This window comes from Alosa pseudoharengus, unplaced genomic scaffold, assembly GCF_046254945.1.
Source record: "Alosa pseudoharengus isolate Yale_2024_CS ecotype anadromous, Long Island Sound unplaced genomic scaffold, YU_APseudo_1.1 YU_APseudo_1.1_scf_18, whole genome shotgun sequence".
NCBI classification, from domain to species: Eukaryota; Metazoa; Chordata; class Actinopteri; order Clupeiformes; family Clupeidae; genus Alosa; species Alosa pseudoharengus.
This window is the reverse complement of record NW_027468650.1, coordinates 27,826,345-27,963,844: the sequence shown is the minus strand read 5'-3', so window position 1 is coordinate 27,963,844 and position 137,500 is coordinate 27,826,345. Positions and strand designations below refer to the sequence as shown.

General features: G+C 42.4%; 3 protein-coding genes across 3 annotated transcripts in view; all 3 read right to left on the bottom strand.

Annotated features, from left to right (window-relative positions):
- Positions 1–41,400, bottom strand: part of lancl2 (LanC lantibiotic synthetase component C-like 2 (bacterial)) — a 47,755-nt gene extending 6,355 nt beyond the window's left edge. The window contains exons 1-6 of the mRNA XM_076291346.1: positions 40,009–41,400; positions 20,700–20,817; positions 19,011–19,218; positions 14,700–14,847; positions 5,396–5,542; positions 1,359–1,541 (exon numbers count right to left, since the gene is read on the bottom strand). Of these exons, the coding sequence (XP_076147461.1) occupies positions 1,359–1,541; positions 5,396–5,542; positions 14,700–14,847; positions 19,011–19,218; positions 20,700–20,817; positions 40,009–40,176 (972 nt within the window). The 5' untranslated portion in view covers positions 40,177–41,400. The remainder of the gene's footprint in view (positions 1–1,358; positions 1,542–5,395; positions 5,543–14,699; positions 14,848–19,010; positions 19,219–20,699; positions 20,818–40,008) is intronic.
- Positions 41,401–64,511: 23,111 nt separating this feature from the next.
- On the bottom strand, positions 64,512–126,186 carry tgfbr1b (transforming growth factor, beta receptor 1 b). The gene is made up of 9 exons (XM_076290811.1): positions 126,094–126,186; positions 102,202–102,447; positions 87,998–88,234; positions 83,982–84,212; positions 80,310–80,477; positions 76,087–76,243; positions 72,822–72,946; positions 71,927–72,057; positions 64,512–68,743 (listed from the first exon to the last, which is right to left on the bottom strand). The coding sequence occupies exons 1-9, from the start codon at positions 126,161–126,163 to the stop codon at positions 68,618–68,620; spliced, it is 1,491 nt and encodes a 496-aa protein (XP_076146926.1). The 5' UTR covers positions 126,164–126,186; the 3' UTR covers positions 64,512–68,617.
- Positions 126,187–131,874: 5,688 nt separating this feature from the next.
- The window catches only part of reck (reversion-inducing-cysteine-rich protein with kazal motifs), a 59,659-nt gene continuing 54,033 nt past the window's right edge, over positions 131,875–137,500 (bottom strand). The window contains exons 19-21 of the mRNA XM_076290810.1: positions 137,461–137,500; positions 136,022–136,177; positions 131,875–133,429 (exon numbers count right to left, since the gene is read on the bottom strand). The exon at positions 137,461–137,500 is cut by the window's right edge and continues 34 nt beyond it. Of these exons, the coding sequence (XP_076146925.1) occupies positions 133,205–133,429; positions 136,022–136,177; positions 137,461–137,500 (421 nt within the window). The 3' untranslated portion in view covers positions 131,875–133,204. The remainder of the gene's footprint in view (positions 133,430–136,021; positions 136,178–137,460) is intronic.

The following is a 137,500-nucleotide window of genomic DNA, read 5'->3' as shown; positions in this document are numbered from 1 at the left end:
GACCACAGACTAAAGCTAAGCTAGAACAGCCTGAAGCCCACTGTGTGTCCACTGCCTTCTTCATCAGTCAGCAGCACAGACTAATGCACATTTTTATCCAATCACAGAGAACTGATGTGCTCCACTTCTTTTAATAAGGAAAGATTGTAGTTTTAAAATGTTTCATATTCAGATAAATATGTAGAGGAAATTTTCTAGAAATTACTATGAAAAATGGGTGTGATTTCCCACGGAGCCGTGGCTGTAGCTGTCGTGCGGTTCTCTGTTTGGCCAGCAGGTGTCACTGTGGTTTGCCTGGAAGCGAAGGGGGATGACATTTAGCTGAAGCCGGCTTCACTGCTGGCCCCTCGTTAGCCAGGTCTGGACGGCTACGCTTCTCCTGTGGGGTTTCAGACTAATCGCCTCAGAGAGACACCAGTCTGACAGCGTCAGGAAGCCCAGAGCATGACGGGTGACATATCCCTCATTACTAGTAATGTGGAGAATCCTCCGAAACTTCACAGCAAGCCCGGAGGGACCGTCCACCAGCCCAGCACATGTCACTGGGGCGACAGCGCTGCTGTCAGAAAACACTTAATAAGACCAAAGCAAGCCAACATACAAGCACACCAGCAACAAGCACACAAGAGACTAGATTCAGTTATTTCAGCCGATGTGAGTGTGCTTGTGTGTGTGCCCCCAACGTCGTCTTCCAGGCAGCGCTGCTACCATCGACTTAAAGGCACCTTATCCTAAACCATAACCCTAACCTTAACCCATGCCTAACCATAGCACCTTCCAGGCAGCGCTGCCTTGAAGACAACGTCTGTGGCATAAAACACTAAGAAACTGTATGCATGTATGTATGTATGTATGTATGTATGTATGTATGTATGTATGTATGTATGTATGTATGTATGTATGTATGTGTGTATGTATGTGTGTATGTATGTGTGTATGCCTCATCACTAATCTAATGTGGTTTGACAGGCATGTGTGTTTGTGCAAGCACAGTAATGATTGTGCATGCATGCATTAGGGTTGGGCCATATCTACCCAACTAGTATATGACGATGCCTACTGTACATTGTGATGGATGGATGTTGACATTGCAATATATTTATAGATGGATAGATAGATAGACTAATTAATGAATTACTAGGGATGGGTCAAAAAACGTATAAACGTATGCAACCATCATCTCGGGTTAAAAAGTATTCCCTTGTTTTTGCTTATGAAGAAACGTAAAAGAAACGTGTTACTACCACCAGAAGAGGCAGAAGAAATCACAGTGTTGGGCACAACTAGTGTATCTGTTTTGTATGCTCATCTGTGTGTGTGTGTGTGTGTGTGTGTGTAAAGGTAAATGAGCATCTCACCTTGTGTGCCATGAGGAGCATGTGAATAACGCCCGGGGCCCCGTGGCACCAGTGGACAAGCCTGTCCGTCTCGTTGCTAAGAGACGAGGGGTAGTTGCCGGAGCGGAACTTTTTGTGCCGGACATAGTCAATGCTGGGCCGCACCAGTTCATTCAGGATATCGGGATTCACTTTAGCAATGGGCTAGTAACAGAGAAAGAGAGAAATAGAGAGAGAGAAATAGAGAGAGAGAAAAAGAGAAATAGAGAGAGAAAGAGAGAGAGAGAAAGAGAGAAAGAAAGAGAAAGAGAGAGAAAGAGAGAGAGAGAGAAAGGGAGTTAACAAACATGAAGAGCTGAGTAAGTGTACAGAGAGTTATTATGTGCTGAATTTGACCACCAGCGGGAGTGTGTTTGTGTGAATGTGTCTACATTAGGCTTTGGAACTGGGAGGCATGCTCGCTCATGCTCTATTAGTGTGAACTGCTGCATTAACACACACCTCTGATAGAACTCAGGGCTGAGACTGGGTTGCTGTGGTGCTTTTGCTCCTAAAGTTCCTTTACCTGGAGTCACCTCACACTCACACACACTCACACACACACACATACATTTTTTTAAACACGCTCACATATACACAGCAACACACACACAGTCGCACACACTCACACCAGTGTTCAGTGAGAAGCACGCTGTCGTGTTGCTGCAGTGGCGGTATCATGATGCGTTAGCGCGCGGCAGCCACAGAGCACAAGCAGTGGAGCGTGTCCATCTGCGTCACTGTGACGACAGGCCAGTTGCCATGGCAACACCACTTCCACCACACCACACCACACCTTGCGGAGGCAACAGCTCAATTATTCCCCCTGCTCTCCCACCAAGACCACACACACTCACACACACTCCACAGGGAGTAATCAGGTAACTGCTAATAACACTTTAAAGGGTTTTTAAGGCTGAATAATAAAACAAAAGAACACAAAACTATCCTACACACTCACCACCCCCACCTCTGTAACACTGGCGATTAAGGAACAGTCCTCAATTAAATATAGAAACACACAGCTCTCTTCTGCAGACTGTGTCCAGTGGTGTGTGTGTGTGTGTGTAGGATATTAAAGAACAATCCTGCGAAAGCCAGTCCAATGCAAAATAAACCACATTTCAGAGAAAAGCAGGAGAAGACCAGCAACAAAAATACATCCCATACAGGAGTCTTTTCATTCACTGAAACTTCTGCAGCAGTTATTTCCCAGCATGCCGTTTTAATCCTGGCACAGTGGTTTATCAGGGACACAGAGAAAAGGCAGGGACTCAGGGAAATTCATGAATTCTAAATGAGCGCGTCTTTCTTTCTCTCTCTCTCTCTCTCTCATACACACGCACACACAGAGCTGGATGACTGGAGCAGAATGTCTCTCTAGGAACAGAGGCACACACTAGCACAGCTGACACACACGCGCGTGCACACACACACACACACACACACACACACACACACACACACACACACACACACACCTTTAAGCCTGAGATGCTTATGTGTGTGTGTTCAAGGACTGTAGAAAAAAACCCAAATCACTGGAAATCCCCCAGACCACATGATGGAGAGCAGAGGAAACAGGAGGAATGAGAAAGTGAATGAATGAGTGAGTGAAGAAAGATGGTAAATAGAGAGATAAAAGAGTGATGGTGTATAACAATTAAGCAGTCACACAGTGGGGAAAAGGGAGAAAGAAAGAAGGAGGGAGAGAGCAAGGGGGAGAGAGAGAGACAGAGAGGGAGAGAGAGGGTTGTACTGTATGGAAAGGCAAAAGGGAGGAGTAGTCCCCAGAGATGGAGAAAAAGAGGGAACAGAGAGAGATGGATGAGGATAAGAGCAAGTGTAAACGTGGTCAAACAGGGAGAAGGAAGTGTCATGTTTCTCACACACCAACACAGAACGGTTATCATCCTACGCAGACGCTTAATAGTGCAATTATTTCCCTTCGGAACAGATCAGACCTATTTACCGGCCGCTGGTTGGACCCACGGAGATGGCTAGCGTTACCTTTAAAGGTCACTCAGGGTGCTCTTTCTGGGCCTACTTAACTCTTCCTGCCACCTGAACCCTTTTCTGCAGCGCAGACGAAACCCAGCAAATCATTACTTTTGATTAAATACCAGCAGCGAGACAGACCGGCCGATTCCACTTTTATTTATTCATTTCCTCTGGAGCCAGACGAGGGGTCTGGTGGAAATGTTAAGTAATGGAGCGAGCGGCTTTAAGCTTATCTCAGGGCTAATGGCCGAGGGAGTGGGGGGTCTTTCGAGCCAAGCTCAGCACGCCTCAGCAAAGCAACGCCAAGCAAAGAAAAGACCCCAGAGGCCCAGACAGACATTTTGTTTACAGCTTCAATACTCTAAAAGTTGCCCATACATTATTCATCTGCTTAAAAGAGCACTAATCAATCGGAGTGACTCACAGCTATTGAGCTTTCAGTTTGAGACGAAGAATACGTGTGTGTGTGTGTGTGTGTGTGTGTGAGAGAGATGTTTATTTCTGGGGACTGGACTGGATTAGCTGATTTACAATATCTGATAAAAGAGCAAACTTAGCAGCCAACTGATTTACTATTCAGGTGTGTGTGTGTGTGTGTGTGTGTGTGTGTGTGTGTGTATGTGTGTATCTAATCTACATACATAAGTGTATAATCCTTTGCATAAGTGATCAGCGCGGTCTCTAGGACTGTATGTCTCTATCTTCCTGCCTGATTGCACAGATGTGAACATGCACTTGAGCACACACACCTGAGCTCCCTTGTCATAACTTTTTTGCCACACACACACACACACACACACACACACACACACACACCTGAGCCTCCTTCTCATCACCTCTGTGCCTCCCACTTCAGGTGATCCACTGTGAAGAGCAGGGTTTCATATACATTCAGTTTGCCATCGTGACCCCACTTGCCATCGTGACTAATCCACCAGTGACACAGCAGCCTCTGACAGAGGAGCAAAGCTCTTCCTCATGGGGGAATAACTCCTTCCAAGGGTCTCTGATTGAGTCACTTTAATAGGGGCGAGACATAGAGGCAATTTACAAAAGGAACAATGGCAAGGGTTATGAATTAGTATTCACTGTATGGGGCGCCATTCATTTAACCAGTAGGCTACCTTTCACTGATGAAATTGCATATTAAAATGCACTTTTCTTGTTAGCATTAATTTGGGTTCATTCAAGTGAAGAGCACTTATGTCAATGAAAGCAGCGACTTTCTCCACAATGGAATTCTGAATTAAATCAAGCTTAAAGTTTAATATGGGAGATGGAGGTTGTCAATGTGTGTGTGTGTGTGTGTATAAGTGTGTTAGCCCTTTTGCTTTGCGCTGTGATACACAAACTGCAATGTCACAAAAGGTGAGCGGAACTAAATCTCATGTCTATCAGTAGCAGATCTCTGGACATGTTCTCCGTGTGTGTGTGTGTGTGTGTGTGGGAGAGAGAGGGAGAGAGAGTGAGTGTGAGTGAGTGTGAGAGAGAGGGAGAGAGAGTGTGAGAGAGAGGGAGAGAGAGTGTGAGTGTGTGTGAGAGAGAGAGAGAGATAGATAGAGAGAGGGGGGGGGGGGTGGTTGCGAATGACTGCGATAGGGAGTGTGAGAGACACTAAACCCCCTAAAGGTAGTCTCTACTGAGACTGCATGAGAGAGCATGTCTCTACTGGCTACCATTACATGAGCACTGATTGCCATACTAATTAGTCCCGGTGCAGTGCGGCAGTGACCCTGAGCAGTCCTCACCTTATGCATACAGAGAGAACAGAGAGCAAACAGCCACTGCACACACACCTCCTGCCAAATTAAGCCCAGCAGACTCTTCCCCTGCTGACCTGCAAAAGAGCCCAACTCTTGGCTCAGTGGTAGCACCCCAGGTGTGTGTGTGTGTGTGTGTGCGTGTGTGTGTTGAATCTTGATGAGGGTACACTCAATGTGTGTGTGTGTGTGTATGTGTGTGTGTGTGTGTGTGTGTGTGCGCGTGTGTGCGTGTGTGTGTGTGCATCGCAAACTAACCTGCATGAGCGTGAAGTAGATGCCGGCCAGCCCGTGTGCGGCGCCAACGTACTGCTTCTTATGCCACTCGTACAACAGCGGGCAGCGCTCCGTCTTCTTCTCCTCTTTGGATAGGTTCTTCCCCGACTCCAAGATGGCCGTCACCACCTGATAAAGACAACCACAGATCGGTCAGTGACCTGTAAGTCAGTTTTAGTGAATTATTGTAGTTGTGTGTCGTGTACATGTGAAGTAGCTACAGTAATATGCTCTCAGTTGCCTTGGGAAGACTGGGCATCCTAAAAAGATACAATAACAGAAGAGACCTTGATCACAATACATAGGCTACATAATCACACACACACACACAAAACACTATCGTCATCGTTTTAAACCTGCCAATAGCGCGCCAGGTGGATAAGCCAGTTTGTGATTGGCCCCAGCAAAAGTGTAACAGAAGCAGGAGAAAGAGATGTACAGGTTTCCAGCCTGAGCTGCAGGGCGGAAAAGAAACCGCCGTCAGATCAGGCTGAGTTCACCCAGCCTACATGCTGTCCCCATCAGCTCAATGTTTCCACAACGGAGCGCTTGTTATTCCCCAGCCAGCCAGGCTATGCCACAAAACATTACCATTCATCTTGGTGCATCTTCTTCGACCCCAACTACAGAACAAAAACTGTACAAAACTTGTAATGACTGATGAACAACTTCATTGGCTTTGAGCATGCAGCTTCTGTCTCAAGGTGTTGCTGGTTCTCTAGAATATCGGAAGAGCCATTCTTGCAACTTGCTCTCCCCCGACCTGGAGAATCATGAATTGCTGATGAATGGCTCTTCAGAAATGACCTGTGCCTGTTTGCAAACTGATCCACGTGTACTGTGTCCAGGGGGTGAGGGGGCTAGCCATGAGTGGGATTTTGGACAGCTGTGTAAAATACAAACACTCCACAACTGCAGGGGGAGCCCCGGAGCAGAGTCTCCTAAGCAGACAACCCTGAATCGGCATTGGATATCTTTTAAGCTCGATTCCCCCACCTCGACCCCTCTGCTCAGCAGATGAATGCCTGTTGTCTTTGCCTTTTCTCAGCAGCAGGAGATCACACTTTGCACGTCATCACTCTGCGTTGGAGGGACCCTAGTGGGGGAATGATCCACCAAGTGCTGTCCCTTTCAGCTAAACTTTTACCTAAAACGATAGCTGTGTTCTATCATTTTCTTATTTATTTATTTTTTTATTGTTTAACATGTTATTTTAAAGGGACACCAGGCAACGTTTTTGTGTTAATTAATCATCTTCGTAAGTCAGTATATGGTTAAATGACTCATTACAGGGCGAATGAAGGCTCTCTCGCCCGCCCCTATGCCTGTAGGAAGAATATCCTACTTGCAAGTTCGGTGTATCCTACCCGCCGACCTTCAGTCTCACAAAGTTTCAGACATCGCGAGAAGCAGGATCAGTTTACATCCTGCATCCCCAGCACAGAGGCAGGCTAACGAAACGCTAGCGATTGTTGCAAACGTGTGTATAGTGGCAGAGCCAGCGAAGATGCAGCGAAAACCCTTGACGGAAGATGCAAAGAAAAGGAAGAGCTTCATACCTAGCGAGGGCTCGCACACGTATCGACACGTACAGACGGTAGGGGGAGCTTTGTAGAGAAAAAGCATCAGGCTTGCCTGGTATCCCTTTAAGTCCCTATGGATAAAATTATCTGCTGGATACCTTAACTATATCTACAGTATAGGCCTAACTAATAATAAAGCACATGAATGCAATTCATTAAGCCACAACAGTATCAAGCATACAGTATATACTGGTCTCCTCATCTACTCACTGGTCATGTCCATTATGACACTCAGACCGTGATTCAGACTGAATAGAGCAGAATCTGCCATCCATGATGAGCAGGTTAATGTCAGGCTAAAGGCTGAATATCAGAGATGGATGCTACTGGCAGGAGAGAAGCGAGGGCAGAAAGAAAAAGAGCAATGGAGAGAAAGAGAGAGTGACTAAAAAAAGAGAGAAACACAGAGAGAGAGAGAGAGAGAGACATAGAGAGAGAGAGAGAGAGAGAGAGAGAGAGAGAGAGAGAGAGAGAGAGAGAGGAAGAGGGGAAATAAAAAGACTGTTCACAGTCAGACAGGTGCATAGAATTGCTGCAGTTTTAGGCCACTCCAGGAAAATCACCTGACTGCTCATCGAAAAGTGCCTCAGGGTATGGATATGGATTTGCTGTGTGTAGTTGTGTGTGCAGGTAGTGTGTATGTTGGAGAGTGTGTGTGCTGCAGCAAAGGCCTAGGGCAGGCTAGGCATTCCAGTACAAATGTATGTGAATATTTGTACCAGTTGTGTTAGTTGAGGGCTTGCATGCAAATGTGATTGTGTGTGTGTGTGTGTGTGTGTGTGTGTGTATGCGTGTGTATCTATGTGTGTGTGTGTGTGGCAGCTGGTGAATGGGGACATTGGTGCAGAGTGGGGATATGCAGACTCAGCCTCATTCTCTATCGCAGTCATCCGCAACCTGTTTCTCACTCACACTCACACACTCACACACTCACACACACACAGTCTGTCTTTGTCATTTGAACTACACCTGAACCAGTCCTAATTCAGACATTAACCAAACCGGATTGAGATTTGAATGAGACAGGGAGACATGCCTCCTATCTGAACTCCCCCTGACCCCTATCAACACAGCAGCCAAGTAGAGGAGGACAAGGCCACAGACAGGAACTATTTCCACTGGTGTACAGGAGTCACCTCATTGGGTGATAAAATCCATGTTGTACTCTGAGCCATTTTATTCAAGGAGAACCAACTGTATGGTGCTCCATCATCATTCTCAAGTGTGTGTGTGTATGTGTCAGAGTCAAAGTCATATTGCATTGGTGTTCATTGCCTCTGCTACTCCAGCGAGCATTTCATGTTGGATGGTTGTTGTGACCTAACTCGAGTGCTTAAGAGCTTATTCACATCTAACTAAATGGCTCATCGTTATCTGAGCTTTCAACTACCATAACTGACATTCTTATGGCCATACGAGTCATGCTCTTTGAAAGAACAGCTTACAGTACTTCTATAATCACACTACTCAGCCAGGAGTACACAATAGTCTCTCCAGCTACAATGACAACGTGCAACATCTCCAATCCTTCATGATAGCAGACCTACAGAAGCACTGGACAGGTGCATGAGTGCACACGCACGCACGCACGCACGCACGCACGCACGCACGCACGCACCCACACACCTTCAAGCAGCAGCTCACTTGCTTGTCACAAAGGCAGATGAGAAGTTCAATGCAATGATTATCTACACAGTGCTATTAACAACTCGGTCTCAAGGTGTTTTACAGAAACCAAAACAAGGCCTGAACCTTGGGCTTCCTTCTCCCCTTTCCTCCTGGTAAAACATCCTAGAACACACTGAACAACGTAGCAATGCAGCATATCTAATCATGTTCTCCCACAAGTTGTAGAATATTTTACCAGAAGAAAAGATAGACTTGGGTCTTAGTACCCAAATGTGTGATGATAAAGAGGTAATAGCTGAAGAGTATATGATGACAGTGGCTAAACAGAACCGGTTCTAAAAGACTGAAGAAGAAGAACGGTTTCATGGGGGGGGAACACAGATAAACTCTGAGGGTGTAGAGAAGAGAGGGCGGTTCTATAGGAGAAACACTGGATTCATGCCTCTGGTCGTGAATACCAATTAGATAGGCAGAAGCATAGAGCCACAGGGGTAGAGAAGAGACAGACCAAAGACACAAAAAATAGCACAAACACACACACACACAGATGAGCGCGCGCCACACGCACACACACACACGCACACACGCACACACGCACACACACACACATGAAAGCTGCATTGAAAGGTCTTGGTTTTGAATAATTCTTTGCCTGTAGAACAAGAGAAATGAGAGCGAAGACACTCTTTCTAATAACGCACAGCCCAAAAGTACCTCCCTCAGAAAAGTCATTAAAACTAATCACACACTCTGCTGATACAAACCTTTCACACAATAAGGAAAGAACATAAAATAATCTAAATCTATGACTAAATGAAATGAAATAAAAAGCAATTTTAGGAGGCATAATGCCGCTGGAGGCTAAGTGCTGTGTACTGGCTGGTTGGGTTTGGAGATAAAACTCCCTGTGGTCTTAGGATGCCTGTTTTGCCAGCCGGTCGGGTCGGTCAGGCAGTGATTCTAAGGGGTAAAACGGTGGCTGCAGCGTCATCACTTTGGTGCTGGCAAACGCAGATCAGCAACTCTGGGAAACGACCTTCGACCCCTGAACACTACTCTCTACTACCCTCACTAAAAGCTCTCCCTCTGTCGCGCACACACACACACACACACACACACACACAAACACACACTCACAAGCACAAGCAGAAAGAGAAAGAGAGAGAGAGAGAGACACACACACACACACACACACACACACACACACACACAGACATCTTCCCAGCAGTGATGAAGAGGTCCTGGGTGAGGTGTGTGAAGCTGAGGGTTATTCTTCATGTGGGTGTTGGTGAGCTCAGACTCCAGAGAGAGGGGAAGGGAGTGGCGGGAGGTGGAGAGGTCTGCTGACGCAGGAGAATGGACTGGCTGGAGCTGGCGCTAAACGCCGCGCACCAACAAGCCTTTCTTAGTAGCCTACATTACTTCTTAGTAGCCTACATTACTTCTTGAAGTGTACTTTTTGCTATCATTCATTAACACCTGTTGGAAAAACAACAACGCAACGCATTGAAGATTGGAGGGGGTTTACAGGGGGGCATTTACAGTGCAGTTAATCGTTCCATCGGTCAACTAAAGCGACTGGAAACACAATGTCCATTTTTATCAGTGTTTGTGTGCCCTGGGGGTTATCAAATAAATTTTCTCAAAAATGCTCAGTTGCTTGGAATTCTAGTTCGGCCATTTCCTGCACGCATTTTGCTGAGGGAAGAGGCTGTCGCTGGCTAGCTGTGCTAGCAGAGGTCCACACACACACACACACACACACACACACACCAAAAAGAGAGATGTAGAATCAATCATGGACACTAACTGAAGGGTGAGTCATGACTACAGAGATGAAGAGAAAAGAGAGAGATTGTGGGAAAAGGGGGAACAATGGAGACAGAGAGGAGAAGAATGTAGAAAATAACAACAAGGTGTGGATCTAAACGCTCATTGTGAGAATCTTCTAAATCACCATCATGAATCTTGGCATGAATCGCACTTCCCATGTAATTCTGAACTCTAATGTGAACAAAAATCTTCCCATCTCTTGTGCGACATTCTGACACAGTCCGCAGTCCTAGTTTCCTTCAGCACACAACAACAGTCACTGTGTGGGTGTGTTATGCCAGAGTGTGTGGGTGGCGTACCCAGAGGGCTATGCCTGTGACAAATTGTGGTGTGTGTGTGTGTGTGTCTGCCTGCCTGCGTTTATGTGTCTGTGTGTGTGTGTGTCTACCTGCATTTATGTGTGTGTGTACGTGTATGCACGTTTTTCCTTTAGGAGCCTAATGACAACGTGACTGGACACAAGAGAATGTGTTTATTACCTCAGATATTGATTCAGATTAAATGACCACCATCTTCCCCTCACCTCTCTTTCTGTCTCTCTACCTCCCTGCCATTCTCTCTTTCTTAATCCCCCCCCTCTCTCTCCATCATTATCTCATCCTTTCTCTTCGACTCCCTCTCTCTCTCATTAGGTTGTACAGTGTGTTTGGTGGACCCAGGGTTATAAATAGCAGCGAGACGGAGGAACAGGAGGGGAGACTGAGAGCCCTGCAGCGCAACAACTGGACAGAAGGAGAGTCAGTCTCTCTCTCTCTCTCTCTCTCTCTCTCTCTCTCTCTCTCTCTCTCTCTCTCTCTCTCTCTCTCTCTCTCTCTCTCTCTCTCTCTCTCTCTCTCTCTCTCTCTCTCTCTCTCTCTCTCTCTCTCTCTCTCTCTCTCTCTCTCTCTCTCTCTCTCTCTCTCTCTCTCTCTCTCTCTCTCTCTCTCTCTCAACACTGAATAAAAGTATATTACTGAGGAAAGGATACTTGATTTAAAAAATAATATTTATATTTAAGTTTATATTTATGAAAAGTGAGAGAGAAAAGTATGTGTGTGTGTGCGTGTGCACACACACATGCACACGCACACAAGGCCACAACCCTGTGTTTACAGAGGAAATTACTAAACAACAGATGGGCATTATAATACCACTAGTGCTGTATCACTGCCCATCCCCCTCCTACACACAAGCAAATACACACACAGATTTCTCTCAGAATGCATGCAGGCGCACACACACACACACACACTATAGACAACCATAAATACAATCACAAACATAAACAACCATCAGTGGCAATTGCTGCTCTTTGGAATAGACACTCAGATGAAAATGGTCAATTATTAAATTAATATTATTAAGGTGCTATATTGTTCTTTGATTGTTCAAATAGAATCCGTCTGTATTGCTCACAAATACACTATAAGAATTTCAGCTGCAGCTTGCCTCTCGGCTTCACCTGCCAACATGCTGTCAATCAAAAAGTCTAACCACAATTACGGATCCTCCAATCATCATACAGAAGCTCGGCGTCCGGGCCATCCCACTGCCCCATTCACTCCTAGAGACGCCGGGCTTCCCTGGAAATGACGGTTTTGGATCATTTGTCCAACAAACATCTAACTTTTCTGCACTGAGATCAACCCACTCTGTAGTGCCATTGAAAGATCAGCGAAGCCGAGCGTCTATGGGGTTTTCGATGGATATGTCGTTACAGCAATGTATTAGAGGCGGGAAGTCACGATAGAACGAACTAACCATGAAGTTGAACACGTTTTTAGCATGTTCTAGTTGGAATAGTAGGCTAATGTAATACAGTAGTATTTGATGCAAATGTCCATGATATTTTGAAAGAAGGCTGAGCTTCCCCTGTACTAGTCTTAGAGCAGTCGCCTCTGACAACCATGTATGCACACACACACACACACACACACTCACACACACACACACACACACAGGAATTATGCAGTGGTTGAGAGGACACCCAAATGATGAGGGCAGTGATGACATTACATAAACTGTGAACTTGTGTCCACTGAAGCCATCAGGAGGCATGTGAGTGCATGCACACGCACATACAACTCAGATCATATCATGTATAATAATCAAGTTTGATTATTTTTAATGTCGCAATTGGTTAACTCTATTCAACTGCGCTTGTGGTTCAGCTGTGGGCACGCAATTAGCGTTGTAGAGGGGGCGGGGACGGACGGTGATGAGCGCTGTTTACGTAATGAAGTGACAGCTTATCAAATTCCTCGCACAGCGTTCGCTTTCTGTGCATAGAAAAACTCGGTATTAGCGCTTTCTCTGTACATCTGGCCAAGAGTCACTGTATTTCACCCAACACCACTTTCACAATTAATTTAAAATAAATCCATTTTGTTTGTGTGTGTGTGGGTGTGTGTGTGTGTGTGTGGGTGTGGGTGTGTGTGTGTGTGTGTGCTGGTGCTCCTCTGCCTAACTGCCTACTCACTGCTCTATCTATAATAGAGAAGATAGCAAAAGCATACAAAGCGATGAGCTGTATCAAATATAGACAGACGCCACTTGTGTCAGTGCTGGTCTAATAGTACATCTGAGTAGCTGGGTTTCACACACACCGCTGAAACACACACACACACACACACACACACACACACACACACCGCTGAAACACAATATTTGTCTCGTCGGGACAATTAACGATCGACTATCGATTAATCATTAATATTTCTAGGCCTATATTAAAATTCATTATTTATTTAACTTTTTATAAATTTAAAAACGCAATGAAAATACAAAAATACAGTGTGTTTTTCCTCTATGAGATCTTTATCACAAGAAGAATAACTTTTGGCAGTTAAACTGGATGTTCGGTTAGGCTAAACTTAAAGATATTAAGCGCTGCGCTGCGGTGCTCTAAAGCAGCGGAATGCGAGCCGGCGTTCAGATTAAACAGAGACCCTTGTTTGTTCAAACATAATAAGTTATTAAACAATAACTTAACCAATAACATAATAATGCTTAGATCTGACAGGTTTTGTCAAAATGTAACTCAAAGCTATCCAAGGCACGGAGTTGAGAAAGAGGGTGAGAGATTAACCTATAACAATTAATTAGGCTATTTAACAAAGCCTCATAAAAAAATAACTGCCGTAAATCCTCAAATTATGACCAGGGTTTTTTATTTACTTAGGCTGGGCAAAGCACAGGGCTTTATTTGGGGCAGACGTAGGCTATATTGAGCAGGCCTTTATTTCTATGTGCGTTTTATTTTGAGACATGCGTTTCGTTTGGAGCGCATACCGCTATCAAAAGCATTAGATTTTCTGTTTGTTTTGGGATTTAATTTACTTTTGGACAGTTTGATTATATTGCTCAATTTTGGGACTGATAAGCACTGAAATCTGGGAGGTATTTGATGGCTCACTATTACATGTCATGTAGTTGAAAGACTCGAGATTTTCACCCGCTGTTTATTGCTAGACAAGGCAGCTGCTTTCATTCATTCAAAACGTGCCCTGTGCTGTAATGTAAACCTTATTGCGTTGCCAAGTAGCCTAAATTGAGTTTGAATTGCATGATTTACACATGATTTTCGTAGGCTGGAATGCCTCCAGTCGTGGCAACAATTGTGTTTAAATGTAGTAGCCTAGGCCTACTGCTTCAGCCTGCAAGCTCAGAAGGGGATGGCAAGCTTGAGAGCGACGTGTTGGAGACCCATGGTGTTACAACGACTTTTCATTGACAACAAGGTATTAAACCAACCAACAATATAAAAGTCAAATCGAAACAATGTCTTCTATTGTGCACTGATAGCCCTACTGGTAGGCAATTATTACATCGCAGTGTTTGCAGTGAACTAACGTTATCGTTTTTTAAACGATAATGGTCCCACGCCACACTTCACCGTGAACTCTTCATAAATCAAAACGGAAACTCGTAGGTAACTGAGTAGCCTATAGCGTCAAATATTATCCCCAGGTGGTATAATGTTTAATTGCTGCCACACAGTGATTCATTTATTTGCTTCAAGACGCACTATGTACCGCAACCTGCATAAGTTTAATTGACAACAAATTAACGTGATCGACGAAATTCTTAATGATCAACTATCGATCGTTGATTAATTATGCCCATCCCTACTTTACACACACACACACACAATTAGGTTAGAGGTTGCTGGCAGACTTCATAGTGAGTTCAGAGTGTGAGGCACCCAAATGCATATTTGGGTCATGTGTGCTTTTTGACCCACTGTGGGCAACGGCACTCACCTTGGTGATGGTGGCCTCGTCGACGGTATCAGGGCCGATCTCCTTGTTGACGTAGAGCAGGGCGAAGAGGTAGCCGGCCCGACCATACAAGAGCTCGTCAGGCACGTCCGAATCTGGAGACAACACAGACCTCTGGAGCTGAAGAAGTCTGAGAGAGAGAGGGAGGAATAAGTGAGGGAGAAAGGAAGATTGATAGAGAAAGAGAAAGAAAGAGAGGCAAGAAAAAGATACATCACCAGTTTTACCTATTTGGTCATGTAAAAGGCTTATTATAGCACTGAAATGAACTGAGACCAACATACAGACGTATGTGTGAGTGTGTGTGTGTGTGTGTGTGAGTGTGTAAGTGTGTGTGTGGGTGGTTGGGTGAGGGGCAATGTAGAGCAAATAACAAGAGATTTAGTTTATTACGTCTCCTCAGAATGCTATAGAAAGTCCCATTGAAGTAAATGGGCCATCGCAACTTTCAGAGGGATGATATATTGTTAATAACAACTACTGAAAATGGATAATGACCACAGCCATTAAGGAGTTTTGAGTTTCTGATTCATATCTCTTATATCTCTTATTATTGTTAATTTACTGCAGCGGAAATTCTGAATTAAGTAATTTAATTTGAGTAACTTAAGTCAGAAAACTAGATGTACCGCAGAGCGGTACAAAATATGACCGCCGCCCAGTCCAGCACATTTTTTCCACAAAAAGAAATCACGCTGAAAGGCCTATATGATTCTAACTGTCTCACTAAATTGCATTATCCACACTCAATTCTCACTGCTAGACAACAAGTACCAAAACATGATTAGTTCATAGATTTCACATGTAAAATAAATTTTATACAACCCCACTTCCATCTAGCCTGTTCATAATTCTGAGAAATTCTTGATCGATTGTGTTATGTTTATGTTATGTGTGTGGGTGTGTGTGCAGTGTTCGAATTACCATAGGGCCCGGTAGTGCCCAGCCCCCTTAGTTCTGGCCAGGGCACTACTAGTTCTGCTCGAGAGAAGGATTCTCTGCGCTTAATGACATTGATGACAAAGCCAGATTCCGTTTATGGGAGCGCAGCTTAAATACGCTTCTTTTTCTGAGCGTCAATGCGCCTCCCCTGGTCCAGTTCAACCCTAGCCATTCGTGAAATCATGGCTCAAGGCTGGGCATCGTCCATCAACTGCGTGGAAAACGGGAAAAAATACCCAGAAAGAGACCAATAGGCCACTTTGGGACTATCTCCAGTAGGCTTAGCCGAGATGTGATAAAGACAGCTGTTTTGTGTTAACTTTCAGTTTTTTCAGTTGTGCAATGTTCAGTTGTGCACGTAAAATATTTGACAATTAGCTCTGCTCAGATTCATTTTTGGCAATAGCCTTTGTTATTAGGCTGAATTTTATGTCATATATTTCATTTTAATAAACTGGCCACCCTGCTTATTATAATCTATTGGATGTTGAATCGATAGTAGCCTTTGTTATTAAGCTGAATTTCATAATGTCATAGATTTCATCCCCCCCCCCACCCCCCAAGTGGGCCCCCCCGGAAACGACGGGGTAATTCGAACACTGTGTGTGTGTGTGTGAGTGTGTGTGGGTGTGTGTGTGTGTGTGTGTGCGTGCTTGTGTGTGTGCCTGCGTATGTGCCTGTGCATGCAAGCGTACATATGTCTACTGTGTGAGTATGTGTCATATGTATGATTACTGTGAATGTATGTGTGTGTGTATCTGTTTGTGCACATGTGTGCACATGAAATGGGTTAACATGACCCCTGGAGGCAAACATACGGAAAAAAATGGTCATCCTAGTCCCTACAGTTCTCAAGATATTCACAGAGAACTGTGTCTGCCCTATCCTCCTTTCGGGGGGTCCAGTCCAGCGGGGGGGCTACAGATCAAAACGAAAATTACCGGTTCCATGCTATCCATGTGGGGTTACATGCCCACCAAGTTTTGTGTACCCCAGTCTTTCAGTGTCCCGGGAATCCTTGTTGGTGTACGTCACTAAATGTACACATACATTATTTTATTGTAAGGCCCCCCATGAACGAAAGTACACAAAACTTGGCATGCATTCGGAGGGTGTCATAATGATCCTACACTTTTAATTTCGTGCAGTTTTGACCTTGTCAGCCAGAGATATTGTGATGAAAACACCTAATTTTTTGCTTTTTAATTTTTAACTAGGTGGCGCTATACATGAAATAAGTGGTAATGGGTTGGGTTGACATGCCCCCTTAAGACCAACATACATAAAAAAGGTGGACCTCCTAGGCCCTACGGTTCTCGAGATATTCACAGAAAACTCTCCGGCCACCTACAGGCCAGTTGGTGTATAGTAACATAAATTAATTTATTGTGTGGCCCCCCATGAAAAGAATTCCACGAAACTTGGCGTGCATACAGAGGGTGTCATTATGATCCTACACTTCCAATTTCGTGCAGTTTTGACTATGTTAGGTCACAGATACCTGCGATTACAACACCTCATTTTTACTTTTTTGTGTTTAACTAGGTGGCGTTATACATGAAATGAGTGGTTATGGAATGGGTTGACATGGCCCCTTGAGATCAACATACAAAAAAAAAAAGGTCTTCCTAAACCCTACGGTTCTCGAGATATTCACAGAAAACTGTGTCTGCCCTACCCTCCTTTCGGGGGGTCCAGTCCAGCGGGGGGGCTACAGATCAAAACGAAAAACGATGGTTCCATGCTATCCATGTGGGGTTACATGCCCACCAAGTTTCGTGTACCCCGGTCTTTCAGTGTCCCGGGAATCATTGACGGAAATTTGGGCATGCGAAAAAGAAAAAAAAAAACAAAGAAAAAAAAAAAACAATTCTGACTAAACCTATATGACCGCCGCTTCGCTGCGCGGTGGTCATAATAATATGTAGCTATGCAACACTAGACACTTTATTTTATTATATTATAATGCCTCTATTTGAGTGAAGAACATTATTTTCAGTTGAAGCCGTGAAATGGCTTAAAAATCATTAAAAATGCTAACATAACATGGCATGACTTGTTAAAACAATGGGTGATTTTGTATCACTCTGAGTGCTTCTTCGGTCTCTGAGTCCCTGGTGAAAACTGCAGTCTTGGAGCCCACTGACATCAGCTTTAAACCCATAAAACAGGGCCGAGACGCTCCGCTCCCTCAGGACCCTTCAGACTGGAGGCATCACAAAAAGAGTCTTTCCCAAATGTCAAACTCAACATTTCCCCCCTCATCATCACCCTAGCTAAAGACCTGCTGAACACTAGCCCATGCCAGTGTTTCCCATACGTTGACTGATCTGGGGCGGGCCAGTATATGTGTGTGCATACAGAAACACCATCACAATATCGCACATAATTGCACACACACATGCACACACACAGACGAATGCATGCACTTGCACACATATACACACACACATTTTTTCACACAAACACAAACAGTCAGCCAGACATTTACACGGACATACACACACACATTCATTCCTCTCGCCTGTGTTGGTCAATGAACCGTGGGCCGCGTGAAGAGCACTAATCTCTTGGGGACAAAATCAATATTAGCACAAACTCACTAAATCTCTAAATCCTTTTAGCCGACCATTGCCTTTTTATAATTGACTCTAATATCATTCCATGGTAACAGGGGGTGGGGGGGGGGGATTATAGAGGAGGCAGAAGGAACGGTGGATGTCCACAGCAAGATTGATTTGTAAGTCGGCTGGATACAGCGCCATTTGAATTTGGCAACCGCTCCCTGTGGACACCAGGATGAAGTGTTTGTGTGTTTGTGTGTGTGTGTGTGTGTGTGTGTGTCTGTGTGTGTGTGTGTGTGTGTGCTTGGCGTGAGGTTTGAGCTGATATCTGTCTGTGCGTGTGCGTTTCCTTTCAAATGGTCTGGCATTCAGGGTGACTGTATACAGTATGTAGCAAAGCCAATGGAGCAAAAGGCTGGAACTCAAAAGCATGCTCTGTGTGAGCGTGTGCGTGTGCGTGTGCGTGTATGTGTGTGCGTGTGCGTGTGCGCTATGTAAATACACACTCAGTCTGGTTGTTCAAGAGGTGATGTGAGAGCATGGTGTTTGTGTTTGTGTGTGTCTCAGCCTGGTTCTTGAGTCAAAGGTGTGTGAATGTGAAGTGTGTTACTTATTTCAGCCTGTGGATTGGTCATGTGTGTATGTTTGTGTGTACATACACTCCTGTATGCCTGTTTCTTGAGGTGGTGGTGTGTGAGTGTATGTGTATGTGTATGTGTGTGTGTGTGTGTGTGTGTGTGTGTGTGTGTGTGTGTGTGTGTGTGTGTGTGTGTGTGTGTGTACATACTTGCTGATACAATCCTGTGTCTCTGCCTGGTTCTTGAGGCGGTGGTGTGTGACTGCGCCAACGGCCAGAGGTCCAGCGTCTCCACAGAGGAAGGTGACCCGCCGGCCGCTCAAGCTCCTCAGGGTGCGCTTCACATAGTCCAGCGCCCTCTGCAGGTGGGAGGCCTCCCTGGTCACCCGGTGCAATTGCAGATACAGCAGAGCTATGCCTGCAAAAAACAAACACACCTATATTTCTCTCTCTCTCTCTCTCTCTCTCTCTCTCTCTCTCTCTCTCTCTCTCTCTCTCTCTCTCTCTCTCTCTCTCTCTCTCTCTCTCTCTCTCTCTCTCTCTCTCTCTCTCTCTCTCTCAGAGTAGTGCTATGCCTACAGACATAAAGATAAAGATCTAAAGATGAACACAATTATAAAATATTTATAGATAGAATTGATAGAAAGACGAATACATGCATACAGACAAACAACAGATAAAATGTGTGTCAATAAAAGACAAATTAAAAATCTCAGATAACATGGATACTATAAAACACTGCATACAATATTACAAAAAATAAACAAACTAATCAGTTTTCACAGACAGACAAAGAGACAGACAGAGACAGACACACACACACACACACACACACACACACACACACACACACACACACACACACACACACACACACACACACACACACACACACACACACACACACACACCACTTCAAAACACACACACACACACACACACACACACACACACACACACACACACTTCAAAACACACACACACACACACACACACACACACACACACACGGTAACCGTGTTTTGTGCATGGTGACACATGGTAACACATTGTTCTTCCATTGAGGCCAGCTGCTTGAGACGAGTCATAACGACTCTGTGATATCTTGTTTATTAATATTTGTAAATATATGTAAAGATGCCACCCTGGAGCTCAGGAACACTGATGTATCTGTCTTTCTCTGAATTATTCATTATGTTAGCATCTGGGAAAAACAAAGCAACCTGTGTGTGTATGTGTGTGTGTGTGTGTGTGTGTCTGTGTGTTTGTGTGTCTTTATCTATAGAACTGGGCGGTATATTGTATGAAAATATACTGGTACAGTCTCAGTCTCACCGTTTCCATGGAACCCTTCCCCTCACGCTTCCCCTGCATCCCTGTCCACAGCGGTTAGGGACACGTGAAGAGATGCAAACGCCATTGACTCAATACTCCTTAAGGGCGCATTCACACTGGGTTCGTTTAACTGGACCATACCCGAGTGCGATTACTCCCCCCTAGCCCTGACCCAGCTGGAGTCTGTTCACATTACATTTTTGTTTGCGAACCTGGGTCCGTTTATGTCATAAAAACTAGCTTCTTTTTACCAATATCGCTTGGCAACGTCGCAAAAACAGCAGTTTATTTCCTGGTTTTGGAACAGATAGCATTCAAACTGCACCGGAGTTCTAACGCACTGTACCCCAGACGCCCGTTTTCGGTAGACTGCGTATCAGTATGCAAGACAGAGCAAAGTTGAAATAGCATGCATTCATGTGTGAGTAGTCATGGGGGGCCTGCTGTGTATGTGTGTTTACCTGTCCTGCCAGTGTAGTCATGGGGATCAGTGTGTGTGTGTGTGTGTGTGTGTGTGTGTAAGAGAGAGATTGTGTGTGTGAGAGAGAAAGTGTGTGTGAGTACCTGTCCAGCCAGTGTATGTGGAGTAGTCATTGGGGTCGGCTGTTTTGAGCCCTTCGTCCATCTGCACCAGCAGGTCTTTGATCTTGTTCTGCAGTTTCTTCTCGAAAGCCTCTCTAATCTGAGAGAGGAGAGGAGAGGAGAGGAGAGGAGAGGAGAGGAGAGGTTTACTGTCTATTTATTGATTCAAGCTTCACACCATGGCATCACTGCCATACATGACAATAGTCCAATACATCCTATTGGAGCCCCATATTAGACCCTCCTGCCCACCTTTACACACCCCCAACAGCAAGAGGGGATGAACGGAGAGAAGAGTGAAGAGGGGATGCAAAGCAGAGCAGAGAAGGGATGAGACAAAAAAGAGGAGTGAGGAGAGGTCAGAAGAGAGGAGGTGGGAGAGGAGAAGAGTGGAAAAAGGGGTGGAGGGTAGAGGACAGGTGGAGTTGGAGAAGAGGTAAGACATTTAGGATGTTATACACAGAAAGAGGGTTCATCAAAGAGAGGAGAGAGGGGAGAGAGAGGGGAGAGGAAGAAGGGATGAGAAGATGAGAGGAGAAGAGATAGCAGAGGACAACAGAGATAATCAGGAAGAGATGAGAAGAGAGGGAGGAAAGGAGAAGAGAGGAACGGGGTGGAGGACAGAGGATGAGTGGAGGAGAGGAGAAGGAGTGGTGTAGTGGAAAAGAAGAGAGAATCAGTATGGGACCAGAAGAAAGGAGAGAAGAGAGAAAGATAAAGGAGAAGAGAAGAGAAAAGAGAGAACAGAGGATAGAAGAGAGGAGAGGAAAAAAGGATGAGAAAAGTGGTTAAAGGATGAGAAAAGATGGGATAAGAAGCAAGGGATGAAGTACCTTATAGAAAGAGAAGATTAGCAGGCAAAAGGAAAGGAAAAGAGAGTAAAGAAAAGGAGAGGAGAGGAGAGGAAATGAAAGGAGAGAAGGGGAAACGGAGGCTGTTGCATTCCGCACAGGGATGCGCCCACAGGACAGCTTTTACATCTCAGGATAAACCTGCCTTAATACCAGCACTGGAACACCAGATTACCATCTGATTACTGATAAATTCCAAGGCTTTTCTGCCCACAATGGAATAAATATCACACTACTACATTTTTCTCTGTCTAGCACTCATACACATACACAGTCATTTTCTTTATTTATATGGCCTAATACACATACTGATGCTAATTCTTTTATGCAGTTTCCATAATAATATTATACTAATATTCATACTAATATCTCACACACCCTCACAGGTACACACCGAGTCAAAGAGTGGTAGATGAACCACGTACACACCGAGTCAAAGAGTGGTAGATGAACCACGTACACACCGAGTCAAAGAGTGGTAGATGAATCACGTACACACAGAGTCAAAGAGTGGTAGATGAATCACGTACACACAGAGTCAAAGAGTGGTAGATGAACCAGAGGTGTCTGATGTACTGCACTAGCACATCCGTGAGGCTGTGAGCAGAATCTTGATGAGGGTACGTTTCAGCCTCATCACTAACCACTCACTGTGTGTGTAGTGTGTGTGTGTGTGTGTGTGTGTGTGTGTGTAGTAAGACTGTGATGGGGACTGGGAGAATGGAGAGGAATGAGAGACAAGAGAAAAGAAAGTAAGTAGTCCACCACAGTGGACTATGGTGTGTGTGTGTGTGTGTGTGTGAGAGAAGCGAAACAAGGAAGGTGAAACACTCCGACTACAGTCTCCACGTTGTACTAGCAGTTAGAGCTAGCTTGCTGCTGGCTACATGGAATAGGCCCTGAATGTACGGGAGTCTGGTCCAGCAGCTGTGATTGACATTAGCAGCAGAGTAGCCATTAGGTCAGCACCAAAGATTCTACAGTAGAGCGCTCCGCTCTAGAATCTTTGGTCAGCACCCATCTACCAATCTTCATATAGGGCATTACGCATCCAAGGTTGATTTTGTCAGATTTTTTCCATAAAAGTTGACGTGACAATGTTACTTTTTGATCTCAGAGCTGTTCACAACTCCTCTCTTGATTAGGAGAATGACCCATTTTTAAATAGCATTACACAGAGCTTACACAGGAAATATGCTCAGACTCTTTCACAGCATTTCCTTTAACCGATTTTTTATGAACATGACTCTAATCTCAAACTCTAATGTCAAAAAGTCAGATGGAAACCCATCTAGTGTTAGAATAGCCTGTCCAACTCTAACTGGTTTGGAGAAACTCTTCCATTCACTTGAAGAGTCATCTTTTCCAAGAAACGTTGCCCTGTTCATGTACACCGTGAATTACTCAAAATTCTCAAAATGACCTTTAAAATTATTTTAACCTCATCACACAGTTTCGTGTCATCAGTGGTCGCCATGTATGTGAATGGGGCAGCAGGTTTTTAGTTGGGTCATCTATAGCAGTTCCGTGACCGTGGAGAGCGAAGGTTCGTTTCTCACTAGATTTGTCACCTATAAAGGTTAAAGAAAAAAATTAGCTGGGGTGCCCCTCACAAAAATGTGGGGAAATTTTGTGAGAGCCCTATATCCAAAATGGCTGCCGTCAGCCAAGCTGGAAATTAACTTTTTAATGGTTTTGCCCATAGTGCTGCATTACACATGGTTTCTGAGACTATTTGGGTCAAAAAATTCAAAAATGATGTAGATTTATTGATTTGACCTATTTCTGACCTTCACATTCAAGATGGCTGCCAATTTTTGGCTCTTTTAATGTCAATTTTTCAAAATCGTCATAGAGCTGTAATATTAGGCTCAAATGGAAGCTCTGCTCAAACTAATTATTTATTTGAATTAACTAAAAAGACTCTCCATCTGAATCTGTTGAATCTCCACACTGACTCATTACATTACATTACATTACATTTGGCAGACGCTTTTTTAGCCAAAGCGCCTTACAACATGGTAAACAGTTTAAAGCTTTAGAACAATTATCTCAACAATACTAGAACAATTTAAAAGAATGTAAAAAGGTAGAGCACAATAAGAAAAAGTGCATCAGTGAGTGCTGTTTTTATACAATCAAGTGTCAGTTCTAGTCCAGTGGTAAGTGCTAGAATTAGCTAGTTGTAAGTAGTGCTACGAGGAGAGATATTCTCTGAAGAGCTGGGTCTTCAGGAGTTTTTTAAAGATGGAGAGGGATTTCCCTGCTCTAGTAGGAACTGGTAGTGCGTTCCACCAACAAGGAACAACAAATGAAAATGGATTGACCTGAGCGTACCGGTGGCAGAGCTAGACGTCATAAGTCTGAGGAGCGCAGCGGTCAGGAGGTATGCCTACTGTATATGAGGGTATTCAAGTAGGTGGAAGCAGAACCGGAGACTACTTTGTAGGCAAGCGTTAGAGACGAATTTGATGTGGGCGGCCATAGGTAGCCAGTGTAGCTGGATGAGCAGCAGGGTAACATGTGCCCTTTTGGGTTGTTTGTAGACCAGATGCGCCACCGCATTCTGGATCATCTGAAGGGGTTTCACTGTGCAGGCTGGGAGCCCTGTCAGGAGGGTGTTACAGTAGTCGAGTCGTGAGATGACTATTGTCTGTACCAGGAGTTGGGTAGCATCTTGAGTCAAGTAAGTCTTGATTTTCTGTATGTTGTAGAGTGTGAAACGGCTAGTTGGTTGTCGAGAACGACTCCTAAATTTCTTGCAGCCCTGGTAGGTGTAACAGACAGGGATTCAATTTTGATGTTGATGCCATGGTTTAGCTGGGAGGACCAGCAGTTCAGTCTTTGAGAGGTTTAGCTGGAGGTGGTTTGCCTTCATCCATGTAGATATGTCTGAGAGGCAATCCAAGATCCATGCCGAGACCAAGGGGTCATCAGGTGGAAAGGACAGATAGAGCTGTGTGTGGTCTGCATAGCAGTGGTATGGGAAGCCATGCGAACGGATAATCTGTCCCAAAGAGGTGGTGTAGATAGCAAAGAGAAAAGGGCCCCTCTTGAACCCAGATTGATTTAGATCCAGAAGGTTGTTCTGTGAGAGGAATTCAGAGACCTGTTTGGAGACTACTCGTTCGATACCTTTGGATAGGAAAGGTAGGAGTAAAGTAGGAGTAGGAGTTCTCAACTTGAGCAGGGTTGAGAGAAGTTTTCTTAAGTAACGGTGTTACCCGGGCCGTTTGAATGCTGTTGGAAACGTGCCAGAGGTTAGCGAAGCATTGATCACGTGTGATAGCTGGTGTGATAGTCGGGCTGATGGACTGAAGTAGGCTCATAGGTAGGGTCCAATGAGCATGTGGTTGGACGGCTACCTGTCAGGAATCTCTCACTCTCTGAGAGACTCCTCTTATCATCACTGCTACTCTCATCTGAGCAGTCCCATGAGGTCCCAATTCCCATGAGGTGTGACTCAGAGTCATCATCAGGTGGGAGACGGATTGTAATCCTATTCTTCAGTTTGTGCCATTTGGAAACTCTGGCCTGGCCTGCTGAATAAGTGTACAATCCATGTCCCATCTGATGATGACTCTTTGAATCTTCACATGGAAAGGACAAACTACCTTACATATTTCCAGCTCCATTACAACCTACAAGAGCATCCTCCTCCCATTGGTCACGGCTGGGATCTAGTGAACGGAAAGTGTCGAACAGTGTGTCACACCCCCTTGCCCCAGCAGCTCACACCTCATAAAAGCTCAGATGAGAGTAGCAGTGATGATGAGAGGAGTCAGTGTGGAGATTCAACAGATTCAGATGGAGAGTGTTTTTAGTTAATTCAATAAATAAATCATAATAAATAAATAAGAAAAAATGACAGACATCTGATGACCTATGTGTTGTAATTTTGCTGCCCATAACTGAACTCAGTTTGAGCAGAGCTTCTATTTGAGCCTAATATTACAACTCTATGACGATTTTGAAACATTGACATTTAAAGAGCCAAAAATTGGCTGCCATCTTGAATTTGAAGGTCAGAAATAGGGCAAAAAAATAAATCTACATCATTTATGAATTTCTTGACCCAAATAGTCTCAGAAACCATGGGTTATGCAGCACTGTGGACAAAACCATTAAAAAGTTAATTTCCAGCATTGGCTTACGGCAGCCATTTTGGATATAGGGCTCTCACAAAATTTCCCCATATTTTTGTGAGGGGCACCCCGGCTAATTTTTTTCTTTAACCTTTATAGGTGACAAATCTAGTGAGAAACGAACCTTCGCTCTCCACGGTCACGGAACTGCTATAGATGACCCAACTATTTACCTGCGACTAGGGTTGCAAAGGGGCGGAAAATTTCCGGTAAATTTCCGGAAACTTTCCATGGGAAGTTAAGCTAGGGAATTTTGGAAATATTCCAAATTGGAAACTTTCATGGAATTAAAGGAAATAATGGGAATTAATGGGAATTTACGGGAATTAACTGGGAATTTTTGGTAACTCCCATGGTTTCATATACAGACATTAACATTTTGTTTCGTAATAAGCAATATGATTTGTTTGTTAGTATTTTCGCTTAGCATACAAAGATAGCTAACATGCTAGCGGGAATCCCAATCTCTGCCTATGGTTTACTAGTGTGCTAAACTAGCAACACTGAAACCACTGACTGCCCAAGATACACCACGCCACTCAACAACAAAATCCAATTGGTTGAAACATTGACTGACAGTCAGTTTGTTCCCAGAAAATGGTAAAACAAATAAAAATATGATGACACAACATACCACCCCAACCAAACCTTATAGATTATGTAAATTATATATAAATTGTCAAGCTTAATCAGACAGATTAATCGTCCCATTACAGTTTATGCAAAATGACATAGACCCATTTGAATGAGGACCTTTATGTCTAGTAGCAGGGCTCTACAGTGCGCCCATTTCACTCGCACATGCGAGTAAAAATGATGCCTTGCGAGTGCAAAAAAATATTTAGGCGCACTGGTGCGAATGACTTCTAACCATGTCAATGTTTGTCTACAAAATACACCGCAACATCTAGAAACATTACTGGTGCAAACCATAGAATCACGTCGCGAATGCAGCATAAAAACTACACCTCCCATCGTTAGCAGTTTCGCGTTGTGACTCGCTAGTAGTCGCTTCTATCAAATCCAACAGCGCACAGAAAAAGCGGAAAGTTAGACTAGCCAGCCAAGATGCAAAGATTGAAGAAATCAGTTCTTCTATTCACCGAATTCATTGGATATAGGAGGAACAGGATGAGATTCTGAGAATGCAGCGAGAGAAGGAAAGGTAACCTAACATGCCATTTAGCCCAGTTGACGTATTGGCTGCAATATGCAAAATATAGCTGTAGCGAACCGGCACAAAAGTACCTTCCCGTAATACTCCCATTTTATTCAAAGGTAGAACGCTACTGACAACTCCAGGCTTCCACGCATGCATGTTTGTTTACACCGAATACAAGCTAGTGCAAAACGAAAGTAGGCCTAAAGTTTGCCTACTGCCCCCATTAATGCAGATATTTCAAATGAAAACTAAGTATAAAACATATATCCTTGATTAGCCTATGTTGGGTTTTGTGGAAGAGAAAATGGACTGTTTTAGTAGTAGCAGAGCCCTTCTAAGGAGAGCCTCCCCACTCTCTATTAATCCCATACAAACCGAATTTGGCTGCAGTTCACCAGAGTTCACCTAGATGGCGATCGCGGGCGAGTCCAAAATACATGGGGTCCTATGGAGCTACATGGCTACATTTGTTGTTTTCACCTATTTAACAACTGAAACCCTCAGATTTTATTTTATTTTTCGCAAAATGGATATGGATTTTCAATCAAAAGTGAAATAATCCGGGAGTCATGTCCTTTCGTTTTCTTACAGGTTGGGTCATTATTGCCCATAACACGCTAGCATTGATGCTATGCTATGCTATGATCATGCTAATGAATGACGTCATTGGCACGTTTGAAAGGCCTTTTAGAACAATTAAGTGACTTTAAAAAATATAATACTCAACCAAGTGTATTGACTTTGCCTCCCCTTTCGAATACAATATTCAAATTACTTGAAAAAAAATTATATCCTGAGAAAAGTGGATTTTGAGGGGTACAGCTCCATAGACCTCCATTCATTCTGGACTCGCCCGTGAGCGCCCCTAGATGCAGTACCACACCGGAAGAGTTCCGAGAGTGAAGGTTCTCTCCTTATTAGACATTCTCTGGTAGTAGTAGCCTATTAGGCAGTATGCAGTCAGATAGGTCACCATGGGCTTATTATGACCGCCGCTAGCGAAGCTAGCGAAGCGGTCATATAGGGATTGTCAAAGTTTTTTTTTTTTTTTTTTTTTTTTTTTTTTTCCCGTCATCTACTTCCTGAAATTTTGGTCAACGATACCCGGGGCACCGAAACACCGGGGCACATGAAATTTGGTGGGTATGTAGCCCCACTAGACTTTTACGGAAAAATTTCGTTTGGTCCCCGGGGGCCACTCCCCCTCCGCGCTGGGCCCCCCGAAACCCAAAAAATGCAGTTTTTCCTAAATAACTACCTGAACCGTGGCACCGAGGATGAAGAAATTTTTATGGTATGTTGGTCTCAAGGGCCCACATCAACTTAGCCCATAATCACTCATTTGTGATTTGCACCCCCCCGGTAAAAAATGAAAATGCAATATCATTCTGCTTTAATCGCCCCTCTCTTCAGTAAAGACGTTCAGAACTGCACCAAAGTTTATGTGTATGATTAACCTGACATTCTCTGGGGGTATGCCAAGTTTCGTAGAATTTCATCCATGGGGGGGTCTAAAAAATTAAGTTATGTGTACATTTAGTGACTCTACACTCATTGGCCTGTAGATGGTGGTGCACACATATACACATGCACACACACACACAGGCACCCACATACTATCGGTATTAGAACGGCTGATACATAATTACAAATTCAGTAGGATTAAAAGAAAGCCAAAATAAATATTCATCATCATCATCATGGCTGCATTTCCAGTATTGGCGATAAGTAGTCGTTTGTCCACTAGATGGCGCATCGTTGCAGTGAGACGTAATTTTGTTGGAAGTTAATCTAAAGTGGGTTAGAAAGACACTATGCTTCCTACAAGGACAAGACTGTAGGCTACAGTAGTTTACCGCAGAGAACGTCTAAGGGTAGGATGATTTCTGCATGAAATGTAATTCCCATTTCCTCTTGAAGCCGAAATAAATCTGAGAATGTTTATCGGACATGCTTGTTTTTTACTGCAGGTAGGCTACGTTAATCCTATCAATAGCAGAACGTAGGTAAAACTAGATGTACCGCGTAGCGGTACAAAATATGACCGCCGCTCAGTCCTGCACATCCATTCTGCGAAAATAAATCATATTAATGAATTTGTCTCCATCTTCTACTCCATTCCCCACTCTTGAAACTTTTGTGTATGCTTGTTTGAAATGTGTGTTTGCACACATTCCGCACACAAAGTAGCCTACTGGCGCTGCAAAGGTGAATAGATTTGTTTCTGGGCCAAAAAATCTGTAACATTGTTATAAAACCTTTAAAATCTCTAAACAATCACAAGTAGGGCAGTTCATCACAGTCCATCCATTGCAACTGGACTGATGAAAGGTACACCTGTAGGCTACATTGTATTTGGGAAAAGCAGAAGGTAGCAGCATAATGTATTTATTTATTTATTATTAAACAAAACAATCCCTGTCAGTTCCATGCAGTTTTCAACAGCTATCAAGAAGAGAGGTCATGTCATGGATTTTTGTGAATGTTTCTTCTTCTACATATGCATAAGTTTAGTCATCTAGTTCAAATGATATTCAGCTTTATTGTCAATGCACAAATGAAATACCAGTAGTCTAAAACAAAATGCCGTTTTTCCCAGTGGTGCAAATAACTGACATGTCCAAAGGGCCTTCATGAAATGCGTTGCGAGACTGTTCATACACATTTTAACGGGCAAAGTTGAAGAGCTACTCTCCGTTATTGTTTGTGCAAATAATATGCTGATTCATGTTCCCTTGCATTTTGCAACCATGAGGTCAATGGTTAAGCTCAATCTTTTGACGCAATCTTTTGATTTTCACCCAGCCTAGTCCATGGTAGGCGCCCGATAGAAATATTGTTTAATTTTGCGATTGAGATATCCACGCACTGGCGCCCCCCCTGCGACGTGTTCGCCCCCCGGTTTTAGAGCTATTCTAAATGCAAAAATGCATAGAGGGAGTTATGACAAAACCGTGACTGTTAACAAACTATAAGCTATATAAGGTAGGCCCTATGCTAGGCCTATTACACAACACAAATTGTCGCTAGGCTATGCTGGCGACCCAAATAAAATCTCCGTTGGAACCAATGGCTTACACCTTACAGTATCAAGCTGCCACCTCTTGGCGAAAAAGTTAATAGTTTTGCATATCAGTAGTAATACATTTCACGTAGCTGTGAATCACGGAAAGGGCGAATGAAGTGGACACTTCTAAACGGAACCCAACCCACTGTACAGTAGCTCAAGGTCTGTGGCTAAAGCAGCCATAATGAAAGCGTTATCATTGTTTGGATACTTCACACACACGTGTTTTTTAATCGCATAGACTACAACTACCAAGCTGGAATCAAAGCACATCGACTCCCCTCTCACACCCTAAACACGCACTTCGAACAAACAAAAAGCGCCTCAGTCTCACGGAATAGCCATAGGCAAAACTGTATCTGACCCTTGTAACGTTGGTACTAAATCATTCATCGCAAAGAATGATTTTTGTAGCACGTGCAACAAATATGTGTAGGTACAGCCCTGCCCTGAATACATCTCAACGTGCGCTCTAAAACATCTGGTTTAAATGGAGATTGTAGATCATCACGGGATCATAGACAGGTTATCTTTCAGGTAGCCTATATATTTTCCATTAAAAAACCATCACGTAGCGAACGTGTTGTGGCTAACTCACTTAGCTCCTGTTAGTAGCCTAGGTTATGGTCATAAGCAAATGAGATGACAGTCGAAAGATACAATTAGTGCTGTTATCGATTTGCTTGGTAGCTTATAAACGCATTTATGGTTTTCTACAAATACATCAATAATCAAATTGGCCTCCATCAGTCAACCATGCTAACGGTAACATTATTTTACCTACGTTCTGCTATTGATAGGATTAACGTAGCCTACCTGCAGTAAAAAACAAGCATGTCCGATAAACATTCTCAGATTTATTTCGGCTTCAAGAGGAAATGGGAATTACATGTCATGCAGAAATCATCCTACCCTTAGACGTTCTCTGCGGTAAACTACTGTAGCCTACAGTCTTGTCCTTGTAGGAAGCATAGTGTCTTTCCAACCCATTTAAGATTAACTTCCAACAAAATTACGTCTCACTGCAACGATGCGCCATCTAGTGGACAAACGACTACTTATCGCCAATACTGGAAATGCAGCCATGATGATGATGATGAATATTTATTTTGGCTTTCTTTTAATCCTACTGAATTTGTAATTATGTATCGGCCGTTCTAATGCCGATAGTATGTGGGTGCCTGTGTGTGTGTGTGCATGTGTATATGTGTGCACCACCATCTACAGGCCAATGAGTGTAGAGTCACTAAATGTACACATAACTTAATTTTTTAGACCCCCCCATGGATGAAATTCTACGAAACTTGGCATACCCCCAGAGAATGTCAGGTTAATCATACACATAAAATTTGGTGCAGTTCTGAACGTCTTTACTGAAGAGAGGGGCGATTAAAGCAGAATGATATTGCATTTTCATTTTTTACCGGGGGGGTGCAAATCACAAATGAGTGATTATGGGCTAAGTTGATGTGGGCCCTTGAGACCAACATACCATAAAAATTTCTTCATCCTCGGTGCCACGGTTCAGGTAGTTATTGAGGAAAAACTGCATTTTTTGGGTTTCGGGGGGCCCAGCGCGGAGGGGGAGTGGCCCCCGGGGACCAAACGAAATTTTTCCGTAAAAGTCTAGTGGGGCTACATACCCACCAAATTTCATGTGCCCTGGTGTTTCGGTGCCCCGGGTATCGTTGACCAAAATTTCAGGAAGTAGATGACGGGAAAAAAAAAAAAAAAAAAAAAAAAAAAACTTTGACAATCCCTATATGACCGCTTCGCTAGCTTCGCTAGCGGCGGTCATAATAATTTTACCGTTAGCATGGTTGAGTGATGGAGGCCAATTTGATTATTGATGTATTTGTAGAAAACCATAAATGCGTTTATAGGCTACCAAGCAAATCGATAACAGCACTAATTGTATCTTTCGACTGTCATCTCATTTGCTTATGACCATAACCTAGGCTACTAACAGGAGCTAAGTGAGTTAGCCACAACACGTTCGCTACGTGATGGTTTTTAAATGGAAAATATATAGGCCTAGGCTACCTGAAAGATAACCTGTCTATGATCCCGTGATGATCTACATCTCCATTTAAACCAGATGTTTTAGAGCGCACGTTGAGATGTATTCAGGGCAGGGCTGTACCTACACATATTTGTTGCACGTGCTACAAAAATCATTCTTTGCGATGGATGATTTAATACCAACGTTACACCGGTCAGATACAGTTTTGCCTATGGCTATTCCGTGAGACTGAGGCGCTTTTTGTTTGTTCGAAGTGCGTGTTTAGGGTGTGAGAGGGGAGTCGATGTGCTTTGATTCCAGCTTGGTAGTTGTAGTCTATGCGATTAAAAAACACGTGTGTGTGAAGTATCCAAACAATGATAACGCTTTCATTATGGCTGCTTTAGCCACAGACCTTGAGTTACTGTACAGTGGGTTGGGTTCCATTTAGAAGTGTCCACTTCATTCGCCCTTTCCGTGATTCACAGCTACGTGAAATGTATTACTACTGATATGCAAAACTATTAACTTTTTGGTTCCAACGGAGATTTTATTTGGGTCGCCAGCATAGCCTGGTGACAATTTGTGTTGTGTAATAGGCCTAGCATAGGGCCTACCTTATATAGCTTATAGTTTGTTAACAGTCACGGTTTTGGCATGCAATGTCTATGCATTTTTGCATTTAGAATAGCTCTAAAACCGGGGGGCGAACACGTCGCAGGGGGGGCGCCAGTGCGTGGATATCTCAATCGCAAAATTAAACAACCATGGACTAGGCTGGGTGAAAATCAAAAGATTGCGTCAAAAGATTGAGCTTAACCATGGACCTCATGGTTGCAAAATGCAAGGGAACATGAATCAGCATATTATTTGCACAAACAATAACGGAGAGTAGCTCTTCAACTTTGCCCGTTAAAATGTGTATTAACAGTCTCGCAACGCATTTCATGAAGGCCCTTTTGGACATGTCAGTTATTTGCACCACTGGGTAAAACGGCATTTTGTTTTAGACTACTGGTATTTAATTTGTGCATTGACAATAAAGCTGAATATAATTTGAACTAGATGACTAAACCTATGCATATGTAGAAGAAGAAACATTCACAAAAATCCATGACATGACCTCTCTTCTTGATAGCTGTTGAAAACTGCATGGAACTGACAGGGATTGTTTTAGTTTAATAATAAATAAATAAATACATTATGCTGCTACCTTCTGCTTTTCCCAAATACAATGTAGCCTACAGGTGTACCTTTCATCAGTCCAGTTGCAATGGATGGACTATGATGAACTGCCCTACTTGTGATTGTTTAGAGATTTTAAAGGTTTTATAACAATGTTACAGATTTTTTGGCCCAGAAACAAATCTATTCACCTTTGCAGCGCCAGTAGGCTACTTTGTGTGCGGAATGTGTGCAAACACACATTCCAAACAAGCATACACAAAAGTTTCAAGAGTGGGGGATGGAGTAGAAGATGGAGACAAATTCATTAATATGATTTATTTTCGCGGAATGGATGTGCAGGACTGAGCGGCGGTCATATTTTGTACCGCTATGCGGTACATCTAGTTTGGATTAGCTATAGATGGATTTACAAATAAATAAATTAGCCTACATTTGGCTGGATACTTGATATACAGGCTAAATGCAAATATGGCAATGTATTATATTATTTTACATTAACAAAAAATAGAACAGACTGAAAATAAAGTAGGCACTGATCTTTAAAATCCTGTTTCCTGTAGCCTAAATGTTGTCAGTCATTCTTAATATTCACAATTGGTGCACTGGCATGTTTAACTGTTATCTGCAGTATAATGTTAGATTATGTGTTAGTTAAGTACAGAACTGACTGTGCGCCCACATTTTTGTCTGTGCTCCTAAATTGTTTAACTTGGGCGCACAAGTGCTCCTGAAAAAAAATGTTAGTGTAGAGCCCTGAGTAGCCTATGCTGATTGCTGTGTGCATGGGATTGATGTATGTGTAGGGTAGAAATTTGACTGAAATTGCATTAAATCAGGTTGTTTTAACTAATATTATGCTGCAAGATGGGGTTTTGTCCACTACATTTAAGTTCCCTGTTATAGACTAACTTGCCATATTAAAAATTCCCAGTTTATTCCCATTAATTCCCATTTATTCCTGTTAATTTCCGTATATTCCTGTTAATTGCAACCCTACCTGCGACTAGCCCAAAGTAAGAACAACCACAGCCATAATCTTCTCACTTTCTTCTCTTCTATCTTTCATCTCCATTCCATACTAGTCTTCGCACAAGCGCATCTTTACACACTGATACATCTTATCTTCATTCAGAGGGTGTTGGGTTCAGGCAGCATTGTCAGTCAGGAAATCTATAAGCAGCTTTCTGTGTTATTTTTGTAAAGCACGTTGGCCATTTTTACTCTGGTGACGGATGAGATAAATATTGCTTTTCCCATGATGCAGCTGAAGATCAAAACAGAAATTAGTATGCCAGAGGCTCTGACAGTGAGGAACACAGAAACGCTTAAATAACAAGCAGGACACTCCACCCGTTCCGTCCAGTCCACTTCGAATTAGGCTTCTCGCTGTGAGTCTCTGTCTTGTGCATTAGACACAGACATAGACACACGTACACAAACACCCAAAATACAAACTCACTCAAAAACACTCGCTCAAACACATTCACTCAAACACACACAAAAACAAACAAGCACAGGTAATTAATGTGCTTGTGACTGGCGAGCCGATCTAGTACATCTGTCCCAGTTTGAGCTAATTAAAGCTGCCAGGGCCTTGTCTGCTGGGGAAATGTCCTTCTGATCACAGGATGCAGTCTATGCTTTGCTAAACGATTGGCAGGCTCTCACGGTCTACCACATTCCCTAAATTCTCACAAAAACAGTCCATCCTCACTGAAATCGACTACACAGATGGAACAAGGGTAGACAAAGTGCCTGTCCGCCTGGTAGATATTTACCATCCTGGACCATCTACCCATTGCGTTAAAAAGGCCTAGAGCTGCTCAACACCTAAATGTATCCAGAGAATAAGACAAATGAGACATTTTAAAAACACAGGTTTTGGTGGTTAAATACAAGTTACTACGCTGCTGTTGCTTTTAAAGTATTAAAGTAAAAGGCAACTAGCACATTTTAGAGCCTATCTCTATGTGAAGAACACATAAAAAAAGGTGTAGAACAGTTTGGAACAGATGGTCAGAAGGTTTCAAACGAGGTTCCATTGCATTAACAGCAAAACACTCTGTTTTCCATTCAACATGACTGCAATAGAACAGCAACTACTATACAATAACGTCTCCAGTGGTAGAGCAATCGCTGAATGTTTCTCACACAGTATCTGATGGACAGGGTGTAGCCCACACTACAGCCCCATGAGGTACTGCAATGCTGGGATAGACAGATGGGGAGGATGAGAGAACACACATGGAGGAGGGAAAGAGGGAGAGATGGAGAGAGGGAGGGAGGGAGAGATGGAGAGAGGGAGGGAGGGTGTGTGCGAGAGTTTGCACCAGCTGATTAAGCACATTTTACAGATGAAGAGAATGCCAGGTCACTCACCTAACAATGAATGTGTGTGTGTGTGTGTGTGTGTGTGTGTGTGTGTGTGTGTGTGTGTGTGTGAGATGGATTGCAAGAACTAGTGAAGCATAAATTAGACTGGAAGACCAGGTCAAACAATTATAATATTGCAGTGTGTGTGTGTGTGTGTGTGTGTGTGTGTGTGTGTGTGTGTGTGAGACCTGCTGCCACCTGCGTACACACACACACACACACACAGGCCTACTTGTCTCGAAACAATAGACAGAGAAAGGGAGGGAGAGTGTGTAAGAGAGTTTGCACCAGATTAAGCACATTTTACAGATGGAGAGGATGCCAGGTCACTCACCTAACAATGAGTGTGTGTGTGTGTGTGTGTATGTGTGTGTGCGAGCGAGCATGCATGTGTGTGCGCAGGTTGCAGCAGGACACACACACACACGTCCCAAAACAACACTTTCTCGAGTAAGAAGGTCTCATTATCAGCATAGGAGATATAAAAGGGTGCATTTCAAAGTGGAGACAGGCCAAAAAACCATATGGTAATCACAAAGGAGGTGAACAAATGAGCACTGGAGTTGCTGGAGACAAGCAGTCAGGCCTTAACAACCGAGAGTGCACGGGGCACCACTTCTGAAAGCCATAATAACGCTCCTCACAGGAAGAGCCCACGGCTGAGCTTTTTAATCATTCCCTTCTCCTCTCCCCGTCCTTGGGAACTTGTCAGCCCCGTAGCACCAACTCAAATTAAAGCGGGAAACTTCTCTCTGAAATCCTGCCTTAACAAGGCAAACTCCAGCATCACCATGACCTCGGTTTAAGCTTCCAGTCTGACAGAAGTGCCCAGCCTGGTGCGCACCTGAGTCGTGGCAAAGCTGATCCAAACATGGGCTCTGATTTAAAAAAAAGAGGCTGTTTGTCACAAAGCCTCTGAGCACACAGACAGGGATTAGGAGACATTTGCAAAGATCACCTGAAGGCTTAGCAGCGAATCACTAGCTCCTGGTGTCGCCCATTATTTGGTCTGCTGAACGTGTGGGGATGGCTAACACTTACAAGCGTGGCAACAGTCTTTTTTAATTCCCCTGTGACGACTGACACCGTGCTCACTTAGATCGAGATCAGATGTGGCACGAGCAACCGTTTCTGCACAGTCATCAGTCAAATCACGTAAAGCGGAGAAAGGTGATCCATCCTGCCTCTTCATTACTGAACACTGAGCATGCATTCATACTCTTGGTATAAGCAATTCAATCCCTCTCGCTCTGGGTCTGCTATATGGCATATCACATAATTAAAGGTGAATTAAATGTGAAATCCCGCAGGAGTGTTTGAAGTGTTTCGCCTTCCCTGTGCCGGAGCAGAGAAAATACCCGTAGTCTACCACCCTCGGTCTCATCTCTCATTCCCGCTTGCACGTCGGGCTAGACGGTAGGCTACATCTCAAGGCAGGACAGCCAGCATAAAGGGGACGAGTGCTTCAAGGAGATAACCACGCTCAGCTTTAGCATAACAATGAAGCTTAGGGGGGTGGGGCGCAGAAAGAGCAGCTTTAGGTTAGCAATGCCACACTGCAGTGATTCTACGGCTGGTGTTGAAATAAATGAGGTTGTATTCAGAAAAGCAGTCATTGACTGTGGAGACAGAGGAGGACAGGCTATTGTTGGAGTCAGCGAAGCGTGGGAGGATTTTAGCTGACTGCACATGTGTGAAGAAGAAAGCGGAGAACTTGTTAATAAACATTTTCTATGGACTGATGCCGAGTTAGACGAGAGCCAGAGCAGGACAGACCAGGAAAGACCAGGGACAGATTGGGCTACAATCTGGTCTGGTTTCTCTCACCTGATTATTGGTTTTCGAAATCTACAAATATCAAAATCAGTATGGGTCTTTATAATCTCATTGCGGTCTGGCTCACATGGTATGAAGACGTATTAATTAAGTCTGGCCGTTGCCACGTGGGTTTTTAAGGCAGTGTGCGGGCCATGTCTGGTTCTGTACTTTATCTGTCTTTCTCTAGAAATGTATAATAATGTCTCGTCTGTCCTTCACCCTACACTGGAGACTGAGGTGGAGCATCTCCTTGGGGTGGATGCTGCTGCTGATGCTCTGTGCTGCTTTTCTAGGCCAGTGTTTTTCAACCACTGTGCCGGGGCACACTAGTGTGCCGTGAGAGATCAAGTGTGCCGCAGAAAATTACCCAAATGTCACTCACTGGTCCAGAAAAGCAACTGTTGCATTAAAGAATGTATAACCACATGCTCTCATTGATTGTATGATTGCACTATTTGTGGTATGCAGGCATTGTACAACGGGGACCCCATATCCAGTATTCACAGAATCATCACATATCCAGTTCATAACAACAATTAAATTAGATATAGTCACCTACAAATGAAACAGAGGGCGCTTGTTTTATTGAGCAGGTCTTGCATAGAAGCCATAATAAGGCCATATCTGTGTATTATTTGAAATTTTAGGCTATGGTATGTTTATTTTTTCTTCACACAGGATGTTAGTGTGCCGTGGGACATTTTAAGTGTCAAAAGTGTGCCGTGGCACAAAAAAGGTTGAAAAACACTGTTCTAGGCCACAGTTGTAGCATCGGCCCCGAGTTACCCAGAGCTGCTGAGGACTGAGCAAATCCACCTGACATATGGGCAGAATCAAAAATAAACATGACATCACCGCATGCGGCTGACATTCCCTGGCAGGCTGAGCTGATTTTGCTGGTGTTATGAGTCACCAGTCAGAGCAAAAGTACATCTCCTTACAAAAGTACATTTCTTTTCTACTTTAAAAAAACAAAACAAATAAAAAACAAGAGCCATAGTGGATTTGAACGCCACTGACAAAAGTCAAATTCTAGGAGTCAAGTTAAAAAAGGGACCATTTTGCTTTTACTGCAACCCAGCAAGATTTAAACCATGCTAGCACTTGATCCTTAGCCTCTGGAAGACACTTTCTACAGCAACGACATCAAGAATAACCTCACATGAACCTTCTGTCTCTTTAACAAGTGTGGACCTGACCTCTGTCATTTTCCTGGCCCCACCATCAGGCTTCTGAATGGAGTTAGCTCAGCACAAAGACATGGCTGCCTGCAGGGGTTCCAGTGACAAGCAGCTTTACTGTATCAGCTGTTGTTGTTATGCACTTTTGAGTAGGCTACATCATCATCCACCCCAAAACCGGCTCCTCAAGTCCTGATCCTAACAGATGCCATCTAGTGATGCAATATCTCTTCTTTGTGACTTTCGGATGCAAACAGAACAATGCTATTAACCATACAGTATCTTATTCAGAGCTTTCCAGGGCCTGGCTAATAACATTACCAGCAATTCATTGAAATGCTGCTTGCTGGGAAACAGTCATTAGCGATGTAATTTCCTCTGCTCTGCAGAACTGTGGCCAATGTCTATTGCAGTCAGTGTATTACTACCTAATATGTTTAGCGGTTTTTAATTATATCAGTACAGTAAATTACATTTAGTGACATTGCAAATTTGAGACTCCAGTTCCAGCATAATCTATGCTGCTGTCAGTACTGTTTGTGGCCATAACAGGCCAGTTTCAAAGGCCAATAGTTGATTATGTGCTGCATTAAATTAAGTTTCTATATCCCACAGGAACCTGTGTGTAAAAAACACCTCAAAAGTTTTGCAATTTTGACAAACATTCCATTTTCTTTTCATTCAGGCCTTCCTGTAAAGTTATTAGCCTACCTTATGACTTGAGGATAGAGGATATAAGATACTGAACAATGCTAGCCATTCACAAGACACACACAGTCATAGACACCTCATTACAAGACCCGGATAGATCCCCAGAGAGGGAAACTCATTTAGAGCAACCCAATTACTTTCCAAGGGCAATGGGATGCACATCCTGAGAGGTCACTTCATTTCCAGGAGGCACGCAAGCGCCCATGAAAGGTTGGGCCTGTAAACATAACTGATATTAATGCTTTCAGACATGTAGATCAAATTCACCAAAATAAATAAGTAAATTAATATGGGAGCAAATCCCGTTGGTCGAGACAGCATGACGTGCCAATGCAAATGAGCCTAAGGATGATGCCAGCACTGACAGACAAGCTAAGCTAACAACTTTGAGACACGCCCACCACCAAACCACATCTAACTAACTATAACCAAAGTTCCTATAGTGTTAAGTGCTTAGATGCAGAACATCTGAAATGGGCTTGCAAGGGAGACACTTCAAAGTTAAAACATAAACATTGCACGTAAACTTTAACAAGACTTGCTTATCAAAGAATCTGTCAGGCAAGATTTGACTGGTGATATGATGCCACGTCTTACAAAATTAATTGAAGAGACTCAACGTGAGAAAGAAATACCGTTATGTAGTCCATGACACAAGTTTCTACTTCATAACTCTCTCCAATTCGAAGACTAGACAAGTTAATTGATAGCTAAAACCAGCTAGCTTCATAGATAGCATCTTGCAGTGGAATAATAAACTGGATAAAATGCCTTATAGTTGGCTGTGAATTACCTTTCCGTTGGCATCAAATGGTTCACTCCCATCACTGTCTTGTCCTGAGTTTGATGATGAGAAGACACCCTGGTCCCAGTCCGGGAATGGGTTCACAAAAGACCTCTCCTCCATCTCTGATTCAGATGTGGTGACCAGTTTTAATCTCTTTGACATGTTGTCTCCCATTTCCACGGAACGCCAGCAAGGCCAAACTGTACCACCACCAAGTTCCCGTACACAGCTTGTGCGTAAAACGCGTTTCTCATTCAATACAATCCAGTTTCGCTGTTGGGCTGAATTCAGCGCAGCTGATCAGTCAAATCTGGTCAATATTTGAGAGGCACTGGCAGTAAACGAGGGTTTGGTGTTCGAATAATTAAACAGTAGGCCTACATTTAAATTAATAACCATCAAAGTATATTCCACCTCACTCGACTACACAGAAAATTGTCAAATTTAAGGTTAGGCTATATAAAAAGAGCGATTAGATTTTTTTGAACCAACAAAATAATAGCATAAAATAGGTTTCTGTAGGTTCGTATAATCTGGCAAAACGTTGAACAGCATGTTCTGGTGTCCTTCTCAAAAAGTTATTTCTAAATAACTGACGACGTAAAATTCTGAAATGTTTCCAACTGAAGCCTCTGAAAATTGTAAAGTAGTTTCAGAACTCAAAAGTATTTCACAAACCTGCGCAAAATAGGCTTGTCCTCGCGAAAAGTGGAATTTATTGTCCAAGAGTAGCCTACTACAGCTACATAATGGACAGCGATAAATTCCAGCCCATTCACAAGCTATTCAATGACCGACTTGATGATGGATGTATAATATTCCTTCTACGTTGTGCAACTGTCAAAATGTCCTCAATTAAAGACTGAAAATATCCCTGGGTGCTGCAGGGTAATCCCAAAATAAGTCACAAAATCGGTGGAGGTTTCACAATACAAACACAGCCGCAAACTGGTGTCACCACTGTAAGACATAGCCTTCTTTGACCTGCCAAGACCAAAAAAATTCCTTTTGGCTGTCGCTGGAATCACCCCCCTCGACGCACAGCGACCCCCTCACAGTAACCATCCCAGGCAGCAGGGCATAATGAAGTCATGCATTCTTCGTAATAGCCTATGTGATATATAAAAAAAGACAATAGCCTAGTATATTGATCATAAATGCATTGCTCAAAGCTCGCTGTCCATTGTTTTCCGTTTAAAAGGGGATTCGTCCTATTATCATTTCCGGACTCCGACTTTCCCTTTCGCAGACGGTGAGAGGTGGTCTTTCCAATACCGTGCCGGGTGGACAGGGTAGCTTCGAAGCCACCACACCAACAGAAGGCAGATGTCTCTCGCCGATCTGGACCGAAATTGAGTGCTCGGCGCGGAAGAGACAGATGGCGTTTCTGCTGCTGATTTACTACACGCACTCGGATTATGGAGGAAATAAATCCATAAACCCTTCGCTTCTCGCCCTCCCTTAATTCTTGATTTTTGGATGGCACGTGATTTTTTTGCTGGACAGTGCTGATTGATTTCAATAAACGATACAGGTTGGGCTGATTGACATAGACTATATTCAACACATACATGGGGGGTGTAGTCTAGGCCAACTATAACCTAATGTCAGTGATATTTTTGCCAATCTATTTGTCTGCAAGATTAATTATTAGTCTACACTGCTGGCAACCTCATGACAAATGTTGAATAAACGCATTAGCAAAATATTCTTTAAACATTTTTTACTGGGCACCAGCCTTCCTGACCACACCCTCTTCAGTATATTTTTACTGCATACAGACATGTTTACCTAATTGCTTGCTATTTCCTCAGCTATGAGCAGAATTCACCCAACAACTTTGCAGTTAATTCATTGTGGTCTTTATATAGCAGCATGGCGAATTCCCAATTAATACACATACTGAGAGCTGAATTAGTTAAGGCAGGAAGACGTAATGCTTAGTGTCCACTGTCACATCCTTTAAGAAGCCTGCACAGTGGAAAAGGCATTAACACTCGCTGGAGTTGGTCTGGTTGAACTCAGAGATCATCTTGTGCCCGGAGCATTTGAGGAGGGTGTCTCTGTGAGGTCTGCCCTGCTCGGTGTCATGCATGCCAGAACTAGACCCCTGGCTCTATCCGGTTTCTTCTGTATTTTGTAGTGCTTTGTAGTAGGCCTACATGTAGGCTATTGGCGCCTGCTGTCCTGTTGGTTCTGTTGTTTTTCTTTTAATCTTTTCAGCTACATTCTTCATAGTGTGATGAGGTCCATGGAAAAGGGATATTTGTTTTATTGCAAAAGAAGATTTGAAAAATCTGTAAAAACAGGGGTTGAGGTGAAGTGAAAGTGACAGGTCATGGTGCTCGAGTGCAAACAGTTGTGTCTGAGTGATGATATCTCTGTCCTCCCTCGCAGGGCCTTTTAATTAGTAATGTGCGGAGGCAAACCCGAACAGGCTGAGAGACTGTGGACACGCTCACATGACTCTGAGAGCACTTAACCCTGCGCCTTGTAACTGGTTGGTTTCTCTCAGGTCAGTAGCATCTATTTTTATTTTTTTAAACAATTTAGAATAATGGCCGTCCTTAACATAGCGTATGAATATCATAGGCGTCATTGTGGTGGAATCACTTTTTCAGAGCCGAATTGTTTCCTTTTTTTAGCACTAAGAGACGCTTAATAGACACAGGGGTTTATGTTGTTTACTCACAACTTGTGCCACAGCTGAGCTTCTGGTGGGTAAGCATGAATGCATCACTGCTAATATCAGTCAGGTGTGGAGAAAAACAGTGTGTTGATGCATTAAATAGTGCAGCAGAAATACATGATATTCTTTACTCCTGTAACTTGGCACGGAGAAGAGTATTCTGTCGCATGGCATTAAACAAACAGTCTTTCTTAATGAATGGCCAAACATAACATTGGTATATAAAGATATAAGCATAAAGATTCTTTACTTTTATTGAAAAAAATCAAGCTTTGCTATTGGTGTCCCTCAAATTCTCATACTGCCTTAATTTCTCCTTAATTTACTGCAACAAACTCATAATGATCCCTGAGTCTACATGCACAAACCTACTTAATATTCCCCTAGGAAAGTGTCTAAACATGAAAGGCTTCTGTTTCATGGTGATATCCAAAACACAGGTATTAAACTTCTATGTTTTATGCTTCTTCTATGCTTCTAAGTTTTATTATTAACTAGATGTACCGCAGAGTGGTACAAAATATGACCGCCGCCCATTCCAGCACATTTTTTCCACAAAAATAAATCATGCTGAAAGGCCTATATGATTCTAACTGTCTCACTAAATTGCATTATCCACACTCAATTCTCACTGGTATCTGCTAGACAACAAGTACCCAAACATGATTAGTTCATAGATTTCACATGTAAAATTCATTTTATACAACCCCACCCCCATCTTGCCTGTTCATAATTCTGAGAAATTCTTGAATTGTGTGCATGTGTGTGTGTACACGTTTATGTTTAAGTGTGTGTGTGTGTGCGTGCTTTTGTGTTTGCCTGTGTATGTGTGTTTGTGCATGTGCATGCATGCGTACATATGTCTACTGTGTGAGTATGTGTCATACGTATGATTACTGTGAATGTATGTGTGTGCGTGTGTATCTGTTTATGCACATGTGTGCACATGGAATGGTTTAACATGACCCCTGGAGGCAAACATACGGAAAAAATTGGTCATCCTTGGCCCTACGGTTCTCAAGATATTCACAGAAATCTGTGTCTGCCCTACTCTCCTTTCAGGGGGTCCAGTACAGCGGGGGGGCTACAGATCAAAACGAAAAACGATGGTTCCATGCTATCCATGTGGGGTTACATGCCCACCAAGTTTCATGTACCCCGGTCTTTCAGTGTCCCGGGAATTCTTGTTGGTGTACGGTCACTAAATGTACACATAAATCATTTTATTGTAAGGCTCCCCATGAACGAAAGTTCACAAAACTTGGCATGCATTCGGAGGGTGTCATAATGATCCTACACTTTCAATTTCGTGCAGTTTTGACCATGTCAGCCAGAGATATTGTGATGAAAACACCTAATTTTTTGCTTTTTAATTTTTAACTAGGTGGCGCTATACATGAAATAAGTGGTAATGGGATGGGTTGACATGCCCCCTTAAGACCAACATACAAAAAAAAGGTGGACCTCCTAGGCCCTATGGTTCTCGAGATATTCACAGAAAACTGTCTCCGGCCACCTACAGGCCAGTTGGTGTATAGTAACATAAATTAATTTATTGTGTGGCCCCCCATGAACGGAATTCCACGAAACTTGGCGTGCATTCAGAGGGTGTCATAATGATCCTACACTTCCAATTTCGTGCAGTTTTGACTATGTTAGGTCACAGATACCTGCGATTACAACACCTCATTTTTACTTTTTTGTGTTTAACTAGGTGGCGCTATACATGAAATGAGTGGTTATGGAATGGGTTGACATGGCCCCTTAAGATCAACATACAAAAAAAATGGTCCTCCTAAACCTTACGGTTCTCGAGATATTCACAGAAAACTGTGTCTGCCCTACCCTCCTTTCGGGGGGTGCAGTCCAGCGGGGGGGCTACAGATCAAAACAAAAAAAGATGGTTCCATGCTATCCATATGGGGTTACATGCCCACCAAGTTTCGTCTACCCCGGTCTTTCAGTGTCCCGGGAATCCTTGACGGAAATTTGGACATGCGAAAAAAAAAAAAAAAAATCTGACTAAACCTATATGGTTTCGCTGCGCGGCGGTCATAATAACATGACTCCGCTGTCACATTCAAGTGTTAAACTATGGTATTCAGAAGACGGTATGAGTTGTTATTTGGGCATCTTTCAATGTAAATATTGAGTCACTTTTTGGCTTCTGCCTTTTGTGCACCACAACCTGTCCACAACCTTTATCTCGATATATATATATATATATATATATATATATATATATATATGTATATTGTTGAGATATAGAAACGCATAGACTGACATATATAAATGGCGGAGCACACCATACACCATACACACATGAAAATAAAGAATATAGAGTTCAAGCTTTTCTCAGTTCTTAGATACTAAGGTTCCTAAGCAATCTTATAATTGAGTACAGTAAGCCTAACATGATAATGTATGTGACATAACCCCAGACTCCATTACTAAAGAGCAATGGAAATCAATACATGTGCAAAGCTATTGACTATTCACAGCCAGCATACTGAGCTATAAAACTGTTGAGGAGTTTAAAAGGATTGCATGTCTGCAAGAGAAGCACTTGGCTAGTTCCACGCATGCAGGAGGGAGCGAGGAGAAGGAAAACAATAGAAGCACTTCATTACTGTCTGGCAGCTCAGTTTCAAAACTAATTCCAGCTGAAACTCACGGGGCACGCTGGCAACCCAGAGCAAATGATGTTAGCTCAGCGAGGGGTGTGTGTGGTCAGGGTGGGATAAGGGGGGGGGGGATATTGTTGGTAATCTGGAGAGGGAGAGTGTCATGTCAGATTGTCAGAATGTCAGCCTATCTGACATTGTCAATTGTCAAAATGTCAGATTTAGGGCTCAGATGTCAGGTTCGTCTCTCTGCCACACATGGCCACTCCAAAATAACACCACATATGCAAAATCCCCAGAGAAAGAGAGGGCAAGGTTAATGTGAGGGATATGGGAGGACAAGGTTAACATCAGCGTTATGACCATCACTTTTCCACTGCTCCTTTCTGCTCTCTGTATATTATCACAATGCAATATCACAGTGCTACAATTATACACTGTTGTAACCACTTATAGACTGTACCACTGGGTCCACTTCATCACGGTCATTGCTAGACTGGGTCAATCCATGATGAACATGGCCTTGTCATAAAATCACAATTAAACCTACATCTTATAATGACAGTTTATATGACCACTTTCAGTGATGTTATGATATCAGATTCAGACAATGGCATGGCAAGATATAATGGGTGGGGGGTGAGGTTGTGGGCCTACTTTGCTCCCCAGTATTGAAGGGCACCAGATGGTTCTCCATGAAGCCATGCCCTGTGGAATCAGTTAATCTGAATTACACACTGAAATGAAAACAAAAGTATTTAGATTATTCAACTTTATTGTCATTTAGGAGAGTACAGGCAGAGAGCCAATGAAATGCAGTTGACATCCAACCAGAAGTGCAAAGAAGCATTAAGTAGCCTATAAAAGTGCAGGTTGAGTACATATTCTGTGCAGTTATGTAGACAATAGAGATTAATTATGTACAGTGTATAGTTGGATAAATACAGGTTTTCCAGATGATATGTCAGTGACAGATAAGGAGTATAGAGGGTTATGTACAAAGAGTATAAATAGACATTCTATATAACTAATGTATAGTAATATATATATACTGTATATTGCACAGGTTTATGGGCGAGTTATGGAATATAAAAAAATAAATCATGTGTAGTATTGTTGGGTGTTAGCAGTGCAAGGGCATTGATGAAACAGTGCAGGAGTAAATGTAAACAGGTAAACAGTGCAGTGCAGTCAATGTAAACAGGTAAACAGTGCAGAAGTAAAAAGCAAACAGGTAAACAAGTGAACAGCTAAAGTGCAAATGCTAGACGGAGGTGTAGTTTTGTTCAGCAGTGTTACAGCCTCTGGAAAGAAGCTGTACCTGAGCGCAGGCTCCTGTCGCCTGCCAGATGGGAGTAGGCTGAAAATACCATGGTTTGGGTGGGTGGCATCCTCATACCACCAGGAAAGGGGCCATGTTGCCGCTTAAACATACATAGAATAGAATGTATCCTGAGTAAGGAGGTTACAGCATTGGCAATGTGATTATAATACCCATTTTTATTATTTTATGAGAGAGAGATTATTTTGAGAAAAGGGGAAGTGATTATTTTACCAAAAACCTACAGAGCTTATTTATGAAATTGCAGGATTAGGGGACTGACATTTTCACTGACTGAACACAGAAAAGAAAAGTAAAATAATGTACTGGATCATTCCGATAACAATTGATTTAGCCTACTAATAATAAATTATATGTGTGATAATAACTGATGTGCATGACGTTATCGATTTGAGTTAAAAGATGTCAGGGAAAAAAGGTTAAGGTTTGATATTCCCGCACACAGAGATACAATTCGTTCAGAAAACAATTGACATGCTGTTCACAGATTGGCATTGACTGCAGATGGGTCTAAATCTCCTGCTTAAATAGCTTCAAGTCCTTGAATTCTTCCTGCTGTGGTCATAGTAATACATATGACAGGCTTTTCCTTTACAGCAATTACAGCAGTTCAATCCCTTATTCAATCCCTATTGTCCCCATCGGGAAGATAACATCATTTAGCTATCCCAATATATTAAGCAAACAATGAAGCCTTTTATTTAGACAATCAAACACTAAAGAAAGCTAAATGACCTTAATAAATCAAGATATGGTCAAAATGGGATGAAGAGGGAATATAAAATGACTGCTGTGGAGGTCAAGCTGCACTCCTCTTTATCTAGCCCCTCTCATGTGCAAAATGTGCTGGGTCTCGTCTTCGCCAGTATAAGGGCAAAGAACCGCCAAACGTGGCTGCCCTTAAATCATTATCACACTGAAAGCCAAAATAACTCCCTTGCCCGAGAGTAATCATAATCATATTCTGCCTCGCTGCTCCATCAATGAGATTATATCTCATCATCACTCAAAAGGGCCTGTTATTTTGGAGTAATCTGTGTGACCCATGCAGCCAAAGGCTTTTCTTTCTTTTTTTTTGTGTGTGTGTGTGGGGGGGGGGGGGGGGGGGATGACAAAGTCATTGGGCAGAGTGAAGCAGGGTTGTGAAATTAGTAATGCTGGTGTGTGTGTGTGTATGTGTGTGTGTGTGTAAGTGAGAGTGAGAAAGAAAGAGAGAGAGAGAGGGGGGTCTCACCCTTGATGACGGCATCTGCGCGTGTAAATCTGTGCCGCTTTGGGTGACTAGTACTGACATCTCCCTAGAATCTGAGCTCATCACCCAATTAAACGATGGTCTGAGGCAACACTTAGGGGCTGCAAGTCAGAACCCTCATGGGGGGCAGCTAACTAACCCTCTACAATAAATGTCACATATTTTACCCCTTTTATCACAATTTTAAATAGTTTCTTGAGGTCTTACTAAAACATCTGTCATATACTTCAGTGAAAATACCAAATCGAAGAAGCATGACCACACTGTTTTTAATCCTTTAATTGTTGTTGCTGATTTGAAGGGTTCTGGTTTTAAGGGTTAATTAACTGTTCAAGGCGGCACTTGTGTGCCTGTTCTTTCAGCAACACGAGCATATCTCTCGATCGCTTTGCTTCGACATTTTGGTAACAAGTCCCAAGCTTTGCGGGATCAAAGCAAACCTTTGCACTTTTCTTCTTCAGTCATGACTAAAGACTTGATCCAGACAGGTAAAATTAAGGTGGCTTTATTCAACAAGCTCAGCTTGTTTGAGAGAACGGCTTAGGCCATGTCCACTCGACGACCATTTTCGTGAAAAGTTTTTTTTATCGTTTTGGCCTTGCTTCCACACGGCGTTGGTGACCAGAAACTATCATTTTTAAAAACGGGTTCCAAGGTGGGTACTTTTGAAAATCTTGTTTTCCTCGTGCCGTGTGACCATCCAAAACGGCATTTTAGTGACAACATAGGCCCACCCCTAACCTCTGACTCTTCAACCCAGCTGCCCTCGACACTCATTATAGTATTGCCTAGCAATACTACTTTTACATGACATTACCTACGATTACACTCAGTAAACACAAACTGGTGCTGCGCAGCGCCAATAGCTTATCATGCCTTGGTGACCAGTGTTTTATGTCTTTTCTCGATGCATTAGCCACTGTCAGTGACTGACACGAGTCAAAAGTTATTAGGGAAGTGCTGTTTAAGTTTAAATGAATTTGTGCATAGAGCTGGTGTCATTCATTTCTTTCACATGTCTTACAACATAAATAAATGCATTCATAGTCTATTGTAGTCAGAAATGAGTCTAAAGTGTTAAGCCTACAGACAGTAAATTTGGCGACGGAATAGCCTAGAACTTGGGTTCTATAGCGTTTAGTATGCACTTGCAGTGATACCCAGATACATAAAAACACTTTCACAACATGAAACATGAACATGACATTCATGTCAATGAACATGACAAGAAAGCATGGGGATGGCATAAATACACACATACACACACACACACACACACACACACACACACACACGCACAGAAGGACCTAATTTGGAATGGCCTTATAACATTCAACATCTCATTCTGACTGCTAGTTAAACATGCAGTTCATGATTCTAATCCAACATACATCGTCAAATTCAGTGAAAATTCCCCTGGTCTGTCCAGTTACACACAGTTCTGGCTGACTGACTGTTGAGCTCAAATATCAACCTTTCGGCAGAATTGCAGACCACTTTAATCAACGGTGACTAAATGTCTGATGGTTATTATGGGAGGAAATCCCAAACATTCTTATGAATGCTGCCATTCAAAGGTTTGGGGTCACTAAGAAATCTCCATTTATATGTTATAGTTATTGTTAGTTAGGCTATTCAGTAGGCTATTGATTGAATTGACATTAATGTTTATTATTGCTATTCTCCTTAATGTAGTCTTACCAACATTTTAAATAGTTCACTGTTAATTTGAACTATTGTGTTGTTTTTTATTTGTATGTCGCTTTGGACAAAAATGTCTGGCAAATTCCATAACCATAACCGTATTAAAAGACACACGCACATGCAGGCGCACACATGCTAGCACATGCACGCACATGCACATGCACACGCACACACACACACACACACACACACATACACAGGCACACACACACGCACATGCACACACACACACACACACACACACACACACACACACATAAAGACACACGCACACACACATATGCACACACATACGTACGCACACACACACACACACACACACACACGCACACACAGGCACATTAACACACACAAACACACAGGCACATAAACACGCGCACACGCACGCACGCACGCACGCACGCACGCACGCACACACACACACACACACACACACACACACACACACACACACACACTCATTTACATACACAAAAGTTGCAAGAGTAGACAATGGAATAGGAGATGGAGACAAATTGACAAGAGTGATTTATTTTTGCGGAGAGAATGTGCAGGACTGAGGTCATATTTTGTACCCTTTTCATTTTTCATATTATATACTATTTATATTTAACTATTTGTTCATATTCTATAAGTTGCCTTGAACAAAAGCCTCTGTAAAATACTAGAACTATAACTATAACCAAATCTATTTTAGCGTATAGCGCTCTAGAATATATTTTATAATATATTTGCTATAACTATATAGGCTACAAAAGTGACTACTACAGTAAGTAGTACAGTAAGTCAAAATAGACAAAAGGATAGCCTATGCAAGCAGTTTCAAGACATGGAGGTGGACGCTTTTGAAGTTCGCCTCAGCAACGATCAGCGACAGTGTGCTCTAGCACTGCTGGGCAGCGGGGATAGTCCGCTGGGGAAGCTGTGCGCTGCGGCATCTGGCCGCCACGGTATCCCTACGGAGGATGGCACTCCTGCTGTATGGACGGTGGCCTGCAGCCAAAGGTATTTGGAACACAAAACTGTAATCGCACCAGGGTAAAGGACAGTTTTTTTTTTTATTATCATTATACATGCAAAACTCTCTGTTAAACACAGAGCCATAGCTGCAGTGGAGCCATTGGAGTTGCTAAGTTGCATTGCAGACATTTTACATCTTTATGGTTCAGTATGGGAGATTCCAGAGCCATATAAAGGTATACTGAACCATGAAGATGTAAAATGTCTGCAATGCAACTTTATATGGCTCTGGGAGATTCTATCAGTGGATTTAAATCATTACAATTGGAGTTCTAGAATGCACCTGTTGGAATCTTACGAACATTCTGTGCAAAGTAGAATACTGAGGTAGAACACTCAATCAGTCACTCAATCAGTTTGACAGAGATAACCCTGAGAGAGAGCTTTCTGCTGGCAATTTGACACAAATTCATCAATTCACCTGTTTTGATAATTATTTGCTATTGTTAATCCTGTGTTTCATCAACTACTACTGCTAAAGGACAAAGGAGGAGTTTATTTTTGGCACCTTTAGATCAAATTGAGGCCAATTTCAGTTGCTGAAAGATGGAGGTGAGGGGAGAGCATGGTTGCTTGATGCAAGCCATGAGAGTCTGTTTAGCCACCATTTGAGACCGGATCAGACAAAGGAGAACAAGACAGAGGACCAAAAACTATAGGATCTGTCGAAACTTGGCTATGGCCAAGATCGATTCGGAGAAAGGGAGAAAAGGGAAGAAGTCACTGAATTCTGGGCTGAACACCAGGGTGAATAAGCCAAACCACGCGGCTAAAGTTGCACCTGCTAATGTGGACACCACTCAGGGAAGGAGGCAGGAGGAAGATGGAGCTCCTGGAAAACCTCAGGACAGAATGAAGGCTTCTCTGCAGGCTTTTCAGGAGCGGCACAAGCCACACTGGGTGCTCCAGAGAAAATGTAGAGAAAAAAACCTGGATTAAACAAACAGGGAGGACTCTCAGGCCAGAGAGGATCTCCAGCCTGGAGAACCAGTTAGTGAGATGGTGGACATGGAAGACACTGAGGCTGGGGAGGATCTTCAGCCTGGTGAAACAGCAAGTAAGACTGCAAATAGCTCATAGACCTAAGATAATTCATGCCCATAGTTGTCTTTTTATGGAAATATCAGACTATAAACTGCTAAGTCATGCCCACAGTTAACCTTTTTCCAAACCTTTTCTAAAAGGCTGGATTGTGGCTAATGGTGAGATGTGGCAGAAAATGGCCATAGATGGTTCTGTTGTCTGCAACATCATGAACTGTAAGTAAAGGTTTTTAGGTATTTTGAGTAGAGACAATTTAAAGTTGCTACAATTTCAGGGGGCGTTTCCCATGCTCAGATTAAGCCTAAACCTATGCCTATTTTCAATGGATATCTTCATTGCAATGGACTATGTTCATTCCATCTTGTCTTTTGATCGTACAGCACTTTAATAAACTGCTGCTTTTAAATGTGATTTACATACAGTAAATTGAAATTAACAGTGACATTGACAAAAATAGGTGAATGTTGAATTGCGTTGCCTGTTTGGCTAGTGTGTTATTCTTATTGTCACAGCTGACCCGGGTAACGATGACCAATCGTCTAATATCTCAGCTGTCCAATGACTGATTTTATTTCTGAAATCTTCCCCGTAATGCTGACAACATAAGCTTCAAATGACTTAAGTGTGTTATTGTCACAGCTGATCTCCAGCTACCCTGTCCCAGCTGAAGGGTCCCTTGAGACTCAGGCTGTTGGAGATGATCTTCAGCCTGATGAACCAGCAAGTAAGACCGCAAATAGCATAGACTTCAGACTGCTGATTTATGCCCAGTTGACTTTGTATGGGCATAGAGTAGGCGTTAAACTGCTAATTCGTGCCCACAGTTGACCAAACCTTCTAGGGTGTGTGTGTGTGTGTGTGTGTGTGTGTGTGTGAGCGAGAGAGAGTCTGTGTGTATGTTTATGAGAGTGTCATAGGTGAGGTTTGTAGTGCCTTGCCCTGCAGCTGAACCCTGCAAGTGATTGGTTGAATGATCAACGTAACGTTTTCAAGCACAACACACACACAACAGACACTCTCAGACCCAAACTAGGAGCCTATCACCTTGCTTACTTACTTATTAACACTCAATGATGTTTTTTGAATTTTTAAGACTATTTAAAGACTATATACCTTATACTATATACCTTATAGACCTTGTATACGCATGACTGTGTGGCTATACACAACACCAACACCATCATCAAGTTTGCAAATGACACCACTGTAATCGGTTTAATCACAAACAATGACGAAACAGCCTACAGAAACAAAATCAACTTATGAATTGGTGTAAAGAAAACAACTTGTCTCTGAATGTGTCCAAGACGAAGGAATTGATAGTTAACTTCAGGCGGAAAGAACAACAGTTTGAAGCCATTAACATCAGTGGTGAGACAGTGGAGAGGGTGAGAGACTTTAAGTTCCTGGGCGTTACCATCTCAGAAGACCTCACCTGGGACAGACACTCAGCACACTGTAAAAAAAGGCCAACAACATCTGTACCACCTCAGACGATTGAGAAAGTTTGGTATGCGACCCAAGATCCTTACTTATTAACACTCAATGATGTTTTTTGAATTTTTAAGACTATTTAAAGACTATTATGTCCCAGAATTATTAGCTAAGTCAATACATTTGTTCTCTGAACTTGAAAAGCTGGCGAGCAAATCAGAGTTTGTGATGAAGGAAACTTAAGGATTCTTTCAACTGCTGATAATTGAATAAAGCTGCAACTCCTCAGACTATCGCCCGTCTGTCTGTTGCGCACAACTTGCCGCAACAGAAGTGAAAGGGGGTTGCCCCGAAGGTCTTTATCACTTATAATGACCTGACTACAAACTGAAGCAGAAATGGTTAACATATTTCTCAGTAACTTTACAAAACCCCATGTTTTTACTTTTTACCTCCTCCTCAGCGCTTGACATGGAAGAAAGTGGCTAGTGCCAATATGTTGGGGATGGATGACCTCTAGTTAAAGATGACATGAGAAAGTGGATTAGCACTACAGTCGGCGTGTGTCTTAATAACTCATCATGTTTGAGTTGTATATTTTCTCTACTTGTGCTATACGTGAAATTTAACCAGTCTGTCTGTTAGCTGACTGACCTTGCCAGGGTTGCTATATAAAAATCGGCCATTAGGGATGGTTTGTTTCTATATTTGGCAACCCTTCACCAAAGCCACTGTGAAGGTAAAGGTTGAACGCAAATATTCCTGACAGTACAACATCAAACCCATGTAGAGGTGGAGATTAAAAAGGACACCACGTTGCAATAACACGCAGTAACGCTCGGTCACAGAGTGACTTGCTGAGATTTGCTCTGCCACGCTGGGCAGTGCCACGCTATGCCCTGCTGTGCCAGGCTGTGCTGCATTGTGCCCCGCTGCGTGAGGAGAATTGAGCCTGAACACTCTCACAGTGCCAGGAGCGCCCGGCCCTCCCACCAGTACCAATATGACCCTAGCAACACAAAGGACAAGGAGGAGTTTCAATTCTATTTCAATTCTTATCTTAGTCATTACTGTTGTTGATGGAGGGTTGATGAATAGCTCGATGAATACATCTGATGAATAGTGCTTGAGTTGATTAAAAATGTAGGGCAAATGTACAGTTTTCAATTAAAGTAATATAAGCATTTATATTGGCACACTGTTTTCTAAATGACGTTGAGGGCCTAGGTGAAGCAATCACACATGTGCATTCAGTTGGTCTGCCACACATACTCTTGCTGTTTTACAAAAATTGCCATATTTTCCCATTTAAAAATGAAATACTTCACTTCCCCTTTCAAAATCTCTTGTTCGCTTGATGTGGATTAAGCTATTCTCTGTGTCTTTTTGTTATTTTAAGCATGAGTTCTTTTGAGGAAAGCCGTGATCGTGCATGTATCTCAAATTACTTACACCTGGCTAGTGGCCTGACCTAGTCACATCTACTCATCCTGGCTTGGCTTTAATGAAACGAGTTGAGCTGGGGGACGCACAGGCAACACCAGGTCAGGTCTTTGCACCAGGTCAGCTTTCTGATTTCATCTTTGATTTCTTAATTATGCTTTTGGGAAATAGCCCTCAGCAGGCAAAATACAAGGTGAGCAAAACAAGAGAAAAAAAACACACAGAATGACCAGTATGGGTGGCCAAGAGGCTCAACCAGGCAAAGACATGACCATTTCATATTCAGGGCTTGAAGCAAACATTAAAAACAAAATACAGCGCAAAGGCCTCCACATGAAGGCTCACTATTAAATAATTAGCTGTGAAATGATGCCAACATCTGTTACAAAAATATGGGAAGCCATTATAAAAAGCTCCATTGTTGTTCCATTTGATATAAAACTGTGTACCGTTTACATTTGTTTGCATTTTTATGATGCTGCAGCTGTAGAGCTAATTGCTTGTCTAATGTGGTGAGTCGTTATACGAAGATTCCAGACACATGCAATGCAATAATCAGAGAGAGAAACAAACTCCTGAAATGAAGCACAGAAAGATCCTCAGCAAATGTCTCTATGAAAAAGACCCAAACTGAGCTTTCTGTCAAGCCCTGATTGAGTGCTAAACGATGTTACTTCAGTGAACTTAATTCAGCATAAAGTATGACATTAACATTCTTTTTCAACTGGTTGCTGCTAAATATCCCAAGGAATGATTATCTTTAGACTTTCAAAGCAGAACATTTAGAAAGAAAGGGGTAACAGATTTTTTTGTTTTTGCACACACTGTCTCGAGGGTTGAAATGTTCCTTTATTAGTAGGGGGGCCTATATGTCTAATTTGGGGGCTTGTGGGATTCGCATGTAAATTTTTGGAGAGTATTATATCTTTGTTCTAGGGGTTCTTAAGAGTAAAAAAAAACATGTCTCCATTTTTTTGAAGGTTTTGAAGGACCCAAATCAAATGTCAAATTCAGAAAAGGTCAAATTTGGTGTTTTGTCCATAAACCTCACATTGCTGGTATTATAGCATAGAGTTTGGTGCCAAAAAGCAAAGATATTCTACAAGGTAGTGTGCAAAAGTGGGCCACATAAACAATACAACATAAAACATTTTTAGGCTCATGATTGATCTCTTTAACAAGAAATTGTGCCTAAAATTCTCAATACTATCAATTCATGCCTATTAGTGTGCTGGGGTGTAGGCCTAGCCTGCTCTGTCAGTTCTTGTCTACACCCAGAGCACAAAGTGCAGAAATCTCTGTTAAATGAAGTTTAATAGACTTTTACATAGTACCAGCTAAAGTCTGTAAGGCCTTCCGTAGCCTATGTAAGTGTGAAGAAAAGAAAGGGTAAAGGATCAGATAGACAAACAGACAGGTTGTGTGTGTGTGTGTGTGTGTGTGTGTGTGTGTAAAAGAGAGAAAGAGAAAGAGAGACACTACAAGCATGGACGGATTATGAACTTTCAGGCCCCTGGGCCCAGATGTATTAAGGGCCCCCCACTAATTGTTGCGGGGGACATTGTTTTTAATTTATTTGATGTGATTTCCTGTATTCTGGTGCATTTTGGGGATGGCCAATACTTTAATTCAATCAGATTCATAGCCTATGTGTTGATATGATGTGTTGATATTGAGGCAATGATTCCATGCAATGGCTTGGGCCCCCTGACTACTTGGGCCCCTGGCTTGGGCCCGGTAGGCCCGTGCAGTAATCCATCCCTGACTTCCAGTGACAGTTGGCTGATGATAGCTGGCAGTGATAGAATTTAGAATATCGAATAACCTGAAGCACATAGTGCTCTGTTCTTCATGGTTGGTGATATTAGTGACCTTCTAGCCTTCTACATTTGAGCAAGCACATTTTCATAGTTCATGGTGGCACAGTCTAGTTAGGTTATATTCTGAGGTGTGTCTTTCTGTTAGTCAGGTATGGGCTATGTATCCAGTGGCAGATATGTGTGGACTGGTGAATGACCCATCACTAGAGACATATGCCAAATTTCTTGTTTTTGTCCATGAGAGAGTTTGGAGATGGGGGTCACAGATCAGCCAACAATAACATTGTTACAGTGCAGTTATTTTACAACAGAACAAAGCAGTTTGGCACAGGAACTGCTACAAATCCACCTGTAACAGTGAGCAGCATGCTAAGATTCGCTACTAGAAATCATGTGAGGCAGGCAGGACTCAGTGTCTTCAGAAAAGACATGGTAGACCATCTTCTGAACCTGCAGTAACACCTGCAACTGCATCAAGTCCTTCTAGAGGGACTTTGTACACTTGTTCAGCAGCAGCTGCTGCCAGCATAGATAAGTGCTTCTTCTGTCAGAAGCAGACAAAAGAGCGTCTTCATGAGGTGTCCTCTTTCAATGCAGGCAACCAACAAAGAAGTATAAGTAATATTTTGAAGTCAATGACTTTTAACAGGTAGCCAGTGTAAAAATGCTAGTATTGGGGAAATATTCAAAATGCAGCTGCTAACACACACAAAAAATATGAACATATTTCCCCAATACTAGCATTTTTACAGCTGCAAGCTGCAAGCTCTTTAGACAGGTATTATTACAGCCAGCATAATAGCATTACAATAGCATTACAATAGTCTATCCTTGAGATGACAAAACATTAATTTCTCGGCATCTGGTAAGGATAAGGACTTCCTTATCTTTGAAATGTTCCTTAAATGGTAAAATTAAGTTTTGGTGATCTGTTTTATGTGATTACTTAGTGCTAGGTCCTGGTCAATTATAAATCCTAGTTTTTTAACACTTGTGGATGAGGTCAGTGGAAGATCACTATATGTAGCCTGTGATGTGGATAGGATATCCCTCATCTTTTTAGAACCTAAAACCATGCCTTCTGTTTTATCTGAGTTCAAAAGCAGGAATTATTCATCATTATATCTCTTATACATGTGTCAAGTTTGGCTAACGAGGTTAATTCATCAGGTTTTAGGTATAGTTATGTATCATCTGCTAAACAACAGGGGCCCCAGTACTGAGCCTTAAGGCACTCCATATTTTACCATAATCTGGGTAGATGGTTTATTATGGACCTGTACAAATTGTTGACGGTTAGGAAGGTATGAACCAAGCGAGTGCTGAGTCTTTGATGCCTATCAAATTTTCAAGCCTAAGTAGTATGTCATGGTCTATGGTGTGAAAGGCAGCGCTGAGGTCCAGGAGGACCAGTATCGATACAAGGCTAGGTTTATATATATATATATATATATATATATATATATATAGATAGATAGATACATAGATAGATAGATAGATAGATAGATAGATAGATACATAGATAGATAGATAGATAGATACATACATACATACATACATACATACATACATACATACATACATACATACATATACATACATACATACATGTATACATACATACATACATACATACATACATACATACATACATACATACATTATTGATCCCTAGGGGAAATTCAAGAAATTTTGAGGGAGGGCTTAATAATAGATGTCTTAAAGCAGTGTTTCTCAAACTTTTTCAGACCAAGGACCACTTAACTAATAAAAAGAAACTCACAGACCACTTAGCTAATGATTAGACCTACTTCAACAGAACACAATAGGCCTAGGCCCTACTCACTGAACCACCACCTTGCTTATTGTCTTTGCACCTTGCTTATTGTGTCAGAAGATTAATATGATTTAAACTGGCATATCTTACATAGGCAGTGTTGCAGAACTGTTTAGATTTACATACAAGTTGGTTCAATATGGCAAACAACTCATCTATATTATATTTTACCACGTCTGCCCGCGGACCACTTGGGATAGCTTGCGGACCACCAGTGGTCCCCGGACCACACTTTGAGAAACACTGTCTTAAAGGACTGCGGTACATGCCCTGATAGAATTATTTATAATCTAGAGCAAAACATTATCCAGGAAGGGGAGAGCAGTCTTAAGAAGGTGAGTAGGAATAGGGTTTAGTAGACTATTTGTAGATTTTGATGAGCAAATTGTGGAGGTGAGATCTAATATGTTGTGTATATGTAAATTAATTAAATGTTGTTTGAGGTCTCATCTGTGATTCAGTGATTTTGCTATCTTTCAGCAATGGAGTATGTGTAGGCTATTTGGTGAAACTGATTGGTTATTGATCTTATCCCTAATTGTTTGACATACAATCATAATACTGACATACAATCATACTGTTGAAAATAAGAAAATAACTGTTTTGTGAACTTTATTCAACATAGCCAGTAATTTAGGCGAAATTTATGGTGTTAATTATAGTGTAATATACAATTTCACAAAAATAGGGTTAAAACAGGTTAAAAAAGAATGGAGACATAATTTTTCTCCATGTTCAATGACCTCTAAAGACAGTCCAACCACTCTCCAAAAATTAACATTTCAATCCCACATAAACCACATAGGCCCCCTGACTATATGGTAAGATTTTAATGAAATGCATGAGTGAGACTTTCTGTAGAGCAGGAACAAATATGATCTTTATGGATTATCTCATTAAAAGATCATTATGCATCAATTTAATCTCAGAGCAGGAAATGTTATTACAAATACTTGTTGCGCCCGTATTGCACTTGTGAGTTTGCATCAGTAACTGAAAATGAAATAGAAACTTAACAAATCATCTGTAATCCCTTGTTTAGCTTAGACTCCTGAGTTTGTCTAAGGCTTTAATTAATGGAAACATCAAAGTGAAACATCTTATATGAACTAACAACAGGAAGTATGGCATTGTCATAACTAGCTTTGGTTGGATTCATCCCTTTCGGGCTCCCCCCGCTCCTCAAACAGGTGTTGACAGAGCACTGTTAAAATGGCCACAGGAGACTAGAGAGGTAACACATTACTGTATGTGCTCAACATTAGGCCCATTTTCACCTACAAATATGGACATGTGTAACTTAGCAAGACGTGGACAGACTGCTGATTTAGGTCTAAAGAATGGAATGGGTATAAAACTGATCTTAAAAATACAGTGCCTATAAGAGCCCCCCTGGATATTTCCACTTTTACTGTTTTTATAAATGGAATCTTGATCAATTTAATTTGGCCTTTTTTACAGTCATTTACAAACATCCCTTTGTTAATGTCAAAGTGAAAGCAGATTTCTATATTAAAAATATATAATGCAAAATAATTGATTGCATAAATATTCACCCCAAGTCAGCATTGAGTAGATGCACCTTTGGCTGCAATTAAAGTCTGCGTGAATATATTAGGTCTCAATTAGGCTTGCACATCTGGATACTGCAATTTTACTGAAAAAAATACTAAAACTGCTCAAGCTCTGCCAGGTTGGAAAGAGATTGAGTCTGAACAGTACTTTTTAAGTCCAGCCACAGATTTTCTATAGGATTGAGGTCTGAGTTTTGACTTCACTCCAGTACATTCAGCTGGTTGTCTTTAAACCATTTCTGTGTAGTTTTCGCTGTAGGCTTCGGCTCATTGTCTTGCTGGAGAGTAGGCTAAATATTCTCCCAAGTTCTCTTGCAGACTAAATCAGATTTTCCTCCAGGATTTCCATATATTTTGTTGAATTACAAACTTTCTTACATTTGACCTTGGAGTCTCCCATGTCTTTGAGCGAATTTTAGTCAAGCTTTAATAAGAGCTTTGCCACTCACCCATAGAGCTTTGACTGGTGAAGAACTCGGGCAAAAGTTGCTGCATGCATAGTTTCTCAAATCTCAGCTGCTGAAGCTTTTAACTTCTTCAGTGTTGTCATAGGTGCCTTGGTGGCCTTCCTCACCATTCTTCTTGTTGTGAAGCACTGTATATAGATCTAGTCTACTACTTATTTAAAACTTCTGGTTTTAACATGGTTAAGTCTGTTATGTTTCTCTTTAGGTGATAGGCTTACTTTACCCTTAAGGTCAACATGTCTACTACAGTTTAATATATGGCAGTTTAACATATTAGTGAGTTCAGCATAGTTGATTACAAGGGTCTGACCCTGTTAATAAAAAAAACCCTTTTTATTCATGAAAAATAAAATGGTGTCAGAAGCATCATAACTTTCCATGTTACCATGTTAGCATATCCTCAAAAGGGACTAATAACTTTGGGGTTCATTTAAAGTTACTGTAATTTGGTCTCCAATTGGATTAGGGGAAAACAATGACCACCTGTCTGTATAGTTTATTTTCCCCACCAGCTAGGCTGCAGTGTCCTCTAGTGGTCAGAACATCTCATCACCCATCACCCAGCCAGCCAGCCTCTACCTAAACTTCCATGCAGCAAATAAGATCGGTGATTGGTAAGGCAACTCCTTAATGAGCATAACTTTGACTTGACAAGTCAGACAGTTAGCTTTTCCATGAGGCTATTCTAAAGGGCAAGATGATGACAACAATGAGACATGACCAATTATTGAAAATCGCAAGTGAAAGGGAATGTAATAAAATGAGCTGATCTGACAAAGGCGGCCTAACAGAAAGGATCGGTCTGCATTTACTTTGCTATTTGAATTGTGCTTGCACCCAGGCTGGGGCACATCATGTTAGAAAGAGCTGGGACCTCCGTAGAACTGTGAACTGTCTGGAGCGAACACAGCAGTAAATACAAGCACACCCACACAGAGGCAGGGAGAGAGTATAGGCTACCCTGCTGATGATTCAGCCATCAATTTCCTCATTTTTACAGACCTGCCCTCTAGTGCCAAACACCTTTCGCTCTCTCTCTCTCTCTCTCTCTCTCTCTCTAACACACACACACACACCAGCCTAAATCCAACACTCGGTCGAACTAAAAGGCAGGCTTAAATTGGTGTGCTGGGAGTTTGACGCATGGTTCAGCCTACTTCTCCAGTCTCATTCCAGAGGCTACATTATGACTGCACTCACAAAGTAGCCACCTGGGCGGCCCAGTCTGCTTCAAATGTAGTCTACACTTCCAAGTTATTAGAGTTAAACTCCATAATACACAGGGGAAATAAAACCTGTAATCTTCTCTTTAGTAGGCCTAAGCATCAGGCCATGAATACCCTGAGCTACAGTTAGAGAATAGAAGGAATGCTCAAGTTGAAATTGGGCTGTGGAAAAGCACCTTGAAATATGATCCATATGACACTACAATAAATAAAACTGAAATTAATTAAATTGAAGAATATTACTTCAAACACCCACATGTTTGACCGCTAAGCTATGTAAGCAACCTTTTAGCCTGAAACTCAAGTCTTAGTCAGTTAAACTACTGCACAGTAGAAAAGCTTACATTAGACTATTTCATGCAGACAAAAGAGGGAAAAGGCAGTATAATTGGCCTAAATATCCCCATAAAGCAGGCAGCTTCATGAGACATTGAAACTGACATTGAAAAAAGAGAAATGGCACATTTCCCTGTCAGTCGGAATTTATTGTGTGCACTCCAGACGTGTGCAACCCCATAGCCCATAATTAGGGGTGACATGAAGGTTGATTGGTGCATTAGATCACAGAAGGTTTAATGAGCTTTTGGACCCATGGCCAATTCCAAGAATGCTTCACAATCTGATTCACTGTAAATGAGATATCGGAATGAAGTTGATCAATGAGAATGATCAATGAAAAAAGGATTACATGTCTAATTTAATTGGGAGCCAGTTAAAAGCTAACACGATGTACATGAGATGACGAGGGTTAGAGCTTAGTGTTGTTGACATGTAGGCCTAAACAACCAGCATCCATCCATTTATACTCTTTATTTATAATCAAAAGTATAACAGAGAAAACTAGATTTAGTTTTTAGTCAGGGCTTTATGTTATGTGCCTCTCCATAACTTTTTTTTTTTAAGTATATTTTTTTGGGCTTTTTTTTATGCCTTTAATGATAGAACAGTGGAGAGATACAGGAAGTGAATGGGAGAGAGAGCAGGGGTGGGATCCGGAAAGGACCACGGGGCGGGAATCGAACCCGGGTCGTCGGTACGGTGTAGGTGCCCCAGCCAGTTGCGCCACAGCTGGGGCCGCCTCTCCATTACTAATGAATACGTTTGTCATTGCCAGTCTCTTCATGAATAGAGAACAGCAGGGCTACAGTGAACAAAGAAACAACCAATTTCTTTAGGCTGTACAGTCAATATGGAATTAATGAAGCCGAATGAAATTAAATCAATAAGACACAGGGGACTGCTGAAAAACTTAAATGGATTTTATTCACACCACTTTCTAGTCCACTAGGTTTGAGTGTAACATTATAAGCATCACTCGACTAGGTTCCGTTGATCATTCATCTTACATCTTTAAAATAAAATAAAAACAAAGAACAGTAACGCTCGACTGGGGGTGGGGGACCCTGCGCTGGCGATGTAACACTCTCATGGATACAAATTCCGTTACGGCTTTCCACACAGCAAAAGGATCATGGGACAGATCTTGCCCAAAAGTGCCATGGATCCATCCCAAAATATGCAGCCATCTGGAGCCTGTTGACTCCCTCTGCTGAAATGCAAAGAGTGAACTTTCGTGTCGAGGGCATCTGAGAGTATTTGCGCCACGAGACACACTGCAAAGGGCACAGTGAGGGAGTGATTTCCAGCTCCTGCTCAGGGCACTTCAAGTTCAGTGGTACAGGGCCATCAAAACCTGACACGTCGACCTCGGAGAATACAGGGATTCAGAGTCCTTTCCCAAGTTGAACCACTTCTCATTCCATCCCGTTTCATGACATACTGTATATATATATATATATATAGATATAGTTTCAGAGAAAAGTACACAAGGCATTTTACATAGCTTAGAGAGTATTTTTTTAAAGGACAAAGGGGTTTGACATAAGTAAAGCACTTTAGACAGAATAAAAGCAATATACAGATGGTGGTAGACACATACTGGACACATAACAAATACAAATGCTATTAACAAAATTTGCTATTTTTCCTCCTCTTCAATTTAGCATTTCATAGAAACAAAATTTGCAAACTCAGAGTAAACAAATCAGATATAGGCTACATGTTGAGGTAAAAACATTGGTCTTTAAAGGAGGTATATTTTCTCTTGATTATGACCTTTTTAAAAACCAGTTAATTACATTTTCTTTTTTTAGCTTTTAATAAATTACTTAAAAAGCAAAGTGATGCAAACATTAGAAATCAAGCCCACATGCTGTGCATCAGTCTGGTGGAATAATAAAATGAAACGTGTGTGTGTGTGTGTGTGTGTGTATGTGTATGTGTATATATATGTGTGTATATTCAAACTTAGGTACCAAGACAAACATGATAAAGCTTTCTTCTACCTTTGACACGTTGTCACAACGGCCTCCAATGAGAAACAGAAAAGCACCCTGGATGATGACACCCTTTTGCGACCCAGTCGGAAAATGCCCTGTGCTGTTGGTTAGTTTGCTGGCAGTTTTCACGGTATCCAAAATCAAAAACACAAACATTTTTGTTTTTTGTTTGATTATTTACTTGTTTTGGTATTTCTGAAGCCCCTGTGCATCCCTGGTCCTCTCTCATCACAGTGTTAGTTGATTAGCATAGATTCTGCATACGTTTACAATGCGGTTGTCAATGAGGCAAATGTTAGGGCCGAGGATGAAGAGCATGTTGCCCGTATGTATTTGCATAAAGAGCAGGACCCCCTTTTGGTTCTGGCATGACCTTTACTTGAGTTAAGCTAATTGTGCTGTATGTCTAGGGCTCAGTCATTCCAGGAACGTCAAGCCATTTGCATGATCCACATTAATAGCCTAACTAGTGTTTAATTTAGTCCAGCATGGCTCTGGCGTCCCTGGTTCATGCACAATACAAAGAGACAAGTTTACAAATCAGTCAGCCCAACACTGAGAGTCCTGTGCACTGTTGCAATGGAGAAGTATAAGTATATATATATATATATATATATATATATATATATATATATATATATATATATATATATATATATATATATATATATATATATATATATATACATATATACATATATATATATATAAAAAGACTACATAATGCATTCCATGTCACAAATTGCATATCTGGTATAGTGAAACTGCAGACATTTCGCCGTCTGGGTAACAAAGGGGCACATTTCATTCCTCTACTCCTGAACTGAGTGTTGACAAACAAAAACAAACAAAAGAAAGAAAAAACACCCATACATACATACAAACACAGACACACACACCTGCCCACTGTGCTCTCCATATTTATCTCCCTCCTTGGCTGAAGTTGAGATAAGGTTGGAGGCACTGCAAGTCTGACAACAACGAAAACACTAGCGATGCGGAGAGATGGGCGTGTTGCCATGGTGAGGGAGACAACCCCACACCCCTCTCCCAGCATCATTTGCATGGAACCAGATTTGCACAGGTATGAGTTGTATTTGTAGGTTAAGTTATAGCTGGTGAGGTCGCCGCCCTGGTGGCTGGCAAAGGTACCTGCAATGTCGCTGACAGCGAGAGAAAAGAGGAGAAGTACCTGGATGTGTGTGATGCTTACATCTTGAGTCACCATTTTAAGTTTTTGCAACAACAAAAACAGAACAAAAACAGAAGAAATTAAAAGAGGCTGCTGGTGGTTTTGTTAAGACAAATACTATTGAACAGAGATGAGGCCTGGCCTGGCCTGAAGACCAGGGCGTTTTCCACCTACGAACGCTGCACTGAAAGACGCCCATTCTCCTCTAAAGAGAAACCTCCTCAATGAGCTGAACTCTCTAATCTTCTTCATTCATTACAACATTTCATTTACATGAAATGATAATTCCATCATTTCAAATAGCAGCTATGTACAATGGTCTTTTAAGCAATAATTAGGATAGCTTCCTTAGTTTTCTTGTTCAAGATTTCTGTCCAACTGTACAAGACCAAATGTTTCCAGACTTACACATAAAAACAAACATTTACATATTATTTACATGGTTTCATTCCTATCCACACATCTCTAAGATACTGTATCTTCATTCAGGGTTCAGCATGTTACAAGAGCCACTGGTATTGCATAGAGGCCCAGACTGAATCAACAGGGTTAGGTCTCCCTGGTACAAAAAACAACAAAAAAAAACAACAACAAAATGTGATGTTAGGTAATACTGGCCAAGCACACAGACCACTAAAAAGTAATGCTCAATAGACATTTAATTAATGCTTTACCAATTGACTGTACTGAGAAAGTTGACAAATTAAGAGTGGAGCGGTCAAACCTAAAGTCCACACCACCCATTACCCTGGCAGAACAGCAAAAAAACTCAAAAAGGCCATTCTACAGTCATGCGTTTGGAGATTATGTACATCCGATATTGTGCAGTTTGCAGTCCAGGACAGACAAAGTCAGTCCCTCGCAGCTCCAGTAGAGTAAAAACAAAAATGCCGTAGCAGCACAATGGCCGACAAAATGCTTTTGACAGAACTCCAAAGCGAAGATCCGAACTTCACGTGCAAGCACATTAACAGATATGGGCAAGCAGGAAGGGCACTTATTGCTGAATGGAACAGACACGTCTTTTGGATTGGTGGGTTTATTAAGGGCTGAAGCGCGTAAGGCGAACAACATGGATTCCGTGACAAAAGACAGAATGCTGTCACGTTACTGACATTCAGAAATCTTACTGGTCATAACGAATAGAGTAACAATACTCTCATGCTAAAGTGCGCCTGAAGATCCTAAAAAAAAAAAAAAAAAAAACATGGGCTCATATTCCTGTTGGGGAGAAACACCATACCTTTTTAATTGACCTTAAATTTCACTACCCTACAACCTAACTTTGTACAAAATCCTATGGAAAAACAGACGATTATGCCGTTTTGTTTTCAGTGTGTAAACACAAATTCAACCACAATTAATTTTAGCAAAAACATGAATCAATGTCCCAAATCAAACTCCTAGCGGATATGTGTGGTAACATGGTCTGTCTTTCAAAAATATAAACGATTAACTGGTGCTACATATCCTATTCATACAGATTTGAATCTGCTTTTTATATTTTTACAAAGCAAGAACAAACCTGTCTCTATTGGTCCCTTGAGGCTTGCTCAACTGAAATATGTAGTGTATGTTACATCTTTTTCTTCATCATAAAATGTACATTCTAGTAGAAAAAAGTTGCCACAAAACGTTGGAAAACCTATGGCTTAGTAAATATTCATTTGCTATATATTTCAATGGATGCACTTCACCCTCTTTAACAATACTTGATAAGTTTGTTGTTGTACACTTGAGACAAAAGAAGACAAATTGTCTTTCTCAAGAGCGCCAACTAACATCAGCGATGCCGACACTACTCCTTTTTTGTTTCCATTGTGACTTCACAATAACTCTCACAGGCGTCAGCCAACCAATGGTCTTGTTTTCCTGACCGCTTGTTATGTCACTGAGGAAGGCAGCCCATTTGCGAGGTGGTTTTCCAGCCACTTGTTCTATTCAAACAGAGGCATAGAGAGGGCAGAGAGAGCCCGCGTTTCTGATGAGAGTGGTGTCCACAAACCTGACACGTCACTTCACTTTTGGAAAAAAAAAACAAAAAAAAAAACAAACAAACAAGCAAACTGAAACAAAAGAGCCTATATCAGGGTGAGATTCTGAAGGGGTGACAAGAGCTTAGTGTTGCTTTAAGTCCTGTGTTTGGTCCATTCGGTTCAAAATGGCAGCAGTTGTAACATGGCACCCGTCCCACCCCCTTGGCATAAACACACACACCCACATTCATTTACCAGGTGTGTCTCGAGGGTTTTGAGGAGGTGGACTTAGGCGGAGCAGAAGGCATAGGCGCTGCTCTTCCTCATGACAGCCAATGAAGAGGATGACGCAGGTAGGAAATGGCACTGGGGGAGTTGACTGTCTGGAGATGAACCCCCCACCCCCCACCCTCTCGCCCAACAGCAAAGCAGGGACACTGCCAACAGTCCCTGTAAGGATCTCTGCTCATCCTAGTTTTCTAGATTTCCTAGACTGAAAATCTTTGCGTGGGGGTAAGGGGTCTCCTTGGCAGCGTGGGTGTAGAGATTGGTGGTTCTAGCGCATTGGCACTTTCCGGTAACATCTGGTTTGGAAGGCATGGTTGTGTTGTAGTAGAAGTACGTGTTGTTGTTGTTGTTGTTGGTAGTTGTTGTAGCAGAGCAGTTAATATATATATATATATAAAATAGATATGGATTTATCTATATTGCATATGTCACAGCATGTTTGCCAAGAGTGAAAATGAGGCCATGTCTAGTGTGTTTGGAAAAAAAAAAATAGTTATGACAAATAAGTTACACTAAGTTACACTGACCTGAAGACCGCAGCGGTGAGTACAAGAACAGAAATACAAGGGAAAAAAACAAAGGTGCAAAATGTTCCACAGAGCAATCATTTCTTTTTTGTCATGAAAGAAAAGAGAAAGCAGAAAACATGACAAATGTAATTGTTTCAGTCAGTCTTCAAAGAACAGCATTGAAAGCAGGCTGGTCCCTGAACATCCAAAGAGGGTCCACACTTGCCTGACTCCTGCACCCCTCCCACCGTAACCTATGACCTTGGTCAGGTTTGGAGTGTCCATCCCGTTTGGCCGAGGGCATTGCTAACTGGGGAACTGAACCAGAGGTGAGCCAATAGCCAATCATGAGCGCACATCTCAATTCAACCACAGCACAGCAGCAAATCTGACCAATCACAACTGAGGACACAGACAAGGGTTGCCAACACACCATCCGGTGAGTCGCTGATAATGGCTGAAGGGCACTCAGAGGTCCAGTCCGCCGCTCCTTTTTTTATTTTTTTTTTAATCACCCCTCCCGGTACCCCTGTCCCAACAATGATCACTGCCTTTTCATCCCGATAGAGAAGACTGACCATTCATTATTCCACAGAGGTTATGAAACAAGACAGAAACTCAGTCGCCAGGTTTAGTGGGCCTCCTCACTAGCAGGGAGAACCGGAGTGGCACAGTTTCTTCTCATGATCACCACGATGATGATAATAAACCATAAGGACAATTGCAATGACATTTAGGGTTTATGGCGGAGTCTGTGGGTCTGAACGGGGTTGGGGGTGTGGTTGGTTGGCTGGGTGGGGTTGGTTGGATTTTGGGTGCAGGTGGGGTGGGGATTCTACATCTTGATGCCCTCCTGATGACTGAGCTGAGAAAGGGTCTTCTTGATGCGTAGAGCAGTTAGCCGGGCTGCTCCGTTAGCATACCAGCACTCCCTCATGATCTTGGCCATCACCCGTAGAGCCTGCAGAGGAAAAAGGGAAAGAGAGAGGGAGGAGAGGGAGAATAGAAAGAGAGGTGGACAGAGGAAAATATTAAATGAAGTGAGGAGAAGAAGGGGGAGTGTCCAGGGAAATGTAAGGAGAAAGATGGAAAGAGAGAGAAAGGAAAAAAAAGAAAGAAAGAAAGAGAAGTGAAAGATGGGAGAAAGAAAGGGTAAAAGATGTTAAAATGTGGAGTGCTTGTGTCAACACAGTGTGAATACACAGTGAGGTGTGTAAAGAACACAACACGAAAAAATATGCAAAAACAAAGCAAATTGCCACTGGCCATGTTCTTACTACACTACACCAGCAATTTACTGCAGAAAGTATGGAAATCTTCTTCTGACAGTCTTCAAACCCAACAAACTGCTACTGTGGGACCCATTTAGAAAGCCTGCTGTATCAAGCTGCAATCATAAAATATTTCACAACTGCGGGCTCAAAACAAAAAGGCAGTTTCACTGACAGTTGAAGACTGGCAGCCAAGCGGTGAAGGTGAAATAAGAAAGAGCTCCACACCCAAAAAAACCACACAGGCACGCATTAAAGCACAAACGCCACACACATTACTGTTCATGCGTGCACACACAGACAAAAGATGTTTTTCCTTTCTGATTTAACAGAAAAGGAAAATAACAGCTCCTCCTCAGCCATTGGAAAAAAAAAGGGGGGGTTACATCCTTTCCTATTCCAATAAAGACAATTCAAATCATTAGGAGCTGCCTAAACTCCCTGACTTCCATCTCCTCTCCTAAGAGATCCTACAGACACCAGTTTTATGTGAGAAGAATGGCACAGTCATGATTATCTGCAGATTCATCTTGCACGCCAGAGGAATGTACTCATGCTCATTAGCCTGCGTCTACAGGGAGATAAGAGGCCACAGGAAGTGCCAGTGCTCTGGTGAAGCCCACATGACAAAGTAGCAAAATATTTCTACCCAACTAGACCTGTCTAGTCTGAGGTGAGGACCAGACATGAAAGAATGTGTGTGTGTGTGTTTATTAGTATGTGTGTGCATGCACATATGTGTGTTTGGGGTGGGGGTTGGCTAGGTGGCTGCCACAGCTTTAGGTGGCTGCCACAGCTTTAGGTGGAGCGAAAACAATGAATTATTATTTCTCCCTTCATTAACAAAAAAAGTTTTTTGTTGTTTATTGTAGTGATTACTTAATAAGAAAAGTTTTGAAAAGTGATTATGCAGTCTAATGAAGCCACAAGGCTGATGAGCTTACTCTTGCTTTCTCTTTTGGTAGAAAGTGAAAATAAATAGACTAAATAACCAAAACACACACGAAGCAAATGTATTTGTTCATTTCACTTGTGACCTTTGCAATGAGCTTCAAAGAGCTAAAAACTGCAGCTTCCCAGAGGCATTTCCCATAACCTGTACATCACAACACAATAAAAAGAGGCCATTTGTCTATAAAATTCTGTGACTTTTTAAACAGACACACTTTTTAAATCCACAAGTAGGTCTTAAATAAAGACTGGCTGTCCTCTATGATCTGTGCGTACCAGTTAATTTAGCCTCTATGCATAACTCCCCACACGTGGGGATATACTAGATTAATTAGACTGCTTTTCTAGCACCCACAAAATCTGTCTTAAGTATGACAAATTACAGTAATTTGCCATTCTGTGAAAGTCTGCAATTAATCTGTACATTCTTTTAGTAAACATTTTGTTGGCTGAGTTAATGGAAAATGGATAATTGTTTCTTTTTCTTTCCACAAATGACAAAGTACCCTGCATCTCGATTTGGGATACTTTTTCAATCGCTGTTTGTGTCCCGTGCTGGTAGATGCACACACACGCACACACAAACTGAGGAACTCCAGAGCTAGTCTTCTCTGGCTAAGATTAGATTATGGGGTTTTAGTATAACTGTGGGTCAGGACTAATCTAATTGCGTCCTCTCTGGGGCCATAAAGACGACACCATCAGAGGGGAGGTGGAAATGTTTGGTCTCCAGCACGATGTGCAGTGTCCAGCAAGACTGATGAGGAAGAGGAAGCTGAGGAAGGACTGAGGTTTGTCCAAGGGGGCCTGCCCTTTTCCCAAAATAAAAGTCCAGACTTTTATCAGACTTTTTCCAAAGTCTCTTTAAGACCTCTTCTTTTCTTGTTGTAAAACAAGGGCATTTTTGTTGGGATTTTGTTTGCTTTTGCGTTTTTTTTTTTTGTTTGGATATTTTATTTGCCACTTCGTTGTTGATCCAATCCAAGTGGATGCTGCGATGTCACTGGCATTTTGCCTTAAATACATCTTGCCGTTTTTCTCTTAAATGACAAAGAAGTGCCCTTCTTGTTTGTTGCATCCATTGAGTAAGGCACATAACACCTGGGAGGAAGCTGAATGGCAGTAAAATATGCTCCTAATAACAACGCAAGGCTAATTGTCTTTGGAGAGATGGGAGTTGCCTGCACAGGTTTGGAAATGGATGCACCAAATAGCTCCCATGATATATTTTCTCATTATCTGCTCGCCCACGCAGCACCTAACTCTAGGCTCAAACTGAGCCTAATCTGGGCCTCATCAGATCCTTGTCGGACACAGGGTTGACTATTCCCTGGAAAAGAGTTGGTAACCTGAGGAAGAGTAGGAGGGTGAAACCATGCGCTAGTAATAACGCCATGGAGTCCTGTGGGATTACTGTTTGTGGTTTTTATTCTGTCATTGGAGTAGACCACGAAAGAGAGAATTCCAATAATGTGTTCCTGTTCGGTCTCAAAACACACGCCCGCTGCTCCCTCTGGACGCGGCAGCGGTGGCAGCTGGGGCGACCATGGTAATGTGATTACACCAGGAGAGGACGGAGGCGACTGCTCCACTCTTGCTATTGCCCCTGGCGACAGTTAGGCAGCGTCTTAGAAAACACACACTGCATTGTCAGAGGAGGAGCCAGAGGACTGCGTGCTCTCCATAATGAAACACTGGTTTGACAAACATAGATGAGGCAAGTTGGGGCATGGTGCACAACAATAAGCAGAAACAAGATGTTTTGAAGGCATGTTTGTATGCATGTGACCGTGTGTGTGTGTGTGTGTGTGTGTGTGTGTGTGTGTGTGTGTGTGTGTGTGTGTGTGTGTGTGTGTGTGTGTGTGTGTTTGGGGGGCGTGTGGGGCTATGAGGACATCAAGTTAAGATAAGACAGGACTCACCTCACAGCTCTGCCACCTGTTAGGAATGTTGGGTCGAAGTTTCTGCTCACACACCACCTTACGCATCTCCTCCACTGAGGGGTCTGACTGCACCAAGTCATGGTAGGGCAGCTGGTAGTCTTCATGGATACCTGGGAACAGGTGAGAAAGAGCCTAAATTCTCTGCTCACAGTGTAACTGCCTGTGTGCCGCTATTGTTGCATTCTAAAATGTATTATCTAATCAAAAATGTATTATCTTTATCTAAAATTCATCTAATCGATTTTTAATTGAATCATCAATACATCTAATCGACTTTTAATTGGAATCGCAATTTCAACAAATGCAATAAGCAAATTGAGAAAGTTCCAATTTAGCTCACAGCTTGCCACAATGATTATTTACCAGTATTTTGGGTTTATCAGAAGTGATGTACAAAAAACAAAGGCACTATGAAAAACCTATTGTAACCTATTGAGGTAGTGCTGGTCTCACCCAAAAAGACAAGTGTAAGCAAATGACTGTTTCAGAGTCAAGGAATATATTATATAGTGAATATTGAACTAAAGCTAGACTCTCAAAAATGATATCGCAAATCAAATTGCAATAGCAATCTCAGTTAGATAAAATTTCCCTTAATTGTTCAACGCTAGTTCATTGTCTGCATATTATATACAGTATAGTCTTGAGGAGCACTAATGAAAAGAGACAAATGCTTGCACTTGGTGAATTAAGCCAGTTCTGGTGGCTTCGTTCATTTTTTGAATTACAGATAAAAGAGCAATGAAAAAACTTAATTTCTATACCACTTTGTTCCAAATTTTCAGACAGTTAATAGACCATAACAATTCACCACACAGAAAATCAATCAAATAAAATAATGTGAGGTAAATATAGCTAATGCCTTCGACCGTACCACCAATCGAACACCTGCTGGCGATTTCCCAGAACACAAGGCCCATGGCGTAGATATCTGCCCTCTTGAACGACTCAAAATGCTTCATATTTATTGAATCGTCCAGGACCTCCGGGGCCATATACCTGTTGAGGGAAAGAATATCATCAGCGAAATATAATGAGCCCAATAAAACGAGGCAATGATTTTTTTTCTGGCTGAAACATTAGAGCAAATAATTGCTGTAAACTTCTGAGGAAGGCAAAATGCTCCCCTTGGTACAAAGCGGTCCCGTGACTCGCTTCAGATTTTGCCCGTGAATAATGTGAATCATTATGCAAATATGTCTGCCTACGAGGAAGTTTCGCTGTGGAAAAGATAGATCAGAAAGACGGTCCCGAGTTTGTTTTTCAACATCGAACTCAGTCAAAAGTGCAAAAGTAATTAGACATATGAATACATTAAAAGAAAGTCAAAACAAAAAAAAATCATCCAGCAAAAAAGAAAAAACCTGGCTGTTTTCCTTTCGGTGGAATTGAATCTGAGAGAGCAGGTATACACAATGTTAACAGATTGTTTTTCTTCTCTTCTCTCTTTTTTTTCTCATCTTGCCCAATTTACAGGAAACAGCGAAAACAGCTCCCTTGTCTTGTAGAAAAAATAAAGTTGGTCTAAAGGGACCCTAAAAACAGAACCAGAGTGCACACACTGGTACAGCAATTCATCCTGTCCCGTAAACAACCTAGACAAGGTTTTCTAAAAGCTCCTGGATGACAACAATAGCTAACTAAGGTTGAGCATATGAAAACAATAGGCTACACATCTTAGTGTTGAGCCTACTGGTAATGACTGTAAATTATGGTAGCAAAAGTGTAATAGTGTAAAAGCGCACTAAAAGATTTAAAGCAATTCAGTGTAGTGTTATTAGAATTTATAGAAGCGTTACAAGATTGAATAACATTTCTCATAATACTGGGCCCCTGTCATGGATGGGGTGGACACTATTCTTTGCTTAGAATAGAAGTCACACTCTCAACATTTCCAACCTTGATATTGTCAATGCAGACAACATTTCGGAAAAACTGCATTAAAGTGGTAGACTTGCGAGATAGAAATATTCTGACCGGGTGAGTGTCTTTAAAATTCCTCATAGAAAAACAAAGTGTGTGTGTGTTTGTGTGTGTGTGTGTGTGTGTGTGTGAGAGAGCCTAAGTGAACTTGGGAGGGGGGGCTCAGTAATGTGGAACAGAGTGCCTGCACTGAGGAAACAGTGCATTTGTATGAGAGGGGAATTTCAGCAGTGATTACTCATACTCTTGCCATCTCTCAGTAACACACAAGCACTATTACAAAAGCGCTCATCTACTCGCTAGATAGATCCCCAAGGGGAAATTCAAGCCCAATTCGCTAGCCCAAACATACACATACCCAGACTCAATCTCTTTCAGACACTCTCAGACGAACACACCTACACACACATACCCACCAGCCAATGACCACATCCAACACAGGCATGCATACCCACACACAGACTCTCAAACACATGCGCACAAACACACTTACACGTATGTGCGCACACTAACACACACACATTGATTCTCATGATGCCTTCATTCTCCCTCCATGGCTGCCCTGTCGGTACCACCTTAAGATGGCACCTACGCTACAAACAACAGCTGCCTCAGCTCCTGACAGCTGTTACCAGACAAAATGGCGGCTTAGACAGCCATATGGTAAAACACAGCAAAACCATTAGAGACAAATGGTAAAGTCGTTAAGTCATGAGCATGAACACATGAGTTAAGGGGGGATAAGGTTATAGGTAGGGCGGTGGCTTGTTAGTAGATTTATATTTTTGTTGGGTTGCTGTTTGATAGCACATGCCCAGAACAAGCCTGAAGCACCAAATAAGAAACATAGTCGAAACATTATGGCAACAAAGTACCAATGCGAGTAGTCATGTCAAAATTCTGTTCGCCTGCACCTGTCAAAGATCACTCTGAAATTGCTAAAGTCTGTGCTTACATAGTTCTACTAGTAAGTGGGCATTCCACAGCAGCAGAAGTGGCAGATTTTCATTGTTTGCTTTCGGCAGTAAAACAGTTAACACTGCTATCTTTGTGCTAGCGACGTGGTAGCAATTAGTTGATGCAGGTTGAACTTTGCTTAACTTTCAAATTTTAATGCGACACGCATCAGTGTCTGATGAATGCATCATAATAGGAGGTTGGTCGAGGTCACACATCTTATTTAGTTTTACAAATGAATGATCCCCATTGTAAGACCTGGATTTCTTACACTATGAAGAATATTTTATTATTCATCAGAGTTGTTGCAGAGTTGGCACTCACAATCTTGTACATTTTCCAAAATCAGTCTAAAGTTTGTTAAATTGACAGGTAAATACAGCAGGCTGCTATATCTGTGGAACCAATAGCACGCTAAGATACTGATGGAGGGATATCATTAACCATAAATCACATTTAGCTATATTACTGTAAGCACTGATGTATCAGCTGATGGACACAGCAAGGACACATAAAGACAGTAGCAGCAGGAGCAGCAAAACCTGACCTGTAAGAGGGAGTTCATCTTATTGGAAAATGCTAGCTATTCAACTTGTTTGTTTTGTAGCTTACAGCATTTTGTTCTAAAGGAACTAGAAACAATAACTACAAAATATAACTATCACTATGACTACCGGTATATGAGCGTCCACAGTGACCAATGATAAGGAAAGTCTTTCCTCGTGTTGATGAATGTGATGTCTAAAATTTGAGGTATTCTGATTGTCATCTTTTCATCGTTCTCAAAATCGCTCTGAATGTGATTCTAACAATATCATTCCTCTTGTCATTATCATTATAATTTATGTGTCGATGTTGTCATTCAGATTTTATGGTGTGAAATAACTTATGGTGATGTTTTGTAATGGTAGTGTTAATGTAACTGCAAAACAGTTACTTTTTAATACCCTTTCTGTACACTTATAAAGTTCAAAAATACTTTGGTTTGTTTGCAGGGACCCTCTCCAGTAGCACTGAAGTGTAATGATATTTTGAGCCAAGTCAGTAGCGACTTTGACATAGTGAGCTTGCCCTCAAGGCTATGCTATATGCTATTTCCTTGCAAATGCATATTCCTGGTTTTAATTAAAACTACTCTGATTAATGTAATTTTGGTCCCCAATGAAATTTACACTTGTTATTATCCCAAAATAGACTTTAGGTTGTTCGAAATATTACTTTAATAATACTCTCTCTTGCTCATTCCCACTGTCCGTTACCTCTTGGTGCCCACGCGGTGGTTGGGCGCGATGTCGATGGTGTCGGTGGCCGAGTCATGGCGCACGGCAAGGCCCAGATCGGCGATGCAGCAGGTTCCGTTCTTCTTCACCAGAATGTTCTTGGACTTGAGGTCTCGGTGAGCGATGGCTGGCTTACCTGCACAGACAGACAGACAAGGGAGGACAGACATTATTAGGGTGCAGACATCAGAAGGCAATAAAGCCCCTGGTTTGAAAAATATTTGAAAAATATTTACACCTATCCCCATCAGCAGAAGGACATGTTTTAGTTTTTGAACTTGTAAATTCTTGTACGCGCTACAGATAGAGCAACATAAACAACACAAGATAAAGTAAGTATTGTGTAAATAGAAAAATTGCATTTCTAAATATGTACATTTATATGAATTTATAAGAACCCAAGGGGAATGGGTTTAGGCCTACAATGTAGACTAAACTAAGTTTTAAAAAATACAAACATCATATAACAAGTATACAGTGATGTTTGTTATACTAAATAAAATGTATGAAAGTACAAAAAAAAGCTTTTTCAGGTCTGGCCCTCCCGAGTGGCAATTAGAGGCCCCATCACACACCCACGCACCCGCTCCTACTTGGTCATAATCATGGTAAATCATGGACAAGGAGTGTTGGAGCAATAGAGAAAAACAAAGAGAGATTGATTTAGATATATAATACCATAAAGACCAGGAAAGAGAGAGAGTTAAACGGAACATCAAAACCAGAAAAAGACAACTACTATTAAAAAAATAAACAAATAAATAAAAATAACTCAACAAAATTAGCGACTGAGACATAAAGGTTTAGTGCAGACTTCAGCTAAGTGTGTATGAGGGTGAGTGGTATAAAGGGGGAGATTTGGGGGGGGGGGGGTAATAAGAGCTCAGACAGATGTGAAGAACGGCAGTCTCACGCTTGGAGAGATGGGGCAGGTGAACGATGAGGGATCCAAATAACAGCCCTGCAGCCCAATTTAGCATCTCCTCCAGATGGGAACGCCAAAACACAACCATTTGCCTCCAGAACACACCCTTTCACTCTGACACACTATCGCTCACTCACAGGGCTTCAACACATGCGCACACACACACGCACATACAACTTGCATCAACACACAGAAACAAACCCTCAAAACCCAAACATATAGGCACACACACACACACACACACACACACACACACACACACACACACACACACACACACACACACACAGCGCAACACAAACTTGACGGCAACACATATACCTGTTTGTGTGCGTGTGGGTGTGTGTCTATAGGATACAAAGCACATTTGAGGGAGTGTGTGTGTCAATGCAAGTGCACAAATGTGTGTTGTTACTTGTTCATGTGTGTTATGTATGTATGTGAGTGTGTATATGCATGCACAGATGCATCAGGCTAGCACAGGGCATAGGTGGAGACTCGCAGACAGTTTGACATAAGGAACACACTATTAATCAAAGCACTGGGTATCACTGCAGCCCTGCCACTCTGCACCACACGGCTCTGCTGCAATAAACTCAATACACTCGCGCCACAGTGCACACACGCATGCACACACACAGCCAGCCTATACAACAAAACACGTACACACACGTAGGCACACCCAGCATACATACAGCATATACACTCTGCTTTGGCACGCACACACACACACACACACTATCTGAGTGTGCACTCACACAGACTCATTACAAATTGAAACACTCAACTCTTCAGCATCACATACACAGACAAGAGACCAGGGGTACAGTGCAAAACTAGATAAGTGGTACGTTGAACTTAAAGCCTGATGTGGGTTCAGATTTGGCAAGCAGAGGCAAAATGTCATGGCTTGCACTTTTGTAGTGTACTGCTGACGCACACACACACACACACACACACACACACACACACACACACACACACACGTGTAAGACCGGAGGTTCTGCGGATGTTAAACGGTGGGGCCGTATATCTGAACGACATAACCGGTCATATGGAAGTCCGAATTTAGCCGGTTGTTCTACTACTCCCCCCCCTAGTATTTCCTCCGGACATTATGTTAATATACTGTGTCTGAACGAAGCGTAGAACATGCAGTTAAAATTCACACCTTCAGAGGGCGTGTCGGTGACGTTTCTTTCGTGCATCCATGTGGTTAAATCTGACTTAAATGCCAGTGTTATGATGGAGTGGCATAGGCTAGTGCTGTCCAGAAAATCTCCGACCTGGAAAGATGCAGACATCACGGAGCTACTGTCCATGAGGGCAGACAGCATTGTGATAGAACACATGAAGGGAACGGCAAGATACACATTTATGTAGCCTACAACTGCATCGCAAGGCCAAATGCAATTCAAAAGACCAAATCATCATAAGCAGATGGCGCTGAAAAGGCAGTAGCCTACAGCGACGTCGTTGACGACAATAACAGGAGTATTTAATAAATTGTTAGCCAACACGGTCGGTTTTCTGTTCATTGATAGCCTTCTCATGACCACTGCTGAGCTCGATGATATTTGTTGAGCATTAATATGCCTAGAGAAAATGAAAACGAAGAAAACCCAACTTTGTTCCAAGCTCCTTACTTAAATGCAAGACACATGGGGAGAGGATGCTTCTGGAAAAATAAACCATGAAAAAACGAACCACTTCACTGTTATGTTAGTATTTTGTTTGTTGCTTAAAAACGTTGTATATGATGGCCTTGAAGTCTTGAGTTAGCCTGAATTGGCTGGTATGCTACCATAAAGTTCGTGCATGCTCTCCAACGCAAACCAGATTTGGGGTTCCATAGCCAAGTAATTCTGCTACATAACGTTGAAAACAGATAAATGTGTTTATTCGAAGCACACATGTAGGTCAATTTCAAGTGCGCACTTACGTGGCTACTTCAAGTATTAGCCTACGCACAATAGATTCCACTCGACAACCACACGGATATTCTGTAATGTGCGTGTATGTTGTTCACTCATAGGTCCGTATAAGGTCAGTATAAGGTCCGCAGGTTAGCATCATATCTGAATCATCCGAAGGGTAGGACCTCCGTTTGACAAACCTCCGCATATACTCCGGAGGTTATGTCTGAAAGCGCTTACAGTTTCAAACACAAACACACACACGGACGGCACCATGTTAGGCCTGGTGATGGGTGATCTGGATTCTCATTATGGGAGATAACAGGTATCTGGCTGGAGCGGCCTGCAGGGAGACACAGTGTGCACTCCGGGCTGAGTGGGGATTAAGATCTATCTGATGCCTGGCAGAGGAATTGTTCTGCAGGGATGTGTGCGTGTGCGTGTGTGAGAGAGAGAGAGAGAGAGAGAGAGAGAGAGAAAGAGAGAGAGATGGTGAATGAAGGTGCTGGGGCTTTGTTGGGGCTTAAAGTGGTATTATGGAGTTTTTGTCTAAAAAAAAAAAAGATATCTAGATAAAGAGCCAACGGACTCGTCTCCACCAACAGCACAGCTGGAAGTACAGTATGTGATATTTCCGCAATGCTAAGTTGAGTTTGGCCTGAGTGTTCGATGGATGCTTGTGGGAGAATATGGTGTCTCAAATGCAAGAGAATATTAATATTAACATATTAACATAATTAACATATTAATGCAAATGTACATCTTAAAGAACTATTCATATACTTATTATCTATCAACACACATGTGTGTAACCGGTAGTATTACAAATTCCTGATGTTTACAAAGCTACATCTGCTGGGAAACCACATTACAGCAGAAGAATGTTCGCACGCGGTATTGCATTGCCAGCATGTCAGTCATGTGATTCATGATATTTCTCAACTTCCCCTGAATTTCAGATGAAAAACAACAATTTACTGTAAAGTCTCACAGTGTGTGTGTGTGTGTGTGTGTGTGTGTGTGTGTGTGTGTGTGTGTGTGTGTGTGTGTGCATAAACATCTTCACACACAAGAACAATCTAAAAAGTGCTTTTGATTAGAGAGAAAGCTGGGTTTTAAATAAATATGCATCTATATAAGAATAGTTTCAGGTGATTAAATCAGAGCATGTTTTGTCACAGTGGTGATTCAGTCTATAGTGGTTTTCAAAGAACAAAAAAGTGTGTGTGTGTGTGTAGGGGGGGGTATTCATATAGTGACAGGATGCCCTGCCTTTCCTTTTCATCATCAGAGAACAGAAGAGGTGTTCAACTGTCAGCTGAACTCTGCACGCACACAGATACACAGCGCTGTGTCCTTACCTTGAGTGCCGACGATCTCCATGTGCAGGTGTGCGAGACCGCTGGCAGTGGACAGCGACAGCTTGATCATGCCCTCCACCGTCACAGTGTACCTGTTCAGGTAATCGAACAGAGAGCCGTGCTCATGGTAGTCCGACACCAACCACAGCTGAGTCCATGTCCCGTTATCTGGACAGAGACAGAGACAGAGAGGAGAGGAGATAAAGAGAGGGAAGAAAGGAAAGAAGAGGAGGAGGAGAGGGAGAGGATGATAATGAGAAAAGAGTAAAGGACACAGAGGGAGAGGAGAGGAGTGAAAGAGGGAAGAGGTGGAGGAAGAAAGCAGAGAAGCGGTGGAAAGAAGAGAGGAGATGGTGCGGGGGGGCAAGAGCAAAGAGGGGGGAGGACAGAGGAGGAGGTGAAGGAGAGGTAAAGAGAGAGAGGGAGTAGAGAAGAGGAGAAGAGGAGTTTTAATGAACGAAGAGAATTACACTCCCACCAGAGTGGTGGACGGACCTCCAGATGGCCTGTGAGATCCCCGAGCAGCTCAACTTAGAACGAGCAATGGGCTCTCACTGGTTACTACTATAAACACACGTGCATGCGCCACACACACACACACACACACACACACGTTAAAACACACTACCCCCCCCCCCCTCTGTCCCTTACCAACACAGACACACACAATAACTATTACACATAAGCATTCATAAACAAGTTAAAACACACACATACACATACTCTCCCCAACACACACACACACACAGGCTGGATTGAATGAGTGCATGTTGCCAAGTGTTGATTTGCTCCTGCTGTTGGACAAACGTGCTGTGTGGGGGGAGGGTGGCGAGAGAGCAGAGTTAGGAGAGCCTGTGCCAGCCTCAATCTAATTCTCCACATTTACCTTCCTCCTCACGCCAAGGACAAGCACAAGCAACTCACTTATTTATACACACACAGACACACACACACACACACGGTCAACAGAGAGATACCAAAGACAAAAAAAACAAAACAAAACAAACAACCAAAAAAAAAAAAACTCAAAAATCAGCAACTTCCTAATAGTCCGGCAGCCAAATGCCATAATTTAAGTGAACCTGGTTTTGTCGGTTAAAGTTTTTTTTTTGCTGTTTCTTGTTGCAAAGTGGTAACTCAATAAGATTAGAGGGTGCCCAGTGATATCCCTTGGGCAATTCTCGATATTAAGCCTTTCTTGTCCAATGTGTTGAATATAAGGCGAGGCACCACAGGTGAATAGGGTAAAAGAATTAACTAGCAGATATCACTATGAAACTTCCCCAGTTGATTACTTACATTAGTAAGTTTAAATATGCAAATTAGGCATAATCTAATTAAATATGTGCTGATTTGCATAAACTAAAAACAAACAACATTGAATGAAGCTAGGTTCAAAATGACTTTTTCATTGTGTTGACATATTAGACAAAAAAAGTATTTTACACGGGGAATTTTCGATATCTCTTTTAGTTATTCCGTAAATCAGAAAATACTGCCAATAGCCTTAAAAAGTTTTTAGGAATAAAATGTCATTTAAAACAGGCTAGGAATAATGTATCAATAAACCCCTCTGTAGAAGCCTTTTAAATAGTTAGGTATAAGACTGGAAAGTTTGGTGTATGTAGGTGCTTCTGAAGTGCAGATTTCATTCTCAGAGTGGGAGAGGAAACTAATCCATGGGTGCTATGTGCTAGCATCTCTCACTAGCACGTCTCTTAGGTGTGGTTGGAGGTTTACCAGAAACTTTCTAATAAGGAGTCACAGCACTCAAAACATGCTCCATAGAAATGCATGGGGTTAGTTTGTAACGCCAATATGGCAGTTGTCTACACATATCCTGCCCCTTCCGCTGCAAAAAAGTCAACACGTGAATACATTGTGCCAATCATGTGGTGTGTTGTGAATACATTGTGCTAATCATGTGTTGTGATCTCGCTGCTGGAGCAAGGTTGGTGTTATGAAGTCTTGCACACACTGAAATAGATGCCCGATAAGTCCCCAAAAAGTGTTACAATATGGCCGCTGAGTGGAGGGACTAAAAGAACTTTGGGTTTACTTACTGCACAGCTATGTAAATGACTACCGCTAGCCTACACTGCCCTCTATTAGCTGATTTCTACAGGGTGTCTGTTCTACTGTTCTAATTTGTATAAGGGTTATATTGACCAAATTTGAATGCATGAAGTACAACGATTACACAGACCACTGTATTTTATCACATTTTATTTGAGTTGATTTGCATTTAATATGAGTACTCATCTTGAAATTAGAGATATATCCTATTTTTTCATGATTTTGGCACATTGGGCTTTTTTTTATATTCAACATTAAATTACAGAAACTTCTAATACACATTTCCTGTGTAAAAGACTTTTCATCTAATATGTAAACACAATGAAAAAGTAATTTTGAACCCAGCATCATCCAATGTTCAGATTTGTATTTTTTAAGTTTATGCAAATCAGCACATATTTAATTAGATTATGCCTAATTTGCCTATTTAAACATTACATTTCAGATAACTTTTAATACATTTTTTCCATATTAATGCAAGTAATCAACTGGGGAAGTTTCATAGTGATATCTCCTAGTTAATTTTTTTACCCTATTCACCTGTAGTGTCTCTCCTTGTATTCAATACATTGAACAAGAAAGGGTTAATATACAAAATTGCCCAAGGGATATCACTGGGCACCCTCCTAAATCTTAGATACCCCTAGTCTACAAGATTCTGCAAAAAAAAAACTTTAACCGACAAAACCAGGTCTGACCCCATGGCTGCCGGACTATAAATACATTTAATATTTATGATTTTTTCCTGTGTATGTCTGAAGGGACTGAAGGAACTGAACCCTATGGCAGTGTTTTGATGTCAGAATTTCAGCTACAGCATCACAGCAGTGATATCTACTCTTGTGTGGCTGGCTAGCTGTACTCCGCTGCATCAGCTACTGATCGGACTTAATCTAATAGTGGCCACATAGACAGAGGTCCCCATGGAGGTGACCTGGCTCAGTGCAGCTCAGCTCCCCCCAGTAGGAGGAGGCTTTGGTTTAATGCCAGATCCGCACCTGTGGCCCTTTCATGGCTCAAAGGTATTGTATAAACAATTAAGAATTCTAATTAAAATGAACAGAAATTAACATAAAATGTATGCAAATAGCTACATTCTTTTTGATTCTTCCTATCCATATTATTCAAATAGCTTTTTTTAAAGGTGCTCTAAGCGATGCTGGGTAACGTCACTTCTGTTGACTTCCAAACAAAACAGAGAGCTAGCTCGCTACTTCCTCCCCCTCCCTCCCGTGCTGCTCCCGTGCAATTGAAAATCTCCTAAACGCGCATCTCGTCTGTGATTTGCTGGAACAGTTTGTTATGTTTTTATGGGCTAGGTTTGCCCAGGTTGTTTTTGTTGCCGTTTTTGGAGCTTGTGCTGTCCACAGAGATCAATTTTTTTTACAGTGTATTAAGGACACAGACAGCTAGCAGTTGGTTAGGTGATGTTTGCAGTAAGTGACATAAAATGTTTTAGCCTAAAAAACGTGTGGCATCGCTTAGAGCACCTTTAAAATCAACATGTAATACAAATTACATTTTTATGGTTTTTATGGTGCAGTTCCATCCAGAGCGAGTGGTCCTCTTTCCCCTGGTTAGTTGTCGGCGGCTCACCTTTGTTGTCGGCGGCAATGAAGCCCAGGATGTTCTCGTGGCGGAGCATGACTGTCTGGTAGATCTCGGCCTCGCGGAACCAGGAGCGCTCCTCGCGCGATGAGAAGATCTTCACGGCCACCTCCTCGCCGCGCCACTTGCCGCGCCACACCTCGCCGAAACGGCCCTTTCCGATGCTCTCCTGCAGGATGATGGTCCTGGCGATCGTCCTCTGCACCAGCAGCGGAAGGCCTGCAAAAAGCCGCACCAGAGGGAGAGGAGAGTCAAATCACCACAGACACAAAATCACCACAGACACAAAATCACCAGACACACTTTCTAGGGACAGAAATTACACATATTAACAGTTGCAAAGCAATTTTAAAAGCTCCTAGATCAGAGAACTTGGTGACCACCGCACGAAACTCCAAGCTGGGACAAAAGTCAGCTTAGTGTTTTAAAAGTCAACAGAGCTATGCGAGTCAACATGAAAAGTGGAGAAGACAAGAAGAATTGAGTGTGTTTGTCACACATGATTAAAACAACTATATATGGACAGCTTGATAGGAAATACTGATGAACTATGAGACTAAGTCTAAAAACAAACCATCATTATTTGTCTGGAACAAATCTAAATCTATTTCAGGTTTGCTTCTGTATACACCCCTCGACACACATAGAATCCTTTCTCTGAGTCATCAGTGTTTTGTCCCTCTGCAGACAACAGCATCTGGGGCCAAAAGTACAGGCTATTGATGTTTTTTTTTTTGACCAGGGACAGACAGTTCACCAAAGGCATTGTGTGTGCTTCGTAGATTTTACAGGAAGTGCAGTGAACTTATTGGAGTTTACGAGAAGCTCTGTGCCCTATGACCTCCTAGGCCGGCACAGTCACCCTGCATACTTAGCTCCAAGGGCAGCGCTGGGCGCTGGGTCATTTAATCAGTGTTGGGGCAAGAGTCCCGGCCTTGGTAACACAGTAAAAATAGACAGTTGGGGCCATTAGGAATCTAAAGGGGCATACTCTGGCCACATGGAAAGTGCAGACCATGAAAGTAGTAGTATAAACCAGTGTTTCTCAAAGTGTGGTCCGGGGTGGTCCGCAAGCTATCCCAAGTAGTCCGCGAGCAGATGTAGTAAAATATAACATAGATGAGTTGTTTGCAGTATTGAACCAACTTGTATGTAAATCCAAACAGCCCTGCAACACTGCCTACGTAAGCTACGCCAGTTTAAATCATATGAATCCTCTGACACAATAAGCAAAGGTGCAAAGACAATAAGCAAGGTGGTTCAGTGAGCAGGCCTATTGTGTAATATACTGTTGAAGTAGGTTTACTCTTTTTTTTAGCTAGGTGGTCTGTGAGGTTTTTTTTTATTGGTTAAGTGGTCCTTGGTCTGAAAAGTTTTGAGAAACACTGGTCTAAACCACTCACGATGGGGGGTGGATGGGGGTGTAGTGGAATTAGGTGAGGAGTTAGGTTAACCAATCACAGAGGAGGCATGACGCATCCATGACTGGGGCTGACTAATTCAGTTGCAAATCTGCATGTTAAACTGAGTGGCTGTCAGTAGAGTACAGTTAAGTTCATCGTTAAATGAATCAATAAGTTAAGTGTGTGAATGGGTGTGAGCAAGTTAGTAAGGGTGTGACTCAGAGAAGAGAGAGGGAGAGAGAAATGGGGCAAGCGAGAGATGAAGTGGGGGGAAATTTGGAAAGAGAGATGAGTGTTGTGTGCATGTGTAGGAGGCCTGTGTGTTCCACCTTTGTCCAACGTTTTTCTATTGAATAGTATTTGTCCATACATGTTTACATTTTGCACTGTGGTCATAGATACATTGCTAAAGTGTGTGTGAAGTGATTAGAAGTACTGGACTGCCAAGTTGCAGAACAGCTGGTGAGCTGGTGGGATAGAATTGTGTTCTTTTGAAATGGGTATTAAGTGTGGATAAAGAGAACCAACAGAGGAAAATGAGAGAGAGAAGGACCTGAGAAAGAGAGAGTGAAAGAAAGAAAGAGTGAGATTTCACAGAAAGTGTTTGGGGGAGTCTGGGTATATTCTCATGAAAGACAGTTTCAGTCACACACACACACACACACACACACACACACACACACACACACACACACACACACACACACACACACACACACACACACACACACACACACCTCTCAAGACAGGTGACATCAAAGAACAGACTGTCCTGACCAGTACACCTTCACAACCACAATGACGATCCCATATTCATACCATCACTATTGAGTATCCGATTGGTTAAAGGAAATAAAACTGTCTCTCAGTCAACCTTGTTTCAGAGAGAATATATTTTAAAAGAATTTTTATCCACAGGCTTAGCACCAGCAAGGCTTTGCCATCTTAGTGTTGCAGCTTATGAAGAGTAAAGCTATGGTAAACGTAATAAATTATATCCTGCTGTTGAAAGCTCTGAACCAAACCACCAGGAAAGTGGATTCTCTCACTGTAATAAGAAAAGGTGTCAAACATGATCACAATTTAAAGCACTATAAGGAAATTGTCACAGGGAGCACAGATTCTCTTGCAAGAGAAGAATTGTTCACTATACGCACACTATATATTCAAAGCGAATAAACATGGATGCCCGACTTATGGTAACAGCTAAAATTGCCTCTGAATGCCTTCTGAAATGGAATGTGTCCCTCTTGTTTGGATCTGGTAATCAGTTGGTGTGAATCTCTTCGCCCGCCTGTCTCTGAGGAAAATAACAACTTCTGGGAATCTTAATAAAGGAAGTGCTGGCCGGCAGGCCAATACCCAGGTCACGCTTTGGCTGTGGCCCAGATCTGGCACGGATTTGGCACCCAGAGCCAGTGTCACTGGCCATGGCCGGGGGCCCGTCAGATTAAAAACTCCATTCAGCAAACAACACACTCTCGAAAGCCCCACAGAGACATTGGAGTCCAGTGCGGAGCGAAAACAAAACACTGTGGCAGCAGCGGAGGAGGACAGTTCTGCTGGGACCGTGGTGGGGGTGGGCAGAGATCAGAAGAGAGAAGAGAACAACATGGGCGAGGAGGACAGAGAAAGAGGAATTCAGAGCCGTGGTACTGGCAGAGCAGAGGAGAAACGGAGAAGACCAAGACCAAGAGATACGGTTAGAAAAAAAGGGGTAGATTAGAGAGTGAAGAATAATGGATCAAAGAAGTAAAACTTTATAAAATAACTAAAAAGAGACTGAATAAGGCAGTGATGGAGAAAGAACAAATGTGCTGGAGAGAAATCGGGGCAAAACAAAGTGGAGTACTAAGAGAGACAGAAAAGGAGAAAGTGGTATAATAGGATACAGATAGAGACAGAGTAGCTCTAATAGAGTATACATACTCTGTAACAAAGTATAGGCAAAGTAGAATGGCAGACAGAAGTAGAGTGGTATAACAGGGGAAGGGAATATGGAGTTTAGATATGAGTAGAGAATAACAGAGAGAGAAAAGAGAATATGGACAAAGACAGCAGAATCTTTAAGACGGGTATAATGGAGCATTTAAAAGAAACAGACATGGACTGGATATGGAAGACGTGTTTAGGTCTGCATAGACTAGAGCTATCTAAAGGCACATATTGATACTGATAGCAGTCGTCAACTAAACTGAACTTAATGAGGACTCAAAACCAGACGACAAACTTGTTGTTGAGAGCTGTCCATAGAGGCACAAACACCGCTGTTGTCACTCACAAAATGAGGCAGACAAACCTAGACACAAACACACACACACACACTTACACTTAGGAAGAGTTAATTACAGTCTTCAAACATACAGGCTTATAAACACCCACACCCACACAGTCTGCAGTCAGACGCTAAACAAAACAGAGGAGACAAAGAGAGGACTTAGAACGGATGAGTTAAGAAATGGTGCAAGTGAACACGCAGACCAACACACCTGTGTGCACCAACTGGTTATGGATTTCAGAAAGCTGCCCTTGACAAAAGCTCAATGTACAACACTGCTGAGGAATCAACTGGTTATTGACTCCGTAAAGCTACCCACACACCTGAGCCGGACCCAGAGGTGGTCATGTCATATATGAGGTCCTTGAGGGTGGTCCCCACGGTAATGTAGGGGTGGTCCATGGAGGGGTCCTCCTCGTTGGGTACGCGGTGGTGGATAACTGATCGACTGTGGCAGAAGTAGAAGATGGTCACCAGTAAGAAGCACAGTACACACACCGGCACTGCGATCACCGCCGCCAAGCCCACTGGACCCAGGGACGGAGGCTTCACCGTCGGAACTGAGAGAGAGAGAGAGAGAGAGAGAGAGAGAGAGAGAGAGAGAGAGAGAGAGAGAGAGAGAGAGAGAGAGAGAGAGAGAGAGAGCGAATCAAACAAATGTGCAAATTTATTAACACGTGTGCAAATTCATTAAACACACAATTAATCAGATCTGATTGTTGATTTGTTTGGTTAACACAACAAACAAATCAACACAAACACCTGTTCTCCAGTTCCTTCATTGGTGGCCTGTCGGTTTTAAAATAGAATTTAAGATCTGTTTATTTGATATTCCAAATCACTCCATGGACTAGTGCCTGAATATATATCAGACTTGCTCTTAGCCCTCAGGTCCCCTGCCTCGGGCCTTAGGACTGCTCCATGGGTAAGGACAAGGACACATGGGGAGGCTGCATTTAGTGTCTAAGGTCCTTGCCTTTGGAAAAGTTGGTAATGGTATTACCATACCATGGTATGGTCTCATGGTGTTCTTTTATCCTACTTATTTTTACTTGCCTTTTTCTTACATTCTTATCTACTTATTTATAATTTTATTTATTGATGTACTTATGAGTTCTCTCGAGCTACTCTTAATCTAATTAAATTATATTTATCTCTGTTTATCGTTCATTTGTTTAATTGCTTTTTTGTCTCTTAATTGTGTTAATCTTCTTTTACTGCCGTTAAGCACTCTGCATTGTTACCCTGCACAAAAGGTGCTATACGAAAATAATTAAGTCTGATTGACAAGATTCAAATAAACAAAGCAAAGCAAAGCAAAGCATTTATAGCCTACATTCTAAAGCAAAATTACTTCCTCGGCATGGGTAGTGACACACAAGGAGACTTATTGCACGCTTAATTGTACCTTAAACAAGGCATCCCAAGAGCCCATCACTAAATAATGATAGTCAGTGAGAATGGCTTCCCGTCAAAACAGTCAGAGGAGCACTCTAGAGGTCGTCTGGGGTTCACACAGACACAAGGGGTGGTGGAGGACCACTTTCTATTGGACACAGAAGAAAATACCATCCTGTCTGCTGTACTCTGCTCCAGGATGAAATCACAAGAAAAGGATTTTTGGAGGCTATTGGAGAATTACCTTCTATTACATGCAGAAGAAAAGAACATTCTGTCTTTCTGTCTACTGGTCTTCTTCACCAGGCATTACAAGAACAGGCTTCTGACAAACTTGAGGGGATTTTCAGTGCAAGGTAGAGTGAGCTTGCAGCACTTCGAATGGGGTATGATAACGTGGGGGGAGAGGACACTGGGAAGTAAAATGGGAATAGGAGCCAACAGGCACAGTTTTGAAACCCGGCAATAATTAACATCACTCCATGACACGTAGTATACACAGAAAATATTGCTCTCCCTCTCTTGGTTTTGGAAGGAGCTTAGTTGTATTATTCTCTCTCTATCTCTCTCTCTCATCAATTTTCTCTTTCTACTTTAAAAATCTCAAAGACTAATTTGCCTGAAAACCACAACCTTCCAGACTTAAAATCATAAAAAAATGAACTGTCCCCCTCTCAACGTGAGCCTTGTGAGACACTGATCTAATCAATATTTTTCCATTTCTGAAGAACAATCTGGAAACAAGCAAGATGTGTTGAGACAGCAAAAATACAGTCCATAACATTACAAATATTTAGTATTCTAAAAGACACGCCATAGCGGTTGTGACCGGGAGAATGAACCTGGTGTGTCTCTTAGATCTACTGGAGCTGGTCAACTGGCAGTGCCCAGAGCCAAATCTACACAGGGTGAAATGGCATTTAGCCATTATGCTGTGCACTGCTGGAACCAGCTCCGCTCAAACATTAGCTTGTTTTAAAAATAAATAAAATATTCTCTACTACCTTTGATTAATCTCTTGAGTTATACAATTAATGTTTTGTTGCTGTGAGTTTATTTCATTTCAATTTGTTTTTCCTTATTTACATGTATTTTTTGTCTTTGTCCATCATTTGTCTTTGTAGTGCTGTCTAATAATGCCAAGCATCCAAAATGACGATAGGTATTGTTGTTGGTATTATGTTTTTCAATGCATTATATATCCACTGTAAGTTGACATCTGATAAATAAACCCATGGTGGACATGCCTACCTACCATGTTTGTTTGTATGCAACATCCATACAAGAACATAAAGACCCTGAAGAGCACTTCACAAGAATTAGAACAAAATGAGAGGAGGATAAACATGCCGGAGGGGAAAGAGACGGTATTACATAAACAATCACGGTTAACATAGCTACACTGAGGTTCTATTTCTGTGACGAAAGGGCTACAGTGGCTTGTTACTGTCTTTTGATGGAGGGGGTTGTGCTTCAGCTCAGCAAGAGGCCAAGCGTGATTGATGCCTTTGGCCATTTAGCATTTCAGATGACAAAGCCAACAATTTTCTCATGGCAAGAGGCAGGTAATAACTAACACAGAGCAGAGTTGCTCATATGCAACCTGCTTTCAGTCAGGGGGTAAGGACTTATCTTCTGTGCCTGTGTGTGTGTGTGTGTATGTGTGTGGAAGGGGGGGGGGGCATGTCAGTACATGTGATTGACAGAGAGTGAGTCTGCCTGGCTGTGTAAGAGTGGGTGTGTGGGTGTGTGTGTGTGAGAGAGACCGAGAAAAAGTGGGTGGGTGCACATGTGAGTGTGCGCATGTGTTGGTTTGTGTTCATACCAGGGTAGGAATTTCACGGCGACCACGACGGCCATGGCCTTGGTGCCCCCTTCTTTCAATATTCTGCTTTGAGTCCTACTAATAGCGATTTTTTTAGCCTATGGCCTGTCAAAATAATTTTAGCATTCACAGCGCAAATTAATTTAGTCTTTTACGCAGTGGCAGGGCTCTCAAGTTTTGAGGACAGGCAAGAGTGAGATCCCCCCCCCCCGTCCGAGGGTTAAAGGGGTGGCTGGTCAGACTGGTTGGTTGCGAGAATGGGGGTGTTTAATTAATAATACTACAACTTTTTGTTGCTGTTATTAATATGCCTTCAGATGTTACAGTGTAACAGAGGTTGTTTCATCAGCCGCTCACGGCCCTTGAACCCGCCACCTCAACACACACCGGCATGGAAGTCGAGCGCTCTAACCACTGAGCTAAAAGCCCAAGCTTCCAACTCAGCGGTTAGAGCCGTTCTTAAGGTTAGGGGTTTGAGGATTTACATGCGCAACTAGCATCACCAGCTAGCATACACCAGCCCCAGGTCGGTTACCAGTTGATCCAATATTAGTTGTGCAGAAATATAGCCCATCTTATACACACCAATTGAATTGAAATAGAAATTGTATAGATTTGTATTTTTTGTAATTATTCCACATTTAGTGTAGTCATATCAGATCCTGAAGTAGCCTACAATCCAAATGCAAGCATGAAACTTCAGAGTACTATTGATCTACTTTTGCACACAGCATGACAAGACCTAATGCTAGGACTGAAGTCATATCAAGTCAAGACCTAGAGGGCTGAAATGTGGTCAGTTCAAAGGTGCTTGTTATCCGGTAGAAAAAGAAAAGAACAATCTAGCCTTTGTAACTTTGTGTCAGTACATCACACAGTTATTCTAATTGTTTTCCAACAGTGCCTCAGCTTTCCAAAAGAGAGCAGGCATTTGATATTGGCTTAAGTATGTACACGTAGGAGCAATGCCCTCCTAAGTCAAAATGGGGCAAAAGTATAATTTATAATTGCTCAGATTTGCAAAAGAAAAGATTTGACACATGGCATTAACAATTCCATAATGGGCCTTTTCACCACCTCTGAGCATCCACTAACCTGGACCTTTTAGGGGGCTTTCCTCTCAGGGTGAATGAGAGAATGCTTAATTGCTTTTTACCCGACATTTTTGAATACAGATGCAATGATGAATGCATCCATGGCCAGGATATAATTATATAATATGACATGATTTTAAAAGTGACCTATAACAATAGGCAATACAATAAGCTACTATTCAAACGAACACTTAAATTATATTGTTCTTTAACAACGAGTAGGAAAACTATAGTAACTAATGAGAGATTGAAATGAATGAAGTTATTACCTGATTATTCTGTTCTCTTCCAACTCCACCTCGTTTACCATATGCATTCACCGAAGGCCGAGACTGCTCACGAAACTGAAACTCAGAGTTCGCCCGGCAACAAAACAAAACTATTTCCTGATTGGTTGAGAAATCCAATTTTCTGATCGGCCGATAGGTTAGTAACTGAACAGCAGCTCTCTGAGCTGAATGAGCGCACAGACGGCAACGTTGTGTGACACGTTTGTAAAATATAGCCCTTAGAAATTTCTGTGCGGGCAAGTTAATCATTTCTCGGAGTGAGAAATGCCATGTGTAGCGTGTGAAGTCATTGAAATGCGTGTGTCTCACGCTCAATCAAAGGTCTGCGCAGTGGAGAAAGTGACAGCGCAAGAAAGAAAGTGCGTCCAAATTCACCCATTCTTCTCAGTTGAGCTACTCGCGAAGTAGCCTACTCATCACCAGGGGCGGAGCCAGACAAATGTAAACATTCGGGGCTTAGCCCATTTTTTTTTTTTTTAAAATAACCCCTTAAATAATGACTTTTAGTGAATTTTGTGTAAACTAATGGACACATTGAGACTTAAAAAATGTGAAACTAACATTCAACAGATTCAAGGTATCTGACTGGCACACTGTGTAAAATTATAGTTTTGGGTCTTTCAAGAGGCAATATCTGTTCATATCTGTTTAGCATGTACTTAGTTAATTAAGCGTTTCTTATGGTTTGTATATTATAGTATTTGTTTATTTTCATTAGGCTATTGTTTGATATGACATTATTGTTTATTATTGCTATTCTCCTTCTTCCTCTTCCCTGATCTCATCTGTGTGACAAATATATAGAATATCTTATACTATAATATACATAATATTATGATATAATTACAGTATGGCCAGTCATCATGATACAAGGGTATTTTAGAAGGAATGCATTATCATCTTGACATAGGCATTTGTAAATTATATTAATTTTGTAATTTAGCAAGATTATTCATAGGTTTCATCAGGTCCCTTTACACAGGTGCATAAAATCAAGCACCTAGATTATGAATGCAGACTAATTAATAATTAGTTAGGCAGCCAAAACAACATAACATGACTTTTATATTTATGTGGACTCTTGGATTATAAGATCTGTGGTGGTGGATAGGATATCAACAAGGTTTTAAGGTAGGCTAACAGTTAACATTCTTTTGTGCAACATATGACACTGAAAAGTTGACATGGGCAGATAACTGTTAATGGGTTTTTCTGACATTTCAAAACAGTGTAGCCTAATTTATTACAAGACGAGGATCACTCTGTTTTGGGAGCTGGAATTTCTTATTCTGCAGTAGACTTAGCTAGCCTATGACAGTACTAAATTTGCCTTTTCCGCCGACGAACGAGGACATTTAACGTTAACGTTAAGCATTTAGGTAGCTAGCCAAGTAGCCTAACGTTAGCCTGCCTAACTGACTGAAAGCTCTTAATGTGAAATCACCAACCTGAAACAACACCATCCGTCAGTTCACTGGGCGATGCTGTTGCTTGAACGGAGCTGGGTGGTCTTTTGAAAAACTTTCTAATATCCATAACGTGTAACACAAAGTGTTTTATCACAGACTGTAAAAGTGACAGACTTCTGACAGAGGCTTTTTGGAACACCGAAGCCATGACGTAGCGTTGCCAAGGCAGCATTTTCACTGGATCTAAACAAATCAATCTAACCATTGAAATCACCATAGCGGATAGCACAGAGACCTGGCATAGATCGTGTAGCAAGTCAAATTATTTTCCAATATTGGGCTTTGAAAATAAGGGATATATTTCCTCAGTAATAGAGCATTTTGTGACATTTATAGAGAAACCGAGGGGAAGTTATATTGGAAATAAGAGTTGCCAGGAATTTAAAACACTAAAAAAAGATTTGGGGCTTTTGAAAAAAGATTCGGGGCTTAAGCCCCCTAAGCCACCCCCTAGCTCCGCCACTGCTCATCACAGAGACGTATCACATGAAAGAGCTTTTTCTCAGCTTTTAAACGATGTTACCCACTAATTGCGGTGGTGAACGGTTCGCGAGAAAAGTAAATAATATAATTCAATTTAATCATAAATTCTACTGAAGATTTTGCGTCCATATCCCTACCCATCAGTGTTGCGCGGTCTGCCCGAAATTAAGCGGTCGCCGGCGGGTGACCGCGGTCACCCGCGGTTATGAGTCATAAACAAAATATTTAAATGATATTCGGGTCATTTGCGGGCGGGTCAGTTAAAATTAATTAAATATATATTTTCTACAAATAGGCCTACTTAAAATATCACGAGAAGGCTAGCATCAATACAGTAAAGCATCAATACAGTAAAGACAACAGTAAAGAAGCTGAAGACGCGAGTTAAATAATAAAGACACCCCTTCAGGAAAAGCGATATAGGCCTAGGCTATGGGAAATATTGGGTAAAGTTCTTAAAGAAGATGACAGTACAAGTTATGGTCTATGTAGGCCTACTTCTTGCGAAGCCATTTAAAAGTATGACAGCCAAAACGGGCAGCCTGCAGGAATAAATGTTATGGCACAGACTACACAGCCATATCTACCGGTATGTATAGGTTCGCGCATGCATAAAAGTTACCTTAGTTCGTTGTGTTTGTGACTTAAAACAGTGGATGTGCTTTAGTAAAGCTTTGTGCTTCATTCAGCATTATAAACCAGTTCTTACGCTAACGTTTTGACCAGCAATGTATCTCTCTTGCCTACCTTTCCTCACCATTTCTGTTTTCGAAAGAAAGATGTATGTCCATGGCTTTCAAATCTTATCCTAGTGTTCTAATCCTTGGTGGTTGCGTGCGTGCTTGCGCTCTTATTCTCATTCTCTCTCCTGCGCAAACATTATGTCCTGCATGCCTGCGTGTAGTTCTAGCTACTGCATAAAGTTTCGCAAATAAATTACTTGTTTTACAGAAATGGCCTCCTGTCACACTGCATGCAGGCTATAACCAAAAGCACACATTTTGTAAATAAGCGGGTCGGATCGCGGGTCGGGTATAATTTTGTCCTAATTAATATTCGCGGTCCGAGTTGCGGTCGGGTTGATTAAAATATCGGGCGACCGCGGGCCGCTTGTGACCAAACCCGCGCAACACTGCTACCCATTCATCTCGGTGGAATACTTTACGAATCCTTCGTTTAACACACGACGAACCATATATCAGAATAAACAGAAGACCTTACCGAACACAGAGGTGTAAAGCAGTCCCCTGTACAGTTAGCCGTTCCAGAGTAATCCAGTTTTGAATTTGCAGTAAATTTCGACATGCATGGATGTCTCCAAATTTGGGCTTTAAGTTTTACAATGTGTTTAAATTGTTCCACATGATTTCATAACGGGCCAAATACAAAATAAACATTACAAATATCGCCTAGATATCGGTAAATCAGAGGACAGCTAACTAAGAGTTTGTGAAAGTAGCCTTGCTAAGCATGCATCTAGGCTATTTGAGTTTCTTAAAGCTGAGCTGTGCTTAAATTGTTCAATACATGATTTCATAACAGGCCAAATATAAAATTAATGTTAAATATAGCCTAGATATCTGTAAATATTAGATGATCAGATGATTTACAGTTCTATGTAATATGTCATGTTTCTGTAATGTTTCATACAGTGATGCAGGTCTGCTGCAGTGAATAGGCTAAATACAACTTTGATCATTTTTATAGCCTACTACTGTATAGTTAACTTTGGCCTTGGTGCCCTGACATGTGGCCTTTGTGCCCCCCACCAAATATGCCCAACTGAAGGTCAAGTGGCCTTGCCCCCAGAATGGTGAAATTCCAAGCCTGGTTCATACCCTTCCGAAGTTTGGAGCCCACTCTCTCTATTTCTCAATTGCTCTCCCTCTCATAGCGGGATTAGCGGGATGATTCTGACTCTCTGAGATGTGGACCTGAGGCGGTGGCTGACTGACCAATTGATATCCCCGACAAACACTGGGCATTGTGAGGAGCAAACGCAGCCACTTCGACTCCCTACCGAGACTAGCAACAAAAGGCTAATAACATCTACGCAAGGAAACCCGTGCCACTTGCAGAAACGCACCAGGGATCCAAAGTACAAACTCTTTTCAGCTAGTCTGGGAGGACTTAATTGGAAATTCCTCAGAGAGAGCAACAAGACAAGGCAATTTTATTTGATGCAAAACAACGTTTTTGAGAGATGCTCTGTTAGTTCAATCCACCTGAGCTAATATCTGAAATTCCTCCTCTGCCTCCCCATGCTGGCCTGAGGGCAAGTAAAAGGGGCTGAGAAAGAAAGAAAGAAAGAAAGAAAGAAAGAACAAGAGAGAAGAGAGAGATGACAAAAGAGGCCCAATAGATTTTCATTGTCTATGTAGCCTCGCTAGGTTATATCAGCACAGTTCATGACACTCTATCATAACAGATGCAGATAAGCAACTGTGGAGATAGTGGGGCGGTGGCAACACGTGACAACTGGCAACAGAACCACCCAAGTTTACTAAAACCAAATTCCTATTCAATTCAGTTTCTGAAGACCAGTTGAGAAACCAGAGTGACCAGAAAACATGTTAATCTTCTCTTGTGTTTGTTGTACTCTGGGGATAATATGATCATATCACCTTGTCTATTAAGGCTGAATGTTATCAATTGGAAATGACGCATAGGTAGAACCAATACATGGCAGGACTTTTACTTTCTGAAGGGTGTGTGTGTGTGTGTGTGTGTGTGTGTGTATTTCAAACATCTTGTGCTCAACACTGACGTTGTATTTTCTTCTAAAACAGATATTGTTTTACAGATTATCAATTCTCCAACTGGCTGCATGATAGTGTTGTCACAATACCAAAATTAATGTTTCGATACCGATACCAAGTCAAGAATTGCATCATGAATTTTGATACTTCTTCGATACTTTTTAAAAAATGTATTTGATTTGGGGGCCCCACCACCTTGACATCATCATCAGTAATATTGAATATACTGTAGTGTGATCATTCACACCAGTGGTCATCCCAGATTCTGCTTGATTCTCTCCACACAAACACACATGGAAAATGATGGCTTGTGTCATGTTTCATATATTCTGCATTAGAGCCCGACCGATAATCGGTATCGATACCGATACAAATATTTGTTGATTTAAAAATCCGCTATTCCGATATATCGGCCGATATATATATTTTTTTTCAGAAACGCGCAACAAAACATTAACAGATTTCCCTAACATTAGTCATTTGTAGTTATTTATGAGTATTGACTAAAATAATATGATAATGCCTTTTAAAAACAAACTTGTTTATTTTTAAATAATATTGTCACAGTGGAACATCGAAATATATTAAAGTTCTGATAAATAATAAAAATAGAAACTTAAGATATGAAACTTAGTCTTTTGAACAAAAACACAATAACAACAACCAAATCAAAGTTACCACTATTAAAAGACTATGTAAGCTTCATAAATATAACTTTGAACTAAGACTAGGGCTGGGATAAACGATTATTTTTTAAACGATTAATCTAGCGATTATTTTTTCGATGCATCGATTAATCTAACGATTCATTTTTTCAGTCCGATTCGATTTCGATGCGATTCGATTATCGATTATCTCCCCATTAATTTACTAATAGCAACTTATACATGTTGATTTACATATCTGAATGAAAAAAACATGAATTCCTTAACATTGGAATATATGTTTATTGCTCTTAAGATTCCAAAATAAAAGACTATACAAGTGCAAAGTAATGCATTCTTAGTCAGAGGTATTCAGCTCAGTTCAGTAGTGTATAGGTCTAATTGAGTGCCTGTCACTTTAAGACGACGTTCATGAGGGAATCCTTGCAATTAACATGAACACAGTTAAAACGCTGCTGATGTGTGGATGCAATTCATAACGTAGTTCAAATAACGGTTCGTACTTCTCCTTGGGACAAACACTTTTGAGTCTTGGAAAACACTTTTCCATTTACATCTGCAAACATTCAGAGTCAATAAAATGAGCCCTACATGAGTAACGAAATAGACAAGCAGATGTAAGTAAGCATGCTAAACTTGACATCCGAACAGTATTCTAACGTTAGCTTTGAGATACTGCTTGATTGCATTGCATAACTTAGTTTGGTCTCCTCAATGTACTATGTTGTGATGAGACCTTAGCAGAGTTAACTTTAATGCAGCAGTTTTGAACAAATTTGCGCAGCATGGTCATGATGCTAAGCGGATTTAATAGCAATTTAGCCGGCCGTGTTCTATGCAATGCTTCTAGCTATGTGGCAACAACAATCGTGAATATTTTGTTAAATGCACATGCAGAGGAGGGGCAGCGGGCTCGTTACAAGAGAGAGTGGCTGGGGCAAGGAAAGGCTGCATGCGTGAAAAGCACAGCTCAATGATTTCGTGGCCCCCAGCCACAGATTAGTCAACGTATGGGAAACACTGAAGGTGTAAAATTAAAAATATTTAGCGCAACACATTATGCTTAACGAATCGACGCGCATATTTTGCGTCGACGTATTTTTTGAGTCGACGTCATCGATTACGTCGACGCGTTGTCCCAGCCCTAACTAAGACTTAATAATTACAAAAAATAATGATGACATTATTACTATAATCATCATTTTTATGATCATTAAACAAGATAAAGGTCACTCCTAAAAGTTTGAGTGTGCGTGTGTAATAATTAGTCCCTATTGCCTTATAAGCTACCTTATAATTAATGTCAGCTTGCTTATTCCTTTACCTGCACTTTTAAAATTATTTCCATCAAGCTACATTAAACCATTTTCAATCATCAGTTGCTGCCTGCCTTCTAAAACCTACTATTTAGTGATCTAAATCCATGTAACTCGTTAATGCTGCGGCACACTTGGCGTCATTGGATTTCACACACGTGTAAAAGAAAAGCTATAACTTTTATGCACAAGCTACGTTTTGCACAAGCTACGTTTGATACTTTTTCTCTATGTCTAAATGTTCACTCCTCGCACGTCTAACTTACATTTTACAATGCAGGGACTGTAACTACAGATATACTAGTTATAAATAGTAATCATTACTTTATTTAGGCAGAATAAGTTCGTTGTGGTTTCCAAGCTCATTAATGTTAACGTTAGCGGTCTTCCACTGATATTCATGGCATTAGCTTTGTGGTTAGCTAGTCTATGATGAGCTATAATTTAGCAATGGATAACGTCATACTGCAAATTGTAAAACATAGGCCTACACTTTCAAAATAACAGGCCGGGGAGAGATGACACGTCTCACTGCTATAACTCTCACGCTATTAAAGAAATACATCTTCAGTCACATTTTCAAAAGTTAAAAGGACAGACAGTCAACTACACTGTAACAACGTAACGTAATTACTAGCTAATTCTGCTTCACTCTCGGCTTATTTACCAGCAGCAAAACTGGACATTGTTTTCACGAATTTTGTCATGCTTATTTGAGTTAAGAGAACTGATGGGGATGTTCTTTTAATTGTTATTCAAGCAATGTATGTCTCGTGACCAAATCACCATGAACACACTTCACTGATGATCTCACTCGCGGATAACTGGTTCTCTCCGCCCGACTCTGGTTGGATCAGCAGGTTGCAGGATGTGTGGCGCGTTATACACGAGTTTTGCCAGCAGGGACGGTGTAGAGTGCCCTCTGGTGGACAAACTATACAACGCCAACACTCATGACATGGTTGAAGGGTGTTTCGTCCGTTTTTATTTTATTTTTAAAATATTCATTTATCGGCCATTATAAATGCCGATACCGATAGTTTGGAAAATGCCTAATATCGGCCGATAATATCGGCCCGCCGATAAATCGGTCGGGCTCTATTCTGCATAAACTATTAAATATATTTAGCAATTTGAAAACTATTCTAAAACTATAACTATTTTTAAAATATTACACTTAGGCATATCTTCAATGTGGTGTTCTAGGTCTAATTGAGTGCACATTGGTGATGTGTAGGTGTAATTGAGTGCCGTCACTTTAAGAGATACGTGAGAGTAATTGGCCTTGTCTCACGGTTTTAGTCTAGTGAATAAAAGTTGCACATAACGCATAAGGATATGTGGATGCAATTAATTATGTTTTGTATGTCATTAGATAAAATAAATGTTCAAAAAATGTACAAGTTGAAGAAAATCTATCTGGGATCATAGAAGAGATAACTGTCTTGCAATGTTCATTAATGATTTTGGCGGGCACTATTGTCAAACGTGACCTGAGCTAGCGGGATAGTTAGCAAGGATCTCTCTTCAGATGTAAAAGCGATGGTTGCTTAGCCTATTTCTAAATTACATTGAACCCAAATAGTAGGCCTAAATGACCAAAACCCCACAGCCTAGGTAGGTTAGCAACACAAACTTGAGAGATGCAAGTGAGCAAATCAACTTGATATTAGCCTATTATTGTGTGTTACCATAGCATCACTTGAACTAGCAACCATGTCTCGCTGTTTATAGCACGACAGCTGCGCTTACGTGTGTGTGAGGAGAAAAGACGCACAGTGACAGGTTAGGGGAGGAGGCGCTAAAAGCATGCCTTGTGCACACGCATGTTACTTCAAAAGAACACGGTAATTCTCAAAAGTATCAATACTAATAAAATTAGGCATCGTGACATTTTTAATTTCAGGGTATTGCGATACTTTTGTAGTACTGCATGAACACTACTGCATGAAGTTGTCAATCATCTCTGCTGCAGAGAGCGTGTGGCTCAGACTTAGTGGAAACTGCGAATGGACAGGTTGGAGATTCTCGTTACACTGGTCTAAATGTTACTGATGATAAACCACAGATCAGCAGTACTCACCCAGAGCATGTAGAGAAGGTTCTTGAGTGTGACAGTGTGTGTGTGCATGTGTGTACTGTATGTGGTTTAGGCAGGTTTTATGGAGAAACCAAGGGTTGGGGTTTATGTTCTAAATGTTATTAAAATTATAAACCGCAGTATATGTGCCATCTGAGTCCCATACAGAGGTCTAAATATTGGTTATTGAGTGTGTGTGTGTGTAGTGTGTCTGTGTGCATGTGTGTGTGCGCGTGCCGCAGTTTCAAGGGGAACATGGAGGTTGTGTTTTTTGTTAAATAAGCCTAAATAAATATTATTGACTGCAAACCACAGATCATCATTGTGCTTACTGAGATTTGCATGGTTCTGAGTATGTGTGTATGCATGAGGTTCAGACAGGTTCAGACCCAGAGATTTGGAGTCTCAAGTCTAAAGATAATTGACTAAAGGTTATTTAGTGTGAGGGTGTGTGTGTGTGTGTGTGTTGTCGTACGTAGTTGAGACCGGTCTAGAGACCACTTTTACACGGTCAGAATAAACTTTATTTTTATTCTGTCTTGGACACAGAGATTTATTTAGAGATATTTTATTTTAAGACCAGGCAAGACCACTCATCACAAAGATTTAAGATAACGCAGTTCTATTTGGAGAATGTTTCACATTTGTTTCTTTTCTTAACGGCCATTGTTTGCACTCCCCACATCCCTTTACCGGCTCATACACAGTCAGTCAGACAGTCACTAGGATCAAGAACATCACCAAACTCTGCAAGTTCAACTTGACTATCAATAATTAATTACGTAGACTGACTTATTTTCAAGACCTTTTTAAGATATCTAAAATAAACAAATGTAATACCATTATTATGAGTGGTGTTGACTTATTGTATGCAAAACCCACTAATTGTTGGAGGAAAAATGCTAAATGCACTCTCATGACTGATAGCAGGACTGAAGGTTTAGCCAGAGCAGTTTTTCCTAATAATTGCAGAAATTTTAATTGTTGAGAAAGCCTGGTAAAATTAAACAATTGACTAGAAAAATATAAAACTGACTCTCTAACAATTTTAGACATTTTAGGCCTGAATATCACAAATTAAATTTGAAGACTTTTTAAGGACCTACGAGACCATGGTCTCTGTGTGTGTGTGTGCATGCAAGTCTTACCGGGAATGACAAAGTTGGGATTTTTGTTACAGAGGTCCGTGTTGCAGCACATAGGGTAGACGCCCGTGCCGTCCTTGGTTGAGGGGGCGCAGAGAAAGGGCCGGTCACGCGGGAAAAGCTCGTCGTCTCGCAGGCAAAAGCTCTGCTTCTTGGTCATGTGGTTGCCTGTTTTGGTGACGGAGGCGTAACAGAGGCCATCCGTGTTGCAGGTGGAGTTGGGGCAGCGCTGGCAGTAGCATTGCAAGGCTGAAAACACACACACACACACACACACACACACACACACACACACACACACACACACACACACGGTCATTGTCATTGCAATTGAAAAGCATTTCAGACAGAGACACAAACAAAAACAATTGAACAGATGAGTCATTTCTAAAATAAACACAATAGAACAAGAGTGGTCAGGGTAAACACATTTTTTTCCGACTTAAAACTTATCCGAGAGAGTGTGTGTGCGAGTGAATCAGGCATCCGTTTTTCTGTGAGGAAGCGCAACGGTATCAGACTACATTGATTTGTTGAGAACAAAGTAAAGAAACTCTTTCTGAAAGGGTCGTGTTTGTGTGTGTGTAGCAGAGGCGATTGCTCTAAGACTACAGGGGAAGCTCAGCCTCCTCTAAAATATCACGGAAAATCGCATCAAATAACACTATTACATTAGCTTCTAGCCTACTATTCCAACTAGAACATGCTGAAAACATGTTAATCTTCATGGCTAGTTTGTTCAGCAATAAGGTTTTGCCGGTCATTTATCGTGATTTTGCACCCGTAATACATTGCTGTGACGACGCGATCCATAAAAAAAACCATGCAAAAACCCATAGACGCTCGGCTTCACTGGACTTTCAATGGCACTACAGAGTGGGCTGATCTCAGTGCAGAAAATCTACATGTTTATTGGACAAACGCCACAAAATCGTCATTTCCAGGGAAGCCCGGCGTCTCTGGGAGTGAATGGGACAGTGGGATGGCCCGGACGCCGAGCTTCTGTATGATGATTGGAGGAACCGTCATAGAGGCTGGACTCTTTTTGATTGACAGCATATGTCGCGATCTGACAGGAAGTGGTTCAAGTTCAAGGCAGGGATGCGTTAACGTTAGTGTTAGCAGGTGAAGTCGAGAGACAAGGCAAGTTACAGCTCAAATTCTCATAATTTGGGAGCAATACAGTCGGTTTCAATTTGTCTTTGTAAATAGCATACTGTAAATAAAACCGTAATGTGGAGTTACAGAGTTTGTGACTTGCTTTTGTTCCAGTTGTGTATTTAGGCTAAATTAGGTAGCGCGCTATATAACGGTGTAGGCTACATTATGCCATGTCTGCCATGCCAACTCTATAGCCTACTGTTTGGGATACTTTTTGCCCTCAAAGAACAATATAGCACCTTAATAATATTAATTTAATAATTTACCATTTTTATCAGAGCTTCCCCTGTTCCAAAGAGCAGCAATCGCCACTGGTGTGTAGAACCTCCAGAACACCAATCCAAACATGAATTACACCACGTCTATACTAGGGTTGGGCACCGAAACACGGTTCTAATATGGCACCGGTGCCGACACAAACGGTAGTAACTGCATCGAATAACAACGTGGATTTCGGTGCCTCATTTCGGTGCTTAAATAGCGTTTTTTTGTTTTTTTTTTATACGAGGCATCACTGCATGTCATCTCTAACGTCTTGCTCTGATAGCAACACATCCAGATACAGTTAGTTAACATAAACACTGGATGTATAAACCAGAGGGGTGCACCACATGAGTGGACAGTGTTTGACAGCTTGCGTGAGCCCAAGTAGCTTACTTTTAAGCGATATTGCGAGCTCCTGTCAAAATCTAGCAGTGGGCCTAACTACACACAAGCAAAAGGCTATGAAACAACAGAAACAGTAGGCTAGATAGCCTATACGTTACACAATATCCTTGCTAATGCATAACTGACATTTATTTGAAATGTTATCAGCAAAGTTGTAAGGTGAAAACTTTATTTCACGGTGTGTTAAACAACATAATGGCATGATATTAATCTTTCATGTGCATGAGGTCCATATAGCATCACAATGAATATGAAGATCATGTTAAAAGTTAGCTGGCAAAAAACAAATATGTAGATTATCGTAACTCCCCCTATTTCCACCGGTCCCGTATTTCCACCGTCTTGCGTGTATGTGTCACTTAATATCCATTTCTATACAAACCAAGACAGCGGAGAAACGCAACTACCCACACCATAGGTGTATCTAAATTAGCTATGTACCAAAAATGACATTTTACCGTGACTCGAAGAGCTGTAAACAGTGTACACAACCGATTGGAGCTCCAGTGGAATTTTAATTTCACGACGAGAATTCTCGGTCTAACCGTCCATGTGCCGTTGAAACGGTGTAAATAGGCGACCCATCAGGCCAGCACTATAACTCCGAGCGTGGTAAACAAAATCGGATATTTCAGGCAGTAAATGCTCCCGTTAAGAACCAAACCAGATTTTGTTCAAATCTACACACCTATGGCTACTGAAAAATGTAAGGTTCATTTAGTAAATGTTATTTTGAAGTGTTAAAAAACATCGTTGGTGATAATTGGGGGTGTTACGATACATACCTGATGTCACTGAGCTGTCAAAGAGGCTACGAAACCATCTCCGTACGTTATCGCTAATTACAAACACTTCAACACCGACATGTAGCCTAACATGTTCAAAACTACTGCGTGTTATGGGTTAAGTCAAGACATAACATTTCTTGAAGCATTTGGGAACACACTGAATTAACTGGAAAGTAGAGTCCCTGTTAGATTAGCTTGCTTGCAAATGCCGTTGTCCATGACCTGGCAGTTTTATGGCAAGCGGTTTTAACATACCTTATGGCAAACCGCCTACACTGGGTAAACTTGAAAGCTTACCATTGTGTGTGCATGCATGGCAAGCTGTTTTAACATTTAAATGTATTATTCATAGGAGCAATGAGATATTGATAGTAAATTGAATATAACAGTTCAATTTCATGTTCAAATTTGTCTCATCAATAAAAAAAGCAATTCATGCTTTAGACCATTTTAATTTAAAACATTTTAAAAACAAATTACCGGTTCAGGCACCGTTTCGGCACCGGCACCGTTTTAAAAGTATCGATTTAGCACCGGTATCGGATAAAACCCAAACGATACCCAACCCTAGTCTATACGGACCTGTTTTCCCTTCAAAGAAATAGTGATCGTGACGGCTGCAGGCCGTTCTTCCTGCTTGCACACTCTCTTCTCTCTCTGTGTCTTTGTCTCCTTCCTTGCAGGTAATTGCTGGCGTGGACGTGGCTAGGGCCTTTCCATTACGCTACTAACCAGCAGGTGTATTGTGCACCCCTGGAGGGGGTCTGGGCTGTTTTTGGGCCTTTGGCGTTTTTTGGAGAGTTGCCGTCTTTTTCTGTTTTGCATCCATGCATTCATATCTCAGCACACATTCGCTACATGTATGCACCCTTACTGACATACTGATACTCATTTACTGATGAAGATAACTTATTGTTTCCATTTATTTATTTAATAAAAGTCCTCTTATGGATTGTCCTCCTTTTTTTGGTTATGGCCTTTGAGCCAGGCTTTAACAGTTATTCAATAGTATTTCAAACAAACCTACCTAAGTTTAATGAATGACTCACTTGCTATGCAAACAGAGCTGAGCACGACTTCCTAAGTGTGTGTGGCGTTTCGGGAACAGGGTGCGTCCTGCAACCACAACGGTGCCTGGAATATTTTGAGGACTGTCTGGTCACACGGTCACGCTCACAGCCAATGTGTGTGTGGGTGTGTGTGTGTGGCTCGACAGACTTTTTTTGGAGGGGGGACGGGTGTGGGAGCATGGGGACTTTGGGGTCTGTGGAAGGCACTGATGAACACATACTAGGACTAACCACACACAGACTTCCTCATGTCTGGATGACAGACATATGTTCTACACAGTGATGTTGAGTCAAGCTGCACGTACGGTATTAGACCAGTGATTCAGTGCTCAGAACGAAGCAATGGCAAAGTGAACACTGGCAGGAGTAAACACTCTCCTGTCTGGACGAGAAGTACTGCTAATTGTGCCTGTCTGGAAAAAAACAGTCTGGAACCAGACTTAAAAAAAAAAATCTCTCTCTCTCTCTCTCTCTCTCTCTCTCTCTCTCTCTCTCTCTCGCGGCATGAGGATTCAGCCATGAGGTGGGCATAAGAGAAACCACTCAAAACACAGATGCTGAAGAGGAGCACAGGAAAGGGAAAAAAGGAAGGGAGGAGAGATGAGGAAAGGAGTAGAGAGAGAGAGGAGAGCAGGGGAGAAGAGAAGATCGGAGAGGAGAAAAGGAGAGAGGAAAGGAAAGGAAGGCAGGTGAGGAGAACGTAAAGAGAGGAGACAAGGAGAGGAAAAGGGGAAGAAGAGAAAAGAGAGGAAAAGGGAGCGGAGGATGGGGGCGTGCAGGGACAAGGGAGGAGAGGAAAGGAGGAAATAGAGAGAAGGAGCTAAAGGGAAAGAGAAAAGCAGTGGTATGCTTTTAGACTGCTTTCAAACTTTTCTGCAGACAGCAGGACCACACACACACACACACACACACACACACACACACACACACACACACACACAGAACACATACAAACACACAAAGGCAGACTCCACAAACTCAGAAATATCCAGAGAAAGCAGTTGGACAAGGATAAACAGACAGAATGATGTAAAGAAAAGAAATCCAGAGCAACCCAGAGTGCGAGAGCAAAAGCAAACTTAGAGGGCAGAGAGGAGGGGAGAGAGGAAAGGAGAGAAAAGAACAGAAGAGAGGAGAGGGGGAGGGAGATTAAACATTAACATGGACAGGAAGAGACAGAGAGACACAGACAGACAGACAGATGGGGGGGGGGGGGCACTACATTCCTCTGCTCAGGGAGAGGATTAGAGGGTCTGAATACCATGGCCCGGATTCTTGAGTGGTGTGTATGTGTGTGTGTGTGTGTGTGTGTGTATTCATCTTGTACTCTGGAGCCGAAGTGTGTCCAACCGGCCTCATGCATCGGTGAGGTCAGTGTGGCGCGACCGTACTCATACTCGGGGTCTACTCTAAACAGTCTCCTCTGCCCATGTCAATAAAGCATTTCACAATACACATGCCCTTCCCCAAGGACAACTCACTAGGCCTCTGTGTGTGTGTGTGTGTGTGTGTGTGTGTGTGTGTGTGTGTGTGTGTGTGTGTGTGTGTGTGTGTGTGTGTGTGTGTGTGTGTGTGTGTGGAGTGAATCTAGCAAGAGCAGGAGTGTGTTGACCTGTGTGTTTTTATTGGAAGATCAAGAAGATGAGGGGCAGGAGTGTGTGTGTGTTGGCCTCTACCCTTAGTTGGGAGCCAGCCATCCAGTCCCTGTGAAGTTTTTTTGGTGAAGTGGAGAGGAGAGTTGCTGGGGAGAGTCTTTCAGGAATAGCTGTTGGTAATTCTGTGTGTGTGTGTGTGTGTGTGTGTGACATGAATGAACTAGAGCCCGACCGATTTATCGGCCGATATTAGGCATTTTCGAGACATACATTGCTTGAATAACAATTAAAAGAACATCCCCATCAGTTCTCTTAACTCAAATAAGCATGACAAAATTCGTGAAAACAATGTCCAGTTTTGCTGCTGTTAAATAAGTCGAGAGTGAAGCGGAATTAGCTAGTAATTACGTTGCGTTGTTACAGTGTAGTTGACTGTCTGTCCTTTTAACTTTTGACAATGTGACTGAAGATGTATTTCTTTAATAGCATGACAGTTATAGCAATGAGACGTATCATCTCTCTCCGGCCTGTTATTTTGAAAGCGCATGTTTTACAATTTGCAGTATGACGTTATCCATTGCTAAATTATGGCTCATCATAGACTAGCTAACCACAAAGCTAGCTAATGCCATGAATATCAGTGGAAGACCGCTAACGTTAACATTAATGAGCTTGAAAACCACAACGAACTTATTCTGCCTAAATAAAGTAATGATTACTGTATTTATAACTAGTATATCTGTAGTTACAGTCCCTGCATTGTAAAATGTAAGTTAGACGTGCGAGGAGTGAACACTTAGACATAGAGAAAAAGTATCAAACGTAGCTTTTGCATAAAAGTTAGCTTTTCTTTTACACGTGTGTGAAATCCAAGGATGCAAAGTGTGCGTTTCAGACTGTCGTTCAGCCACAGCATTAACGAGTTACATAATGGATTTAGATCACTAAATAGTAGGTTTTAGAAGGCAGGCAGCAACTGATGATTGAAAATGGTTTGATGTAGCTTGATGGAAATAATCAGGTAAAGGGATAAGCAATAGGGACTAATTATTACACACGCACACTCAAACATTTAGGAGTGACCTTTATCTTGTTTAATGATAATACAAATGATGATGATAGTAATAATGTCATCATTATTTTTTGTAATTATTAAGTCTTAGTTCAAAGTTATAATTATGAAGCTTACCAAGTCTTTTAATACTGGTAACTTTGCTTTGGTTGTTGTTGCTATTGTGTTTTTGTTTCATATCTTAAGTTTCTATTTTTATACATTTTATTTATCAGAACTTTAATATATTTTGATGTTCCTCTGTTCCACTGTGACAATATTATTTAAAAATAAACAAGTTTGTTTTTAAAATGCATTATCATATTATTTTTGTCAATACTCATAAATAACTACAAATAACTAATGTTAGAGAAATCTGTTAATGTTTTGTTACGCGTTTCTGAAAAAAAAAAAAAAAAAAAAAATATATATATATATATATATATCGGCCGATATATCGGAATATCGGATTTTTAAATCAACAAATATTTGTATCGGTCTCGGCCTTCAAAATCCTTTATCGGTCGGGCTCTAGAATGAACACACACACACTCAAAAGAAAACCTCTACTGCTACAGGCCTTGTGTTTGCTTGTCTGGCAAGTTGGTTGTGTGTGTGAGCATGTCTCATCTGTGCATGTGTGTGTGTGTGTGTCAGGCAGGTTTTGACATGCCAGGATGAGGAGTGTATGACAGTGACTATAGTAACTATAGCGATGCTGACCCTGAATCACCCGAGACTAAGAATAGTCACACAATCTCCATCAGTACAGCTCATCCGTCTGATGTGGAGGACGGCTGCATACCTGTGGTTGCCTGTCTGTATGTGTGTGCGCGTTTTCAAACGATGCCCCCCCCCCACACCCTGCCTCTCTAGCACGCACACACACGCGCGCACACGCACACACACACACACACACACACACACACACACACACACACACACACACACACACACACACACACACACACACACACACACACACACACACACACACACACACACACACACACACACACACACACACACACACACACACACACACACACACACACACACACACACACACACACACACACACACACACACACACACACACACACACACACACACACACACACACACACACACACACACACACACACACACACACACACACACACACACAAACACAAATAATTCGGTGTCCCCAAGAGTATGCTTGGGAATACCCAAACCAGCATCTAAATCTGTAATGTTTCTGCCCTGATCCCCTTCAGCATTACATGCTATTTGAGCCAACTCTTAGCCAAAACAAAGAGAGAGAGTGCATGTGTGTGTGTGTGTAAGAACTGGGTGTGGCAAAGTGCAAATCTACTTGTCACAAATTTCAGACTTAAGACCCTACTATCCTCCAGTCCTCCCCACCCAAACAAAGCCAGACAGAGACACCCCACACACACACACTCACACAATCTCATTCTGTCTGATAACATGTCTGCCTGAATGACTCCAGTGGTGTGCAACCATGGGAGAATGGGAACAGACTGAGCACTTCCAAAGGGCTGAACACAACAGTCTCATACAGGAAACAACTAGATTAAAAAACATGGATTTACAGAAAGAAAAAAAAACAACAGAGCATTTCTTCTTCTGAAAATAGAGGTAGATCACAACAGGTACATACAAAAAGAATCAACAAACTTTCTATTGAATTATGCATGATTCTATGTATATTAGGTACACCTATATCAGTCACATTCTGTTGTTATGAAAAACAAAGTTAACTGCAGCTGAAATGTGTGTGTGTGTGTGTGTTTGATTTTAAAGAACATAGCTTGCTGTGGCTGTGGGGGTTTGTGTGTGTGTGTTTGATTTTAAAGAACAGAGCTTGCTGTGGCTGTGGGGGTTTGTGTGTGTGTGTGTGTGTGTGTGTGTGTGTCTATGACTGTCTGCTGTAGCTTTATAAGGACAAACTTAGCCATAAACCAGACACTGGCCTGGCTTCTATTCCAGCTCTGTGATTGGTCGAATGGGAGCTCTGATTTTAAAGACATATGGCGCTCATTTGCACGGGAGCCATCAAGGTCAAGAGAAAGATTTGGATTCACCAAACGGCTTTCGTGGCCAAATAAACATTAGCCAATGGCGGCAATCGATGTTGGTGTGTTGGATGCACAGCCTTCTCGCTCATCCAAGTCTGCCTGACTGTGTCTGTGTCAGAAAAATGTGTTAAGAATGGGTACCTGAAATACTCAATTATCAATTCGGTTATTCTCTCCATTAATCGATTAGGCCAATCAAAATAATGTTGATCAGTGATTTCAAAATTAAATCTTCAGATGCCTTGTTTTGCCCACACGCCAAAAATATTTTGTTTGTCATACAGGAGTAAGATTAAAAAAAGAAGCTGCAATCACAAAATTGATTATTTATATCGTTGACAACTAATCTGTTACAGCCATTTAATTTTAAGTGTGTGATTTTAATTTAATTGTAGCAAGAAAACACAACCAAGTCCACCATAATAACTCCTGCTTGTGCTGTGCTTTCTGAAGTGCTATTTAAATTCAACCGACGGCACCACTAGAGCAGCCATTAAAGCGCTGTGATTAAGAACCAGAAGGATTGTGCTTTTCTGTAAGACACAGGCCTGTATACTGTAATTTCCCAACTATTAGCCGCAGTTTATACATTGTTTTTTGACGCTGTAAGCAATAGCCTACTTTTTGAAAAGGATTCAGTATTTTCAGCTGCTGAGGTAGAAATGCCGAACAACATGAAAACATTAACAGACCGAGAACCTACTCATAAGGAAACAGAACAGTACCTCAGAAATTATGAGTACTGACGTGGACACACACACACACACACACGTACAGAAGTGTGCGAGGCACATGAGCACAAGCATGCACACACACAGGCATTCTCCCACCCGATCCCACACACACCAATCTCTGATCCTCGATGTTAAACAACTACTGCTAATGACAGGGGGGGGGTCAAGCCTGACTGAACACTACTCACACTGCACTTGTGTGCATGCCAAAGAAACAGTATGTGTCAGTGTGACCATACGAACACACACACACACACACACACACACACACACAGCACTGGTGACAACTGTGATGATCAGTCTGCTAGCCTACATCATCATTACATCAGTCTCCTCCTCCCGCTGGTGATGGGAGTGTGTGTGTGTGTGTGTGTGTATGGGTGTGCGTGTGCATACACACTTCTTCTGACCAGGTCCAAGCAGTGCAGTGTGCTGCGTGTCCCTTCTGGCTCGAGGGCAAGGTCATGTCACTACTGACGAGCCGCATCCTGGGACACAGCCCTCATCAGCGTAATGGACGGAGCCGCAATGGATGCGCAGCAGACAGACACACACACACACACAGACGCACACTTCAAGCCCAGTTTCCCCTCCAGCCCATTCACCAGCAAAGCGCCACGCGGAAACCAACAAATTGGCTCATTAACCACATATCACACTCGGCTCCTCCTGGTGTTGTGCTCATTAGACTAGTGACATTGCACCTTCGCTGGCCGTCCTTTTTTGCGGAGGGAGGAATCTGGCAACTGTGCAACGTTGGCATCAACACGGAACAAGAACACGAAATAAAGAACTCAGAATAGAACAAGATATATGGACACTCACGGGAGAGAAAAGGACACAATACAAACAAACAAAACAAGGAAACTAGGTCACATTTTAACCTAGTAGACCGAGAATACGCTCAATCAATGACTGCTATCCCAAGATGCTCTGCATGGTGGGCAAGGTGCCATGGATGTTACGTCTGCAAAAGCAGGGTCTGCATACGTCTAGTGGGTTTACAGAAGGGGCCGATGATGACGATCACTAGTTCTGAGTTCCAACACCTCTGAAAATCACTCAGCTAAGCCTTGAAAGCGACGCGAGTCATGGCTCCAATTAATTTCTGATTCAGTCATATTCTTTCCTTCTCCAAAGGGCGCCAAATTAAATTAAATGTTTTCATTGGACCAACCATGCACACCCTGATTCCTTTTTATCAGTGGTCTGACTTAAGCTATATTAAAGGGCATCCAATTACTCTCCCAACTTAACGATGTTTGGCTACAGATTGCATACCGAAATCTCGTAACTTCAAAGCCACCTGGGGAAAAAATAAATAAAAAATCCAAAGTCCAAAGGCTCCTGTGTGTGTGTGTGTGTGTGTGTGTGTGTGTGTGTGTGTGTGTGTGTGTGTGTGTGGTCCTGTTCTCTTGGGGGCTGAGGCAGCAGCAGCATCTGCCATGACTGAGGGACAAGGTGCCTCCCCTTCAGTGGAGTACCGAGCTGTGACATCCTCGTAGTCCTGCCCCTTATTGCCACGCAGTCGCAACCCCATTGCAACGCAGTTTTCAAGGGGTTGCTGTCGTATCCAGGCAACAGGGAACAATGCATCGCTGTCAGCCAGCGCTATAGGGTTAAATGGATTTGCTTTTGTATTCCCCTGAGAGGCCGCAAGAGAGAAACGAACGAACACACACACACACACACACACACACACACACACACACACACAAACAGAACAAAGAGATGCTCTGATAACATGCATTAAAAGCGAGGCGTGTGTAATCTTAGGGTTACATTAGGCTCCATGTACAGTTAAGCTCTACAGCCAGGATTAAGATCCAATCCCATTTACTAAAACGGATGCAAAACGCGGACCACAGACATCTCCATAGACATTCGGATAATCACACACACACACTTTTCCTTTTAATGCAAGAAATGGCAGGGTGGACTCAAAAGCACTATTCATGGGCAATTTTCTCTAAGGCATGCCAACAGAACAAGCAGGAAAAACACATCTAATCAATCACCTCAAAGGGACCCAGAAAAAGGGACTGCTCAAGGAGCAGATGGCCGTTTAAAACATTCGTGACGGAGGGAGTGTGCAGCTCTGGAGAATGGGGCACGTTTAAGCACCTCTCTCATACACAAGCCTATCTGGGACACCTATGGCCTGAACCAGACACGATGGAACACTGACTCCAGGGGCAGCTTTTATGCCGTGTCCATTTAAATCATATGCGCTGCTCTTGTGATTCCCCCCGACAGCAACAATTAGGATCTTATGTATTCTATAGGCAATGTGTGCTCAATGGCCTTCAGCAGTGTTACACACAAGTACCTGTGACCGACATAATAATCCACAGACACACACACACACACACAATTCAAAGTGACAGTGTTCCACTGCGTCCTGATGTAACCGACAGTCACAAAACCACACTAAAGTGAAGGCCTGACACTCAAGAAAAAGGCTTTTGTATATAAATACCTACCAGCCCACAGAGTTCTGTCTGTCAGGAAGAGCCCTTTGACAACGTGTTTTCATCTGCTTTCAGATCACACCCCAAAGCCCACGTGTATTACTGTGCCTTAAGCATTCTCCTCTCCAAAACACAATGGTGACCAGCCAGCGACTGACAGATATGGATGCAGACCTCTGAATTACCCCAGGCACTGTCTGCAGACCGGAGAACACAGCCTACTAATTAGGCGCTTCGGACGAGCGCAACACACTCTCTCCAAGTTTCTGGCAAGAGTGGATGAGTGCATGTCTCTCACTGCTTAAGCAGAGACAATACTCACACTCCAAGTTTCTGGCGAGAGAGAGAGAGAGAGAGAGAGAGAGAGAGAGAGAGAGAGAGAGAGAGAGAGAGAGAGAGAGAGAGAGAGAGAGAGAGAGAGAGAGAGAGAGAGAGAGAGAGAGAGAGAGACGTGTTGCAGTAATCTCTATGCTTTGATAGCAGAATGAAGCCCTTTTTGCGGCGCCAAACGGCAGGGCTCCGGTGAAACTGTCGCAGCGCAACATCTCTCCAATAAGCTGGGCTGTAGAACTGTTCACACCTGGACAAGCAGGCTGCTGCAAGCAGTCGTTATTGAGAGCCGATTCTATGAATTCTGTTCAACCAGGTGTAAATTGCTAAAAGTCTGTTGAATTTCAGAGTAATTGAGTCCAACTGCAGTACATAATCTCTCCCTCCCAGGACCCCAGATACAACATTACAGGTGGGATCACCTTCTAGGCCACATGTTGGCAAATGAAACTGCCTCATTTCAGACACCTTTTTCTAGTGGCACACCACCTTATTTTCAAGATGGTCGCATTTGATTCATCACTTGTCCAATCAGAATTAAATGGAGCAACATTAAATCTAATGTGCAGATGTCGAACCAAGTCTAGTTTCATTTGCAAGTCTTGCTCTCTTGGCAATCTGTAGTCCTGCCCCGCCACCACCTTCTATTCCTCCATCTCTATTGCCCTTTACTTCCCTTTTCCTCGACACACATAGGCGCCACAAACACACACACACACTCCATCTCTTCCCATATCCACTCCTTCACTTTTACCTTGAGCTTTTCTGTAAAAAAAAAAAATAAATGACCCACTGTCCCACACCAGTGCTTTCGCCTTCAAAAGGACAATCACCCCAAATTCAACACTCCTTGAACAGCTGTGAGTTGGAGTTTGAGAGTGCTAGCTATCTATATGAATGCAGTGTTTCCCATACGTTGACTAATCTGGCGGGGCGCCACGAAATCAAAACCGGCCACCACACATCTATGTTGTACTATTTAAATTAAAGATAAGATAAAATCCTTTCATTGAGCCTCGCTTTTTACGCACGCAGCCTTTCCTTGCCCCGCCCCGCTCTCTCTTGTAACGAGCCCGCTGCCCCTCCTCTGCATGTGCATTTGACAAAACATTAACGCTTAAATCCGCTTAGCATCGTGACAATGCTGCGCAAATTTGTTCAAAACTGCTGCATTAAAGTTAACTCTGCGAAGGTCTTATCACAACATAGTACATTGAGGAGACTAAACTAAGTTAAGTTATGCAATCAAGCAGTATCTCAAAGCTAACGTTAGAGTACTGTTTGGATGTCGAGTTTAGCATGCTTACTTACAGCTGCTTGTCCATTTCGTTACTCATGCAGGGCTCATTTTATTGACTCCGACACTGAATGTTTGCAAAATCCTGATGTAAATGGAAAAGTGTTTTCCAAGACTCAAAAGTGCTTGTCCAAGGAGAAGTATGAACCTTTATTTTAACTAACTACGTAGAAAACTTTATGAAATGCATCCACACATCAGCAGCCTTTTAACTGTGTTACACTTGCAAGGGTTTCCTCACGAACGTCTTAAAGTGACGTCAATTAGACCTATACACTACCAAGACAATCTTAATCCCCCCGTTGTCATGCTACCACCACAAATTCAATCAAATTCTGTGGGAAACACTGTGCATGTGTGTGTGTGTGTTGTTACTGAGTTTACTTCACAATGCCACATCAGGATGCAAAACTGCGTGGCCAATCCTTTTAAGTCACAAACACACTTCCTAGCAAACAAACAAACAAAAATAACCAGACACATTCCGAAAAAGAATGCCGCCGGCCTGCTGATAACCACGTCCCAACTATCAGTACCTGTTAAAGGTAGCAACACATATTCCCCTTGCCTGCTAGGGAGATTAGTCACAGCACGTACAGCCAAAGTCCTCTCAAAAACACTTCAAAGTGCTCCCAAAATCACTTTCTTACTGATCTCACGCTGTACACAACTGTTTGGGGTGGAAATGGAAGTGGGAGGCTTGACATTCAAAATAAGCACATCTCCAACACTGCTGTAACTTCTTTTAGTGGCAACACATTCTGTGCACTCACATTTAATGAAAAAATTGATGCTTTGACTGTAAGCACAAGAAACTCTACTAGATGAAAGCAAAATCACAAAATGAAAATCTGAAAAGTGGATACCACTTTTCTCCCCATTCAATAACTCCAACCATAATACATTCCTTTCATACTGCCATTTAATTTCTTCTGTAATGAATAGGCCTGATGCTGTGATATAAGACCTGCTTGGAAACTGCAGTTTCAAACACACGTGTCCACACTGCTGAACTGAAGTGGTGGCAGGCGTGGGTGCCAGATCAATACCCAAGGCTGAAGGCAGACTGGGACCTCAGCTGACTCACCCAACAGAAATGACCCAGTGACACCTAACTCCTATGGATCGCACCTTTTCATGTGCAGGGGTGCCAAACCTCCGTGGCTCTGGCAGACGCATCAGAGCCCCCCTACCGCATCTGGGGTCCCTCACATGGCCACTCCCTCGACACCGCCAGTCAAGCGCTGAGAGCTCTTTAATCGGCGTGATATTTATGGGAAATTAACATGCTCACCATCTGGCACGATCATCAGAGCGGACGTGTGAATGCAACACAGAACTCATGACTGAGGGTTTTGCAGAGCAAACATACATTTGCAAAGACATATACCAACCTTGAACAAGGGCACAAGAAAGAAGAAAGAAAAAATGAAAGAACAAAAGAAAGAAAGAAAGAAAGAGGGAAAGAGGATAAGAAAACAGTTCTGGCATTTGTCATTTTTTAAAAAATCAATTGGGGAGGGGGGATTTGGCATGAGATATTCCACCAGCAATTCTGAAGAGCATAATCCGCAGTCATTGAAATCGCCTAATGTCTTAAATTAATTGAATTCTGTGCAGCCAAATCTGATTAAGACTAAATAAGACTTATTTTTTTAACAGCACAGAGAACAAAAGGGTGGGGGGGTGTTAGGCCATGCCTCAAGTACCCACTATTGAGTTGCATCTCAAGAGGCTGCAAATGAAATGGATGGAGAATGTTTAATCTGATACCCACCGCACTACACAGGGGAAAAAAAGATCCAAAGATAACAGCCTCGAATTTCAAGAATCAATGGCAATTGGATTTCACATCCTGGGAGCCGCTGACTGCAGTCGCTAACGCCAGTCATTGAATTATCCAGCATTTACCAGCGCAGGCTCCTGGCTCTGCCTGCTGACTTTGCAGTGGGAGATGAAGGCAATACCTCGCTTCGCTCTCTGACGCACACTAGGAGCTAAAGAATTGAGAAACTGGAAAAATTCCACTGGCAATAGATAAAAGTGAGAGGCATGGTGATAACTGACTATAAAGTGGAGTGGCACACAAGGCATGATTCTAGGCTAGACTAACGCCAAGCATAGTTCTGAATTACATCAAACGAAACGATATGTGGCTTTGAGGTGTTCAAATCAAACAATGTAACAGAGATGAACAGCAAGTTTTATAGCGAAGCTCTTTGTGGAATCTTCTCAACAAGAATGTGAAAAAAAGTCTGTCTGTAGCACTACAAAGGTGATGTGATGTATAGTTCTACTACATTTCTGCAGTGTCAGGGCTTAAAATTAATTTTTCAAAATGGCGAGGGGGGGGGGGGGTTCCACTTAGGGGGGATTAATACAGTTCGGGGGGGGGCATACATTTTACAAACCGAAATGGCATTTTCCTTATTACAGGCATCAATGAGAGAAGAACACTTAACATAGACTTTACTTACATGATTTTGGTTTTGATTTTCTAATAGGAGTAAGTGTTGAAAACACGTCATAATAAATTAGATAATGTTTGATCGCTGTTTTAGTATGAAGCATCTCCGCAATCGATTACATTCCTCAAATGGAGAACACATCAATGCTCCCTCGCGTCTCATGGCCACTCTATGTAATCCTTCTGTGTTTGCAAAATTCCTGACAGTTCCTGATCACTAAACATTTGTTTTCCTTTCCTGTCGGTTAGCAGATCATGTAGAAGTACCTACCATAATTTGAATTCAGCAGTGACAAGTCCTGCTGCGATAGAGAGAGAGCACCTGCAAAGTGGTTCTGTGCGCATCTTTACATGGGGTTATGTTCGATTCAAGTCAGAATTTGGTCCATCCGGTCCCACATTCACACTGCTCCATTATTAGATTAACATCATCAAACAGCGCAGTAAAATGTGTGAATTTTTCGCATGATGGCTAGAGTTGCGGGACTTGAATAAATTATGCGCTATACCTGCAATCCTGTGTTAAAAATTAGGCCCTGAGTATTACTTTTGTTCTTTGGAGGAAAAGAAGATGTTCCTCAGACCATATGAACAATCATTTCAAATGTTTGCACTGTTCTAGTTCTAGAAATCTCGGAAGATCAAGCATTCCACCTACACAATAAAGTACTTCGGAAATAAGTCTTTTTTTGAGCATGCCTGCAGGGACAATACGGTATGTATTGTCAAGGACAAATAGTCTGAATAGAATTTAAAAATAAAACAAATTCAGGCTACAGATACTCTGACTGCCATATTTTTATTTTATTCGCTAATTCCACATGGACTGCTTAACCTTGTGTTTGTAGCAGAATGGCAATTTAAAAAATCTGAGCACTGGAGGCTTTTAAAAATTACAAGAAAAAAGAACGAACAGGCATCGAAACAGGTTCTCAGAAGCAGCTGAAATCTGGCATTTGGGGATAAAAACCAAGACAGGGGATCAGACGCAGACAAAGACTACAGAGAAGGGGGACATGGATACTGCAGGGGGGTCAGTCTGGAATGGAAAATGGTGGGAGGCTTCAATGAAGGGTTAAGTGTGTGTGTGTGTGTGTGTGTGTGTGTGTGTGTGTGTAGGAGCGGGGGGTGATGAGGGGGTCCCACGTCCAGCTTAATACCAATGTCCTCGTCCATCTGCGGACCCCCGTTGTCTCAACTTTTAAGCACAGCGCTCCGCCACGTGCTGAGCCAGATTATGTTCTAAGGAAAGCAGTGGGGGTGATGTGTGTGAGAGGGGGGGTTCTGTTGATGGACGATAACTCTGGGATTGCTCCTGCTTTGTCGACCCCCCCGTCCAAGCCCAGTAATGAAGGGGGAGCTGGGGGGGGGTGTCGCGATGCAGTAAGGGCTGATGGGAAAACAGACAAACAGATGTGTGTGTGTGTGTGTGGGGGGGTAGAAGGGGGGTGGCGGCTTAAGTCACATGTGCGCCTCGTCAGAGCTTGAGTGAGCGAGTGAGCTCTCACTCCTTGTGCTCACCTTCATGCCGAGTGGAATTAATTACTCCCGTTTCCCAGCAACCGCACCATCCCTGCTCCCCCCGCTGCTGCCTGATAGAATATGGTTACCTTAAAGCTCTTTGCAGGCAGACGCCTCGGCACGACCCTCCAGCTCTCCCCATTTACCCTCCCCTCCTCTCTCGCACGTTACAGAAAGGGAGAGAACGAGAATGATTTTGCACACTTGCATGCCTCAGCCCCTGTGTAAACACAGCTTCTCACGCCCACGTTCACACACACACACTGCGCGGTCCAACCCCCCACCTCAGCCTCATGTTGGCCTCTTAAATCTCACCAGCCCCCTCAATGGGCCCAACGGGGCTCCCAGAGTCATTTCCATAGGTCATGGCCTGCCCCTGCATTCCCCCCCCCCCCTCATTATTGCCAATCTTTTGTCCATGACAGATGTGGGGTTGGGCGCCGGGACCCCTCTCGCTCTCAGCTGGTCCACCCCGGCCCATGGCTCAGCCTAGTCGCACCCCCGCCACCCCATCACTGCCACTGCGTTCACCCTTTGTCTGGCCTAAATTAAATAAATATAAAAAAGTACGTGGCTCCATGCTGATGCAAATAAATTACATAGCACAGATCAATAAAGAAGAGAAGCCGTTTTAAGATTCCGGTGGTTTCTACAAGAGTGACAATGATAAATCTTAGAAAAACTACATTGGTCCTTGGTAGTTTGTGTGGACTTTGCCAATTAGACCAGTTCAACCATTAACTCACTTCTGATTTGATGATCACTGAGGTATGTCAGTGTATTGACGTAAAGGAGGATGGGAACATATGTGAGAGAGCCTATATTGATAAGTATTCTCAGGCACGGTGAGGGAAAAAACGGCCTGCAAACATTTGCTTAACAAATGTGGGTACGGTACAGGCTAACGTGTTCTCACATAAATATTTATCAGGTTTACTTAAGAGTGAGCCATCTTTCCCAGGCACAGCTGTTCAAATGGCACTTAAAGCTTATTACCATTCCAGATGCTACGAGACTGGCTGAAAATCACACTTTTACAGCAACCAAGCCCAAGTCCACCAAGGACCTTCCAAACAAAGTCTCAAACCAGACTCTCAGGCTCTACGGCTCAGGGGCAGAGACAAACAGTAGCAGAGACACCAGTGCATCCACGCCTAGTATAAATAGCATGAAGATGCCATTCCTGGGGCAGCGTACTCATTCGCACTCCCCGTGCAAAAAATGTTTTTGATGACAACAGCAACAGGTTTTGGCACACAGTTCTGCTGGGCTTCAAGCAGCCATGCGGTGACCCTGTTCTCTGCAAATGGCTGCCACTCACACAGTCTCCAGGTGATAATTAGCTCTGGCGCTAACACACACACACACACACTTACTTCCTCCTGTAAGCTACAGTGCGAGGGAGGTGGCACTGACATGGCGGCTACCACTCCACTCCACCTGGAATTCACAGGCCGTACAAAATAGGACTTAAACTGAAAGTGTGCCTGTGTGTGTCTTCTTTATGTGTCCATGGTTTGCCGGAGTAGGGGAGCATTCATCCAAGACTTTTGTTGGATAGCAGAGAGCAGTGTGGTGGGAAATCTGTGTGTACATCCGTGCATCATCACTGTTCTACCAAAAAAAGGTGTTTTTGTTTGTCCACAAACCAAAGCTAATGTTATGACAACTTATAATACTGAAGAGTGCAAACATCCACTCACTCCAAGTCTTAAGTATAAGTATAAGTATGTATACTCTTTTGATCCCGTGAGGGAAATTTGGTCTCTGCATTTATCCCAATCCGTGAATTAGTGAAACACACTATACACAGTAAACACACGGCGCTCGGGGAGCAGTGAGGGGTTAGGTGCCTTGCTCAAGGGCACTTCAGCCGTGGCCTACTGGTCGGGGTTCGAACCGGCAACCCTCCGGTTACAAGTCCGAAGCGCTAACCAGTAGGCCATGGCTGCCCACGTCTTGCCCAAGTCTTGGTAGTTTAAGTCTAATAATTTAAGAAATGTGCACAATGCATGTTCTGTCTTAAGTCTCCAATTAGTCTTCCTGCTTTCCAGGACACCCAGGTCCACACACTGTGAGGGCAGAGCATCACCCCTTCTTCCAACACTCTTCTCAGGCAGAGCCCAGGCTGAAATGGCCAGCATGTCAGGGGACATGACAAAGAGCTTGATGTAAATACCCTCTGCACCAAGCAATCTCTGTGGCAACCTCTGAGCCATAAAAGCCCCCACTGACCCAAAGATGAGAGGGGTGACTGGGAGGGGGGGGGGGGGGGGGTTGAGTGTCAGCTGCTTTCTCTGCTTAAGGAAGCCAGTCTAAAGTCTAAAGCAGCTAGGAGAGACCAAAAACACATTTAACGGCCAAACTCCATTCTAAAACAGACGCATGAGCCAAGTGGCATGGGCATGAGGAAAGCTACACTGACAAGGATCATGAAACCGGTGGCATAATGGAATCTCTTAGGTTACTGTGTAGGGGATTTTAGTGAAGAAAAAAGCTCACAAACATCTTCTTCTAAGGCAGGATCTGATTTTTGTCAGATGAGCTTTTTATTTCATCTGCTGGGGATATATATAGGACTTCAAGCCACAAGCGTCGGTCGTCTGTGTGTGTGTGTGTGTGTGTTTGTGTCCATTTGTGTACTCATGTCTGTGTGTTTGATTTGAAATCTTATGAAGGCTCGAAAACTGCCGTTTTCGGAGCTGGGTCGCCAGCTCAGTGTTCTCCCTCTGCTTCTTAGCCTGATTAGTTTGTGTAGGATCCTCTGGTTTTTAGCCCAAGTACTGCGCTGCTCCTCTCCGGACCGCGGGGCACCAGCACTTAGGCTACCTCAGAAACCAGAGGAGAGGTTAAGAGACGCAGAAAGAAAACTCTCTCCTATCCTTGCTTTCATTCCTTACCCTCACCCCCCTTTATCTCTTTATTTCTTCCCCTCTCTCTCTCTCTCTCTCTCTTTCTCTTCACACAGGAAATGAGTTCTAACTCCACAGGCATGAAGAGGACAACCATTCCTCATCAGCCCCATCAAGGGGCAAACTCCACTGATAGCCACTGATAGGTTGCAGTTCACTGCAACCGTTTTCCCAGTTCAAACCACCACCCCCTCACACTTAGCTAGGAGGAGTCAAAGGTAGGTTTGCGCCAAATTATGGTAGGCTTGGTGTACCAGTGTGTGGGTATGTGTGTGTCTGTCTGTGTGTGTGTGTGTGTGTGTGTGTGTGCGCATGTGTGAATGTGTGTCTGGAGGCCCGAGGCGGCGGGGAGTTTGGTGCTGCGGGGGAACATTAGAGAGAGGGGAGGTGGCTTTTGTGCCCGGGAGAAAGCCACTTAACCCAAATTGCTTCGCTAAATCATCAGCAGAGAAAATGGATCGCGTAAAAAGCAGGCTCCTTTAGATAAGGGCATCTTCGGAGGATAGGATTAAAGGAATGACGCCAATCACTTAATCGCTCCACACTGACGATGGCAATAATACGAGAGACTCGGCTAAAGATAAAAAGATGCAAATGGAAGTGCATTAGCAGTGAAATCGAAGGTACGAGGTCAATTTGGGTTTTGAGAATCAAATTTTAAGTCTTAATCACACCAAAAATCCCATGGTACTCATTCAGGCTGTACAAACACTCAAACATCCTTGTACAAAAAGTTGCGATTCCAAAGAACAAAGGATTCAAAAAGCAGATGCAGACAAGGCCAATCAAAGCACACAAAAACCCTCTTCACAGAACAGTCTTTCAAACAAGTTTTTTTCTTCTTCTCCTGGTCTGTCTTTCGAAAGAGCTACCCCTGCAGTAGAGTTCTCGATCCAACCGAAAGCAGAGCTGTTCGAACGCATCAGTGGCTTTTCATTCAATCACCGCTGGCACAGATACAACTTCTCAAATTAGTTTTGGTTCCTTAAACCAGGACAACAGGCGGTTCAGGGTCACACAAATGCTTCAGATTCCTCTATCCAAAATGCAAAGACACTGTATTGACTGCGTATCCAATGGCCCTGTTTGTTCTCAAAGAACGCCTTTTTTGGGAGGGGAGCTCTGGGGTGGGAAGCTTTATTGATATGCTACGAGTAGCCTACAACCATCAAGTTCAACACTCACTCACTATTCCTCAGTGACAAATACTGGTAGTACAACAATTGTCCTGCCTATATTAAAAAAATATATTCTGTTAAAGAGCCAAGACCATTGTGAAGAGGGGGAGTGGGGGTGGGGTGGCTGAGTTAGATGTTGACAAATCCATGCTGTATTGATAATACAGAGCACAGCACCAGAACAGCCCAGGAGTCTAGTCCCCAGGCCAAGCACGCTGAGGTGCAGAAGGATGGTACAGGCGGGCAGGTAACGCTTTCAATGGGGTTTGTTTGCTGACGTGGCACCCGGGAGATGTCACTAAAGGCGTGCTGAGTGTGGCTTAATTCTGTGTTATAAATGGGATTGCGTGCTGACACGAGCCATCCTGGGCCGAGGCGTAAGAGAGCCTTTAATGCTCACTCCTATGAGGAGGAGAGCACAGTAAAAGCATCGGTCAAGGGCGGGGGTCTGCACACAATCATGTGCAACAGTCACGGACTCCACAATAAGATTGATGAGCTAGGAGGTAAACACAGGTGATCAGTAGACTGTACAGCAGAGTAGCCTATAAACTAAATGCACTGGGGAGAGGAATTCAAAATTCAAAGCATCCTATGGTCACAGCACTCAGCATAAACCAACCACTGCAGCTGAGAAGAGAATTAAAATCCACCTCCACATTACAATGCACCTCACTGGTGCAACATTAGAAACATTTATTTAAAAAGGACCCCGAGCATTTAATCACAGCCTCAGAAAGCAGTCAGTCAGAGTAGACGTCAGTCTCTAAAAACGCCATACATTATTGATAACACCACTGAAATGCACGTCTGTGGGGCAGCAGCAGCAGCCCCGACACAATCAGATAACTCCTCCCATTATAAAAAGGGGCTTGTGGCAAACAGCAGATGAGGATCGAGCTCACTTCCACAAAACCTTCAATCCGCCTAAGTGGTCTGTTGTATCAACCAGTGAACTGTGCTCCGAGATTATTGATTTCGTTATAGAGAACACTGATGCAAATGGCCAAACCTCGGTACCATCAACCTAGAAGAAAGCCGTGCGGAAGCCCTGCTTGACAAAAGCTTCTTGCTATGCAAGAAAATCAACTTGGGCTATGCCATTTTTCTTACACGATGCATATATTAAGACAAACACAGGGTTTACTAATATAACTTTGGCTGATGTTTAATAGAATAAATGTAGTATCTTTATGGTAGAGACTTTTTGGCAGTACTGCATTTGATTTCAGCAGCACGCGCTCCATAGACGTCACAGCATAGCTGCTACTGATTCAACTTGATGTGCTTAGGCTACTTGATTTGGATATTGAACAGATGTCTTTCACGTTGGCAATAGCAAAATGTGACACACGCACGCGTTACCTGTCATACATGACGTTACATATTTGTCAATTGATCCGAACATCATATTTTAACAATGCAAACAATAAATTAAACGGCATTACGAAAGTTAACGTTACCGGACAGTGGCAATGTCCTGGTTTGTAACCATACATTTCTCGTGAATATTTTACCTTATGAGCTAGCCAGCTATAAATACAAGTAATGTAAGCTCTGACTAGCCAGCTGCCCATTGCACATATCAAAGTTACAAACACTGCCCGGACCCAACATTACTAAACGTTGACTGTCTTCGATCGGCCAAAATTAGCAATAACGTTAACGTTTCGCTTTTGCGGATATGCATGAAGTAACGTTAGCTAAGGTAGGTCAACGTAAGTTAACATTAATCGACTGTATCAAAAAATACCACTGGGTAACATTAACGTTAAACTATAAAGCCAATGAAATGCCAGTTATATACAGTACGAGATGAAGGGGAACAGCTTGATCAGCTACCGTTAGCTAGCTGGTTTAACTGGATTCCACCCAACTAGTTTACAATAATCTGACGATGTCTGCTTTGGATATGTGACTAGTAACGTTACCGGACATATAACATTAGCCAAAGTTAGCCGACAAACTAGCTGACATTAACGTGAAATGTTGTTAAACTATAAAACAAAACAACGTTATGGGTCTGGTTTAACATTAAGCCGTGTCTATCGATGACCAGGTCGGTGTTAGGATAGCTTCATTAAAAATAATAAGTTTTACACAGGGTTCGTGCTGCTCAGCTTCGCTTTTTCGCCACGTTAACAAGTTTTCGGCTGAAGGGTTCCAAAGCGAAATCTCGTATGGTCTGATGAAAACAAACAGCGGTCATGTGGGATGCCAACTTTGTATTTGCTCAACTGAGAATATTAATCGGGAGCAGTTCACCCAGCAGGTTCCAAATAACTTGGCCGCTGTGTACTGCACAACAGTCCTTATCTGAGCTAAAAGCCCTTGAGGTAACTTCTTTCTAGATGTACCCCACACATTTCTACGGTGACACACTCCCCTAACAATGTGCATTCCTCTGACAGAACGGGTCTCTCTGACCTGCGCCATCTTTGAAATAGTCTTTGGGGCTGAGGCTTCTTGAGACAAAGAGCAACAACGAACGCTCTGAGATCAAACTTCACGGCAAACACATTGCCATGGCACAGAAAACAACACACAACTGTAGAACGTCCCCTTACCTTGGGTTTGTTCAATCCCAGTTCCAAAGAACACGAGCGAAAATATGAGACAACAAGGTATTGCATCCATCCTGAAATCAGACTTACTCTAGACTGGTTGTCTCACACAACTTCGCTCGGTAGTCTGTGCGAGAAAAAAAAAAACGCCTGATTGGCTGGGGCTACCACCACACCCCGCCCAGACGGAGCGCTGGTAAACAGTTTTGTCTTGGTCAGAAGGTAAGAACGGGACAGCTACACACGGAATGTGTGCCATTTATTTTCGGAATGTGTGCCATTTAATTTAACCTTAGGCTATTAGGCATGGACACATAAGTAACATTTTTGTGTGTTTATGCACAGTATGTTAACGAGTCTTTCACTTGCTACTGCTCAGAAATTAGGATGGTGTTTAGCCTACCCTTGACTAGACAATTCAGACAAGAAATTCCTGTGATATTCTACTGTCAGACCATTTCCGTGCACAACGGATATGACAAAGATGTCAATTGTTTCTTTCAGAAAAAAATTGCACTTTATCGCAGGGAACACGTCAACAGAGTTTAATCATGTCATGATCCACTAAGCAAAATGCTCACTGTGCAGGCTGATTTGGGTTTTTACATTGAAAATCGAATTCTGTATCAAAAAATACCAGAATGATTACTTTGATACTCTTTGCACAAGAAACTATTAATGGGCAATGTGCTGATTGCTGAAGATTGATATAACCGCATGGACACACACATCCACTCCAAACCATGTCAAAGCAATTGCCATGTCATCTCATGCACATACAAATTAAGGGAGTAGAAGACCTTGTTTTGGGGATACTTTAACTAGCCTTGTTTATTTGGTAGAGTAAATATATTTCCAATAAGTAGCCTACTCAGCAAGTAGTTATCAAAGCCACACAAACAAGTACAGAAATGGTCTGGGCTGGGGACTTTTGACTGAATTTTCCCTATTAGATTCTCCTGCATCTAATGTCTGCCTCAATGCATTTTGCAGTAAGCTTATTATTCATTTTGCTGAATATCACTGCAGTATAGGCTATACACATTCTACCCTTAATTCAGAAACTCCACAATATATATAATAGGCTAATGTTTCCTCACACTGCAGCTGAAAAATGTAGCACTTCAGCATTGTCGCTGAAAAGAGGAAGGCAAAATTAACGGAAAGATGTTGCCAAACATGGTGTCTCATGCAGACACTGTGTATCATGCATTGTGTCTCCACATTGTGTCTCTTGGCTCACTGACTGTGGAGTGGTTCTGGGCCCTAAACTGGAGTGCATCTTGACTGGGTCCGGTCCAGATTTGGCTTATAGTCCACTGATTCTTGGATGTGCGAAACAGACACAAAGCATATAAAGATATAAAGACATTCAAGTCCAAAATGACAGCCTTCGCTCAGGCTGAGTGTGCAGAAGGTCTTTGTGTCTTACTTGGTGCATCCCCAAAAAGCCCTCCATATCCATCCCCCCATACGTCTCACACAGACGGACTATATGACCTTCCCAGCCCCCAACACCCCTGGTCTGTGACAGATATTGATGAGCACCCATTGTTTGAGTTCCAGACAACTGATCTGCCCATAAAGCAGTTTGAAGTGCATACACTCTCTCTCACACACACACACACACACACACACTTGCAAAAACACAAACCTGCTCAAATGGAGTTGAGACCAGGGGTATTGTAACAGTAGAGTGTTTGCGGAACAGTCTGTGATTTTGCCATTTGTAGTGAGGACTGCGTCCCAGTGCATGGCTGCTGCGCTGTGGCCAAGCAGAGGCCGAGGAGAGCAGCCAGCACAGGTCATGGATGACTGCTTGCGTTATCTTGCCTGCCTATTTTTGGTGGGTGTGACTGGGTCCAAAAAATCCCCCACCGTCGCACTTTGGGCAGCCATCTGGAACACGGCCATGGTGTGGTTTGAGCAGCACACACAAGACTGACTGAAGGGGTGGTGATGTGTGTATGCAATGCGTGTGTGTGTGTGTGTGTGTGTGTGTGTGTGTGTGTGTGCACATATTGCGTATTGTGGGTGTAAGTGGGAGGGTGACATGTCTGCCAAACATCTACCTTTAGTTCACATCACTTCATGTTGACAAACCCTATTTGATGTTGGCATGTCTATCGGCATTCTGAAGGTTGTATAATATGTTATCCTAAAAAAAGATGAAGCTCACTATTAGACTCGAATGGGACCTGGGAGAAGTAGGCCAAAAAGAAATGTGTCTGCTTTGGGGAATATTTTACTCTTGTGTGTAATTTCTCAGCTAAACACATGTTCTGAAACAGATTAGCACATTTGTTTTCTAATTAAACAAATATAGGAGGCACTAGGGTTACTGCATAAGCAGATGCCTGCTGAGCAAAACAAGGTTGAATCATTTTGGGCAGAGAATTATCTATGTCTTGGCAGATCCCCACAAGTCCCACAAGGATGAGCCCAATCGAGTTTTATGAGACTTAGTTTATGAGGATTAAGAAGATGTACAACATTTCATCAGATGAATCAAAGACTGACGCTCAGCTAGAGCTTTGATGAAAATGCATATGGTGAACACTGCTTAAGAACCAGAGCTTTCTCCATTTAGAGAGAGCCTGCCTGCAGACATATCGGGACAACATCAGCAAGAAGAGAATACAGAGCTAACGGCTTTGATATTATTCATGACACATTTTGTTGCAAAACATCAAAAAGTCCCTTGAAGTCAACACTGTTTCCCCCTTAGAATCCACATTATCCAAACAAAGCCTTCTCCAACAGCCAAATAATTTATTAGCTCTTCTCAGTTCTTGTCTTTATCTTTTTCGAAGCTAGGCGAGCGCATTTTGAATTCCCCATATAGTTTTATTTTTGTTTCCACTCAGGTGAAATGGCAGAAGATTTTGAAAAGCAGCGGAGTCGGCTGTTGGAGTTAAAGTTGCTTCCTGTCAGAGACCTGAAAGCTGGAGAGAGCGATCCACTCAGCAACTTTCAGTGGCAGAGATAATTAGCCGCTAGCAGATAACATCTCCGATGTGGTGAACTCTCTGGAGCTTGACTCAATTGGACTTTTTTATCAAGATATCCAAGAGATATGATCCCCTGGTAAATGAGGAGCTCTGAGGTAAACCCGTGGTGCTTGCCCTCACTCGCTCGCTCTCTCTCTCTCCCTTTCTTTCTCACTCAACTCAAGACATGAAGAGTTTTCAGTTTCACTTGTGCACTTGCTGCAGCGAGCTCGGCTCACACCCGGTTACAAAATACTGAGGAAGTGCTCGCAGACATGCAAATGAGGACAGCGACCCACGGCCTAGACGAGGCGAGCACATCAGCCCTCAGACCAGACATGTTCCTCTGGTGTCTAATTTGCAGTAGGCCTAACTGAAACACACACACACAGTCGCTTTGTCACACACAGATTCTTTCTCTCTTTTGCCATCTCTGTCCCCTTTCTGTCACTATTTGTTCCCTCTCTCTCTTTCTCTCTCGCTCTCTCTCAAACACACACCTACTTGCCCACACTCTCCCTTCTCTCTCGGTCTCTCTCTTATCTCTCCCATCACACACACACACATTTGTGCACAACATTCAGTCACAAAACTTGGGGACTCTCACATACACACAGGAAGAGAGAAGCTTTATGGGGTAAAATTAGCACAGATAAGTCAAGGCCAGTTCTGTTATGTTCCTCATGTTGATTACCAGACATCTCTGTGGGCTACAAGAGGTATTCAAAGGTATGCTGTTTCATTACTTGATACCATCACACAAAGGAAAGTGTAATCAATAGGAATGAAATGCCAAAGCAAGGCTCTAGTTTGTCACACAGTCTTTGGTCAGACATATGTCACCATTCTGTATCTCTTTCTCTTTTCTTTTTCCTTTCTCACATCTGTGTCTTGTTCACTTCTTTGCTTGTACAGCTGTTTGTGAAAAGGAAATTGTCACAAAGATTCTCTTATTCTGAACCGTGACCAGATTCCAAGAGTATGTTGCCTATAGCAACATTGACATACAGTACCTACAACATTCTCTGTCTATTCTTTGGCTTCCTGTCTTTGTCAGCTACCCCTTTCACTATCTCTGTGTGTCTGTCATGCCTTCCGTACTCTTCCCTTCCCCCAGTAATGATGTGATATGCACAGATGGCTCGGGGCAGGACTCTGTGTCTACCTGTGTGAACAGGTGGTGACGTTCCATTAACGCTTAAAGGGGGTGCTGCCTCTGTGCCTGTAACTGTCACCCTAGCGCCTCAGGGGGCACTGCAGCCCCCGTCAAAACACAGGAAACGGGGCGCACACACAGAATGAGAGAGGAGCAGGCCCTGTGGCCGAGACAGTCACTTGTGTTTTACTTTATGAACTGTGAGGGCTTACTGCATGAACCGTAAGGGATTCATATATTTCTCTAAATGAGGGATATAACCAACACACAGAGGGAGCATATGCAACATGTGACAATATGCTAATACTGGTGTTTGGAAATGGTCAGTTTATGGTCATTTTTCGTAGATATGTCAGATGAACTTACAGCATGGTATTATGTCTTTTTGTGCATATCGGTAACTGAGTTATACTGCACTGTATGTGGCAGACCTAAAACAAAACTCAGTTACTGTAGCAGACATCTCTGTGGGCTCTTGAATTTCCCCTTGGGGAATAATAAAGTATCTATCTATCTATCTATCTAGCAAATTAGTAGCTGTTGTACATGTCTTTTTACAAAACGTATGGTCATAACTGGTCTGATGAGTAATTTATGTGAACAAATTACAAATTATACAGTGGGTGACATCTTAGACTTGTTTCTAGATTTGTCTTTGGTGGATAAATTTGTAGAAAGATTATGTTAATTGTTTGGTATTTGAGAAGTATCCACTGCAAAAACTTCTCACTATTCTTTCTGTCATATTGGAAAATTAGTAATTGGATTGATATCAAGATTTAGACAAACACACACACACACACAATGTACGGACACACACACACAGTCCGTAATGACTTCTGCTCAGTTCTTTGTAAGGCCCCCTGCTGGTAAGGATGTGAAAATGACACAGGGTGAAAATGGATCAGCCACAATTCAAGAAAATCTATATGAGCCATATGTATGATCCAGAACCAAGCTGTTCATGAGACTCCTCTCCTCTCACATTAAGCCTTTTTTCACTGTCAGGGTCTGCTGTCATGTGTCTGAATAATAAAAGACATGCAATATTCAGTCCACTAATCACTGATTGCCTGTTGGCAGTCAGCAGAAGCTCAGGTCTTTTTATGTTGCATAAGCCAACCTGCTGCAATGCAGCTCGCTTGAGGATGAAGCCTTGAGCATGTGTTCTGACATGAACCATTCACTCCAGAGTCTATAATTCTCTATACAATAGGGACATTTGACAGCCAGACACACTGTAATATCAGGGACAGCACTAAAAGGTATTCCGATGCACGCATGAGGTTTTGTGTGTGTGTGTGTGCATCAATTATAATACCGATAATGTGTTTGTGTGTGTAATTGTATTGTGTGTGTGATTGTGTGTGTGTGTGTGTGAGAGAGAGGATGCATAATGTGTTTTAAATGTTGAGGTTGCCGATGTCCTAGGAGACATTCCACCACCTGCCTGGAATAAGATCCAGCACTGCGAAAGCAATTATTATGAAATCTGTATGATGCAACACACCAGACACAGCACTCTGTCCACACTGTTATAAAACATGCATTCTCTTGGCGTTTAAACACATTGCAAAGGGGCCGTTTAAAATCACGAGCCACTTGGCGAAATTTAAAGGCACGCTGAGCAGCCAGAACAACCTCTACGGACTCCACTCATGTTGGCAAATATGAACACATTTAATGTAGTACAAAATATGACAGGAAATGTCAAACAACAAAACAGTAAACAAACAAAACAAAGCAAAAACAAAGAGCAGAAAAGAAGAAAGATAAGACAACAATAGAGAATCTGTTGCAATTCAGCTGCCCTGGCACAATAATACTGTCGATAAGGTAGGGGATGGGGGGAGGAGACTTCATGTGTCATAGGCAGTTTGATAAAAATATATCAGGACAAGGACATGGACACGAGGACAAAGACGCAGGACACAATACATTCAGGACAAAAAAAAAAAAAATCCTTCATAATTGTCATGCAAGAATAACATTTAAAACATGGCACATCGTGATCTGAGCTTCTTCATTTTAGAACAAAATAAAACATTTTACTATTTCATTAATTCATACATTACATTTTTGCATTACTTCATATAAGATTTTTTACAGATATATATTTATATATATATATATATTTATATATATATATATATACTGTTGATATTACCCACTAGTGGATAAGCAATGATTGTCATATTCACTAACGAATGGCTCCTCTTCCTTCGTGAATTATCTTTTTCTACAGAGGAACAACAAAGATCCCTTTTTCGTCTTTGAGCTTATGGGGGTGGAATGATTTTCCTGTCCAATTGTTCCAGTTCAAACACAGCATCTCTCGACCCTCTTATTTACATAGAGACACGTGCAAGAGAGTGGGTCAAAGGGGGAGGGGAGTGGGGGAGTTGGGGCCGAGGGTTAAGCAGTGATGACGCCCAAATGACCAGGACAGATGTCGTATGGGGAGACAAATTTGTCTCCCCAAGAAATCCAGCCACCTGGCCGTTCTTTTCCCTTTCTCTCTATCTCTATCCCTCGCTTTCTACCTTTGTCTTTCTCTCTTTCCATCTCCCTCTCCTCAGAGAAGGGAAGAGCATCTGGCCTAAACAGAGCAGCACAGATGAGTTCTGCCTCCCCTTAGCTTGCTCTATAGGAAGAACACAAAATGACTGCCTGTACTACTACTTTCCCCAGTCCCCACATGGTTTATTCAGTTTGATTGTTTCATTTCTATTAAAAAAAGCTGATTCTGATTGTCCTCGTCGGGCTTCTGTAGTGATTGTCAAAAGGCAGGAACAGGCTGAAACCCTTCCGTCACCCACGGCGACCGCAAAGGGTCAGAGGTCAGGCACACACGGTCGTGTTGCTAGGCAACCGGGTGTTGGAGCTGGGAGTGAGGTTATTTCTGGTGGGGGAGAAGGAGAAGGGAAGGGGGAGGAGGAGGAGGAAGGGTGTTGGGAGAGGAAGAGGACTAGTGGCCCCACGGCACTCCAGCCAACATGAGGAGCAGCAGGAGGAGGGAGAGGGGGAGGCAGAGAGGAAGGGGGGTAGCGGAGCGCAGGGCCGATGAGCTGATGGTGGACACCTTGACCTCCGACGTCAGGAAAGCGGAGAGGGGCACGTGTGACACCAGCGTGGGGCTGCCGTAGTTGATGAGAGAATCGATCTTCTCTGACTCTTTGCTGCACGCCTCAATCTGTGGTATAGGGTGGTGGTGGTGGTGGTGGGGAATGACACAAAGAGTGACCGTTAAATCAGTGAAAATTGCATCATAAACCTGAAAATATCCCATTTAGACTTCACCCTCACCACTCGCACCAACCTGTGGCTGACATGAAAACTGCCACTTCACTTCGCTTGCGCTTGTTCACAAAACAGTGTCAATGAGCAGAGGCTCAAGGTGCTTTGTGCACACTGAGAGTTAAAGGGAAACTTGGCAGGATTTCCCCCTTTGCTGTTGAAATTGTGCATTATGCTATTTCAAACTGTGGGAAAAGGTAACGATAAAGCACATGGATTTGTTAACAAGCTAGCGAACCGTTAGCATAAGTTTAGCAGAACTATGTGGATGTTAAAAGGTAAGAAACACGATTTAAAACGAGTTTCTTGTTTCTCACTTCTCTTTCCGGGACGGTGGTCTCAATGTTGCAAGGTTGGTTTTCCGCCTGTGGACGCTAGGCGCAGCGGGGAAAGTCACCATTTTCACCGGAACAGGTCATTTAACCATCCAAATGATTTCTAAACGGGTTTATTACGTTGAAATAGTTGCCAAGTTCCCCTTTAAGCTCCTCACAGCAAGCCCACAGTGACAGTGGAGAGAGAAACTCCCATTTAGCTATAGGCCACACACACAGACGAAATAGAAAATACATACACACACACCTACACACCATCATTTCCTCTTTCAACTGGTAGTCATACTAAACGAAATCACTTGACTGATTGGAGTAATTTAATTAATGATCCTTACACTTACGTTTGCACATAGTAGATGGGGGAACTTTAATTAGGTCGCTATTGCAAGTTTTGCTCCTCTGGCAGATATTTCTGTGGCAATTAGTGGAAATAGGAGGGACACTTGTGGAAATGGCCTCTCTGTGTCTTAGACAGCACACAGCACCACACACAAACACACACACGCTCAAGCCTTGACTTAAACTGCTTGAACTGCTTGCAAAAATCCCCTCACTGCACCTTACTGAGTGATATAAAAATAAAAATGTAAAAGTTTTTTTTTTTTTAAAGCAAAGGATATCAGCATTTCCGCTGCTGTATTCAGCCATATGTTGTCTTCTAGCTAATCAGCTCATATTCTTTAGCGAGAAAAGATGGTGAGGACGCAGGAAGAGGCAGGCAGATCGAGACGAGTCAGTGAGGGCAAAATATTGTTGCAACGGTGTTCTCTTTGATTGCAATTTACAGCTCATTATTCAGCTGATTCAGATGAAAGCAGCTGCAATCACTGTCACTGTCAACTTAGAGAAAGACTCAGAGTAAGAGAGAAAAAGAGTACACGAGAGGAAGGGAGAGAGGGAAAGAAAGACGGATTAGACGGATAGACCTTCACTATATAGGCAACTCAATTAGTGGGCTAATAGCTTACACCTCATTTATTCATTCAATTTGTGATCATTTATTAACTCATTCACTCTGTCATTTCTGTGTTAATTTCTTTACTCACTCACTCACTCATCTATAAAGATGTGTCTGCGTTTTGTAATGCCTTTTCTCTGATGGATATTTGCACCTTATTATGACCGCCGCGCAGCGAATATAGGTTTAGTCAGATTTTTTTTTTCTTTTTTTTTTTTTTTTCTTTTTCGCATGCCCAAATTTCTGTCAATGATTCCCGGGACACTGAAAGACCGGGGTACACGAAACTTGGTGGGCATGTAACCCCACATGGATAGCATGGAACCATCGTTTTTCGTTTTGATCTGTAGCCCCCCCGCTGGACTGGACCCCCCGAAAGGAGGGTAGGGCAGACACAGTTTTCTGTGAATATCTCGAAAACCGTAGGGTTTAGGTCGGAGGACCATTTTTTTCCGTATGTTTGCCTCCAGGGGTCATGTTAACCCATTTCATGTGCACACATGTGCACAAACAGATACACACACACACACACACACACATACATTTACAGTAATCATACGTATGACACATACTCACACAGTAGACATATGTACGCTTGCATGCACAGGCACATACGCAGGCACACACACAAGCACGCACACACACACACACACACACACACACACGCATAACATAAACATGTACATGCACACATGCACACAATTCAAGAATTTCTCAGAATTATGAACAGGCAAGATGGAGGTGGGGTTGTATAAAATTAATTTTACATGTGAAATCTATGAACTAATCATGTTTTGGTACTTGTTGTCTAGCAGATATCAGTGAGAATTGAGTGTGGATAATGCAATTTAGTGAGACAGTTAGAATCATATAGGCCTTTCAGCGTGATTTATTTTTGTGGAAAAAATGTGCTGGACTGGGCGGCGGTCATATTTTGTACCGCTCTGCGGTACATCTAGTTTGGTTTAGATTGAGATGAGAGTGTTTGCAATCCATGTCAACAGAGACAGAATGATAGAAAGAGAAAGTGCAGTGAAAGGCAAAGAAGAGAAAGAAAAAAGAAAGGAAGGAGATAGTATATATTAGACTGTAGACCCAAAATGATGTGTGTCCATGTATTCATTCTTTCATTCAAGCATTTGCAGACTCTCTCTCCCCCCCCCCCCCATGTTGTGCCTGTACTGCTATAATGTACTTGTATTGGTGTGGGCTTCTGGTCCACAGGCACGATGAGGATGACGATCTCGGAGTCGATGCTCAGGTAGCCAAAGATATCACACTGCGGCACGGACACGTGCAGACGCAGGATCCGGAGGATGTCGTGTAATGTCACTGGCTGGTTGCGGTTCAACTGAGAGTCCAGAAAGAAACACACACACACACACACACACACACACACACACACACACACACACACACACACACACACACACACACACACACACACACACACACACAATCATGTTTATGTGTATGAGTATAAGAAGTTGAAGAGGGCCACGTTGGACAGTGGAGGAGAGGGGCAAATCTGGAGATAACCAGGATTGACCAGGATTAAACAAAACTTTTTTAAAAAGACTTTTTCAACAAAACTCAAACTTTACAAAAGCGTCAAGAGATACCAGGCCATCTGACTTGAGTAAATTGAAATCAATTCAGGAAAAATGCGAAGGACGTTTTCATGATTGATCGTTGCTGATGATGACAAATGCTTATAACAAGGGTGTTTGTTACATTTGCTCTGATTGAATCCCAACAAAATGGTGCAGCGGAAATCCACATGCCCCTGCTGGAAAGAGTGAAGACAATAAACCCAGACCTTCTGCTACTTCAAACAGATCCACAGACAGCTGAACCAGGGAGAAGCCAGGTGGGACTGAGACAGCATTCACTTACAGAGAGCAGCTCAGCTCAGCCCACTCATGAATGGAAGGACTTTAAAGGACTCACATCAATTGCTGATTGGATTACTTAAAATGAACACACAGGAGTGACCTAATCAGTTTATGCTGTCTATCCAGCTCAAGGTCCCAGACATGGAATGGTTATTACCTGAAAAGGACTGGAAAGAATGGATTTGTCTGTAAACTGATGGTTATGGATGGTACTGAGTGTCTTTAGAACGGCACAAAATGGCCTCTAAATGGTTATTTGTAAACATCCTTGGTGGTTTCTATCCAAAAGACTCAGACAAAGATGTCAATTGTGTCTGCTGCTATTCACCACCGAGTGGGTGGAAAATATAGTTATTAGTTCTTGTCACCGGTGAGTATTTTACTAGTCATAAAACTGACAAGAAATATATTTTTTTCAGTGTGTTGCTGCTCCACAGCTAGGATATGACTACCCATACAGACCCACCTCCACACATACAGATGGGGAGATGATAGCTCCCAGTTCTATGCTCACAACACACTAATGGCAGAAATGTACCTGGAACTTGGAGAGAGATGTCAAGGTCTGATAAACCTTTTTCTCAAAGAAGTTTTTTTTAAATGAATAATAAAAAAGAGGACTCTATGAACGAGTAGAGAGAAACTGTGGTAAGGAAACAAAACGTAGAGAAGGAGAGAGATATGGAGAGAGAGAAGGATGAAAAGAAAGAGAAAGAAAGAGTGTCAAGTAGATATTAACCTTGGCAAAAGCATTCATCTGCTGTTTGTTCCAAAGGATC

What these genes read in the sequence shown, in the direction of transcription:
- tgfbr1b (XM_076290811.1), bottom strand. Translation starts at nt 126,163, where the DNA reads ATGGATGCAATACCTTGTTGTCTCATATTTTCGCTCGTGTTCTTTGGA. An exon ending in TCCCAACTTTGTCATTCCCG is followed by an intron (nt 88,235 to 102,201) that starts GTAAGACTTGCA and finishes TCTCTCTCTCAG; the next exon opens with TTCCGACGGTGAAGCCTCCG. An exon ending in CATTGCCGCCGACAACAAAG is followed by an intron (nt 80,478 to 83,981) that starts GTGAGCCGCCGA and finishes GTCTCTGTCCAG; the next exon opens with ATAACGGGACATGGACTCAG.